Source organism: Vanellus vanellus, assembly GCF_965231255.1.
Source record: "Vanellus vanellus genome assembly, chromosome: 3".
Lineage (NCBI taxonomy): Eukaryota > Metazoa > Chordata > Aves > Charadriiformes > Charadriidae > Vanellus > Vanellus vanellus.
This window is the reverse complement of record NC_138907.1, coordinates 126,149,620-126,291,959: the sequence shown is the minus strand read 5'-3', so window position 1 is coordinate 126,291,959 and position 142,340 is coordinate 126,149,620. Positions and strand designations below refer to the sequence as shown.

Below are 142,340 nucleotides of genomic sequence, written 5' to 3'. Positions count from 1 at the left end.
AAAATCCACTGCATGAGGTCTGTGAGGACCTGCCTGCTTCTCTCTCACCCACCTCTGGGGATTTGCTGAAGTTTTTATGGAAAGAGGGCTGTCATGCTTAGAGGAGACATTGCTGAACTACCCACATGTTTTAAGACATCTGCAGACAACCTGTAGCCTGAAAATGCAGTAAGGAACCGAAAGACTCTATCTTGTCTCCAGAGGGCTGTCTTCAGGGACACAGAGAAGACAAGAGGGAAAATGACACCTTCTTCCCTAATCCCAACCCCATAAGAGCACTGGCAGCTCTGCAGCTTGTTGCCTGTGGATGTTCAGAATTTTTTGGTGCTGATGAGCCTTTTGGGCTGGCCTTGGAGAACCTGTTTTAATGCTTTAAGTGGACTCCTGGGGACACAAGTAACCACATTGCACACACCAGAGTTACATCTCCTTTTTTTCTCTTTTTATTTATTGAGAGGAGGGGATGACAATTGGGTTAGACAGTGGGCAAGTCGCTCCCAAAGCCACCGCAGTGCCTCCTTGTCCCCAGAAGCTTCCTCTTCACCTCTTATTTCCCCTTCCAGCCGGGCGGGATGCAGCAGTAGTACTTGCAGTCGGAGGAGAAGGACCACGTGTCCGCCTTGGCACACTTGCCGGAGCAGTACCCCACCTTGGGGCAGTGCTTCCTTATCTGCCCATAGCCTGCAGGGGGGACACAGAGGGAGAGTGGTTGGGTCAGGATAGGTGCCTCTGCGGCCCACGGTCATGCCCTCCCACCACCTCCAGGGGTAAGGGTGGCAGTGGTCAGGATGAGACCCTGCTCCTAGGGAGGTCCTGCTCCATTCTCCCACACGTCCACCACCCCTGCCCAAGCCCAGACCCAAAGCAGGAAAGGACCTTGAGGAGCACAAGCCTGAGAAACTCCTTGTCCATCCTTCTCCCCCCATCTGGTGACTGCAGGGCCAGTTGATGACACAGGTGCAGTTTGGGAAAGAGATGCTCCCAAGGAGAGCGCATTCATTGTCCGCATTGAGACAATGCACATGTGCATTTCCTTGTCTTGCACCTCTCTTTGAGAGACAGGATGAGTGTTCTCAGAGCAAAAGAGCAAAAGTCACATCAAGCTTATTTCAAAAACTTAGCTGTCCACTCAGGTCTCTGGACTTACATCATGCTTTTAAAATTTGCCCTCTTACTCAGAAATGTCTGAAAGGATTCTGCAAAGGTCTTGAAAATAGCCCCACAGCAGCCTTGCACCAAATATTCACCGTGGTGGTTAAATGTGGGCCAACTGAAAGACTTGGCTCAGGTGGACGAGAACTGATATATGAAGGGAGTTTCTAATGCCTGTCTGGGAGATCTCAGCCCAGAATCCCCTTTCAACTCTTGTAAAGGGACCAGGAAGCCTCAGAGTCTCAGGAACAGGCATTAGCAGCAATAGCAATGTCACATCAGTAAATCAAATATTCCCAGGACTGTTCCTTGACGCAGAAATCAAGTTGCACAGAAGAGTCCCCTCTGGTACTACGGAACTCTCTGAGTCCCCAAGAGAAGTGGCCATATCCAGACTCTTGTTTGGCAATTGTCTGGCCTGGGGTCACTCCCAAACTGGATACTGAAGCTTTAACTTCAGTTATTCCTACGCAAATGTCTCTGAGGTAGTCCTTATTTCATTGTCCCTTGAAAGAAGTCATTAAAGTACCTGGCCAGGTTATAGCAGTCACCTCAGATGGTAATAACGATATTTTCAAGAGCTAAAGTTTCTTTAAAAGAATCCCAGGTAGTATCAGTATGAGCTAGTACCAGTTCATCTCTTTCCATCTTACCTGGGGTGGCCAGGGAGACCAGCAGGAAGACAGCGAAGACAAGGTAGAGGAACCTCATGGTTGCAGTTGAGTTGGGATCTCAGCAAGGCTGGAGAGAGGAGTCTCAGAGAGAGCTCGAAGGGAGGAGATGGTATAGGGGGAGGCTGCGGCTGCTGGTTTTTATAGAGCATTTCCCTGCAGAGAGGAGGATGCTGGGGAAGACACGGGAATTCATCCAAGTCCTGCTGTTTGAGGCTGGACGTGCAGTGATGGCACGAGCACCAGAATTCCCCACGTTCGCCCAAGTGTGCTGGCAGTCGCCTCTTTCCCCCAGATCTGGTTACCCAATATCAGATACGATTTCAGCCCACTGGCTTTGATGAGAGCACAAATGAATAGGGGTTGTCAACAGCAGAGTTGTTAGAACTGGGTGGATGGGTCAGAGAGACCTGATGGAGATCTGCGGGTATAATGATGAGGGGAGAACAAGATCGGTATCACAGGGTTTCAGGCCTTTCCCAACCTCTGGCAGAGATGCAGCTGCACGCAATCGGGCTGAATTGTTGCCATGATGCACCGATAACTTTCCCTCCATTGTCCAGACTGGTCACTGTGTGGGGCCATTGGCTTGGAAAGGACCCACGTTCCCATCCTCACTTGTGAAGGCAACTGTGTCTGCAAAATCTGATAAATTCAGCAAACATAATGTTCAATGTGGTCTCTCTTGTTGTCCCCTCTCACCTCTCTGATGGATGGGCAGCAGCACTGAGGCTGAGAGCTCCCAGGAGCCTGGATGAGCCGACCACTTGCAGACACTTTGATCATCACCTCATCCTCACAAACCCTCCAGACAGCTCTGGGGTCTCAAACATGAGCAGAGCTCTGCAAAGGAGCTTTTCCAACCCCCGTTCACTGGGCTGTTGAACAGCATTATAAACAGCCAGAAAAATGAGGCCACTGGTGAAGGAACAGAAGCTGCTGCTGATGCAAAAATTACTGAATACATCAAACCTAAATCTGCAAAGAGCAGCAGAAGGATCTTACAACAGTGAGTAACAGTGAGTAACAGTGAGTAACTGAGTAACAGCAGCAAAATGTCAAATGCTGAGTCAGTGCCAGTTTAAGGTTGTGAGTTTGGAAAAATATATAATCTCTGTACAAATGATGGGACTGAATTACCTAAAGCCAGTTAGGAAGGAGGTTTGGGATCCTTGGAAAGAGTGCACCCAAAACAGCAGATAAGAACCAAAAAATGGAAAATTGTACATTAAGAATTTTTAAGAAAGTTGTTAAGATAAAAGGAAACTGCATCAGTCTGTGGGGTATCACACTGTGGTGTACGCGCTGCCCATCTCCCCATCCCTGATGGCCTACAGTAGGGCAAGAAGAGGTTAAAAGAAAGGTGGCAAAGCCAGGGACTCCTTTGCATAAAATTAGATATACCGGCACTCTCCCGCTCAGGGAAGAAACACTTATTGGAGGTGTACTGCAAGGCCGTAAAAATTTGAGAGTCCTAAAGAAGAAAACTCTCATTCTCCAATGTTCATAACCCAAGAAATACGTAAGGTGAAATGCTAAATCATGCATTTATTGAAAAAGTAACCAAAAAAAGTCCTCTTTCACACTGAGCACAGCTGAAACATGAACTTGTTGCCCCAAGTTGTTTGGGAAGTCAAAATAATAAACGTATTGAAAAAACAATATATAAATTAATGAAACAAGTACAAAATAAAAAATTAGATATAAAACCTTTTTGAGTGAGCCACCAAACTTCACGTTACTGGAGGGTGGGGAGTTTTACTGAGTGAAAACATGTTCTTGGACTCCTTCCCAGGCACTCGCTTCTGCTCGAGCCAGGTTCTCCACTCGGACTTGGCTCAGCCTTGCGTTCCTCTCTATGATCTTATTTGCATACATAAGCTGAGTAAAAGTAAGTGTGAGGGGACTGGACACCTCATCTGCTTCAGCACCACTGTTTCTAAGTGTCATTCTCACTAGTTTTGTCCACTTTTTTCTTGAAGACCTTCAGCAATGGTGTTTCCGCGCTCCCCCTATTCAATCCTTTCTGCTGCCACACAATCCCGTCATTACATTAGTTTTTCCTGTATCTCATGTGAGGACCTCTTGCTGCATGTGGAGTCACTGACTTCTCATCCTAGCCACCAAGAGAAGACCATTCCTTTCCAATGTATTCCCTTTTCTGGATTTGAACACTCTTGCATTTTCCATGTCTTCTCTTTCCTGATCAACTTTATTCCGCTTGCTTCAGCTTTTTCTTACAGGTCACATCTTCTTGACCTCCTGTAATTATCTGAGCTCCCTTCAGCCCTTTCACTGCTTTCTTGAAGCACAGTGCACAAAACTGGATGGATGCACTTTCCAAGGGCTGCAAAGTGCAGTGGGTACGTCCTGTGTTTTGCAAAACCCAGCTTTTGTTTAAACTTGTAGGACAATTGGTGCTGATTTCCCAACACCATGACGTTGCTCATTTGTGCCTACCTATGATCCACTGCCACCCAAATTTTCCCTGCAGAGCTGCCATACAGCCAGAAACTCTCTGTCCTGTATTCTCCAGCTAATTATTCTTGTCTGTATAGACGCAGTAAATTTACCTATTACTTAATAATATTTTTTTCATTGTCTCTTTAACATTAGAATATCCACTGGAATGCTAATCCTGTCCTCTAATGCTTTGCAGTCCCTTTCAACTTCTTATTTGTGAATTTAGTAAACGCGCTCTCTAGACAACCATGAAAATTATTAGGCAGGATAGCACTGGACTCACAACAGATTTCCGATCAGATGTGGTGAGACAATTCATTACCTTAGCTTCATTTACATATTTGCCTACATCCCCTTTAATCAGCATAATAGGCCTTTTTGAAAGATTTCAGGCAAAATACTGAAATAGGTCTTGAGCCAAATGAATGAGATGAAAATCAGGCCAAACGCAGGGTCCTGCACCAGGGATGGGGCAACCCCCGGTATCAATACAGGCTGGGGGATGAAGGGATGGAGAGCAGCCCTGAGGAGAAGGCCCTGGGGGTGTTGGTGGATGAGAAGCTCAACACGAGCCGGCACCATGCGCTGGAAGCCCAGCGAGCCCCCGGCACCCCGGGCTGCATCCCCAGCAGCGTGGCCAGCAGGGTGAGGGGGGGTTGTGCCCCTCTGCTGCGCTTTGCTCTGCTCTGCTCTGGGGAGACCCCCCCGCAGTGCTGCCTCCAGCTCGGGGGCCTCAGCACAGGAGAGACATGGGGCTGGTGGAGCGGGGCCAGAGGGGGCCCCGGAGATGCTGGGAGGGCTGGAGCCCCTCTGCTGGGAGGACAGGCTGGGAGAGTTGGGGGGGTCAGCCTGGAGAAGAGAAGGCTCCGGGGAGACCTTATTGTCCCTTTCAGTACTTAAAGGGGTCTTATAAGAAAGATGGGGACAGACTTTTTAGCCGGGCCTACTGCCACAGGACAAGCAGTAATGTCTTTAAAATAAAAGAGGGGAGTTTCAGAGTAGATATAAGTAAGAAATATTTTACAATGAGGTTGGTGAAAGCCTGGTCCAGGTTGCCCAGAGAGGTGGTGGATGCCCCATCCCTGGAAACATTCCAGGCTGGGTTGGACGGGGCTCTGAGCAAACTGGTCTATTTGAAGATGTCCCTGCTCATGGCAGGGGGTTGGACTAGATGGCCTTTAACAGTCCCTTCCAACTCAAACCATTCTATGATTCTATGAAAATGTTGTAGAGTACCACGTTTGGGGAAGACCCTTGAGGAACCTCACTGCCAATGCACCAGTCAGGGATGGATGCCCCACAAACTATTCTGCATGATGGATTTGATGCCCAAATGTTGTGCATTGTGTCCATGCCTTGCAGACAGTGTCCAGTATTGGTGTTTCATCAGAACGGCACCCAGACTTCATTCCTGCCCCTCTGGGGAGCAGCTCTGCTGTCGACAGCCCCGGCTGGTGCTGGGTCGAGCAGAGCGGTGCCCAGCGGCTCCACATGTGCTGGCAAAGGAGTCCTGGCAGCCGGATCTGGAGGAGGGGGAATTGCCCCCGCGTGTCCGGGTTGCTGAAAGCAGCCAGCAAGTAGCGAGGAGAAGCCCACTGGAGCATGGACCTGGCTGCCGGGTGCCTTTGTGAGTGGGACCAGTGGGTCGGGGTGACATTGCACACACCGGCAGACAAACAACGCCTCTTTGGAGATGGCTTTGCTCAAGTTTCTCCTCCTGCTGTGCCACTTGTGGCAGGAGTCCCTCTATAAAACCCAGGACCTCTAAGGTCCCTCACCGTTGCCATCTCAGACCTGCTTTGCTCCCGGTGTGCTGAGATCTTCGCTGGCCTCCAGGCATGAGGGTACTCTGCGTGGTCTTTGCTGTGCTCCTGCTTTTCTCCTTGGCTGCCCCTGGTAAGACAGCAAGACATGGTGGGGAGAAAGGGAGGCTGACCCCAGAGGCTGGGAGTATGAGTGCCAGTCCCCTCTCCAGCCTTTGTGCCTTGGGGTGGAGGGAGGTGGTTCATCTCACTCAGCTTGGGCAGTGGAGCTCCGCTACCTGCAGCTGGCTCTGGCTGATGATTTATCCAACCTAACTCACACAACCCATTCGGGGTGAGGTGAATGCTGCATGGCAAATGCCTGTCTCTCGTGCAAAGGGATCTTGCCAGCAAGCTGCAGTACTGACGAACAGAGAGGGACGACCCTTAAGAGTCCAGCAGTCCCCCAGCTCAATGAGGACACAAAACATGGGTCCCATCCTACATGGGTTTAAAGCCAAAGGTACCCTGCAAGGACACAACTTGTGGGGCTCTGCTCTCCTACAGTATCTGACATTTTGACATATAACCCATCTGTCTCTCCCTCCCATCACAGGGTACGGGCAGCCTAAGGGTGCTTGTGGTGGGTACTGTTCCTACATGTGTGCCAAAAGGGATGAGTGGACCTTCAGCCAGTCCTGCGGGAAGATGTACTGCTGCATCCCCCCACCCAAAAAGGGAAAATGATCGTGAAGGAGTCCAGCCCAGGAGGAAGGGCAGGACTCATGGTGGGGCTCCCAGCGCTGTATTCGTGGTGTGACCGAGGCGGTGTTCATTGCTTTGAAGTAAAGATGGGCAGATGTGATTTCTGTGTGCTGTGTGGTTCATTGACCTCCTGGGAGGGCGGTGCCAGGAGAGGTTCCATAGCCAGACATCCCTGGACCATGATCCCAACACACCTCTGACAGCCCCAGACCCGTGACACTGAAGTGACACACTGGGATTTTCCCATTGCTTCAAAGCAGGATGGTGGCAAAGGCTGGGAGAAGAGCGATCGCCTAATATTGTGTCTCCCTCCTGTACAAGCTGAATCCCAGTTTAGTTTTAGGGGACGCAACAGCTGCCAGTGCCCCATCAGCCCCATTCAGCCTCTGTACTTGTAAAAAGTCCCTCTCCAGATTTCTCGTAGGTGCCCTTCAGATACTGGAAGGGGCTGCGAGGTCTCCCCAGAGCCTTCTCTTCTCCAGGCTGGACAACCCCAACTCTCTCAGCCTGTCTCCCCAGCAAAGGGGCACCAGCCCTAGAGCTTATCCGTGGCCTCCTCTGGACCCACTCCAACAGGTCCATGTCCTTCTTGTGCTGAGGACTCCACAGCTGGAAGCAGCACTCCTGGTTGGAAGTTTGACAAAATACTAAAAATTGCAAGAAGAAACACCGAACAGCACACAAAAAACCAAAATCAAACCCAACCCCCCCAAAAAACACCAAAAAACAAAACCCCAAATCCCAACCTTTGTTGTTTCTTTCACATTTTTCCCCTAGAAAAAAAAAAAAAAAGAATGGTTGGTTTGAGGAGAGTGAAAAGAAAAGCCACGTGAAAAGTCAATGAACTGCAAAATGGGGTTTTGAAGTGGGGTGTCTCGCTCTGCTGCATCTCCAGCTTTCAAAATGTTTTCTGCAGCTAAAGAAAGTTTCCGACACCAGTAGTTTATTTTGAATTTCTGTTGTTGGAGAATGACAGTTCCCTCCCATTACTGCCCCTATCATCTGCAGATGTGGAACATCCTGGGGCACCTTTTTGGGGGGCAGAGGGACTCTCCAACTGCACTAAACAACAGGAGGGAAGGCATGGGTCCTGTTTTGGGGTTTTCAGCCTGGAATTTGACATGGGTGTAATGCAAGGAGAGGGAAGAGACAGGCTTCCTTCATCTTCAGATCCCACCTCTTTTATTCACAGAAGGTTGGACCTGGGATCCCCAAGAGGAACCCAGTCCTCCCTGCAGTAGAGAAGCTCTCAACACACAAAAAGTAGTTTTTTTTTCCTAAAAAAGAGGCAGAAGGAAATTGCCTGTCCTCTTCTGCCTGGGTGCCCTGAATGCTAAACCTGCATTTCCCAGTGGCAGAAGTTGCACGTGTTGCAATTTGGGGGTTCATCCACTGCAGTGGCTCTTCCCTCCCCCGACCGCAGGAGTAGGGAAGGGAGGTGGGACACAGCTCTGCTGCACAGAATGGTCACCATTTCACACACATGCACTTTGGCCTTATATTAAATGAGGTTTTTGCTTTTTCACCTCTTTCAGAACAGCAGTGCAGCCATCCAACATTTCCACAGCGAAAGGCAAAGGAACAAGAAACTGTGTTTTCCTTGTCCTGACAGCCAGGAAATGTCCAAAACCTCGTTGGGCCGCTCATCTCCTCTTGCAACGGTAGAGCATTCTGCAGATGCTATGGATCCATCTTCAGAAGAAGCCAGTGAGGGGTAGGGAACAAGGGGCACTGGCCACTTATGGCAAACATTTTGGCTGCAAAAGTGTTGTCTCTATTGCGTGAAATGCTATTTCTCTCTTGGACAAAGGCATCCAGGTGTGAACAGATGTCCGAGGAAAAGAGAAAACATATCTTCTCTGGTGGGGTCGGTCACCATTGCTGCTAAAAATACGGTCTCTTTTTAATTCCAGTTGGTTCATAGTATCAATTCTAGCTATGCCAAGAAGCAGATTTAAATCCTGGAAAGCACCTTTTACAGGAGAAGCAGTTGAATATTTATACCTTAGGAAGCCAGTACTGATAAATTACTGGATTATAGGGTTTTCATCTGTTTACAGGGAGAAAACACCAGCTACAGGCTCTCTGACCTAGCAGCGGGAGACAAAGGCGGAACGAGTGATTTCTCAGCACTGCCTTTGGCACGCGAAATAACAGAGAAACAGCACTCGGTTCTGACTAACGTACCGGGCTTGGTTCAAGGTTTTACCCCAGGAGAGCTATTCTGCAGCACAGATCATCCCGTACTTACACTCCGCACCTTTGTAGGAGCAACAAGGGATGAAAAGGCCACTACTTTCGTGTTTAATTTCAATGAGGGAGCTACATAAAAATGGAGAGATTGTTAAAAAGAAGACAAAAGGGACAGCTAAAAGAGTTAAATCCTCGCAAATAGATTCTTTGCAAGCACCGTGGGAGCTATTTAAGGCCACTATATTGAAGACTCAGAGAAAATGTATGACACCTATTAAAAAAAGCCCTGAGAAAGAGCAAAAGGAAAAGGTCACAGCAGAACAGTGGGATGAGGGAGGTTGTTAGAAAGAAGCAGCTGAAATTGTGTCCAAACACAGAAAACAGAAAAGATAATAAACTGTGCCTGCCAAAGTGTAAAACACAATAAGGCAACTCAGCAGAGGATGGCAGGAAGAACTTGCAAAAGGCAAAGAAACCTCTTTAAATAAGTCTTTTTTTTTTTTTTTTTTTCCAAACACATCAGGAAGTGGAAGCCTGATGAAGAGCGGGTAGGGCAGGAGATGGTCAGAGCAGTAAAGCTAATAAAAGCTGAGGCCACTCCATGGGAGCTAAATGAAATATTTGTAGCTGCATTCACCTTGCAAGAAAGAAGGGAGGTCTTCATGCTGAACTCTCCTTTGTGGGGACTCATCAAAGGACTTGCCTTAAATGTAAAGGAGGTGGAAGAGAGGAAATCATCAGCAACAAATCACCAGCACCCAGATCTTTCCTCCCCAAAAAAGTCCTAAGGGAATTCAAGGATGAAATAGCTGCCCTCCTGACCGCAGCCTGTGAGCTATTGCTTAACAAAGATTTACTGTGTGAAGACAGGAAGATGCTAATGTTATGAAAACAACCTCCATAAAAGTTCCTACAGGATTGCAAGGCGGGATTGTACTGGTACTGGCACTGGTGCTGTTCAACATCTTTGTCGGCGACATGGACAGTGGGGTCAAGCGCACCCTCAGCAAGTTTGCCGATGATACCAAGCTGTTTGGCGAGGTAGACACGCTGGAGGGGAGGGATGGCATTCAGAGGGACCTGGACAGGCTGGAGAGGTGGGCCCAAGCCAAACTCATGCAGTTCAACAAGGCCAAGTGCAAGGTCCTACAGCTGGGTCAGGGCAATCCCAAGCACAAATCCAGGCTGGGCAGGGAATGGCTGGAGAGCAGCCCTGAGGAGAAGGACCTGGGGGTGCTGATTGACGAGAACCTCAACATGAGCCGGCAGTGTGTGATCGCAGCCCAGAAGGCCAACCATATCCTGGGCTGCATCAGAAGAAGTGTGGCCAGCAGGTCAAAGGAGGGGATTCTGCCCCTCTGCTCCACTCTCGTGAGACCCCACCTGGAGTACTGCATCCAGCTCTGGAGTCCCCAACGTAGGAGAGACATGGACCTATTGGAGCGAGTCCAGAGGAGGGCATGAAGATGATGAGAAGGCTGGAGCACCTCTCCTATGAGGACAGGCTGAGAGAGTTGGGGTTGTTCAGCCTGGAGAAGAGAAGGCTCTGGGGCATGAAGTGATAGGACAAGGGGAAATGGTTTCCAACTGGAAGAAGGTAGATTTAGATTAGATATTAGGAAGAAATTTTTCACTCTGAGGGTGGTGAGGTACTGGAACAGGTTGCCCAGAGAAGCTGTGGCTGCCCAGTCCCTGGAGGGGTTCAAGGCCAGGTTGGATGGGGCTTGGAGCAACCTGCGCTGGTGGGTGTCCATGCCCATGGCAGGGGGTTCGGACTAGATGATCTTTAAGGTCTCTTCCAACCTAAACCATTCTGTGATTCTATGATTCTATGACTGTATCAGTTATAAATGGAATAACAGGGGGAAAATCAACAGAAAATCCTGTCCTAAAAACCTGCTAGAGCTCCCTGAAGAAGGCAGCAGACTTGAGGACCAGAGAGATGGGGATGCAGGAGGCAGGGACCAGCACGATGGGGCTGAGTTGCAGGAGAGAGAGGCCATGGGGAACACCGCAGGGGAATATTGTTGGGGCTACGGTGGTAAATTTGATCATAAAAGATCTGGAAAAGGGATTGAATGGGAAGATGGCAAAAATTGCTACTGGTTCTGTGCTGTTCAGGGTAACGAAGGTGATGGCTGTGGAAGGACCTCGCTGGTTTGAGTGGTCGGCTCACCAACTGGCTGCTGAAATTCAGTGCAGATGGGTGTAGAGTGATGCACATCAGAAAAAATCAAACTAATTTTATATGTCAAATGAATGGCTCTGTGTTGTTTATTTCATTGCCCAGTAGAGACTGGGAATACAAGTAATTAGGAGAGGAAGAGAGAACAGGGAATAGCGTCATTACCTTGTATTGCTTGATAAAACTTCACAATTTTAGCCAGAAATTTTGGGACCTTTTATTTGCTCTTTTTTGATTCCCCTGTTTCAGGGAGAAAGCGTTTGCCTCCTTGTCGTGACAGCTAATAGCCCCGTGCAAGAAGAAGGAAGAGTTGGAGGCGCCGAGACTCGTATGGCGGAGCGAAACCTGAGATGCGGTGAGCCTTCAGCCTCCCTCTTATCGGGGAGGCATCAACTAGAAAAAGCTCCGACGGGTCATTGCTTTGCTATTTGTACAAACTGCACTCAACCAGAAAGGTCCAGGTCCCGATGCAGAAAAGCCGGTGCAGACTCTGCCCCGATCGCTGCCCGCGATTGTACCTCGGTACGAGTGACAGAGAAGCAGATGGGCAGATTAACAGGGCTCGTCGGACCAAACGTTTGCATTATGCCTGGCATTCCTCTTTCTTCCAGGGCAGATGTACTGACTGTCGCTATGAGAAAAGACAGATCTTGAAAATATATAGCTCCAGACAACGTGGTAACTCCAGATTTGTGTGGAAAGTGGGGTTTTGCTGCTCTGTGCAGCTCGTTCCCTTTAAAATGTCCCTGGAGAAATCATTATGTTTAACTGAAAATAAGATATAGAGAAAATCAGTGGGGAAAAAAAAAAAAATAATCTTACAACCAGGATTCAGTCTATTATCACCCTGCAGCTTCCAGAAGCAGGGCTTAGAAAACACTCTTTTGGAGCTGCAATTTATGGTGCTCTTTTAATTGGTACTTAGAATAATTTCTCAAGTTACCCTAGGTGCCAGATAGGAAAGCCAACGAGTTTCTCCCCAAATACCTGTCCTTTCAAGATGTGGAACACCATGAAAGCTTCACATGAGAGGGGTGAATAAATGACTGCATTAAAGTGACAAGGTTTTAGATGAAAAACAACAGCAATTCATGATCACATCATTATTCCACTTCTGCACGTGTTCTGTTGTGGTCTATAAATATGAGGGTATATCTGCTCTGTCACTGAAAAATATGGTTTCTTTTTCAGATTTGTATGGACCCCTGTGAGCCCCAAGTCTTAAGGCCCCTCACTTTTTTGGCTTTCTTTACTAAATTCTCTGGTCAAAGAAAACGTATTGGAAGGGGAGCACAGATGAAGTCTGAGGAAGGATCCTCTGCTGAAATTGTGAGACGTTCTGCAATGACTTCAGGGTACCAAAGCACATGGGTATAGATGTGAACTTGCAGCCCAGCGAGCCCCCAGCATCCCGGGCTGCATCCCCAGCAGCGTGGCCAGCAGGACGAGGGGGGGATTGTGCCCCTCTGCTGCGCTCTGCTCTGCTCTGCTCTGGGGAGACCCCCCTGCAGTGCTGCCTCCAGCTCGGGGGCCTCAGCACAGGAGAGACATGGAGCTGGTGGAGCGGGGCCAGAGGGGGCCCCGGAGATGCTGGGAGGGCTGGAGCCCCTCTGCTGGGAGGACAGGCTGGGAGAGTTGAGGGGGGTCAGCCTGGAGAAGAGAAGGCTCCACGGAGACCTTCCAGCAGCTTTCCAGTATCTGAAGGGGGCCTACAGGAAAGCCAGAGAGGGACATTTTACAAGGGCATGTAGTGATAGGATGAGGGGGAATGGTTTCAAATTGGTCAATCTTCAAGGTCCCTTCCAACCTAAACCATTCTATGATTCTATGATAAAAGGGAGCACTGAGAGACCACCCAGTTGTGACCAGCAGTTGCTGAATGTGCTCAAGGAGCTACCTGCAAGTATGATAAACCCACACTGGCCCATGACAAGCTTCTACCTTCTTCTCAGGAAATATGTAACCAGCTTGATTAATGCCACTACCATTTCAATGAATGGTTTAGGTTGGAAGGGACCTTGAAGATCGTCCAGTTCCAACCCCCCCGGCCATGGGCAGGGACACCTCCCACCAGCCCAGGTTGCTCCAAGCCCTGTCCAACCTGGCCTTGAACACCTCCAGGGATGGGGCAGCCACAGCTTCTCGGGGCAATCTGGGCCAGGGGCTCACCACCCTCACAGGAAAGAATTTCTTCCTGATTTCTATTCTAAATCTCCCTTTTCAGTTTAAAACCATTCCCCCTCATCCTTGGCTCCCCTCCCTGATCCAGAGTCCCTCCCCAGCTCTCCTCTAGCCCCTTTAGGTACTGGAAGGGGCTCGGAGGTCTCCCCAGAGCCTTCTCTTCTCCAGGCTGACCCCCCCACCTCTCCCAGCCTGTCCTCCCAGCAGAGGGGCTCCAGCCCTCCCAGCATCTCCGGGGCCTCCTCTGGCCCCGCTCCATCAGCTCCATGTCTCTCCTGTGCTGAGGCCCCCGAGCTGGAGGCAGCACTGCGGGGGGGTCTCCCCAGAGCAGAGCAGAGCAGAGCGCAGCAGAGGGGCACAATCCCCCCCTCGCCCCGCTGGCCACACTGCTGGGGATGCAGCCCGGGATGCCGGGGACTCACTGGGCTGCCAGCACACATTGATGGCTCATGTTGAACTTCTCATCCGCCAGCACCCCCAAGTCCTTCTCTTCTGGGCTGCTCTCCATCCATTCTCCACCCAGCCTGGATTTGTGCTTTGGGATTGCCCCAACCTACATGCAGAACCTTGTACTTGGCCTTGTTGAACTTCATGAGGTTTGCACGGGTCCACCTCTCCAGCCTGTCCAGGTCCCTCTGGATGGCATCCATGCCCCACAGCATGTCGACCACACTACACTGCTTGTCGTCACTGTCAAACTTGCTGAGGATGCTCTTAATCCCACTGTCCATGTTGCTGACAAAGATGTTTTAGGTACCTCTATCTACATTTTTCACTTTCACCAATCCCTCCTTTGTTTCATTCTGTCCCCTTACAATTCTTGGTTTCTCCAACCCTGTGGCTCTTTCTCCCCACAATCCAAGGACACCTTCATATGCTACAAGATTTCAGCAGACCTGATCATCACCAGTACTCACAATAGCACAGCTAGGACACAGGAACATGAAACAGGACATCATTAAAAATACAATGACCCAGTTTTCTATATGGAAGGTATCTACGGTGACTCCACAGGCTGAGACAGATGAAGGTGGACGCAATCACCATAGCAGAAAAGGCTGTTGCAAACAGACCTTTTACAGACCCTGCTAGGGCTGCTGTGTGCCCACAGGAAGCTCCTGTGAATGACTCCAACAGATGCTCTTGTAGGTGGCCTCAGCAGAGAAGCCTTTTGGGGACTAGAGAGAAGGAATGATGCTATCCCAGAGATCCTCCCAGATAAGGTCTCCGGAAGATGCTGAAGGGAGCATGAAATACTGCACTCATCCATTTCTGCTCGTTACCCAGTTATGGTAACAACAGTCTTGCTAGGATCTCAGATGGATATGGATTTTTTGAGCTCCAGGACTGTACCAGGTTCCCTCCCACACTTGAGACCCACGGGGCTTGCTATGAGGCTCAGTGGGGAAAGGGACACCCAGGAGGGTGTTATTCCAACAAGACCTTTTTCACCCACCATTGACTGAATTCACTGTGGGAAATAGGAAGGAAAACTCATTATGTTTAGCACTTTTGTTACAAATTTTGTGCAAAAAGAACAATGAGACATGCTGCTAATGGGCCTTTTGGGCTGGCCTTGGAGAACCTGTTTTAATGCTTTAAGTGGACTCCTGGGGACACAAGTAACCACATCGCACACACCAGTTACATCTCCTTTTTTTCTCTTTTTATTTATTGAGAGGAGGGGATGACAATTGGGTTAGACAGTGGGCAAGTTGCTCCCAAAGCCACCACGGTGCCTCCTCGTCCCCAGAAGCTTCCTCTTCACCTCTTATTTCCCCTTCCAGCCGGGCGGGATGCAGCAGTAGTACTTGCAGTCAGAAGAGAAGGACCACGTGTCCGCCTTGGCACACTTGCCGGAGCAGTACCCCACCTTGGGGCAGTGCTTCCTTATCTGCCCATAGCCTGCAAGGGGGACACAGAGGGAGAGTGGTTGGGTCAGGATAGGTGCCTCTGCGCCCCACGGTCATGCCCTCCCACCGCCTCCAGGGGTAAGGGTGGCAGTGGTCAGGATGAGACCCTGCTCCTAGGGAGGTCCTGCTCCATTCTCCCACACGTCCACCACCCCTGCCCAAGCCCAGACCCAAAGCAGGAAAGGACCTTGAGGAGCACAAGCCTGAGAAACTCCTTGTCCATCCTTCTCCCCCCATCTGGTGACTGCAGGGCCAGTTGATGACACAGGTGCAGTTTGGGAAAGAGATGCTCCCAAGGAGAGCGCATTCATTGCCCACGTTGAGACACATCCCAAAAGCAAAGATCATAAAGATGCTCATCTATACAAGACTGCACAGATGTCTTGCAACTCTTTTTGAGAGACAGGATCAATGTTCTCAGAGAAAACCAGCAAAAGCAACACCAAATTAGCTTCCAAAAAGTGAGTTGGTGTTCCAAAAAATATGGAGGATTTCAAAGGTGGGAATTTCTGTGGTAACCACAAATCTGACCTGCATGTGTTAAAAGATATTTGAGCACCAAACGCTAGGCACCAGGGTGGGAGACTGTTGGCCTAAAATAGCTGGGAAATAATGCCCAGAGTGCATGGATATTGGACCGAGAACCCTTTTGAGCCCAGAATCTCTCTTTCATTCATTGAAGAGGGAGGCAAGAGTCAGACCGAAGGAATGCCTGTCAGCACTGCACGTTCAAAAAGCAAGGGAACTGCACCCTGAAGATACACTCAGAGCTGGTTTGACACAAAAGGTGGCATCATCTGAGCAGAAAACATTCAGGAGGCTGGCACCTCTGAAAAATACATCCAGCACTCACTTGGTACTCCATGACTAAAATTACACCAGGGCCCAGCTCACCTTCACCTAGAAGGTGCCAAAAATGTCTAAAACATCTTAAATGTGCATCTTACAATAATTTAAAGTGAGTTTTTTCTTTAAAGACTCATTTGTCTGTTCATGAATGTAGAGCCGCATTTAAGACAACCTGGAATAACCAAGTCACCTGTGCATTTGCAGGAGACCAGCACTCATCTGCATACACAAAGGACTTGACAATTTTATGGGGGCAACAAAATCACAGCCTTTAAAGCCAATAGAGATCACATTTGTTCAAGCTGCCTGCCAAGTATGGCCTGCTCTGACCCTCATTGCTCTGGTTCTCCCATCGTTTCCCAGCTCACCTTCCAAAACAATTCACCCTCTTACCTGGGACAGCCAAGGAGACCAGTAGGAAGACAGCGAAGACAAGGTAGAGGAACCTCATGGCTGCAGTTGAGCTGGGATCTGAGCAAGGCTGGAGAGAGGAGGGTTGGAGAAAGCCTGAGCTGGACCCTGCTGAGTGGCACAGCTGAGGATCCTCATATTTATAGTGCGTTTCTGAGCAGAGAGGAGGGTTCTGGGGGAGGTTCTGTTGCTCACGGGACCTCTCAAGGTTCACCGCACAGCACAACCACTGCCCCCTCCACCCTGCACCTGGGTATGTTGGCAAAACTCTGCTCTCCCCAGATCTGGTATCAATACCCAATTCAAATGAAAACCATTGAGTGTGACAGGAGCGAACGGTGAGTAGATAGAACAGATCCACTGGGGCAGAGGGACCTGATAGGAAACAAGATCAATATCAAAGGGCTTCAGGCCTTTCTCAACCTTTGGCAGGGATGCAACTGCATGCAACAGGGCTGAGCTGTGGCCATGATGCACAGATAATTCTCCATCTGTTGTCTAGACCTGTCACTGTGTGGGGCTGGACAAGCTAAGAGGGGCCCTGGTGTGAGCAGCCTTGGCTTGGGAAGGACCCAATGTCCACGTATCCCCCTGTTGGGAACCATGACTGCAAAATCCCCCTGACAAATTTAGCAAACACTGTGTTCAGCGTAGCTTGTTTTGGTGTCCCCTCTCACCCCACCGATGGGCAGGAGCACTGGTGCTGAGAGCCTTTTCTCAGGAGCCCGGATAAGCAGACCACTTGCAGGCACTTCGATCACCACCTCTCCATCACAAACCCTCCAGAACCCTCTGGGGTCTCAAGCGTTCTTAATTTGTGGGATGGAGATAGCCTGATCCTGGCTGCCAGGGGAGCTCTGATGCGTTCAGAGATGAAAGCTGACTGCAAGGAGTCTGCAGGGTCTCAGCACTGAGTGGCAGCATAAGCAGATGGCAAATGAGACTCAGTGGTGGCAAACTTACTTTCATCTTCCAGGAAAGAGAAGGTCCCAAAGAGCACTTCAGAAAAAACTCACCTCAGCATCTGGAGGCAGTCAGAAAGGAAAACTGAGTGTTAGGATTTGCTAGAATGGGCCCTGACAAAAATTAGTGTGGCCCTGTAACGGTTTTGAGGGTACTTCATGCTGCACGCTGCTGGTGTCCCTATCTCTACACACGTAGAGTAGGACAAGAAGAGGTACAAAGGATGGTAGCAAGGATGGTGAAAGCTGGGGACTTATTTTCAGACAGTGAGATAGTAATTATATTGGGACTCTTCCACTATAGGAGGAGACAGGTATGCGGGGACATGTGACAGCAGTGTCAAAACTGTAAGTGTTCAAACAAAGAGAGAACTATGGTTTTCCATTCCTCATAACCAGAGAAGTAGGAGATGACACACAAAAGTATGACGCACTGAACAAAGAAAGTCTTCTTTCACACTGCACACAAGGGATGGCGCAACTCATTGCCATGGATATTGTGGAGGAAGAGATGGCAAATGTCTTCATAAAGTAAGTAGGGTGGTCAATCTAACTTTGACTTTGCTCTGCTCTGAGCATCTGGCTGGACCAGATGACATCCAGAGCTCCCTTCCACGCTGTAAGTAAGTAGTAACTCTATACTTCCATGAAATCCATAAAACCCATTGAGGGGCATTCAGCATAATGATATAGATCCATATCCAACTCAACGATCCCCAAACCTCAGACTGCTGACTTGGATGGGTATCCTGGATTGGGCTGGGGTACTGTTGGCTTTCTTGGTAGCATCTGGTATGGTGCTGTGTGTTGGACTTAGGGTGAGAATGATGTTGATAACACACTAATGTTTTAGTTGTTGCTAAGCACTCAAGGCCTTTTCTGCTCCTCACACCGCCCCACCAGCGAATGGGCTGGGAGGGCACAAGAAGCTGGGAGGGGACACAGCCGGGACAGCTGACCCCAACTGACCAAAGGGATATTCCATGCCGTATGACATCACACTCAGTATATAAAGTGGAGGAAGAAGAAGGAAGAGGGGGACGTTTGGAGTTATGGCATCTTGTTTTCCCAAATAACCATTAGGCGTGATGGAGCCCTGCTGTCCTGGGGGTGACTGAACACCCGCCTGCCCATGGGAAGCAGTGAAGGAATTCCTTGTTTTGCTTTGCTTGTGTGCACAGCTTTTGTTTTACCTATTAAACTGTCCATATCTCAGCCCACGAGTTTTCCTCACTTTTACTCTTCTGATTCTCTCCCCCATCCCAACAGAGCGGAGCGAGCAAACAGCTGGTGGTCCTAGGTGCTGGCTGGGGTTAAACCATGACAACGGGTTTCCAAACACATGCTACTGTACGTTTGCCATGTTCTTCCACTCTTCTAAGCATCAGCTATTCACCACTGTCAGATTGAAGACACTTGGCTGGATGGGTCCCTCCTATGCAGGGAGCAATGGAGCTGGTGAGGGGTCTGGAACACAAGTCTTATGAGGAGCAGCTCAGGGAACTGGGGTTGTTCATCCTGGAGTAAAGGAGGCTGAGGGGAGACCTTATTGCTCTCTACAGCTCCCTGCAAGGAGGGTGTAGAGAGGGGAGGTCAGTCTCTTCTCCCAAGAAATAAGTGATAGAACAAGAGGAAATGGCCTCAAGTTGAACCAGGAGAGATTTAGATTGGGTATTAGTAAAAATTTCTTCACCAAAAGGGTTATCAAGCATTGGAACATGCTGCCCAGGGCAGTGGTGGAGTCGTCATCCCTGGAGGTATTTAAAAGACGTTTAGATGTGGTGCTGAGGGACATGGTTTAGTGGTAACTTGGCAGTGTTAGGTTAACAGTTGGACTCAATGATCTCAAAGGTCCCTTCCAACCAAAATAATTCTGTGATTCTATAGCATGGTTTACTCTTCTGTGGCTGACACACTAATAAATAAACTGTGCTGAAGCCTGACAGCAAGCTGGCTGTCCCCATTGGTAAATTTTTAGCACAGCCCTGGCCATGTTTTTTTCTGAGACCACTTGACACTTGCAAACACATTTCCCACTGCACTTCATGTGTCTTCATGGGACAGGTATGATTTCCAGCGTGACCGGGACATGGTCATCCTCTTTGAGTGGAAGAGAGTCTAACACTATGGATGTGGCCAGGGCAGTTTATCAACAAAGACACAACCACGATGACTTACTATGTGTTGTTACCAAAAATGCATGGAACCATAGATGTCCTCAGAGTCACTGCTCCACATCCCCCAGGCAGAGCTCATTACAACCCTAAATCATAGAATCATAGAATCATAGAATGGTTTAGGTTGGAAAGGACCTTGAAGATCATCGAGTTCCAACCCCCCTGCCATAGGCAGGGACACCTTCCACTAGACCAGGTTGTCCAAGGCCACGTCCAGCCTGGCCTTGAACATCTCCAGGGATGGGGCCTCAACAACCTCTCTAGGCAACCTGTTCCAGTGCCTTATCATCCCTCTCAGAAATGTGTCAAGCCTTTTGGGGAATACCACCAATAACTGACTTCCCCCACACCATTTCCTCTCCTTCAGGACAGTAGAAATGCTATCCTATATAAAACACTGAACCATCATCACTGCAGTATCAACCCACTGTTTCTCATCTGGACTACCCCTGTCATGGGTAACATATTATTTCCTTCCTATGTACTCTTTATTCCAGATTTGTGGGGATCATGACCCACATATATTTTTTTTCCATCACCGTGACCTCAATTCTTCCAGATTTTAGTTATAGGTCATATTTTCTTGTTTTTTTAACCCTCTCATCTCTAGGCTCTCTCCAACTACTCCACCTCATCTTGAAGAATGGTTCCCTAAGCAGTAAAGAGCACACTACATGAAAGTCTAGCAGTTTGGAGTAATAAATGGATTAATTTAAGTACCTGACAAGTGATGACCCTGTTGGGTATTTTTTTAGAAAGAATGATTTCTGCTGTTTCCATAACAGGGTGACATTGTACCATTATGTGCACCTTGTTGCCCACCGCAGCCCCGCATTCTCCCACGGAATCGACCTGTTGCCATATACTGCTGGTTCCACCTCTCCACCGATTCTTCCTGCCTTTTGCAAAAACAAAAGGTCAATCACCACTGTCCTGCAACATGCTGCAGTCGCTTTCAGCCTGCTATTTGCAAATTCAGTAAGTGCAACCTGTATTCCATTATGCAATTTGTTAATGAAGACCCTGGATAGTTCAGGAGTCAGAATATCCTTCCGAGAAGTCCTTCTACCATCACCATGGTAACTGGAAATTTATTAACTCCTGTTCATAAACCATTTTTCCTTCATTTCCTTTAGGTCATGATCAATACTGGAAAAAAAAAAAAAAAAAACCAACAACTAAAATTGAGAAAAAAACACCCAGCCAAATGAATATGGTTAAAACATTGTAGAGCACCGCGTTTGGGGAAGACCCTTGAGGAACCTCACTGCCAATGCACCAGTCAGGGATGGATGCACCCCGAAAACTATTCCCCACGATGCATTTGATGCCCTGGTATTGTCCATTGTGTCTGTGCCTCGCAGACAGTGTCCAGAGCTTATCAGAATGGCACCCAGACTTCATTCCTGCCCCTCTGGGGAGCAGCTCTGCTGTTGGCAGCCCCGGCTGGTGCTGGGTCGAGCAGAGCGGTGCCCAGCGGCTCCACACGTGCTGGCAAAGGAGTCCTGGCAGCCGGATCTGGAGGAGGGGGAATTGCCTCCGCGTGTCCGGGTTGCTGAAAGTGGCCCGCGAGCGGCAAGGAGAAGCCCACTGGAGCATGGACCTGGCTGCCGGGTGCCTTTGTGAGTGGGACCAGCAGGTCGGGGTGACATTGCACACGCCGGCACGCAAACAACACCTCTTTGGAGATGGCTTTGCTCAAGTTTCTCCTCCTGCCGCATTGCTCGTGGCAGGAGTCCATCTCTAAGCACCAATGTCTCTATCTTTGTTTTCGATGAGTGTTGTTCTTTGTACCTGGTGTGCCAAGATCTCCGCTGTCCTCCAGGCAGGAGCATTTTCTACACTTTTTTGCTTTTCTCTTGATTTTCTCCATGTTCAGCCAGGTGACACAGCAGCTAGGAAGCTACAGAGGACAGAGCGAGCTGGAAGGTCAAAATTGGGAATTGCCACCTTCAGAGTCTTCTTGTCTGGGCCGCCTGCAATGGGACAATTTTGGATACAGTCTCCAACAGCCATAAATTTTGTATGTTCGGACTGCTGAAGAGTGAACTGAAGAAACACTCTTCCCAGTCTCTCATCTGTCGCTAGTTTACCCCCTTTCCAGATTTCTCCATTCCTTCTCTCTTATTTATGCCTTCCCCACAATTGTTTGCCAGGACGTGTTCATACTCTCCCAGCACCCTCCTTCATTCTTTGCCTTCTCCCTTTGCTCTTCACTCTATCTTCTTCTTGTTTCCCATGACCACTACAGGGAAATAACTCTGCTCATTTCAGCAATAGACCTTTTAAAATGAGTAATTCAATTTACTGGAATTTTGAAGGAAAAGAGACTGTTACACTTATACTCAGCAGCTTCTTTTTTTTTTTTTCTTGACAAGTAACTGGTTTGGTTGTTTTTTTTTTCGGATGCAGAGCTTATTTTATAGTTATTGAATGTGTATGTTCCTATAAATTTTCGACAGGGAATGCCTCTTTCAAGCTATTCACATTTTAATTCAAATAAACACCACCGCTCGTTGCTAACGTTGGCTCAGCACACAGAGCTGCAGTGTTTCTGTGGATTCATCTTTTCTTGATGCAAAACCAACAGCTATAATTTCCTCCTTTCAGGTAATGCACAAGGACCCGTAAAGGATGAGTCTGGATGAGTCTACAAACACATGAAATAAATCAGTGCTGGGAGATGCTGAAGCACTCTGCACCACAGGAGAAACAGCACAGCTGGAGAAAAGCCAGCAGACAATGGGAAGGATCTTTTGTCTTTCTTCACAAAACATGTGTTTCACTGTATTTTGAATTGGATATGATCATAGAATCATAGAATGATTTGGAAGGGACCCTAAAATCCCATCTAGTTCCAACCGCCCTGCATAGGCAGGGACACCATCCACTTGATCAGGATGCTCAAAGGGCAAGGGAGGGGATTCTGCCCTTCTACTCTGCTCTCATGAGACCCCTCTGCAGTGCTGCCTCCAGCTCTGGGGCCCCCAAGACAAGAAGGACATGGACCTGTTGGAGTGAGTCCAGAGGAGGCCACGAAGGTGATCAGAGGGCTGGAGCACATCTGCTGGGAGGACAGGCTGAGAGAGTTGGGGGGGTCAGCCTGGAGAAGAGAAGGCTCCAGGGAGACCTTAGAGCCCTTTCCAGTCCCTAAATGGGCTCCAGGAAAGCTGTGGAGGGACTCTGGATCAGGGAGAGGAGCCATAGTATGAGGGGGAATGATTTTAAACTGAAAGAGGGGAGATTTAGATTAGATATTAGGAAGAAATTTTTCACTCTGAGGGTGGTGAGACACTGGAACATGTTGCCCAGAGAAGTTGTGGGTTCCCCAGGTGTTCAAGGCCAGGTTGGACGGGGCTTTGAACAACCTGGTCTAGTGGGAGGTGTCCCTGCCCAGGGCAGGGGGGGTGGAACTAGATTATCTTTATGGTCCCTTGCAACCTAAACCATTCTATGATTATGTGAGAACAGCACTGTTTGAATTAGAGTACGGGCATACCCTGGGGTAACTCAAGATCACAACATCTCTATGTATTAAAAAAAGAAGGAGGAGTAAATATAACTAGAGTTTCTGGACTTCACAAGCCACGGAGTTGCACTCTTTGTGAACATTTTCCCTGGCAAAGAACATCCAGTAATGAGTTGAAGACCTCCAGGAAATTAAGGCATCACCACTTCTATTATTACTCTTAAGAACTATGCTTATTTTCTAAGTTTAGTCTGTTTAACTAAGAGGCATCAGGAGGTTATGACTTCCTCTGTTAAACAGCTGTATTTATTTTTTGGTATATTCTCCCTTTGAAGATACTTGTACCCTGAACTGAACCACTCCCCAGCACAAAGCTTTGATAAGCCACACTGCTTTGGCTCCTTATCTTCCCTCACGGTGACATTTCCTCCATTTCACTAGATAAATCCACATCCTTTTCCCAAAACACGTTCTTTCTGTAGCTTCACCAACCACAAACATTCAGTTCAACGTGAGTCAGCAGTGTATCCTTGCAGCAGCGAAGGCTGACTGCATACCAGACTGTATCAGCAAAAGCATGGCCAGCAGGTCAAGGGAATTGATTATTTCCCTCTTCTTGGCACTTGTGGGACTGCATCTTGAGTCCTGTCTCCAGTTTTGGGCTCCTCAGTGCAAGAAAGACATCAATAAAGGCACGAGTCCTGCTCTGTTTCTATCCAGAGTTTGGTCTCCATTGCATTTGCCGCCTCCACAGCTACATTAAATTATTGGCCCAGAGCTCTGCTGTGATCAGACTAGTCCAGCGCTTTTCACCTGTTCTGGTGACGAGGTGTTTGCAAGAGCAGAGTCTTGGTTTTGGTCTTCTGGCTCATGAACAACAATTTCACACCGTGAACAACTTTACACTATGAATCTCATAATTTTTTACACTGTGAATCTCAGTTCTATAACTGCAGTCCTTACGATGAGCCACTTCTCTCTGTGCGTTACCTTAATTTGTTCCTGTGTTGGTGGCACACACTAGCTTTGGGTCTGGTACATTGCTTTTTCCCACTTGAATTTTTGTTCTAAGAATGACCCTTGAGAAAATTGCTCAGTAACCTCCCTCCTGCCTGACACTTTCCCTTTCAAGGTTATACTTCAACCAATTTACAGCACCTTTATTAATCCCCTCCATGTCACCTAAAGTCATTTTTCATGAACATTTTACTAATGTCCTTCACTAAAGTGCATTTGATGAGATCTGATGCCTTCTCTTTACTAAGAAAACCGATTTCATCGGGTCGGTCTGTTGAAATCTATTGAGCAGAGAACCCATGATGCATTTTCTTTTGTATTCTTCCTCGCCTGTTTGTTCTCTGAGCCTTGTATAGTGCTGAGATCAGATCATACTCACCTGCATTTCTTTTTTTTTTCTTCTCGCTCTGATCTGCAATACTGTGTTTGCCGTTCTCAAATTTTACAGTGGAGTCACAGACTGAAAAGACTCCTGAGAAGTTCTTGTCATTTCACCCCGGTTTTACGTGCCACTTTTCTGAATTTGGGGAAGGATGGTATTGAATAAGGCTCTCCCCTTCTGTGCGACTGACTCCCAGTGAGGCCCTTCCCACTTTTTTTTTTTTTATTTTCTCACCCTACTTCTTCCTGAACACCGCAGCAAAATATTCGCCGGTCGGCTGTGCCCATGCTCTCCGCAAAGCCATCGTCCTACAATAGCAGCTCTGCATTGTCTCTGATCTTACAGCTAAAGAGACTTTCACTCCGCTTCAGCGCTGTTGGCGAGCTAAAGCACAGCTGGACCTTTTTTCCAGCGCTCGCTTTCTCTGTGTCCTTTTTGATTTCCAAGATGACAAGTCGTTGCTCTAAATTTATCCCACTCCCTACAACCGGGAGTGGAACAAAAGGTGTTTCAGCGTGTAGGAGCATGTCTGACCCTACTGGGTTACCCCATCTCTAGTCTCTTTGTCACGTAGAAGCATGGGTACTCTGGCCATTCGTTCTTTATTAACTGGAACCGTTAATTGGATTCTGAAGGAAAAGATTTTCACTTCTGAACATCCGACAGAGAGAACATTTACCCCCACGCTGAGCACCCTTTTTTCCCTGACAAGCAACACTTCAGACATAGCCTCAAGCTACTCTAGACACTCAGCCGAGCAAACCCTAATTCAGCCTATTCATATTTGATCTTAAACGCTCAGCACAACCCAAGCTGTCACTGCGGAACTGACAACACCAGCGTGCGGTTCCAACTCCTGACGTTCAAAACTGTTTTCCCTGGTAGTGAAGTTGATGGGACCTGTAGACCCACAGTGAAAGGTGCAGAGGTGCCTACTGTAACCCAATGCGCACAAATCTATGGATATGTGAAGGACAATGCAGCTGTGGGAAGGGTGGCTGCTGCTGAGACATTGCCTCAGGCTGACTCGGTGGCCAAGGAGGATCCATAGAGGAAGAAGGTGGTTGGCTGTTGCTGCTGCTCCTCTCCTGTTTTCCAAAACTGGTTGTTCACTGCTCTTTCTGAACGAGACTTGAGCTGGCTTTGTTGTCTCTGTCCCCCCTCTTTGGGGAGGCTCATCCTGGGCCTATGAATCATAGAATCATAAAATCATAGAATGGTTTAGGTTGGAAAGGACCTTGATGATTATCCAGTTCCAACCCCCCTGCCATAGGCAGGGACACCTCCCACCAGACCAGGTTGCCCAAGGCCACCTCCGGCCTGGCCTTGAACACCTCCAGGGATGGGGCCTCAACAACCTCTCTGGGCAACCTGTGCCAGTGCCTCACCACCCTCACAGGGAAAAACTTCTTCCTAATGTTCAATCTGAACCTGTCCTCTTCCAGTTTAGAGCCATTCCCCCTCGTCCTATCGCTACATGCCCCAGTAAAAAGTCCTTCCCCAGCTCTCCTGTAGGCCCCCTTTAGGGACTGGAAGGCCGCAAGAAGATCTCCCCGGAGCCTTCTCTTCTCGGGGCTGAACAGCCCCAACTCTTTCAGCCGCTCCTCATAGGAGAGGTGCTCCAGCCCTCGGATCATCCTCGTGGCTCTCTTCTGGACACGCTGCAGCGGGTCCATGTCCTTATGTTGGGGACTCCAGAGCTGGATGCAGTACTCCAGGTGGGGTCTCACCCCACTACTCAAGCTACTCAAGCAAAGCTTTCTCAGCCTTTGCGTCAGACTTCCATGCTGGTGGGCCTGAGCATCAGAAGGGCATCCTGGAGATGATTAAACAGTTCCTCAGGTCCTATTTGTGCTTCCTCTTTAATCCACTGTGAAATGTGGTGTTCAGAAAATGCTTCAGTTCCTCCCTGTCAATCTGAGCTATGATGAAGGACCACGGCTCTACCAGATGTATTTGTGGCATAACCACACCTAAGAAATCATTTGGATCCACAGGCAATATAAAGGGGGAAGAAATGAATTCTTAAGCCCCTTAACATAACCGTGACAAGCCTGTTCACTTTGCAGGGAAGAGCTAACAGTTAAACAGGCTGCAGTTTCTTATGGGGCGATGCACCGGGTTTCTCCAGTTCTGATCTTCCTGCATAAACCCCCCTTTTCTTTTTTTCTTAAGCAGAAGCCCTCATCAAGTCTCCATCAAGTCCAGGCAGGTTTGGTTTTTAAGATAGATTAATTTATATTCTTCAAGAGGCAATTCATGATGCCGCTTTCTCAGGAATGATCTGGTAATTTCCTAAATTCAGTCAGACCCCAAGAAACCCGCTTTTAAGTCATGAAGAATTACCCCAGCATATGCACCTCCTGGGACACAAAGAGCCCGACCCATATTCTACAGAAGAGCATGCAGAACTACACTTTCAAAGCACCACAGCTTTTAAATAATAAAAAAATCATTTCATAAAGAATTTATCAGGTTACATTATCCTCATTTGCCCTTTCAGAAACAGATGGAATAGCACAGCACAGCATAGCACAGCATAGCACAGCATGGAATGGAATGGAATGGAATGGAATGGAATGGAATGGAATGGAATGGAAGGGACCTTTAAAGGCCATCTAGTCCAACCCCCCTGCAATGAGCAGGGACATCTTCAACCAGCTCATGTTGCTCAGAAGAGCCATGTTGTTTTGAATGACATAACGCTTTCTGGTGGGCTTCAGAGATAATATAGTTGTCTCTATTACAAACTGAAGTCACTGCATAAATGTCTGTTTAATTATCTTGCCACTTAAACCCACATGCAGATCAAGAACATTTCATTAATGTTCCTTTTGTTCATGCTGCTGCCTAATGGAAAACCTTTATAACCACAAGCGTTTCTCTTCTCTGCCACCAAATTCTCCTCTCTCTTTCTCTCCATCCACACTGAGAGATCCTGGCACCTCCCAAACGTTAAATCACATCCAGAGCTTAAGCTCTGAAACCCATCCATGCGTCCATCTAATAAACCAGGTCATGGCACATCAATGCATGAAAGATTTATCAGGCCCCAATGCAGTGGCCTAAGTTGATGTTTTCTTCAGAATTCAATAGTTTTTGAGTCTATGAAAAATGTTGGGTCCTCCCCACCCCCCAACAATTTCTGAAAAAGCCAAATGCAGATGATAGATATCGGATATCCTGCCCTTCCCACACGGGGAGTAATGAGCGCTGGGGAAAGTTTTGGGGACAATTTGTACCCGAGCAATTGTTCTCGCTCACTCAGAATAATTGCATACAGCTTTGGCATCGAGCTGTCCGTGTGTTTCGGGTGGACAGCCCTAAAGATACGCCGAGAGCGCAGAGACCTGCAGGTTCGCCTTTGGTGAGCGCCTGGTTAATTCTGCAACAAAAAAAAAAGATTATCCCAAAGCCAGGAGAAAAGAAACCCAGAGCTGCCTTTTCGTTGCCCAGACTTTTCCTGGGTTGACAAACGAAAACTAAAAAAAAAACCCTTGAGATGGAAAAGATTAAAAGCTTTGCAAAAAAAAAAGTTAAATTTCTGGACATTATGCAGCATCCCATGATTCTTTAAGACAAAATTGCAAGTTTCACCAGAAATTAGCTATTCCCTGAAAAAAAAAAAAAATTCTATTCTGCTAAAAATAATTTATTATGGAAACTTAGACCCGAGGAACACTTGTGTCTGTGGTGTTGAGTACATATGTCTGCTCTATCTCATCCTGCCAGCCTCCTTCCTCCTGTGGTCTGACTTCAGACTTGCCCACTCACCAGTTTGGGTTGCCAAATCCCCACTTTGACGTCGCTGCGGATTCGGGAGAGCTAACTGGGAAGCTCTCCCACACCTGCAGGTTCCCTCCTCCCAGCTCTCGGGAGGATGAACCCAGTTTGTGGGAAGCCGTGTATTTCAGACAGGGTTTAGTGAAGAAGCATGGATGGCAGCTCTTAGTGCTGTGCAGATGCACTGATGGATATTAAGTGGAAAAAAACATTTAAATCAGCGTCAGCCGACTTTCATAGAATCATAGAATGGTTTAGGGTTGGAAAGGACCTTCAAGACCAATAAGTTCCAACCCCCCTGCCACAGGCAGGGACACCTCCCACCAGACCAGGTTGCCCAAGGCCACCTCCGGCCTGGCCTTGAACACCTCCAGGGATGGGGCCTCAACAACCTCTCTGGGCAACCTGTGCCAGTGCCTCACCACCCTCACAGGGAAAAACTTCTTCCTAATGTTCAATCTGAACCTGTCCTCTTCCAGTTTAGAGCCATTCCCCCTCGTCCTATCGCTACATGCCCCAGTAAAAAGTCCTTCCCCAGCTCTCCTGTAGGCCCCCTTTAGGGACTGGAAGGCCGCAAGAAGATCTCCCCGGAGCCTTCTCTTCTCCAGGCTGAACAGCCCCAACCCTTTCAGCTTCTCCTCACAGGAGAGGTGCTCCAGCACTCGGATCATCCTCGTGGCTCTCCTCTGGACATGCTCCAGCAGGTCCATGTCCTTCTTCTGTTGGGGACTCCAGATCTGGATGCAGTACTCCAGGTGGGGACTCACGAGAGTGGAGTAGAGGGGCAGATGTAGACGGGCTATTGTAGATAATTTTGTATAAACAGAGTAATTTATCTGCTTCTCTATAAGAGGGTTTTGCTCTCCACCTCTTTCTTTTCCAGAACCGCCTGGCTACATCCACACCAGTAAATGAAGCAGTGTCAGGACCAGGCCAAGACATCAAATTTAGCTCAGCCCCTGGCACAACTTTTAGTCTGAGCAAACTGGCTGCTAGGCAGAGCTCAAGAGTTAGCACAGAGACTAATACCCAGCAAGCTGCCCACGGCAGAGCCTCTTTTAGGAAGCCAGGAGACCTTAATATCCTGCGTATGGCTCGGCCATGCCAGCTGGCCTCACGGCTGCCTTGGATTTACCGCTACGGATGGGGTCCCTGCAATCACAGATGGTTTTCAGCCACAGACATCCTTCACCTTGCGCTCGCTGCTCTCTCGCTCCCCTTCCCAGGAAAACACCCGAGGGTAAAGCGGCTGGGTGTTCGGATAATAAGATCACAATCTATTTCAGGAATGAAAACAAGCAAATAGAGAGCCCTAAAATATACTAGTGCTCATCCAAGAGGCAAATGGTCATGGGACTGCGGCATATGGAGGGTGATTCTCTGCTATTCTGCAGCCAATTACTTCTTGGATTTCACAGGCGAAACCCTGCTGCTACGACAGCATGGAGCAGAAGAGAGTTTGCTCGCTGAAAAACCTAAAATCGTGATAATTGCCTCTGATCTGGGAGATGTAATCTCACTGGTGAGTCCAGACCAGCTACGTGCAACCAGGGAGAGGAACCTCAGCTCCCCAGGGTCTGCCCCGTGCCCTGGGGTCCTTCAGGGAGATGCAGGAAGAGCAACCAGAGACCAGGACAGTTCCTGACCCTGGAAGAAAGGAAGGAAGGAAGACATGGGAAGAGACCCTTCTCCTGCCAAGGCTAGACAAGCCTCTTGGCAAACCTCTTCAAGACACGTTATGGGGCAGAGGGAAGCAGATGGTTGGTCATTTAGGGGTCTGGCAGGAGGAATCTGGGCATTTCGCAGAGTCCTGATTTAGCTGCATTTCCTTCTGCTTGGACACGTTCTAGATATGCATGATACTCCTGCTTGATAGGGACGTTGTTTCTTAGGAGGCTTAATCAGAGCAAGTAAAAGCATATGGTGCATGGAGCTAACTGCTTCCAGAGGCTGCTGAACCCTCATTAACCCATTATTATGAACCAAATGATGCCTCCTCACAAATACTTCCCTCACACAGGGAAGTCTGTACCCTCTTGCCTTGAGTTTTTATTGCACAAGAGACATAGAATCATAGAATGGTTTGGGTTGGAAGGGACCTGAAAGACCATCCAGTCCAAACCCCCTGCCATGGGCAGGGACACCTCCCACCAGTCCAAGTTGCTCCAAACCCCGTCCAACCTGGCCTTGAACACCTCCAGGGATGGGGCAGCCACAGCTTCTCGGGGCAACCTGCGCCAGGGGCTCACCACCCTCACAGTGAAAAAATTTCTTCCTGATATCTAACCTAAATCTCCCCTCCAGTTTAAAGCCATCCCCCCTCGTCCTGTCACTACATGCCCATGTAAAAAGTCTATCCCCAGCTCTCTTGTAGGCCCTCTTAGGTACTGGAAGGTCACTAGAAGTTCTCCCCGGAGCCTTCTCTTCTCCAGGCTGAACAACCCCAACATGTTGTACTCTTCCTGATCTCATCTTCCATTCTTCAGAAGATTCCAGTTTACTGACCCATATCAGGGCTGTATTGCGCCAGGCAGTGTCGAAAGGAAGGAGCCTGCTCCAAATGTTACTGATCCTTATTTTACAGGAGGGAAAATGGATCCAAAAGGGGAGGATATCTCTCACTGCAATAGTCAGAGGTTCCTCTGGAAGAGATGAGACTTGAGCCAAATTTTTGTGAGTGCAAGTCTTTCGGCTTTGCCACACAGCAGCTCATTTTCCCTACAGTGCGTGGCAAAAAGGCAGAAAAAAGCAAGCAGTGGAACCCAACTGAGTGACAGTCGCTCCTCTTCTCAGGTGCATTTTTAAAGCACCTCTTGCTCCCTTTTGTCGGTGCAGTACCTGATATGCCTTCAATCTGAGGACTATATTTAATGTTTTTTTTTTTTCCTCTGAGCTGGGAGAGAGATGATCCACTTCCACGCATCATCTGGGGATTGCAGACTCATGAGGACTAACGTGGGGGAAGCACTGGGTTTATAATTAGTCCCAGGTTTTGAAGCCGCTGCCCAAATTTTCCCTTTCCCTCCTTCAGTGGGGCGACAGTGCTGTTTCCCCGCTGCCTACAGGGCTGAAGCCTTTGCTTTCCTTTATGGCCACTCCACCTGAGTATGCCCCATCCCTGGAAACACCCGAGGCCAGGTTGGACGGGGCTCTGGGCAACCTGGTCTAGTTGAAGATGTCCCTGCTCATGGCAGGGGGTTGGACTAAATGGTCTTTAAAGGTCCCTTCCCACCCAAACCATTCTGTGATTCTATGATTCTGTTGAGGATGCTCTTGCTAAATATATCTTCCCATGGCACCTTCAGTGAGATGGAGACCACCCCACCGAGAAGGCAGCTGTCTGTCCCTTGGTCTGTGGGGTCTGGTGGTGCTTCATGATGGCTTTGGGGGCCATGGGGACAGAGAGGATGAACAGGTGAGAGCCTAGGCAGTGTCTCCTAGGAGGTCCACGATGGTTAATACCCGTAAGTTGATTGCATGGGAGCTGTATGGAGACCCCAGGCACATCTCCTGAAGCTGAGGACATCCCCAAAGCACCAACCGCCCCTACGCAATAGCAGAGGGATGTCCAGTACCACTGTGTATGGTGGGGGACAGTGAAGCAGCTTTTCATCTTCAACCAGGGTAAACTGCACAGGCGAGCAGCACTTTAACAGTCCTGTTAGTCCCCTGAAGATGAGTGTTTGTGTTTAGCTCTGGATTCACACCAAAGGCTTCCCAGGATGTACAGAAAAATGCAGAGAGGATCACTCCTGTGCTGCTTCCAGGCCATCTCAACACTGGACTGAAAGCAGCAGTGTAGACATGTTTTCAAGTTACACATGAGGATCCCATGCCCTGGTAGATCCAGATGTAGGAGACACCCCTTTTCTCTTTTCACAGAATCATGGAATCATAGAATGGTTTAGGTTGGAAGGGACCTTGAAGATCATCCAGTTCCAATCCCCCTGCCCTGGGCAGGGACACCTCCCACCAGCCCAGGTTGCTCCAAGCCCTGTCCAACCTGGCCTTGAACACCTCCAGGGATGGGGCAGCCACAGCTTCTCGGGGCAATCTGGGCCAGGGGCTCACCACCCTCACAGGAAATAATTTCTTCCTAATGTCTAATCTACATCTCCCAAGCCATTCCCCCTCATCCCATCACTACATGCCCTTGTAAAAAGTCCCTCTCCAGTTTTCTTGTAGGCCCCCTGCAGATACTGGAAGGCTGTATTTGGAGGGGGTTGTGTTTTGGAGGGGTTGATGTGGATCAGTGCAAACCGCTGTAAGGGGAGAATTATCTTCCTTATTATGAATCTTTGCATATATCCATGAGAAGAAAATGTCATTAATTAGACTTTCAAATCATTTTCAGGTATTGAAATCACCTGAACTGCCAGCATTAGTAAGACACACAAGTAAGACTCTGGACAAACTCAGAATGAACTCGCCACCAGAGGCGAGTATAAAAATTCAGGTCACCGTGTCTAAACACCTATGAAATCCTTCTCGTGTGCAATTGCCTAGAACAGGCTGTCATCAAAAGCTGCCTGTTCGCATCTGCACAGATAGTTCCAGGCTGTTTCCATCGTGCAGGGACTGAACAATCTTGAACGTGCACCACTGAAGTAATCATGGGTGGGATGGTACCAAACAGCTATTCATCTCTAAAGACAGTCCTAGAAATGTCTGATGACCTGATTTTCACGCTTTGTTCTTCTCCAGAGATAAGGCAGATGGAGGCTAAAGAACCGGAGATTCTCCAGGGGAGCGAGACCTGTGGTTCTGCATCAGAGCCCACATCCACCCGTGTGGTCCAGCGTCCCCTTCTGGGCAATGGCTGTGGCCAACACAGCCGGCAGAGCCCCTCTTCGGGAGATGTCTGGCATTTGCTGTCAGCACAGAGTCCTTCATCTTCTTATCAGCACTTAGAAGTTCCTTTATTGCTTGGAAGCACAGAGGTTTGTAGACAGCCCTTCGCAGTCTCACAAATACTCTCAGGGTAAATGCTGGATTTCAGCATTACAGGCCTGAAATTTGGTTTTTAATCTTGCTTACCCATTGGTTTTGGTGAAACCCGACTGCTAGTGAACCACCCCATTCCAGGGCCTCTCCTCTGGACCTCAGGTTTAGTCCGGCCATGTCGATGTTAAGATTTTCTTCGCCTCCAAAAGAGAATTTGCTTGACCCCTGAGCTGCTCCCTGGCATCGCCTGGGTCAGCACTAGCTGGCACAGACCACATCCCTGCCCACAACCACAACCCTGCCCGCACCTCTGCCAACATGTTCATTGCGGACATTTGAGTTTCAGGTGCACCAAAGGTCTCTGACTTTCCTAACAGGGATGTACTTTACAAGGAATAACCTGGGGAAAAGCACTTGATCTTATGCACACTTGACTCTCTGCATCCTCACCATCAGCTGTAGGATGTTGGCAGTGTCACAGGAGGTACCACGCTATTAAGGAGCAGCTACGGCCCACAGCCATCCCCTTAGACAGGGGAAAAGTTTTGGGATGATGCACAGGACAGCATAACCAGAGGGGTCTGCCCCTGTGTAGGCATAAGGACATGAGCCGGCAATGTGCGCTGGCAGTCCAGAAATCCACTGGCATTCCGGGCTGCATCCCCAGCAGCGTGGCCAGCAGGGTGAGGGGGGGATTGTGCCCCTCTGCTGCGCTCTGCTCTGCTCTGGGGAGACCCCCCCGCAGTGCTGCCTCCAGCTCGGGGGGTGCCCACAGCAGAAGGCCCCGGAGCTGTCGGAGCGGGGCCAGAGGAGGCCCCGGAGATGCTGGGAGGGCTGGAGCCCCTCTGCTGGGAGGACAGGCTGGGAGAGGTGGGGGGGTCAGCCTGGAGAAGAGAAGGCTCCGGGGAGACCTCAGAGCCCCTTCCAGTGCCTAAAGGGGCTCCAGGAGAGCTGGGGACAGAATTTTTAGCCAGGCCTGCTGTGACAGGACATGGGGTAATGGCTTTAAACTAAAGGAGGGAACATTTAGACTAGATATAAGGAAGAAATATTTTACAATGAGGGCGGTGAGCCCCTGGCCCAGGTTGCCCAGAGAGGTGGTGGACGCCCCATCCCTGGAAAGATTCCAGGCTGGGTTGGACGGGGCTCTGAGCAATCTGGTCTGGTTGAAGATGTCCCTGCTCATGGCAGGGGGTTGGACTAGATGCCCTTTAAATATCCCTTCCCACCCAAACCACTCTGTGATTCTAAGGAAAGCTCAGATGGCAGCACATGTTGGCACTCACGCTTAGAATAGAAAATGGATATAGCCCAAAATGGGGGGGTTGCATTGGCATGTTTGCTTCTGCCCCATCCTCCGTGAGGGCAGCAGAGCCTGGAAATCAGGAGCTCTGATCATCACAGAGGTGCAGTCAAAGCAGTGGAGAACCTGAGAGCGGGAATAATAAAGCAGCCCATCAAAGACAACGAGTTGTTGTGTGGGGGCTGTGAAAGGTCTGGGGGGGGGGCTGTGAAAGCTCCTTCCTGGGCTGGGAAACAGGGATGTGCCAGCTGGGAAACATCCAAAACTGACACATAATGGTGTATAACAGAACCGAGGGTTGATGCTGCTGGAGATGGGGATGTGAGGATGTGGGACGAAGGGGTTGAAGTCATCCTGAGAGGCGTGTGGGGAAGATGCTGACCTCAAGACTGGACCTCCTGCAGTGTACAGGGATCCACTCCGGTGGAGAGAATGGGAAACAGTTACCCGGATCCTCGGAGCGCTGCTGGGAGCGGAGCTGCCTCCCTGCACCATCAACCCCAAAATACCAGGTGAGGAGGGGGAACGGCTTCAAACTGGAAGAGGGGAGATTTAGAATAGATATTTGGAAGAAATTTTTCCCTGTGAGGGGGGTGAGCCCCTGGCACAGGTTGCCCCGAGAAGCTGTGGCTGCCCCATCCCTGGAGGTGTTCAAGGCCAGGTTGGACGGGGCTTGGAGCAACCTGGGCTGGGGGGAGGTGTCCCTGCCCATGGCAGCGGGGTGGAACTGGATGATCTTCAAGGTCTCTTCCAACCAAAAGCATTCCGTGATTCTGTGACCCAGTGTGGAGGAGGCCCTGAGCTGCCAGGCTGGCAGGTGGCCTTGGAGAAGAGCCACACAAGCACCTGAGGGGTGTTACAGAAATCGCAGGTGTGGGGCGGTAGGTCTGAATTTTTGGCCTTTTCCACGAGCATGAGCAGAGCCACGCTGGGCTGAGGTCCACAGGGCCCCCTGCCAGGCCCGGGGTTGGCGCCAGCCACGCTCTGCCCCCAAACTGCGGCGGTTGCCTGCCTCGGCGGGCAGCAACAGCCACCGAAGTGCTTCAGCGAGGACAAACACCGCAACTCTGCCCCGCTGCCCGCCCCCTGCCCGCCCCGCAGCTCCCGCCTGCACCGCCATCGCCTCCCCGCGCCGGCGCGCCCGGGGCCCCGCCCCCCGCCCCCGAGGCTCCGCCCCCCGCCCCCGAGGCTCCGCCCCCCTCCCTACGCCAGCCTGGGCGCCGAGATCCCGACTGCCCCGTGGCTCCGCCCCCCGGCACAAGACCCCGCCCCGGCTTGCCCAAGGCTCCGCCCCCTGCCCGCCGAAGGCTCTGAGCTCCTGTCCTCCCCTGGCTCCGCCCCCCGCCCCGTGTCACCGCCCCCTCTCACCCCAAAGGTTCCGCCCCTTGCACGGCCAAGACTCCGCCCCCCTGCCCGCTCCAGCCTGGGCTCCGAGCCCCGCCCCGACCCAGGGCTCCGCCCCGCCCCAAGACTCCGCCCCCCTGCCCGCTCCAGCCTGGGCTCCGAGCCCCGCCCCGACCCAGGGCTCCGCCCCGACCCAAGACTCCGCCCCCCTGCCCGCTCCAGCCTGGGCTCCGAGCTCCTGCCCTCCCCGTGGCTCCGCCCCCCGTCCCAAGGCTCCGCCCCTTCCCAAACCGTGGCAACGCTCCCGCCCGCCCTAAGGTCCCGCCCCCTTACCCGCCCCGTGGCTCTGCCCCCCCGCCTGCTCCCCACCCGCTCCACTCCCGCCTTGGGGGCCCTCCCCCTTCGCCCCAAGCTCCGCCCCCCTCCCCGCCTCCGCGCCGATTCCTTTCCCCGTTGGTTCCCCTCCGGAAAGACCCCGCCTCTTTCGGCCCCGACCCCTCCTCCGACCCCGCCCACCTCCCTTAAATTCCCCCGGGAGGCGGCGGAACGGTTGTCGTGGGGCCTAGGGGCGCGCCGGAACCCGTTTCCGGTAAGGGCAGGCGTTCCGCCCCCCAGGAGGCGGGGTGCGGTTGGGGATTGGGCCTGACGGATCACGTGAGCACCCAACATCCGGGGAAGGGACGGAGGACTTCCGGCCGGTACCGCTCCGCCGGGCGTCTGCTGGGAGTGGCGGGGCCCGCCGGTCCTGGGGCGGTTCGGCCCGGCCGCTGCCCCCCACCCCACGTCTCCCTCTCCGTCCGGGGTCCCCTCCCCGCTTCACGCGGTGCCCTCTCGGTCCTCTCCGCCGGGTTGCCGCGCTGCACGGCCTCTCCTTTTGTCAAGCACCGGGGGTCTCCCCGCGCCTCCCTCAGCTGACTATCCCCCTCCACCCCCCGGTCAGGCACCGGGCTGGCAGTGGGGCCCCTGTGGGGGCGTCGCTCTCCTCAGAGAGGGGGGTTGTGGTATCCCCCCGGCTCTTCCCTTCCTTCCCCCTCATCATCCTTCCACCTTCCCACCCCGGGGTCGGGCTGGCTCTCTCCGGGATCACCCCTCCTCTTAAGGACATCCCCCGCCACCTTCGGTGCCATCCTCCGCTGGTTCTAGATCATCCCTGAGTTCCCCACTCCGTCCCCCGTTGGTGTTGCTGAGGTTCCCCCTGTTTCCCCAGCGCGTTTTGGTGGCGAAGGCCTCCCCGGGCCCTTTCCCAGCATGGAGTTTGCGGAGCTGATCAAGACCCCCCGAGCGGACAACGTCGTCCTCCACCGCCCGTTCTACCCGGCCGTGGAGGGGACTCTGTGCTTGACTGGGCATCATCTCATTTTCTCTTCGCGGCGTCAGGATAATGCCGAGGAGCTGTGGCTGCTGCACTCCAACATCGATTCTATTGAAAAGCGGTATGCCTCCTAATTTCCCTCCCTACCCGCACCTAATTGTTTGTCTCTCGTTATGGGTTGAAAAGTGGTTGTCAAGACCTGCTCGCACCTCAGCTGTCTCAAATCCATGTCTGGAGAGGAGAAAGGGCAGTCAGAGCACGGGGCAGAATATTGGCAGGGGCAGGTTGATTCTCATTCTGTTTCGATATCAATATTTGACTGTTGCATCCAAAGGGGTTTTTTTTTTGGTCATGTATAGAGTCAGAATTTTTATGTTTAAACACCTTTGTCAACAGTACTCTGCACTAATTGTTCAGTGAATTTCATCAGTAGCTCTTGAAACACTTTATAAGGAGTACATCTTTGCCACTGTTCAACAGAGATGGAAGCTGAGGTGCTGATGAAATGATTTGCTTTGGGTCAGCCAGGAAAACTGATGGCAGAAGTGGAATCTGGACTTTCTCAGGCCCAGATCAGTCTCCTACTGCTCAAGAGCATCGTCCCATTATTCCTCCAACTGCTTATGGAAATCAATAACACTTGGATGGCATACTCCTTGTGGGAATGATGTGGTAAAGCTGAGTTGTAGCTGCAGCACTCCATTTTATTCGTGCCCATCCCCTTTTGTTACAGGGACTTCAGAGATGAATCTTCTTACCGTCCCTTCTGTCGGCTTTACGTGCACCGTTGCGCCTCACGCTTCCCTTGTTGAGCGGCAGTTCCATCTCACCTAGTCATTGTTTTCTGCTTCCTCACCTTAGTCCTGTTTTCAGGTTGCTCATAGTATTTTAATTTTTTGTTAATTATAAAGTCAATCACATGTTTTCCTCACCTTTTAAGGAAATTGAAAGAGTAGATTTCCTTTCTGCTGGCAAGACTGGAAAAATCAAGCAGCAGCAGCAATTAAAGATATCAGGTTGCCTCAGAATCTGAGAATGGGTGAAGTACTGGACGCTGATTAAGTTTCTTCTCATGTTCCTGATTTCTCTGAGCGTTTCTGAGAAAAGCTGCATCTTGGCCAGAGGGTGGAGAGGAACAGAGTGGTGGAAACCTGAGGAAATCTGTTCCCATCTGGTACGGCTCAGTCATCAGGGCGGTTTGGCATCATCCTCCTTCCTGCTTGTACTAAACCAACCGTAGCTCTGCTTTGAAAATTATTATAGACGAGCTTTTCTTTCTTTTCTATTTTTTATATGAGCTTAGTTGCAGTTACAATGTAAGTTAATACCGAATGACCAAAGAACATCTTAAATTGCGGCAAGGGAGTAGCGCGTTGCTAGCTCGTTTATAACAGTTAGCCACGTCTGCAGATACTCGTAGCCTGATTGCCTAGTTTCTAGAAGGTCTCTGGAGTAGACGTCTCTCTCCCCGAGAGCAGCTTTGTGTCTATGTAACTGCAATGAAACTTTGCCGTAGAAAAGGATAAAAGTGTATTCTCAGTGCTGGAGAGAATGGAATAACAAAGCTCTTAAACCAATAAAGGTGGTTGACAGGTCCAGTTTGGCACTACTTCAGGTTATTGATGCGTAACAGCGACATTGTGTCAGGTTCATAAAATCTCTTTCCCACTTCTGTGACGTGAATATCTTTTGTACAAAACGGTGTATTCCCTGATTGTCAGATGGTCTTCAAACGGCTGCTTAAATTTTTTTAGCTTTTTAAGCAACTTATATATGACCTGAGGGGTTTGTGGAGAAGTGGAACAGTCTCTCGGGATCTCCTATGTTGTGGGTTTTTTCGCTTAAGGAAATGTGGAAGGGAGACACAGCCCTGGCGATGCGTTGTAGCTGCACTGTGTTACTACATTGGGGATCTGTGAAATAGCACTGCAACGAGGGCAACCGAGGGCTGGCTCTGCTGGAGTTGCAGAACTTCTCTGTCAAAACGCCTGTAGTTCTGCCTTCAGCACTGTCCAAATTGTAATTGGTTCTGCATGTTAAGCTTTGTCTGCACAGGAGAAACAGGTAATGACCTTTCAGCGGTAATAATAATTCTAAAATAAATGACAGGTGCCTTATAGCACCCAAAGGAAGGAACCCAAAGCTTAGCAACAGGTCTCTTCTTGGAGCGTGTGCAGTTCTGCCCTTGTGCGTGGTCTGACTGAGGGTTAGTCCACGAGGGACTGAAAGTTGGTCCTTCAGGTCTCGCCTGCTTCTGCTTCTTGCATCGCCCTTGGCTGCTGCGAGCGCTCCTGTGCTGTATGAGGAGACTCGGCTGCTTTTTCTTAGTTTGCTGCTTTGTGAACTAAAATCCACATCATTCCTGTGGACACTAGTGGCTCGTTAACATAAAGAAAACACTGGCTTTCTCTTCAGACATCATCCTTCTTTCAGGTACGTAAGGAAGGCTGGAGAGGGCGTCTGTGAGCTCTGCTTGTTCTGTGATGTAGAGCTTTTGCTGGGTTGACTTGCGTTCGAACCAGCGGCGATAAGACCTTAACTTCTCTGAGCTCTGCAGACCAAATAGTCCCACGGCACTGCAATTGTCAGAAACTAAACTTTCTTATTAAAGACAAGGGATTATAATGTGGCCAGACTGAAATGTTATTTTAAAAATTGAATTAAACTCAGATCTTTTTAGAAATCTGTTGTGGTTTGGGCTGGACTGGCCACTAAAACGTATGACAGATGCTCTCTTTACCTTTTTTCCCTTTCAGAGAAGCAAGAGCATCTCTCTTCAGAGGAGAGGACAGAAAATGGGTTGAAAACCAAAGTAAACTACTTTAATGAGAGATTAAGAGTCTCGTGCTCTACCGACCAGGACACAATCCTCAAAGTTTCAATGCATTACTGTAATGCTGAAACTTCCAGTACTATCAGAAAATACCTGAACACACCTTTCTGTTTCATGTTTTAAAGAAAAGTTGGGAGGAAAAACCTTCTTTTTATGTCATAATACTTATACTTCCACTCACTGCCATATCACAAGGATGAAATTTAAAAGAGGAAAAAAAAAAGCTGACCACAACTTACAAATACCAAATAAAGAGGTGTTTGTTTGTTTATTTTTTGAAAGATTATATTGCAGACAAATTACTACTAATGGAATTTTGTCTTTTAGGCATATGTTGTGGGAAGAACTGTAATACCTCATCACACCTTAGAGGATTTTGTTGTTAAGAGACTCTTTCTTCATGTCTTGCTGTAGGTTTGTGGGCTCATTGGGTACTATCATTATAAAATGCAAAGATCTGCGAATAATTCAGCTGGATATACCCGGAATGGAGGAGTGTTTGAACATTGCTAGCTCCATTGAGGTAAGAATTCATGATGGTAAATAACACCTAAGTTCTCAGATCTTGATCTGACCTCAACCTTAACAGCTTTTGTCCATGTTAGGAAGGTTTTCATTGATGTTCTGGAAAGCAAATGAGAATTGTGGGATATTTCCTTTCAATTGTTGAAATATTGTTTGTTGCTTGTAGGTGTTTTTTTAATAAAATAACCCAGGCAGACAAAAAAAAAAAAAAAAAAAAAAAAAAAAAAAAAAAAACACAACAAAACCCCAAGAACCACAACCTGACTTTTCTTGATCAAATATCTTGCCATAGCATTTGGGAAAATGAAGCTCAGCTTCTTTACGCTGGAGCATGAGGAGTCAAACCCAAATTGGACAGAGTTTCACAACATTAAGTGACTTCTTGAGTTTAAGCTGTGTTGTTAGTAATCGGGTAAATGCCGTGTAGGATGTGTCCCGTTAGTTGTACCTGTTCAGTGTGCATCTTTCTCATCCTTTGGTGTGTTGTGACATAGTGCAGCCTGCACAAATGACCCCCAGTTGCAGTTAGGCTGTTTATAATTGGCTTATTTTGTGCTACTGTTTTTCATGGCTGTTAAACCACCTTGCAGGTGACTTAGTGTTTCAAGCTTAATGGCTGTATATTTTTGGGTGGCTTAAGTTTGCATCACCAATATTGGAGGAAAAGACAATTTGCTGTACGGTTTTTGGAATAAAATAGCAGTTTGAATAAATTAAGTAGTTGTTTACTTCTCTCACCTGTGCAGGCACTTTCCACCCTGGATTCTGTCACTCTCATGTATCCCTTCTTTTACCGGCCCATGTTTGAAATCATTGAAGATGGCTGGCGTTCTTTTCTGCCTGACCAAGAATTTGAGCTCCTCAGTTCAGTGGTAAGTTGGAACTTAAGGATTTGCTCAGGTGCTCGGATATACGTGTGCAAGTGGTTTGTGAAGTACTTCACCCAGTGTCTGTACTGGAAATTCTGGGTGGTAAAAAAAAAAAAAAAATCTATTCTGTGTCTGGGTGAAAAGTGTGTGTTCAAATATTCACTCTAAACATCACACGTTTCTGTTTATGTGCTAAATATTCCTGTTTAGCACTTGTGTTTCACCTTGTACAAATGGAGTCTTGAGGCCTATTTAAAAGTTACATGGGAGGACATGAAAGTAGGAAATGTTTTTGTCCTTTGGGGATGGCCCTCTGTTGTAAGAACAAACTTGAAACCTTTGGCCTGGCATTGTTGTACTTAACTTCGCTTCTGAAGCGGAGTGGGATGAATCTTTGACCCCTTAATTGAAACAAGGCTGTTTTTTAAAAAGCTGTTTTAAACAGCTGTTTTACAAAATCATAGAGCCATAGAATGGTTTAGGTGGGAAGGGACCTTAAAGATCATCCAGTTCCACACCCCTGCCCTGGGGCAGGGACACCTCCCACCAGCCCAGGTTGCTCCAAGCCCCGTCCAACCTGGCCTTGAACACCTCCAGGGATGGGGCAGCCACAGCTTCTCGGGGCAACCTGTGCCAGGGGCTCACCACCCTCACAGGAAATAATTTCTTCCTAATATCTTATCTAAATCTCCCCTCTTCCGTTTTAAAGCCATTCCCCCTCATCCTATCCCTACGTGCCCTTGTAAAAAGTCCCTCTCCAGTTTTCTTGTAGGCCCCTTTAGGTACTGGAAGGCCACTGTAAGGTCTCCCCGGAGCCTTCTCTTCTCCAGGCTGAACATCCCCAACTCTCTCAGCCTGTCCTGCCAGCAGAGGGGCTCCAGCCCTCGGATCACTTTCATGGCCCTCCTCTGGACCCGCTCCAACAGGTCCATGTCCTTCCTATGCTGGGGGCTCCAGAGCTGGACACAGTACTGCAGGCGGGGTCTGGAAACTGCTAAGGATTTCTTAGCTCTCTAGGAAGATGACAATAGATAAAAATGCCCAGTTTGAAACACTCTTAGCTCTAGTTCATGCTGGGGAAATATTGGGAGGGTTTAGAGAGCAGGAAATTTCCAGTCCTGTTCTTCCAGGTACTGGGAGCACATGTTGATATTATTTTGGTACCTGGAGGGTACAAATTGTTCTTGCGGCATTGCCGGTTTTATCTGTTTTTCAAACTTCATTTTAGGGTGCTGAATTTGATATAACGGGGACTGGCTCAGTTGCAGGAGCCTACCTGTTCTGATAGTGCCTTGGGTTAGCATCTCTGTGTTCCAGGTCTTTGTTTCACATTAAATATGTGCACTTGCTGCATCATCTTAGGTTTCTGAGACCACATCCATTAGTACAGCATCAAAGAACATTGATTTTTTTTTTTTTTTTTTTATCTGCAACCCAGCTTGTCTGCCGCATTTATCGCTTCCTGTTTATGACTAATAACTGAATAATATGATTAGCTTGACCAGCATCATATGATGAAATCACTAGAAAATTAAAGGAATTCAGAGATATTTCTATTTTTGTCTCATAATTAGAGTACTCTCATATGTCCTGTCTTCATCTTCTGTCAAAAGATGTACAAACTGACCTGTTATGTTAACAAACACCACAGTTTTGGTTTTATTTTCTGCGGGGGGGGAGGGGGGGGGGGGAAGTCAAACATGATCAGAGTGTTCTGTTTGGAGGCAAAGCAGCAGACGCTCTCCCAGCTCAGCAGAGAAAGCTTGCAGGCATTTCGGTGAGAATCAAAAGGCCAGAAGCTGAAGTGCTCTCTGGTGAGAAGGGAGGAGTGTGAGAGCAGGATTGAAGGCAGCAGAAGGAAATCCTTCAGAGCTCAATGACAGATCGCAGGAGATGGTTCTGTTTCTGTTCATGTTTTGCTTTCTGTGTGTAGCTGAAATCCTTTTTAGATTTCAGGGATCAAATCACTTCTGATGGTTGTATTTACCAGCGTGATACAGGTGCTAACGTGGATCCAGTGATATGCTGGGCTTTTTTGCCTTGTCCTTTCAGAGGTTTAAAAATGCGTTGATGACTTATTTGTGAATCTCTTGGCTTTCTGAACACATGCTCCTTGGGAGGCTTACATTTAAAAACCCAATCACTTTATAGCGCTACGTTTCAAGGGCAATAATTCCTTTATTTAACATATGTACATCTAACAGCTGTTGATTAATTCTTGGCTTTTAACCCAAAACTTCAGATATAACTCTGTTTCAACAAAATGGTGACAAAAGCCATGTTTAAATGATTTACACTTACTCAACAACAGATAAAGATATTGTTGACCAAATATTTCCTGTTCTGTAACTAAACTTTCTTATGTGACTGGCTAGAACTTGTAAATGGCTAATTTATCTCTTTTTTTTTTTTTTTTTTTTTTTTTTCTTCCCGTAAGTCAAATGAGTAGAATTCAGGTTATCTCCCTCTCCATTAAATCATCCATCTGGATCTGTTATGCCTTACCTTCCCCAATACGGTAACAACTTGTCAAAAACTGCAGTTTGCCCACACTGGAGCTCTAATAATGTATTAATTTATTAATTCCACATTTGTCTGCTACAGGAGAGGTTTTTTTTAAAACTCTGACACAGTCTATAGTGGTAAAGTGAAACTATAAAAGTTAAGATTAAAAAAGAAGTTGGATAATACATTTAAAAATATAGATGAGATATTATGGTATTGAAGTGTGTAATAATAATCTGTTTATCTTGGCACATGTTGTGCCAAATGTGTTTTTCTCCCAACACACATACCCCGCGTATGATTTCACTCCACTGCATCAATCTGACAAAGCGTCATCTAGCATCGCCCCTTGAATTTGATAGCAAGCACTCAACCGCTCTACCCCTGCAGCTCAGCTCCAGGATTAGGGAGGCGGCTGAATTACCATAATATTCTTGCATTTAGTCTGTGAAGTTGTTAAGGGAAGAACTTATAAGGCAAATGACTTCATTTGAGCTAAAGAAATTGGAGGGATCAGTAAGTTTCAGTGGGCTGTCACTTGCTGATGGCTCTTGCTGTGTGTGCTACCTGTTTATTTTCTTGGGAATAACCTATGGCGCAGGTCAGCAGGGCTTTTGTGAAGTGTCTTGGCATGAACTGCTGTTCTGATAAATCCAACGGAGTAGTTCAGCTGAGAATTAAGTCATATGAAGAAATCAGCTCAACGTTTCACTAAATGTCACAGCAAAAACTCCACGGTGCCTGCAGGCTCAGAAGTATTCTACTGCGAGATGAGACTTAAAGATGCTATAGACAAACATGAATGGAATAAAAGATGCACGGGATAGTTAATGTTTGCTCATCCAGCTTTTGGGTTTGTGTGTGGTGTTTTTGCTTAAAGCACTGGGTAGTACATGACATCTGGCTTGGTTATAGGTGTGTCAGGTGAAATGTGTTTAAAATACTTTTCTTCACTGTATTACTGCATACTCAGTGAGTGGCTGAATGGAATTAGAGTATCTGCAAGGGGTTTCATCTTTTTCTGAGGAGTCAGGGAAGAGCTAAGAGGTCAGGGGGGAGCGGGTTCTCATCTACCAGCTTCTACAACTGCAGGGTACTGCGAACTGTAACTTGGGAAAATCAGTTTCTTCTTAATTTTAAGTGAAGAGAAGTTCATGCAATAACGGTATAATTAACATGTAGATCTTTCATTGTCACCAAATTCACTTTCTCCATTCCCTTCTTTTTTTCCTTTCCTTTTTTTTTTTTTTTCCCCCCTTTCCATTTTGTTGTAGAGAAGAGCTGAGGGTTTGGGACAGTTCAGCTAGCTGTGCTTTATCCTGCTGTCCAGGAACTGCTTAAAACCCCCCGAATCTTCTGGTTTTGGGCTCAGTTTGCAATGGTGTGGGTAGCCCATATTTTGCTCTTAACAGACAAGCATCCATCTTTGCCTGCATCTGTTGTTACACTTCTTGTTCGTGCACAATCTGTTACTGCCAGGGCTTGTTGCCTTCCACCTGTTCCTTGGGAACAGCCTCTGTCATCGCTGCTTTGCAGGATCCTTCAAGGTCTGTGCTGGTTCCTTGACTTTTCTTTTAAGGCCTGTTAGTACATCTTGAATTGTTTCACACTGTTTTGTGGAAAAAGACCTTCTTCTAGCAATTAAAAAATTTTGGGAGGAAGGATAACTGTTGGTTTAGCCTTTGAAAATCAATACCTCAAAACAAGTACTAGGACCGGAAAAGTAGAAAGGTAAGAGTTAATCCTGTACTGTGTTTAAGAAAATGCTTTTGACCACTTTCTTTTTCCTTTGGAGTCCTCTCTCCTTTCTGCTCAGCCCCCAATCCTTTGCTGCCTCCAGCCTTAAATTAACTCTTTTGATTCCTTAAAGTACAAATCTTTTGCTGAGAGAAGTAGACGTTAACTCTGTACTTTCTGAGTTTCACGCAGCGTACTTATCTGGTGATGTCTGAAGATGAGGTCCACCTCTTCTCCTTCACTGCGGTCCTTACTGCTTCCTGTGTCTGCATCTGCTGCTGCACGTAGTTGAATTGCTGTTCCTTCGCTGTTCCAGTTAGGAATGGCATTTTTTTTTTTTTCCAAATTGCAGATGTACCTCAAGGAAAAAGCCAAGGACAGACTTGCACTGTTGGGTTTTACTATCATCTGATTGACATTGGCATATATTTTAGCAGCCTGAAGCTGGCATGGCAGAGGTTAACTGCATCTCTGCAGAAGCAGCTATGCTGGAGGAGAGAAATGGTGCTAATTGCTGCCGTGCACCTCCCTCCTTCCCGTGTAACTGTAAATTATAGCTGGATGACATAACAGTATCGTCTGTCTCGTGTTATAAATGGTGAGGAGAGGAGGTTTATGGGCAGAATTAAATTACCAAAGGGGGAGATAAATCGCGTCCATACTCTTCCATTCCTTTTCATACCGGTGATATCGGTGACAGCCAGTCTCTCCAAAAAAGCATACCACGGAGTTCTGATTTTGCCTTCTCTACATCCTATGTGGCGGTAAGGTATTTATCAGTTCTATTCTATATCCATGCATATTTTTTCATGTAAACAAATTCCACACGATCATATGAAATCTGCTGTAATTTAACGTAGACACCCTGAAAAGCTATACAAAAATATCATTGTTGGCACATTAAAAGCATGAGCTAGGACCAGCCAGCATCCCTTACATGATCCAGACCTTTCAGCTCTGCCTGTGACATGATTGCTGGAGGCAATTTAACTTTGCATCTGGGAGAACCTCTGCTTTGTATAAAACGTAGATGTTCAGAGGAGCTGTTCTGAAGCTAATGAATAATAAAATAAGCTTACGACAGGGCTGGTGCAAGACCGTCCGGGTTGGCTACTGAACCCAGGTAGCAATTGCTGTTCTTGATGGTGGCGCCACACACACATGTGTACCTTTCCCAGCATGTTTTTCTTGGCCTGCTACCAAAAAGGTACTATTTTGCTGTCTCCTATGCCACACATCCTGTGCCATGGATGTAACTGATGATGCAGTAGTGTTGTGAGTCAGATTAGCTTGTTCATCTGATGGAAGGACTTCCTTGCCAGAAAACCTTTCTAAATCGATCCTAGTTTTCCATCGGACCAGTGAGGCATCTATATGACCAGTCAGGAGGTGTAAGGCGAGAGGTAGTGAGCCTCTGGAAGAAAGGAAAGAGGAAAAGAGATCTACTTCTGATCAGAGCTGTGTAATTAATGCATGCTAAACCAACCGTCCTGAATTGACGTGGGGGTTTTTGTATATTCAGTTACTGCGTAATTTAACTGTCATGCTCTTCTCTTACTTTGTGTGATACCTGCTTTATCCCCCTACCTTTTTGTCTAGCTGAAACTTTCCTTGAACCCAAATGGGCAGAGGTTTTTATGGCATCTCTGTGAGGTCTCTGCCTGCTGCAGTGGCACGCAAGTGCTTCCCAGTCTGTACTGAAACACCTCAGCTGAGGAGGTCTTGTTTGCTTTCTCACACCTCTGTCATGTCAGTGCATAGGAACTAAAAAAAAAATACTAAACAAATAAAAAAAAAAAAAACACAAAAAAAGAATCTACCTTGAATGCAGCTGCCTGTTCCTCTTCAAAGGGTTTTTATATTTCATTTGAACTTCCTGGTGCCTGGAGCTTTTACAGGCAAATTTGACTGCTATTCTGCTGCTGCTTTCAAGAATTTAATGCTGCTGTTGAAATCAAAACGCATTGTAGAGGGTCACTTTTCCCACCAAGGCTGCTTCCAGCAGGCTTTATTTGCCGTAAGGAATACAGGATAAGGATGCTCTGACTGAAGATGCAGTCCAACCAAGCCACCGTCCTGTTGAGGACCAGGAGTTCAGTTCCCTGCCAAACTTTAGGCAAGGTTCTGCTGCATGCTGTGTGCCCCTGGGGAAAATATATCCCTCATGGCCATTTGATGTACCCGGATGGTGTCGTTAACACAGCAGGAGGTGGTGTGGCACCAGCCCAGAAGCAACAGGACCTCCGTGAAGCCTGGGTTTGTCCGAGGCTGCTGTTAGGGCAGCGTCATAGAATCATAGAGAAGTTTAGGTTGGAAGGGACCTTGAAGATCATCTAGTTCCAACCCTCTGCCATGGACAGGGACACCTCCCACTAGACCACGTTGCTCAAAGCCCCGTCCAAGCTGGCCTTGAACCTGTCACCTGTTCCAGCCTGGACTTCAGTAAGCGAGGATTCCTTGTCAGTGAGGCTGCTCGTTAACCTTTGGTTTTGCCTGAGATGGAGCCAAGTCCTGTGTCTGACCCTGGGTATCAGGTAGCCGCGGTTCTCCTGCCAAGTGCCCGTGAGGGTGCAGGGTGCCAATATTCAGCGCTTTTATTTCCCGCAAGTGTTTGGCTGTTGGAAGCTGAAAAATTATATAACGGGAGTTGACGGTGAGACCTTTGTGCGTAGGTGCTGTGCTGGTTCCAGGAGGTGATTTTGGAGGAACAGCTGCGGTCCTTTATGTAAAGCAGAGCCCGTAGAAAAGAACCAAGCTGGAAATATTAAATTGCAAACCTCAAAGTAGCTTCATGGTCTGGATTTGGTTGGACATTCTTGCCTTTCTTGGCCACCTTTGTCTTGTGGATAGTGTTACGAACTCTGCTGTCGGCACAGATAGAGTTTTGAGCCCGTGTTGCCTGCATCTAAATTAACCTTTTATCCCCCAAATCTGCTGATGTAGGAATACGTTTCTGTTCTGGGGTGTCCTTGAGGGAGAGACATACCTTGCTCTTATTTCCTATGAGATTGAAGCTATCTAGAAATGCAGTAAGTTTTATTGTAGTGGGTACTGCAGACACGCTGGCTGCTGTGTCTGTGGAATAATTAAAAGCCACAATCGCCCATTTCTGACCACATGGACTTATTTTTGTGCTGTTTGTTGAGGATGCGGATAAACCAGATGGGGGGGGGGGAACCGTTGTTCAACAAGTCCTGCACCTCAAGAACCAGACTCGCCTGATAATTTCTTCCGTTGCCTACGAGCTTTATCTTCACGCTGGGTAATGAGCTTCTGGGAGCTGCTGCAACAATGTGCTATGATTGCAGGCAGCATCAAGAGGCGTGGAGAAAAAAATAACCAGTTAACAGACCTATAAATGGATACTAAAAGGATGAGGCAGAGTTATACCTTCCAGTGTTGGTAATACATCTGAGATGTAGGGGATGAGGAGTGCATTGCAGAGAGGGGCCAGGCTTGATTTTTTTCTTCTTGACTAGCATCTTTTTGCCACATTTTTTTTGGAGACTGGATACAGTGCTGGGTTTGATCTGACTTATTAGCTTAATTATGCTGTTAGAGAGGGTCCACGTTCCTAGGTGAACAAAAATGGTTATGCCAATAGTGACAACGGAGCTTTCATCTGTGGTGCAAATGGAAGAGATCACCAATATTACTCTGTTTGTGGGTGCTTTGTTCTGAACATGGAAATTCCTCTTCCCTAGTGTGCTGTGCTGTTCCTCTTCCCGAGCACGTTACGGTGTTACTCTGTTTTCTGACCCAAAGCCTGTATGTTCTGTTTTTCAGACAGATGAATGGCGTCTAAGCTGCATCAATAAGGAATTCTCTGTCTGTCCCTCCTACCCTCCGGTTGTAATTGTCCCCAAATCCATTGATGATGAAGCGCTTCGGAAAGTTGCCATGTTTCGCCATGGCAGTCGCTTCCCAGTCCTCAGCTATTATCATAAGAAGAATGGGATGGTAAGTTGTGTTTGAGTAATGGTTGTACCTGAAAGAAGCGTGTGAATCTGTTTAAGTGAAGAAACAACTTGTGCTCTAGACTTAATGCGGTTTGTGAGACGTTTGCTCCTTTTATTTTCCAACTTAAGTGTTTGCAGTGAAACTGGTTCTGGGTGATGGAATGAGTAATCTTCATCCTAGAAATACCTATTAATCCGCTTGTTTGGGAGCGTATGTGGCATGAGCTTGCTCACAGCAGTAAGAGCAAGATGAGACTTGCAAAGCCACCGCTGGCACCCTTACTTGCTTTGTCTGCCAAGAGGCTTCGTGCTGAAAGGATGGCAGAAAGCACATTGTCCTGTCTCTGGGTGGTGGGCTGTCTCCTTCGTAATGGAGTCATGATGACAGCGAGCGTGCCCAGAGCCAGCACGGCTTCTGCTGTGTAACTCTCGAATGAGTGATCAGAACAATCTGTTCTCCGAGCCTGTCACTGTAACATGTTTCAGGAGCAGCGAATTCTTGGTGTTGCGCAGACTTTACCACCTCTCAACAAGCCAAAACCTAATTGAGTGACTGATACGCTGTAATTAAGAAATGCGCTTTATGAAATTGTTGAGTAATTCTTTGTATCTCTTGCTGATGTAACCAGTTCTGAGGACGTTGGGATGCCCGACCTGTGGCTTGTAAACTTGATCCAGACTTCTGAATCAAATGCTCTAATGAGTTCTCACCTCCTGTTGCCAAGATTTGTAAGCCCTGAATTAGAAGACGTCTCGTCTCAGTCATACACTTGGGATTTTTTTGCTTTGCTTTAAAATCAGCCATCCACCAACTCCGTAACAGTCTTTCTGCTTTTTCTCAGCTTGAATGAAAACCACCAAAGGAAGATTTGTTCAATTATCTCTCCGAATTGCGCATGTTTCAAGTGTGAGGAATATAATAGCGTTTGGCTCGGAGTGCTTGAACTTGTGACAGTAACGCTGTCTGTCACGTTGCTCTCCCAGCTCTGAGTTCTCGAGCGTAGCTGGGGTTGCTGACCTCGCATTGCCCTCGCATTTCGGTTATTTGAGCTGCTGGGATGCTTTCTGAATTGAAAGACGTTTACTAAAGAGAAAGCTAATAAATCTGTGGACCTAAGTTTTATTAGTCTAGCCACTGGGTAAAACTGTACCTAGTAGGCATTTTTAACACATGAATGACTTGAGTGTTTTAAAAACAGAGTTGGGAAGAGACCTTAAAGATGACAATCCTGAAAATGTTGATTTATAAAGGAGCCATTAGCAGAAAGCCAGTTCAATGGATCACAAAGATGGTATTACAGGAATAATTCAAGGGATAAAGCCTCTAAGAACACGTCTGTAATTTAGAAAGCGGCTGGCCTGCCAAACTATTGCTCAATTCAAGGATTTCTAGTTTGTCTTTTAAATAAATTCGGTCTCTGCAAGGGATTGCACTTAAGAGAACTGAAGGGAGAACAGCAGCTGTAGGAAGAACTGGAGAGATGTTTGTGTGCATCAGGCAGTGCAGATCAGGATGTTTGCATGTCTGTGTCCAGGCGTGGCGGATCGAACTTGAAGCAGATGGAAGTAGACAGTGTGGTGGGGTGAGAGCAGCATTTGTTGGTGCAACTCCGCAGAGAGGAGCTGGAGATCCAGGAGGGCCCCACAAGAATTTTACCCCTGAACTGATGAAGCTTTTTAAGGTTGAGCTGTCACTCTCACAAGCTTTGCAACAATGGCCTGAGTTGTAAAGGAAAACAGGAGTATCCCGTGCGGATTTCAGCAGCACACCTCTCTAGAGAGTCATTCTCCATCCCTGGTGTTGAGACCTAACACGTTGGTTTGCAGTCTGTATTTATAGAGCCCTAAGAAATCCTCCAGTGGAGGGGTGTCCTTTGCATAGTGAGTTTAAACCTCCATTCTCAGCTTGGAGCTCAAGCGATCGATGGCTTTCAACCGTAAGTATATCCATTTCCAGTGCCTAATTCGTGGTTATTTGTCTCCGCAGGTCATGATGCGAAGTAGCCAGCCTCTTACAGGTACGAATGGAAGACGATGTAAAGAAGACGAGAAGCTTATTAATGCCACGCTACGGCCTGGCAAGCGTGGCTACATCATTGATACGAGGTCCTTGAACGTTGCCCAGCAGGCCAGGGCCAAAGGAGGGGGCTTTGAACAAGAAGTGCACTATCCCCAGTGGAGGAGGATTCACAAATGTATTGAGAGGTGGGTGAAATCACACAGGTTCTTCCCTGTGCTTGGATTTGTGGGGTTGCCTTGGCAGGGCCACGCTAGTTCCATAAAGTGTTTGCTTCTGTAAGAAGCGGCTGTGTATCCTGGTTCCTGTCAACAGGGTCACATTCTTTTTATCATCAGGGTACGTGGATGATAAAAGTACTTGGCTTTGGAAAGCTGTGTTTGGATTCTTGTTCTGAACAAGCTGCTGCAGGTTTCAGACGTCAGGCAATCTTCCTGCGTGTCGTGGTTTAGGCCAAATCGGCCACCGGGGACGTGGGGCACCCCCAATGGCACCAATAGATGCTCCCCCCTACTCCTCTGCAAAGAGAGAGGCAGAGGGGAGAAAAAACAGACTTGTGAGTTTAGAAATAGCTAAACTACTTTTAATGAAATATTAGTAATAAAGTAAAAATAATGAAATATATACAAAACTGTATCAAGCTCCCAGGATGATAATCACGATGCTGGCTGCCACTGGGGAAGTCCCAGGCCGGACTCTGTGACGGATGGGAACCAGATTCAGGATCGGGATGAAGGCAGACAAAAAGACAGAGTCTTCCTCAGACATCGGCCATTGAAGGAAGAGGGCTGACCCTTTGATCCCTCAGCTTTTACACTGAGCCTGAGGCAGATGGGATGGAATACCCCTTTGGTCAGTTTTGGGTCACCTGTCCTGTCCACTCCTCCCCACAGGTGGGACCCCACTGCGCTGTTCCGCTTCCGACCCCTCAACGGGGCAAATACCAGAGTTCCCTGCCCCGGGGGGTCAGAGCAATGAGCGTAAGCAGAGCCCCTCCGCACACCATGTCTGGGCACCAGCTATGAACATTGGTCTGATCACTCCGAGAGCGAACAGTGTCTGCACAATATGCTGCTAATTTCAGGAGTTAGGAGAGGCCCAGCTAAGAAGCAAAGTTACAGAACAAAATAGATTCTGTTTTACCATCTCTTTCCCTGACCATCTATAGCTGCACTCCAGCCGCGTTCCCCTCTGCAGTTGGGCACAGGAATGAGCAAGTCCCTTGCTGGAAAATTTCTGTAGGTGAAGCTTTATTCTGTGGCAGTCACACTCCTCTTATCCACTACTGTTCTCTGACTGCCTAATATTGTTTGGTCATTTGGAGACGAGTTACTAAGTTAAATAGACTTTTTGTCCAACGTCGTTCAACTGCTCTTAAGCCTTAATTTTGGAGAATCCTGCTACAGAGGTGTGCAGTAATGTTATTGGAGATACTGCAAAGCAGTCACTTGCCTTGTCACTGTACAGGCCACTTCTTGAGGAATGAATACAAGGAATTTCCTGGCTGTTGCTTAGAACCATCTGGTTTTGCTTCTAAAAAATTTTATGTGGACTTAAATTTGGTGCTGGTTACTTTACAGGTGGGCATAAGCATCAGATAGAGAGGAATGAGTAAACCACAGTATATGATGACTAACTGTCTCCTGCTTATTACTTGGCTTTGTCAGCTTTTTTGAGATCTAGTTGGTTAGCTGCATCCTCTGTTAACACTGATCCCAGCGTGTGCTCAGGTCTAAGGGGCATTTGATCTGTCAGTAGTTTGGTGCCCCTGGAAGGCATAGTGTGAAACAAGAGTAGAGACGCATCTGGTTTTATGAGCTGCGTGCTGAATAGCAGCTTTCCAGGGCTTGAGGACACAATGCAACAACTGCAGAAGTGCTACAAAATGTGTTGCCTTCCCCCCCTGCCCCCTTTTTCTTGCTTTCTTAAGAAATTAGCCAAACTAATCTTTGTGTGGCTCTAGGTTGAGAAGTTGAGTCTGGTGTAAAATTCCCTGTGTTACAGTGGAGTTGCGTCCTTGTGACAGATGGCTTTCAGCTTACCGTTGCAGCTCTGCAGGTTAAAACTCCCCCAAAACTTGTGGTGTAGTACAGGGAACGAAGGTGCAGCACTTGAAGTTTGGCTGACACTGGTTAATGTCCATGTCAGGTCGCAGTCACACTTGTATTTGGTACATTCAAATGTACTCTGGAGACATTAAAAACCTGTCTGGACGCCGTCCTGTGCAGCCTGCTGTAGGTGACCCTGCTCTGGCAGGGGCATTGGACTAGATGATCTCCAGAGGTCCCTTCCAACCCTGACCGTTCTGGGATTCTGTAATGGGAATGAGACTACTGAAACGCATTGTACACGGGAACTATAAGATACAGCTCAACACACATGGAGTTCAGGTAAGATAAGGAAGAGGCCATACTGTTGTTATGCCTTATGAACAATTTGTTTTGGAAGCTAAGAGACTATTTATGTCCGAAGAGTGGTATTCTGCCAGTAGTTAGCCATGGCTTGGGATTCCCAGGGAAAACGGGTTTGCTGAATGAGGAGATGCAATGTCTATAGGGTCGTACTTCTCGAAATAACTGCATATACATCGTAGCGCTGTATTTCTGTAAGCGTGATGTCCTGCTTGCTATGTTACTGCTTATGTTTTCAATAATATTTTTGCTTTTCCCAAAGGTTTAATATTCTGCAGGAAAGCCTCATCAAACTTGTGGAAGCTTGTAACGACCAGTCGCACAATATGGACCGCTGGCTCAGTAAACTGGAAGCTTCCAACTGGCTGACTCACATCAAGGAGATACTAACTGCAGCTTGTCTAGCTGCTCAGTGTATTGATAGGTAAATCTTTCAGAAAGCCTTTTTGAGTTTCTCACTGGTTACAGATTACTTGTTAAATGCCTCTATTTCCACTTTAAGTATTAGTAACTGGCTGCTGTGACCGGGCTTGCTTCTACCCATGCAAGATACCGTTTCATCATGGTTAAGGAATGTTCCTCCAGTAAATCATGCTTGCGTTTTTAAAAGTACAAGCCCGAGGGAGGAAATCTTGACTAAGAATAGGTACTAGATCACTTACTTAAGGTATATTCCTATCTCTGATGCAACCAATCTAATTCAGTTAGTTTTATTGAAGGATTAGGTTAGAATGTGCCCATCTGAAGTGCTGTTTGGTAGCCTAATAAAGTGAGAACAGAAGGTTTTTAAAATAAGTCTTTTTTTTCCAGCTGAAAGTTTCTAATACCCCACCTCTTTTCTAGAGACTAAAACAATGGCATTTCCTTGGTTTCCCCAGGAACTGGTCTAGTGCCTTTTCCTCTTCAAATTTTTATTCTGGTAGTCCTCTCTAAGCAATCCCGTTCACCCCTTATGAGTGCTTGTGACCTCTTTTAACCTGACATTTCTTTCATAAATACAGCTGACTTGGCCAACTTGTCCTCAGAATGTATTCAGACCTCAGGCTGGAGAGCAAAAGCTCGCTGTCAGGTGCCAGGCTTTGTAAGACCAAACGCAGGGCTCCAAATGTGATTTCTTTGTGGCTCTGAGAGGGGAAAGCCCTTCTCAAAACTCGGGGAAAACCTAGCTTTTCTTACCGGTTAGGAAATACGTTGTACACAAGCAGGCTGAAATGTAGTCTCATAGGTAAAACAGCATTAACACATTAAAATAAAAGCTGTGCTTTTTAAAAGCACTGACGGTGCCTGTTTAGTTATCGACTGTGCCAGCAAAGGATTGCTCTTGATCAATAGCTTTATCTGTAATTCTTTCCTGCATGTGTATGATGAGAAACGTCAGTGATGAAACTCTTCTGGCTTGTTGGGACAGTGGACAATTTCGTCATTTTTAACTTCAGCTTTGCTTTTTCTGTTTACCTGGAGCTATGGCAGGTCAGCTCAGCGTTGGTGCCTGGAGATCATAGCTGAGCTGACAAGGAGGGTTCGGTTATATCGGCCACAGGGAGGACACGGCTGTGTCAGATCTTGCAGCATCTTAAAGGTCTGGAGCCTGAAAGATGAGAGGGGAAAATAGGGTTATCCTGGTGTGCCCCACTTTGAGGACCGCGTAGGCTTGTGGTTAGCCTGTGCAATTGTGCTCGGCTCTTATTATGGACAACGATGTTGCAATGCTCAAGGTATAGATTTTTACGCTTTTCCACTTGAAAAAGCAAGTAATGTGCGCAGGGTTACTCGCTTGGTAGATTGATCTTTCTTACCCGCGCTTTGCTGTTTAGGTTGGCTCTCTGCACAGAGAAAAATACAACCTGCAGGTAATTTCCTTCCTGGGTGTAAGGACGTTGGCAGACGTGAGACACTGGGTCAAGGTTTGGGAAGAGTAAGGGGAATGAACGCCATTTAATACCATCCAGTCCTTCCCTCAGGAGAACACGGATGAGATTCTGATATTATATCCAAACACAGCCTAGGACGGAAGAGGCGGGGAGGGAATCGGCTGTCCTGGACAGTCCCCACTGGAGTGTGGGGAGTGATAGCACGTGGGCCCCTAGCAGTGTGCGAAACCCTTCCTGCCCCAGACTCCGAGCTCCCTCTGCTCCTCCCGTTGTCCTGCTGATTCACTCGTGCTGGCTGGTGAGTGAGAAGCCCTTGTGCTTGGCTCTTTGACAAGCTTCCTTGCTCAGCACACCAACTCTTCTGCCTTTTGTGCAGGCCAACCTCTGTTGTTTCTTTCTTTCTCCTGAACTGGTTTATTGGCTTACTTTTCTTGCAGTAAACCCCAGCTGAGGCCCAAATACAATTAAGCCCAGGTTTGAGCAAGAATCTCATAGTACTGTTTTGCAGAGCATCTGGAGGGATGATGTGTCTTCATTGCAGTGCTTATGGGAAGGTTTCAGAGTACTTAGTAAACCAGTAAATGATACAAGCAAATTTTGAGATGCGTTTCCATGCTATAACTCAAAGGGCCACCGATTCAAAATAGTCAACACCACAAAAGCAACTTCCCTGCACATCTTTGGTCAACGTGGCAAAGGTTCTGGATTTCCAGAATGCTTAGCAGGGAACTAAGCCTTAAGTGATGCATAGCTCTAGTTAGTGTCGGTGAGGATCCAGGTGGAGAAGGTGGTACGCTTCCATGCAGGGTGGGAAGGAAGGGGTAAAGAGCCAGCAAAACCTCAGCGTTGTCAGGGTAGCAACACCAGTGTCCGTGGGATGCGTTGGCATCCATTGGGATGCATATGTCCTTCGGATGTGTTCTGCTCATTCACACTCTTCTTCCTTTCCACCTTTTTTCTTTCACAGGGAAGGGGCATCAGTGTTAGTCCATGGGACTGAAGGAACTGATTCAACACTCCAGGTGACTTCTCTGGCACAGATTATCTTGGATCCAAGGTGCAGGACTATATGTGGCTTTGAATCTCTTGTTGTGAGGGAGTGGCTGCAGGTAAGAAATACAGATGGACAACACCGGCAATCTATTCCAGTGACAGTTGTATTGAGAAATAGCCTGAGAGGCAGCAAACAGGTCGGGCCTTGTTTCAGCCCTGCTTAGTATGAATGGCCTTTGTCCTAAGAGCAACATCATTAACTGAGTCATTTGTACCTCTGGCACTCCGTGGGGCCTCTGCCTCTCATGGTAGCTTTTTGGTTTTGGGGAACTGCCTGTTTTGTGTGCTCGGGGTGAACATCTCTTAAGAGAACGCTGTTCAGGCTTAAAAAAACAAAAGCTTAGTTCCAGTCTTTGTACTCTTGCAGCTGATATCTTCAGCCTGGTCCTTTGGTGCACCTGCAGCAGTTTGTTCTTGGTAAAATTCTCCGATCGGATATGGGGCTATTTACATACTCTGAAAAAGGCAGCAAAGTTGGTCATGGTTATTAGCAATTTGTTACTGGACGCTTGACGAAATGACAGTTGTAGAGAAGAGTAGTAATAGCACAGTTGCATGGACAGAACTAGCTCTGAAGTCTTTTTGCTACACGTACTCAGATCCCATTGCTCTGTACGTGATGTTCTCTCTGATTCTTACGTACAGGCTGGTCACCCTTTCCAGCAGCGCTGTGCCCAGTCAGCCTATTCAAATAGCAAGCAGAAGTGGGAGGCCCCGGTGTTTCTCCTCTTTTTGGACTGTGTGTGGCAAATCCTTCGTCAGTTCCCTTGCTCTTTTGAATTCAACGAACAGTTCCTCATTATGCTCTTTGAACACGCTTACGCTTCGCAGTTTGGGACTTTCCTGGGAAACAACGAAAACGAAAGGTTGGTGAGGATGTTTGCTTTGAACCCTTTAAATATTGGGCTGTATCTGACAAAAAGTCTCTTGGTTTAAAAAAGGGTGAGGGTGCTTGTGTGGTCTCCCTTAGCACAGGTGAGCTGCTCTTGTTGCAGTTATGTAGTTTGCTGCAATGTCAGGGAGCTTCTTCCTCTTACAAGTGGGACATGGTGACCAAAGAAATTTATGGTCAGGGAGTTGAATTAGTCTTTCTCCAAATGCCAGTAAATACCTTAGACTGTCTTTTCTGTTTCCCTGTATGGCCTTGAAAAATCTCCACCCGCCACCAGTTTATATAGTCTCTTACGCAGAAACTGTTTCCATAAAAGACTAAACAGCTAGAGTTCAAGTGATGTGAGTCAGAGCTCTGGGGAACAAACATGTCCACGCAGGCCTGGAGGGAGAAGGTCAAGGCAGTCAGAAACCAAAGCTGGAAAGTCTGGTTCTGACCTGAACTGTCAGGGAGGAACATGACTCTCTCTAGCCTGGTGGTCCTGAAGCCCCCAGGAAAGAGGAAGGCTTTGGTTTTTTGCATCATCTACTAACTGCTAAAAGTGGAAAACACGGAAGATGTTCTTTCAGAAGGATCTGCCTCACACTTACACCTTGGCAAAAGTTTTGCTTGTTTGGCTACGAGCGTTGTGATTAGTTTTGAGGTCTTTTTGGCCGTGCAGTAGTACAACTTTCAACAGAAGGACCAAAAATCCCTCTGGCTGTAACCTCTGACTTGGTGAAAGGCAAATTGGCAATGTGCACTGGCTGAGGTTCTGAGCAAATCCTCGGAGCTCTCGGGATGCTTGTGCAGCTTTGAAGGGAAGCAGCCAGGACTGCGCTCTGCTGGAGTCTGCCTTGTCAGGTAATGACAGCCCTGTGCTGAGCTTGCTTACAAGCTTGTAGTGTTTAAGTTGAGCAGACCAGTAGCTACCTTCTAGTGTGGGTTAGATGCTGTACCAGCGGGGCAGCTCTAGGCATGCCCTGAGTTAGGGGTGCTGGGACCAGCAGGCAGGTTGGAACATGGGAGGACTGGAGCCTCGCACCGCAGATGGCAGCTGCCAGAGAGGTTTGGATTCCAGAGAGGTTTGGATTCCTGTTTTGAACTTGGCAGTTCTGTTCTCAGGACTCCAGTAAGACCGTGCCTGATGGTCTCCTCCTTAGCTGAAGACCACTGAATGAGTAGAAGGGAAAACCGGAACTGATACTATAGATAAGGAAGGCAATTTAAACCTTCCTGTAAATCTCTCTGCCCTTAAAGCAATCTTTGCTTAGAAGAGACTCTTCTGCAGGGCTGCTGAACTGGTCGTCTGCAAAACCAAGTTAGACTTGAAACCAATACTGAATGTTACATGTAATAACCCTCCTGTCACATCTGAACGTGTCAGCCTGTGAGCACAGAAAATGTTTGAAGTCTGACGTTAAGCTTGTGCTGTCTGAAGCGTTCACAGGTATGGTAAATCTCCTGCCTGGGCGGCAGTTCAATTTGCTAGTGCAAACAGAATGAGGTTTGCCAAATTCTAAGGAAGAGAGACCCCAGTGTAACTGCTGGAGGTGGGTTTGACCCAGATGAACAGCACTGCTTTCTCTCTGTGCTTCCTGCCACCAGAGGGACCTAATCAGACATGCCCATTGCTCAGTTCCAGCAATAACACTGCTTTAATATACTCTGAGAATTGGACCAGGATCCTTCTTTGATGCGGACGTACCACACCTCCCAGCTCTACCTTAACACATCAGTTCAATCCCTTTCAAAACCTGACAGTCAAACCATTTTGGGGAGGTGACCGGTTCTTCACCTGGACAAGAGGCAGCTAGCTTCCAGCCTACTTACAAATGTTATTTCCCCACTTTTTCTTCGAAACTGATTGTAGTCAGCCAAGCTGAGTAAATTGCTGTAGGTTTACACCCTGTGCCACGTTGGTGAGAAGCATTGAAGGGATTAGCCTGGACTGCCTGGGCTAGCAGCACACGGGAAAGCTCGTGGCATCCTGGTCTGCGGGGTTCTGGCAAAACAAAATGAGTATAAAAGTGAAAGCTAACTTGAGCTTACGGGTTTGTTAGGTCTAAACTGAAGCTGCCGCAAAAGACGATGTCCCTGTGGTCCTGGGTAAACAGGTCTGAAGAGCTGAGCAAATTCCAGAATCCTCTTTTTGAGGCCAACAGCCTTGTCATCTGGCCCTCCGTTGCGCCGCAGAGCCTGCAGCTGTGGGAAGGTGAGCCGGGCTTGCTTTTTCTCTTACAGGCGATAGATATTTTTGTGGCTACTTGTAAAGCCGCTTAAGCGTTCACTCCTGTTGTCTCTGCTCCGTGCTTAGTCTGTCTCCACTGATGGTGATCTCGCTCCCTTTGAAATCTGTTCCAAATTATTTTGGGCGCGTGCCATCCCCAGAGGCATAATGCTTAATCCTTCTAAAGTTTGGTGACACGCTAGTCTTTGCCAGGGAGCCTTCCTAGGACCATTTATCTTCTTAGCACAGTATTTCTGCAGTGATGTAGCCTAATCTATAGATGTCCTGCAGGGCTAAGGCTTTTGTTCTATCAACCAAGACTTCTCCATGACTGACCATTTTGGCCAGGATAACCTGCGTGCAGTAGGTTTGCCGCTGCAGAAATTTTCTCCATCCCATGTGCGCTGAAGAGTTAATGACAATGAAACGGGCAGGCTGTCACGGCAGGGTGGAAACTGAATATGGATTGGTCTGATCAGCACACGAGAAAAAAGGCGTGAAAACCCCTCATTTTTTCCTTATTAACCTTGTTTAATGGAATGGTGAACTTGGAGAGGAGGGTCAGTATTTCTAAATGCTTTTTAGGGGGGGAGGGTAAGAAAAATAAAATGCGTAAACCGTATGCATGTTACTTGAGAGCTGATGGAATACGAATAAAGTTTCCTCCTTCTGACTTGTGCTGTCTCTGGGCTTTCAGGTGTCTTTCTTCGATGGAACAGGCCTTCCAAGTTCCTAGACGAAGCCCACGAAGAAATGATCAGCATTATAAAATACAACAAGGAACTTCAGGCAAAGGTTAACGCGTTGAGGCGGCAGCTAGCAGAGATGGAAACGGACGATCGGATGCAGGAGAACCTGTGAGCTGGCAGGGCTTTGCCTCAGGTCTTTCCTTTCCGATCCCCTGTAGGTTAAAGACTGAACATGGAAAGTGCACGTATTGCAGAGCCCTCTGGGTCCAGTCGACCCTCAGTCCTCCCACTGCTGAAACCTTCACTTCACACTATGTACCTCCCTGCTTTTTGGGAGGGATTTGTTTTGTTTACAGAAGACATACACAACTGGGCGTAGTGTCCTCTCTTGGCAGCTTTTCTGTCTCGAAATTATGTACAGTGTCAGCAGAAGCTGGAACTCTTACCTCCACCCAACTGTATGGATGACCAGGATGGGCTAAGAGACAGGATATGTCAAATCTATTTTGGACTTTTTTTTTTTTCTGGTTTTGTTGAACTCTAAAGCACTCGTCAGGATTAAAATACCAAGTTATGTACAGACAGGTAAAGGCATTTTGTCTGAAAGCACCTTTCCTCTCCAAGAGTAAGTAAGGCAGCTTAGTTCTTTAGTTTCCTAGAAAAACTGCAAAACAGTATAATGTAACTACAGGTTGTACCAGTCGATTTGATGCGCTCAGTAGCCTTCGCATCTAACACTTGGGGTTTTGTGTTACGCATTGGCTTGGGGAGCAGTAAGTTGAATACCAAATCAGAGCAAGAAATTTCAGTGCAATACAGAACCGAAGGAGGGATTCTGCTGCTAATGTTTAAGCCTTCAGGTGGGATTGTCCCTCCTGGACAAATATCTCCTAAGGAATAACAAACTCTTTTATTCTACCTGGAAAACAAAAAGGTTTAGTAGTTGGCAGAGGTGTTCACTTGCAAAACAGTGATTCCGAGCTGTCCTTTTAACGAGAGCCAAGCTGCCCTCTTGAAACTTCGGACAGCACTGGTTGGTTTTGTGCACTTGAACAGGTTCACAGCGTTGCTTGGGTGCAAGAGCAGCACTTAATCTACAGCTCGATGACACTCTCTTGCTCCACCTGGTGCGCTTTTTCCTCTCGTGCTCTTCCCACGTGTTTTGTGAAACATCAAAAGCAGAAGTTGGAAGTTAAGGTGATCTAACACATCAGGTAGCTGCTGCAGATTAAGAGGCCATCACACCACAAAAACGCTTATAGTTTAGATCATTTGTAGCTGCTAAAACTGCTTAAAGACTTTAGGGATAAGCTTTTTTTTTTCCAAGTAACTTTGTATTTTGTAGCTGATCTTTGTGTTTCTGTGACCGCAATCTGCTTTTATAAAACTGAGTTCTTGCTAGAGATTATTTTTTTTCCCCCCTCTCTTTTAAAAAGACAGATGAGAGTGGGTCTGAAATATTACCTCACCGAGGCACTTGTTCGGCTTGATTCCGTTGGTAGCTGTACGTGACTGAGAAGACTTGAATTACCAACAGCTCATGTGGCTGGGATTATCTTCAAAGGTGCTTGCTGTTAGCCCGTTTCTGCTGAAATGAATGGAGCTGCGTTAGGTCAGTGTTGATCTCTTTTTTTTTTTTTTTTTTTTTTTTTGGAAACAGTTGAGCTTCTGTGACGCTTTATGCGGTTTGGGAATGAAGCTGCCTTTACTTAAAAGCCACTTCGCATAAAGACAGATATATGGGAAAGTGCAGGCTCTTCAGTTGTCGTAGAAGGATGCGGAGAGTAATCCGCTGCAAAAATCATGTAATCGCTAGATATATTCTAAGAAAAGTTCTATAACCAAGGAAGCTATATAAAATTATGTGACAGTAATTAAGTGCTACCATAATGCCTCTTGCTTCGGTCCTTATTTCCCGATCATTTTCCTCTCGACTAACCTAAGCTTAGTCCTAAAGTCATCTGGCTTCAAAAATAAAAAGATCCCTTTTAAACCGTTGTTCGCTTAAGGCAGACAAATAATTCCCCCTACTTGTAATACCAATTTCTTTTTAGGTTTGGAGGTCTTGTTCACCAAAATCAAATCTGACATAGGGAACACTGCTCGGGGTGGTTGGTGATCTCTGCTGCGTAACAGGGGAGGCACGAGTTGGCCATGCCTTCCTCCCGCATCCAAAAGTTGCCTTCTGGAGCTATCGTTGCGAATCTAAGCCCTTAAAATGATTTCTCGCCCTTTAAAAATGATGTCTCTGGGATCCGCACCTGCCTGGATGTTGCATCCCTATCCAGTTCTGAATTTCTGCTGTTCCTCTGCATCTGAAATACATTATCGCTAGCCAGATGAGAAGGATTCAGAAGGCACTATTTTCCCCATAATAGTCTATACATACAACACTCTTCAAGGTTATGTAATTTCCTAACATAGTAATTATATATTGAGCTAAATAATAGAGAAGCAAAGAGGGTGGTTGGTTGGTTGTTTTGTTTTGTTTTTTTTTTTAATCTAATTGCGTGGCTGCTCTAGTCTCTCGTGCAAACTGCAGGCATCTGAGGCAATTGGGTAACCAGCTGTGACAGCTAACAAAAGGCAGAAAATTCTCTCCGAGCTAGTGTTTCATCCTCCACCTGCGTTTCGGCACTGAATCTGTGCCCGAGTGCTGCTGCGGTAGTGTGGGTCCCAGCCTTCATGTGGCAATGCTGGTGTCCTCCTGAGCAGCCGCAGCGGTTTCTTCCCCAATTCCTCTGCCGTGCGTCCCCTTGTGCTCGCTGGAGGCTCAAATTAACCGGCAAATTATCACCTTCCTGAGACGTTCCCTGGAGCAGTCCTGCAAGGTGTTGCACGTGGGGGAGTTGAGAGAAGATGGTGTGGACCCTCGAAGGTCCTCCTGGGAGAAGGACAGTTCACAGCCCTCTTGTGTCAGGCTACTTGCACATTCTTTTAACCTCTTCGTTCCCAGCGCATCTCAGGCTCCAGTCTGGTGGCTACTGGTGTAACGCCCAGCGGAGCCCTCCAGTTCTTTGCTTATCTTGCATGTCCACTGTATTTATTCATATATTTAGTATTGATGATGGGCTTGCTCCCTCTTAGAGGGGGATATCTGCTGGGCTCTGCCCCAGGGAGTCGCTGACGCCCTCTTCGCGGGTTGCCTGCGTCATCCTGAGCCGTAAGCGCTGCGACAGTGCCCAGCTCTGGTTCTTCAGCCCGACGCTGCCTTACGCTCTTGCTGACACTTCTGCTTCTGCTCTTTTGCACATAGATCTCGGTGTAATAAGCTGGACGCTGAGGGTCCCCTCCCCCAAACTCTGGGGTCAATCAATGCCGATGCTCTGCCACTTACCAAAAAAAAAAAAAAAAAAGTAAAGGGAAAAGGAACTAACTTGCACAATTTTCATAAGGGAATACGTACCTTCCAATTTTTGATTGTATCGATCTAACTCGTGAATGTGGCGACCGGTTTAAGTGCACTGTTGTCCATGTTGCATATGATAGAACTTAAATTGCACTGTACAGCATATTGGCGTCTAATGTATGCTTTGCTAAAGCCTTGGGAAGTGCCGTGGTGTGCGGGTCCCTGTTCGAGGGGACAATGTCTCCGCTGGCGCTCCCGGGTGTTGTAACTGTGCGACACTGAATAGCACTGTGTGATGTGCGCTACGTTATCTGTTAACTAGTACCAATTTCGGTGATGAGTGCACTTCTGTCCGAACATCTGGAATTGCTAATTGGCCTTGGCTGCTGCATCAGTCTTGATTATTTAACTTATTAATTATTTTTTTTTTAAATGAAATAAGTAACAGGGCTGGGAGTTGTGTGCTATTGTTAGATGTATGCTGTACGTGTACAGGATCCCAGCTGCTGTGGTGTTGAATATATTGCAAAAAAAAAAAAAAAGTAAGTAATAAATCTGAGAGGAAAAAAAAACCCTATGGTGGCTCAAATCGCTGAGCCATTTGGGGGGAGAAAAACAGATACACAGTGGCTGTAAACTTTGCTGTAGATACATTGAGAACATAGTCGAAATGTCTGTTCAAATTAAAACCTTGAAGACTCGAAAAAGTTCTTTAATTACAGTGCTGAATCTTATTTATTAGTACCGCCTTGATTTTCCACTGGGGGGATGTGTGTGACGTGGATGTAAGCTCCTGCCTGAAACTTTGGTTCTTTTCAGCTCGTGTGTGTTTTCTCCTACAGCTGAATGTGGGCAGTGGTGGTGGAAGAGGGGTTTGTGCTCCATGGCAAGGAGAAGGTTGAGAGCTTGAGTGTGTGCGTGGCTTGGAGAGCTCTGCTCCCATGGGTTTGGTCCTTCGACACCAGCTCTGCACATGATGGACAGTTTAATTAGATGAGATTTTTACGGTTGTATCAAACCCAATAAAGGCAGGCAGGCATACATCTTCAAATGGAGGGTGGTTCAGACTGAAGCAAGACCTTGCAAGAAGTCCATCAGTAGACCTGAGCTCACAGTTACCTATTGTTTTTTAAGGGAGGTGGAGTACTTCATAGAACCATAGAAAGGTTTGGGTTGGCAGGGACCTTAAAGACCACCTAGTTCAAACCCCCCTGGGCAGAGACACCTCCCACCAGCCCAGGTTGCTCCAACCTGCGCCAGGGGCTCACCACCCTCACAGGAAACAATTTCTTCCTAATATCTAATCTCAATCTCCCCTCTTCCAGTTTAAAACCCTCATCCCATCACTCCCCTCCCTGATCAAGAGTCCCTCCCCAGCTTTCCTGGAGTCCCCTTTAGGCACTGGAAGGGGCTCTGAGGTCTCTGTGAAGCCTTCTCCTCTCCAGGCTGACACCCTCCCCCCCCCCCCCCCCCCCCCCCAAAATCTCCCAGCCTGTCCTCCCAGTAGAGGGGCTCCAGCCCTCGCAGCATCTCCGGGGCCTTCTCTGGCCCCGCTCCACCAGGTTCATGTTCCTGTGCTTCGGTGTACTTGCTGGAGGAAGGAGTGAAAAACAAAAAATGGACAAGCAGCTCTTGAGAAATGGAGGCTGTGAACCATGGAACCTTCTGGATCTCTCCTGGCTGGTGGCTCTGAACCACTGGGCTGTTTCCCTGCGGCATCATCCATGGTCTCTGCAACTCCTCTGGAAGGTGAAGAATTTGTGTGGCTTTTGGCGTTTCAGCAGATAGAGATTCTAGGGGTGTGTTCTGCCCTGCAGCTCGTGCAGTCCCATGTGATTACCCAGTGAAGGGGGCTGAAGGTTTTGAAGGGAAAAGACGGATGTTCAGTCCCTATTTGTGCAAAATGTTTGCAGACGTCCCAGCTGAAACGCAGTGGGTCTATTTTAAAACATTTTTAGCTGTAATCAGGCAGTCCGATTTGATTTTAAACTTGCTTTTTGGAGGGGAGAAAATAACTATCTGCTCAAGTGTTGAAATTTCTTTTTATTTAGGTTTCTTTCTTAAGCCCAGGTAAGAGGGCATCCTTTGTCCAACAGTTTAAAACCAAATACGTAAAGGTTCTGGAATATTTAAAAGGATACAAAGCCATGTGTTGAATTCAAACCACAATTGAGATGTAACTCATGAAAACACGATGCCCTTAGAGAGCTTATACTGTGCAAACAGACTGTTTGGGGCAGCTGTGATGGATTTCTTCAGCCCGTATATTATTTGTGTGTAAAACATGATGTTTTGATTCAATGCATAGAAACACCTGATGAGAGGCAGTGGAGAGGAAAGGAGGCTGAGGGGAGACCTTCTCGCTTTCTACAACTACCTGAAAGGAGGTTGCAGAGAGATGGGAGTTGACCTGTTCTGTCAAGTCACAGGTGACAGAACAAGAGGAAATGGCTTCAAGTCACGCCAGGGGAAATTTAGATTGGTTATTAGGAAGAATTTCTTTACGGAAAGGGTCATCGGGCATTGTGGCGCGTTACCCAGGGCAGTGGTGGAGTCCCCATCCCTGGAGGTATTTAAGGGTCATGTAGATACAGTGCTGAGGGATATGGGTTAGTGGTGGGCTTGGCAGTGTTAGGTGAACGATTGGACTGGATGATCTTACAGGTCTTTTCCAATCTAGGAGATTCTGTGAAGAGAGGCAGACTCTGTTTGGTCTGTGACTCGCTTCTACTCTCGCCTGGCGTTCCAAGCCTCCCTTTCTTCCATTACCTGGTGTTGGATCTGTCCCATCTCACCCCTTTCAAACCTGACTTCAACAAAGCTTTGCCGCGTGGGGAATAGGAAGGTGATTACATTCCTACAAGCATCGTGAGAAGCGGCAGCCTGGCAGGGAAACCAGTGAAGCCCTGGGGAGGGGATGGTCAATGAGCTCACCTCATAAAATGTTGGGTTCCTCTGGCCGGGGGTGACTGTGTAGCACCCAACTCCCGATATCTCATATGTGCTGTGGCACCAGTAGATCTTGAGGAAGCTAAAACTCGGTAGATTGAGACTGTTGGCGTTTCTTGTTTGAAAACCCAAAGTGGTTTTGTTTAGAGCCATTGTAGGGCTCTCTTCCACCCTGTCAGCTTTTCCCCCGGGCAGTTAAAGAAAATAACGAGGAGGAACTTCTGTTGTGCATTAAACGTAACCGGAGGATGCTGGACTGCGTTGGGTTGCTCGCAGTTTCTCCTGCTGTGTAAATGTCAAGATGAGCCTGTGGCATTTGTCTTTCAGAGCCGGAGATGACGATCCTTTGATGTTCTGTTGCAAGAGCGCTGTTGGCGGCTTTAGATCGCTTTATCTGATGCTACGGGTCACGCTAATGGAGGGTTTACTCTTAAAGCTCAAAATCCGCTCCCTCGGTATCTTAAAGTACTGGTATATAACCCTGCCGCTACACAGAAGAGGAGAAAACCTATTTCTCATATAAATATTGGGGGGGTTGGACAATTTTTGATTGCTAATATGTTTTTTTGAGGGAGGTGGGGTACTTTGGTGTACTTGCCAAGGGCAGGAGCGAAACAAAGGACAAGCGGCTCTTGGGAAACAGAGGCTGTGACCCACGGAAACTCCTGGGTCTCTCCTGGCTGGTGGGTCCGTAGGCTGTGAACCAGTAGTCAGTGAGACTTTTGCCTGGGATAAAAAAGGGGAAAAAAAGGCACAAAGTTGCTGTTGAATCCCTACGGGAATTCGGCAGGTTAGTCGCGTACGTTCAGTGTTTGCTCCTGCCGCTTTTTAGGGAAAAGGGACTTCCGTGCTTGTGTACATGAAATGAGTTGGAGCTCTTTCTCTGGAGAGGCGGGGAAGGACTTCTTACTGGGGAATGTAGCGATAGGACAAGGGGGAATGGCTTTAAACTGGAAGAGGGCAGGTTCAGATTGAACATTAGGAAGAAGTTTTTCACTCTGAGGGTGGTGAGGCACTGGCACAGGTTGCCCAGAGAGGTTGTTGAGGCCCCATCCCTGGAGGTGTTCAAGGCCAGGCTGGACGTGGCCTTGGGCAACCTGGGCTGGTGGGAGGTATCCCTGTCCATGGCAGGGGGGTTGGAACTGGATGATCTTCAAGGTCCTTTACTACCTAAACCACTCTATGATTCTATGATAATCACAGCCCCTGGACTTAGGGTTTACCACATGCTTACTCAGCCGCCTTCGGCTCCAGGAGTTTCTAGCACTTACTTTGTCAGGCAGCGCTTCATGCACTTGGGATGGCTTTTTTGAAATTATTCTGATAGTCTGAGCATGGCATATGTGTCTAGGGTGTAAACCTTCCCACCAGGAATATGTGGCAGCAGGAGGGCCTCCTGCGTGGAGGTGGATAGTGAAGTGTCCAGGGGAAGACGCAGATCCAGGGTCTGCACTGTACCGGCTGCGCTCAGCACATCCCCATCGGCACTGGTACCCTACAGAGTGATGATTTCGGGGTTGAAGGGTGTAGGCTGTGATCGCTGTGTGGAGGGAAAAAAATGGTATTCGGCCTTTTGGCAAGTGGATAATTCAAAAGTATGAGAGATACAGGAACTACTGCAAGCTGGAGAGGGACTTTTTACAAGGGCGTGTAGTGATGGGACGAGGGGGAATGGCTTCAAACTGGAAGAGGGGAGATTTAGATTAGATATGAGGAAGAAATATTTCCCTCTGAGGGTGGCGGGACACTGGCGCAGGTTGCCCCAAGAAGCTGTGGCTGCCCCATCCCTGGAGGTGTTCAAGGCCAGGTTGAATGGGGCTTGGAGCAACCTGGGCTGGTGGGAGGTGTCCCTGCCCATGGTGGGGGGGGTTGGAACTGGATGGTCTTTAAGGTTCCTTCCAACTCTAACCATTCTATGAAATTTGCTTCCTGGTGTCTCTTTCCTGACATGAAATAAATAGTTGAGATGCCCCAGCAAGGTAAGTACAACATTTCTGCAGGATGCTCTCTGTTTCAGCCGTTTCCTTTTGGTTTGTAACAACTTGATGGTTTGAAATACAAACTTTTTTGTTAAAAACTTTCTGGCAGGAATAAGGGTTGTTTCAGAGTTAAGGTTTTTGGAGCAGAGAACAGCTTGCCTTTTGTATACTGTGCTTTGTCTCATCAGCTGCCATGTTTTTTGTGGTGCTTGGAGCATCTCAGGTACTGTGGCCATATCCTCCATGGTCGTGGAGTCTTGAAGCCTGTGTTAACCAGTAGGTTGGATGTGGTGTAGGAACAGCTTTGAGTAAAGGCAGTGATGGTGCACGAGACAGATACCTTCACTTGACCTGAACCTCTTTTCCCTGAAGGCTTGATGACGTTGTTGCTGGAGTGAAGAGGATTCTCTCCGTTTCTTATTTGATCAGTTGTTTCAGGGAGAAAAGAGAAATTCGCTCTACAGCGGGGTAAATAAAGGGCTCTGGTTCCGACAGTTCCCTAGGTTTGGAGGGGGAAAAAAAAAAAAAAAAGCTGTGCCTCGCTGGGAAAAAGTTTTTCTTCCGCAGATCCTTAAGGGACACTTGCGCAACATCGAATACATCAAGTGTCCCGGCTGCGCTGGCAGCAGTGGGCAAGGCTGCCGTTTCACCACGGGGGAGGCTTTGGCAATGCTGAATTAAACGGCTGCTCTTCTCCTCCACCTCGTTTTCCTCCTCGCTTGAGCTGGTCCAGCTGCTTGTGATGCCACGTGGCACATCGCATTGGAAAAACGGGTAAGGAGAAGTAACCCAGCCAAAATGGAAGAGCTCTGCAGCCTGAGTCAGCATCTGCGGTGTGAAACATCACAGTGGAGCTTTTAGTAATTCATTCCCAGGGAAGATTTGTAAGGTGAAAACCCATGCGGCTTAATGATCTGTCGTCTAAGGCTCTGTCACTGCAACTGGATCCTCATGGAGACTGGAAGGATGATTGGCTTTTTTTTTTTTTTTTTTTTTTTTTTTTTTTTCCTCCAGGCACTGGCCTGGGGTTTGGGAGACCGAAGTCCTGGTCCTGCCACAGATTGCTGGATTTCTTTCTGATGAGAAAGTTGCCTCAACACCCGGCCCAGATCTGACTTTCCCTTCCCCGTCTCGTGGCTTTGAGAGGCAGAGCAGCTTGCTGGAACATGTCCTACTCTCTTTCCCCTTGGCTCTTTTAATTTGCATTCCCCATATTCCTCCTTTAGCGCGTTTCTGAACTTCGGAGTGGCTTTTCTTGTCTGCAGTCTCTCAGACATGGATTTAAAAAAAAAAAAAAGGGGGGCCAAAAAACGCAAACTTTAAAATCCAGATACGATGAAAAATATAAAGCATTCAAGCTTCTCGGTGAGCCTCCCTCTCTCCCCAGAGCACTCTTTGGGGCACCTTTTGTCATGCACAGAGGCCCTGTGAGCGGGATACACCCAAATGAGGACTAGTGAGCTACAAGGCTGCGCTGACCATGGAGAAAGACACCCAAAAGTGTCTTTGCTGCCCAGATGGGTGACCATTGGGTGGCCCTGGCTGCTTGCTGGAATGGAACATCCAAGCTGCTGAGATGCCATCATCCACCTGGCGTTGGGTTTTCTCCCCTTTAGGATTTTCCGCCTTCTCATGTTGAGGTTTTTTTTCCTCTTGTACCTTTGAGCTGCTACCTATCACATCTCGGCAATCCCACCTCTGTCCTCGGTTTTACCTTTCTTATCTTGCAGGACTCTGTGCTCTTTCTCACAATTTGGCAATCTCCGGGGCTCTCAGAGGCAGGGTTATCCAGCTGGGCCGTATCGGGGAGGCCTTGGATCGCAGCTGAACCTGGAGGAACGGGGCGGTTTCAGGGCCAGCTTGCTGCAAGCTCCATCTAGCTTTGTGTCCATGCCAGTTTTAATGCTCCAGATGGTTGCCTCAATGCTGGAGGAGGTAACTGGGTTATTAAATCACTCCTGCTTCTTAGTCAGTCTGGGGGATCTGCCGTCCTGGTGTGATACTGGTCTAGAAGAGAACTTTATGTTGAGCCAGGCCACAGACACCAGTGAGCAACTTCAGGTGCTCCATCCATCATCCTTCCCAAGCAGAAAAAGCCCTTTTGCTCAACCCTATGCATATATCGGGGCAGTGGAGACAACAGGATCTTTTCTTTTTGCCTCTGCAGCGTGCCAGGCGAGACCTGTTTGCCCTCACTGCAAGGCTGGATCCATGGTGCCCTTCCCAAGAGCAGCCATGGAGTCACGCTCTTCCTTTTTCCATTTGGTGGCCGACTCCTCAGCCCGGGAAAGCGATTGCTGAGGTGATGATATGATGGAGGTCTAAGATATATTGGCACGGGGAAGGTAAGGAACAACAATTTGCTCTGCCTCATACAAGAATTAAGGTGCAGCGGATGAAATTACCAGGTGGCCCTTAAAAAAAATGGAGCTGCTGTCTGGCTGGGTGTGCGGTTCAGCTGGGGGGGTCACGGCCGTGGGGCATCGTAGATGCCAAACGTGATAGGCATTCGAAAAGCAGCCAAGTATGGGAAAGAAAAATCCATCAAGGGTTATTTAAGTCGGACAACCCTTTAGTTTGACTCAGTTTGGTGAAGACACTGCACAGTCTATAGCAGATGGAGTGATGCCGCTGACGCTCCCGTAGCGTGGCTTCCCCGGGGGCTCCAAATGCATTTTTCGAGGCTCTGCAGTCCAACAAGAGAGTTCTTTGTGTTTATTTTCCTACTGTAGCTTTTCCTCCTTTAAAGAGAGACAGCTGGTTTTGTGAATGGTGCTTAACAGTTCTTTCAAACTCAATTAGGCACTGGGGAGCCAGGAGTTGGGAGCACTCAGCTTCTACAGCCAGCAAAGGATTTTCCTCCCTGCAGCTTCTGTTACGCCATGATTTTCCCAAGATGTCTACACTTTGTGAGCTGAGGTTTTAAAAAAATGGCCATTTTTTAGTGTCTGGAAGTCCTGGAAAAGGTGGCCAGTCCTGCTTTGGTTGCTCTCCTAACTCTGAAATGCTCTGAAACCAATTTCATTTATCACTTCCCTTTTAAGAAAAAAAAAAAAAAAAAAGAATTTTATTTAAAAAAAAAAAAAAAAACTTGGGCTTTTTCCCAACCCTGAACTGACTTGAATCTTGTTATCTACCACAAATGCAGGGGATTTTTTTATTTTTTTTGGCAGACTTGATGACAACTCATTCTTCCCTTTGAAATGGCTGGACAGCGAAACTGAAATGCTTTTTTTCCTTTTGTTCCGAGCGCGTATCAGGGGTGCAGTGTTTCGTGCAGGGGCTTCTGTTCGCGCCGCGTAGCTGTGCCCCTGCACAGCCCAGCCAGGCGTGAAGCGATGTGATTAATAGCTGTCACATGCGGTTGCCTCTGATCTCCAGGCTGAGGAGCTCTGTGTGTGCAGGGGAGGGTTTTATTTGGCTAGCAGAGCTCTGCGGAAGGTTTCCCTCCCAGGAAATTGTTTTTTCTACTTTAATATTGCTCTTTGTCCTGACTGTAAATTAAGAACTAAAAAAAAAGAGTATACACACCTATTCTTTTATGACTTTTTTTTTTTTTTTTCCTTCGTTTAGTTAAGCTTGCCAGAGTATTTCCTTTAGGTACCTTTGACAAAAGCATTTTAATATTTCAGGATTCCTTTCTGGGCTGCTGAGCTAAAGGTTCCGGCTCACTGAGCTGTGCGCCTGGGATACTCTATATATCATATTTTCATGCTCTGGACTCCTGCCCAGGCGATGTCTCCCAAGAGCAGGACAGTGCCATGAGAAACAGAGCTGCGCTGGCTTAATGCAAGCATGTACGAATGATGTACAAATGACCACGCATGGTACAAGCATCTCCACGCTTGGTCTCCATCGACCATCATCAGCGGATATTTAAGGAGAGAATATAGGGAGTGGGATATTTCCCAGGCTCCAGTCATAAGCGGTTCAATGACTTCTTGAGGCAGAAGTTATATCTGCATTGCCATGCTTCACACTCGCTATGGAGTTATCCTCTGAAAACGCTTCTTGGATCCGCGTTCCCTGCGGGACTCGGTGATCGAGCACTTGGCTCTCCTGTTTATTTTGGAAGGGCTGTGAATGTATGGCGCCTGAAGCTGCAGTCCCAGCAGGCAAACAGTGGCCTGAAATTATGCAACTTAACACTGACATGACTTGAAACCCTTTGGATTTAGTCCAAGAAAATGCTGGCTCTTGATTTAAGGGGAATGAATAGAAAATTGAATTATTTAGGCAAAATCCCCCTTTTGCCCCCAAAGGCAATTCTTTATTTATTTTTTCTTCCCTTTGCTGAGATTGCTCTTTCGGTGGATGGAAAATTCCCAACCTGCTTGAGTTGGCAAGCTCTTGTTTTTAGCTAAAGCATATGCTGATGTATGTTTGCGTCTTGCTCCAACTAAAAACTGTGGATAAATAAAGAGCTGAAGGCAGCATGCAGTTCCCTTCCCCATTCCAACAGTCCTCACATTGCCAGTGGGGGGGGAATGGAAAAATGTCAATTACAGTTCAGTCTGCACGAATGACAGCAAAACTATACTAATTAAAAAAAAAAAAAAGATATATAATTCCAACTCTATCACCTGTCCTGCAGCAGATTTCATTGTAAATGCAGAAAGAACCTGCAAAGGTGATCTACAGCACCCACTGCCTGCAAGACATCAAATGAGACGAAGGAATAAACGCCTTTTATTTCAATAAGAGAACTATTAAACATCAAGAGGAAAGATTTTAGACTCATTGTGTTAGATTATAAAGATTATCTAATGATTCTGTATGGAAAAAATGGAATTCTTAAACGCTTTTGTCTCTCCCTAGCTCGTAACATGATGCTTTATTACCCTCAAGCGAAGGCAAGAAATTCTTAAGCCGATTTTTCACTGCCACTGCATGCTACTGCTGGCTGCTCTGCTCCTCTTAACAGCTGTGAGAGGCTGGCGAGTCTGTGGGAAAGGTGTCTGCCTGTTCTTGGACGCATCAAGCATGCTCCGAGCACTTGATAAATGATTTTGCAGCTGTGGTAACGGCTCCGTTTTGCCGAGATGGCCATTTTAGATTTAATTTTTAAATGCATTTTAACTTTTCTTGTCCTGAAGTTTCCCTCCAAGGTCTTCTGCCAAAAGTCAGCTTTATTTTAGAGTGAAAGTTTTGAGGTTAATTGAACAGGGCACCTTGGAGATGAGGGATTTAAGTCCATGAGACCTTGCAGATTTCATAAAATGCACTGGTACGTTTTTAGCAGGCTTTTCTCAGGTTGATTCATGGGGGTTGTTACACTCTTCAAGAGCAATGAAACCCAGCAGCTCTCTGGACCTGCAACACCGGCTACACTGAGTAGTTGCGCATCTACTCCCAGATCTGGCAAGTCATAGATTTTAGAGGTTTTGAGCCCCTGACAGGGAAGCTTTACGTTACACTATCAGACGAAACCCGAGTCCTTTTCATAAACACACTATTAATTCTCCAAAGTCTATTTAACAAGTGCACTCAGTAAACGGAGTTGGGAAAGCGGCTGTAACTTGGTCACAGGGTTTTCCTCCTCTGTTTTGTTCCCTTGCAGAAAATGACCCCGATGAATGGCACGTCCTCTCAGGCCGTAACTGGCCTCAGCCAACCCTACCTGAGGTCTCTTCTTGGCCAGTTCTGGCAGTGGGAGGAGAGGAGGAAGAAAGATGAGGAAGAAGATGACAGACTCATGAACATCTGAATACTTCACAGTACCATTTTCTGAGCATTCAGCGTTTCAAGGCTGCTATTTGGCCTTCTATATGTTTCCATCTCTTGGAAATGATGGAGGTGATCTTCCACCCTTCTTGTCCCAGAGTGCCCACCTTGGTCAGAGCTGTCACTATGGCTGTGATTCCACCACGGTGTTCAGTGCTCAATGCTCGCTTCTGCCATGCTGCTGAGCCCAACTGCTTCTTGCCACAAGAGCGCTGGAGGTGGGATCTTCTCTGTGGGGCAACACTGGGTGTTTCTGCTAATTACTGAGGCTGTTTTGCACCGACTAGTGCGATAGTTCAGAGAGATTATGTCTACAAGGGGCCTGTGATGTCATCCGTGCACTAGGATGACATCAGTAGCTCCGCTGCTGTAAGATAGCAGATGGCCCTGTCACTCCTGTCTGGCTGTCTGTGACAGCGAGGAAGGGACTGGAGTGATGCAAAACATTTCCTGTTCAATAAATGTAGTTTGTAATTATAAAGGAGTGTATTCGTTGCCCTATTCATCTGATAGATGTGCGTTTACTGGGTAAAAAGCATTTATCAAGAAACTCTGTTATCTACCCGCACTCCAAGGAGAGTAAACCACCAGGTGGACCACGGTAGACCACTCCTTTTGGATCGGATGGTCACTTCCCATTTTCTTGGTTTCTGAGCTTCTTAGGAAGATGCATCACTGCATTGACAGTAAACCCAAGTTATAAAAACCATGATACAAAGCTGTTTTTCCAAAACCTTCTGGTTTGCTGTTGTGGTTTAACCCCAGTCAGCAACGAGGACCATGCCAGTTGTGATGGGGGAGAGAACCAGAAGAGTAAAAGTGAGGAAAAAAACTTGTGGGCTGAGAGAAGGACAGTTTAATAGGTAGAGCAAAAGCCGTGCACGCGAGCAAAGCCAAACAAGGAATTCCTTCACTGCTTCCCATGGGCAGGCAGGTGTTCAGCCATCCCCGGGACAGCAGTGCTCCATCACGCCTAATGATTACTTGGGAAAACAAGATGCCATAACTCTAAACATCCCCCTCTTCCTCCTTATTCCCCCACTTTATATACTGAGCATGACGTCATATGGCATGGAATATCCCTTTGGTCAGTTGGGGTCACCTGTCCTGGATGTGTCTCCTCCCAACCTCTTGTGTCCTTCCAGCCTACTCGCTGGTGGGGCGGTGTGAGGAGCAGAAAAGGCCTTGAGAGCTTATCAACAACTGAAACCATCTGTGTTTTACCACCACTATTTTCATCACCAACCCAAAACACAGCACTATTCCAGCTGCTACTAAGAAAGTCAATGCTATCCCAGCTGAAACCAGGACATCTTCTTCTCTTCCTCAGCACCAAGGGATCCATCCTTACACAAAGGTTGCTAGAGTGGACTGCTCTGTTTAGCTGAGCATCCCAATAGCTGCAGTGGTTGCCTCCAGAGTGGTGCAGCAGATGCTGCCAGCCTCAGATGGACACTATTTGGACTGGAAAGTTATTGGAGAATTAGTATTGTTGGATGGGTAAAAGGAAAGTGTATTTCTGTGACTACGAAGTATCTTCTCGAAGGGAAAACTCAAGGCTTTTTTCCTTCACTGTAACGAAGTACAGAATTAAGCCCGACTTCCTTTCCGTTAAAATCTCTCCTTTCTCATGGAGCTTGAAACCTTGCTGTGTTTTCAGGTGTGCACTAGCTCAGGTACACACTGAACAGCCCAGCTATTCAGTGGAATATCTGGAGGGCCAGATCCAGACGAATCTTGATAGAGGAGGACAATTAAATTCATTGCACTAATGACCATCATTCTTTGTGGTGTGTGATAAACTTTGTGTGAGGCTTTGTCTGAATTTTTAAGATAGTCTGGTTTACACCTCTCACAGGGTACGTTCCTTAACCCGTGCTGTCCTGCAACATCTGCTCACCTCAAAGACCTGTATGAGCTTGTTTTCATGCCAAGTTGCATGGTGTCGAGAAGGCTACAGACCTTTAGGAAAGCTGGCCATGATTTATGGGACAGAGAAAACTTAATGTGAACAAACTCTCTTCTACTGCCTGAGAGCTGTCTGAAATGCTGCTCCTGCTTAGACTGGAAACTCATCATTAGCTGTGCTAATTATGCATCTTGTTCCCATAGCATACTTGAAATGAATCCCTGTGTGGAAACCTGCAGTGTCAAGGCCAGTAAGGAAGGAAGAAAAATGGATGCTGTGTGCATCTCGGGCACCATTAGAGTGGACCTAGCTCTGCAAAACCAACTGCTGAGGGTATATAATGTTTCCCCTCTGCCTTTGTTTTTGGCTGTGGTTATTCGTGCTTGTTAAAGGATGAATGTATGTCATAGAATCATAGAGTGGTTTAGGTTGGAAGGGACCTTGAAGATCATCCAGTTCCAACCCCAGCACCTCCCACCAGCCCAGGTTGCTCCAAGCCCCGTCCAACCTGGCCTTGAACACCTCCAGGGATGGGGCAGCCACAGCTTCTCTGGGCAGTCTGTTTCTGTGCTTCACCACCCTCATAGTGAAAAATTTCTTCCTAAAGAAAGGCCTTTGTAGAAGCTGTGAAGGACAGGGAGGTTGGCTGGGACTTACTGTTTCTGTTCTGAGCCTTCCATGCAACGTTCTCGGTGTGCTACAGGAGCTCTGCTGGAAAACCAGGAAAGTCAGCAATGGGGCAGGCAGAGTCGCTTTGAATTAGAGCCCCTGCCTGCCCATTGGGAGCTCCGTGCATCCACTCTGAGGTGTGAAAACTCTGCTTACAGGTAAATGTCAACTCGCTGTGGATATCTTAGGAACATTATGGCCTTTGTACAGGCATGGGTTCGTGAGGGGTATGACTTAGGGCCTGATTCTTCCCTGCCCGTCTCATTACCTGTACATGCAAACACATCTCAAAGCATTTTTCTTATGTAGGATGTTGGACTAGATGATCTCTAGAGGTCCCTTCCAACTCTGAAAATTCCGTGATTCCGTGATTTCAGAGGTATCCTTCATCCCCCCTGTTTGCTTAGATGCGAAGCTGCAAGGCAGTGGGGAAATGGGCCTGCACAGGAGAGTCTTCAGGGAACAAATGAAGCAGTTTCCTTCCCCAAAATAGCAAACTTGTCTCTTGCTGAGATCTGGGAATTCCTACTCACCGGTTGCAGTGCGGGTCAGGGCTTCTTGAGGACTGTGTAACCTTCAAAATTTGAATCAGTGGCCTTTTTGGTGTGTTCGCAGGATAAACAACTGTTCCCTCATTATTTTATATGTGCTTCTTGGATATTAAATAAATCACAAACAGTTCTATAGACAACACCAGATCAGGAGGATCGCTTTATATGCAAACAGAGTTGTACCGCAAAAGCTTCAAAGCTGCAGAAGTCGCAAGCACGGGGAAAGGTTCAGATGCTAAATCTGAAGAGAGGAGGTCATTAAACCTCTCCTTTTGCCCTGAGACAGGATCCACTCAATGTACATCTTTGCTGATGGAGGCTTACCTAACCTGCTCTTAAATCTCTCAGCGACAGAAACTCTGCTCCCTCCCCAAATGCTCTTTGCCAGGACTTCCTTACAGCTAAAGGTTTGTCCCAATTAATAATCTTGCTGCTATCAGAGTACGTGGGTTTGAAAACAATATATTCTTGGGTTTTTTGTTGTTGTGGTGATGGTGGTGGTACTTTCCACTATAAGACTGGCCCCTTGTCTCCTCCAGCTACTTCTGCTCTTCACAGAACTGTCTCTGTTGCCTTCCCCTTTTCCCGGTTTTTTGATAATTCTTGTCACTAAGACTGTTGTTAATTGTATCTCATCTTGTTTGTAAAACCCTTCACCACGAGGGTGGAAATTTGCATCGCGGATATAAAAGAAACCAGACAAAATAACTGCCATCAGTGCATTAGCAGTATTCATGTGTCTCACATTGAGGTGGAGAAATTACTGTCTCTAAGGGGAGCTGCCCTCGCAGGATTGCTATCCTGCGCTCACAAAAAGATGTTGATTATAAGAAAGCAGCAACACAAAAGCATCTGGGGAGCACTGAAGGCTCTATCCTGGCACGTTACTGTGCGGGATGCTGTACGCTCCCCTTACGCAGAGAAATGTGACCGCAGCCACTGCGGTCTAAGGCGTATCCACACAGTGCTGGAGTAAAACCCACTGAGGAAAATCCTGCTTTCTCTGACCCGCCTGCCCTGGAGAACATGTTACCTTTCAGGCTGTGATCTCACCCAGAGCGTTGAACGGCCAGGCTGGAAGATGCTGTCAGCAGAAGCATGCCTCCTTCTCAGCCTACCTGACGGGCTAACACCTGTGTTTTCGCTTTGCGGAAGCTCACAAGAACTGGAGTGATGCCAGGTGAATGATCTTAAAAACAATACGTGCACAGATCACACAACGCTTCACCTCTCATTTTAAAAGAAAAGAAAAAAAAAAATGGCCAGGCAAATCAATCTAATTGAACTAAACAGCATGAATCTCTTTCTTTTAATTAAAAAGAGTGACTTCTAAATAAAATCTTCCCCATCTATTCATAGAATTGTAGAAAGGTTAGAGTTGGAAGGGACCTTAAAGATCATCCAGTTCCAACCCCCTGCCATGGGCAGGGACACCTCTCCCCCAGCCCAGGTTGCTCCAAGCCCCGTCCAACCTGGCCTTGAACACCTCCAGGGATGGGGCAGCCACAGCTTCTCTGGGCAACCTGTGCCAGGGGCTCACCACCCTCCGAGGGAAAAATTTCTTCCTAATATCAATTCTAAATCTCCCCTCTTCCAGTTTGAAGCCATTACCCCTTATCCTATCGCTCCACTCCCTGATCAAGAGTCCCTCTCCACCTTTTCTGCAGGCCCCCTTTAAGTACTGGAAGGGGCTCTGAGGTCTCCCTGGAGCCTTCTCTTCTCCAGGCTGAACAAAGCTATTCTCCGAGGAAATGGCAGTCCAATGTGATGCACACATTTGGGTGCAAAAGCAATGCCAGTCACTCAGCAGAAGATTACAACTGACTTCGATCAGTACGAGGTTCTCCCTTGCCTGCCAACCCGATGTGACACCTTCTTGAGCGCAAGCATAGCCTGCGTCAGATCTGTTGGGGATGATGAACATCAGGGTTAAACCAGTTCGGCGCCACAGGGAGAAGATGTTTCTCCTTTTCACATTCTGTGTGGCTGACCTGTCACCAAAGTGAAGTGCAGGCTCCCTCCTTGGCGACTCTTTGTGGCTACAGGAACTTGTATCTGGAACTGACAATTTAGTCAGTAGTGCTGGCTGCTATGGTCTGAGGGACGTAAGACCATATAAAGTCAAGGCAAAAGTCCACTTCCTTATGAACCTGTCTCTTAACAGTGGGCAGTTGCAAAAGATTGTAGAAAAAAAAAGTAAGACTACAACCTGGCATACAGTGATCTTACAGTATTACATACCTCGGTCCTCTGGTGATCATATAACGTCTTGCTATGTTCTCCAGTTCATGTGGGTCCTCTGAGCCAACCCCCCAATACTGCTTTCAGATCAATATGATCCCATGCAGTGACATGCCCAGCAACACATTTTCTATGAAAATTTTTAGCGTAAATAAAATAATCAGGCTGTACCACTTTTTCCTTTTGCAGACACAGTGTAACTTCCCTCTCCTGATATCTGAGCTTTTTTTTGTCTCCCAAAGATACACGTTTTAGTCCTAAACTGCTGCATACACTGCCTCTTATGGGAATTAAAAACACAGAAATTGGATCCAAATCAGTATTGACCAATCAATATGGTGGAACACCTGCTGTCCCCATTGAGTGTCGATCAGTATGGCTCTATAGGTTTACCCAAGTGAGTGATCTGGTCACGGAAGAATCTGCTAGCATCTTAATTGTGTGACCTGGATCTCCTTTCTTGCAGAAAAGCTGTAGCTTGTTCTTCGTGCTTCCCATGAGCCTTGCCTGGTTCAGTCCATGTGCTCAAGGGCTGTTCTGCACCATCCACACTCCTGGTCAGGACCGCAACTCATTACAGATATGATTTGCTCTCCTGGGCTATACCACCAGGTCCTTGACTGCTCAGACATCGGAAGGCTGTAGCACCTAACTGATCTTTCAGTTGCAAATCGTCACCTTCGCATTTCAAACTTCCTCCGCTGCCTTGCCTGACTTTGCATCCTTTCAGTAGCTCTTCTGCATGGAAAGCTGCTCAGAGTTATTCTCCCTTCATTAAGACCATCATTTCTAGTGTTCCCACTCTACTGAGAGCAGGATCCCAGTATCAGTGTAGGTTCTACAGTGTTTCTGAGCAAGGTTGTGCTTTCTAAAAGAACACTGCAAGGAGGTGGGTCCCCCTTCCCCATCAGTGCCAGTGTCTCATGTACATGCAAAGTCCTAATTGGCTTCGCTAACGGAGGCCTCAGCCCAGCAGAATGAGTCACCTGGTTGGTCTTCGGTGCAGAAACCCATGTAGGGGGGGACTTTGTTCAGTCAAGAGGATCTCCACCTGAACAGGGCATGAAGGAATCATGTTTGTGCTGTCTGCACAGCCTGACAGTTATGACACCGTGCTTCACAACTGGAGATACACCCTATCAGTACACACACATTTACAGCCCCGGCTGACAGTTGCTCAGCAAACTCCTGGGCAGCTTCCAGCATATCACAAAAGAGAGGGTCTGCTGGCTGATTTTGTGCAGGAGATGGGCGTAGCTGTTCCAAGAAGAAAACTCATCCTGTCAACATACTTGTTCTTCTAGGTAGGAGGCCGTGTAGAGAATAAAGTTAGCGGAGCTGCACGTCCACAGCAAGGATCCCCCTGAGTCTTAGACTCTGGGGTAAGGTTAATGCTCAGATACTGCTAGACTCTACAAGTGAAGATTCAAATAGTCTTAGAAAGGGAATTAATTTGATACCAGGTATATTGAGCTGGGATACGACAGCACTTTCCACTGGAGACATTTATTTTTAGGCTGTTTTGAAACACATGAGTGGTAGACTTCTATACAGGGCAAGAGTGTGAGACTGGGCCCAACATTTTTGGATCTCAACCACAGCAATGTGTCCTGTGAGCTGAACAGCCTTCTGAAGAAAATGTTGTCTGTCCTTCCCGTGTCCTCCAAAGCTCTTTGTGCTGAGGTTTTGGAGCTGTGCTTCTCGTTTACCAATTCTGCCTCTTCGTTTTCCTTTCTGGGGAAACGTTCTTCATTTGAAGCACCCGCCTAGGTGTTTCACATCAGCAACAGAGAAAGCAGCTCCTACAAATCCTTTTCTTACCCCAAAGTGCTTACCCCAGTGGGCTCTGGGGTATCAGATGCCTTCCAAGTCTATCCGGCATAGATAGCCATCTGTGTGGAGGCCTCTGGACTGTCTCCCTTGCCTCATGTTACAGTTTGCATCATGCAATGCCGATCTCCTTTGCTCTTGTGCACCGGTGTTTCTTCTTCCCACGTGACTGGGAGGTGCACAGGTAGCTGAAGCAAAGGGCTACCTTGGGGGTAAAACGAGGGACCAGAAGGTTCCCCTGTGAGTGCCTGGTGGCCTGGGATTGCACACAGGAGGTGTCTTACCTGAGACACCACGATCCCTGCTGGTAGCCTAACGGGAAAGCCATGGAATGAAGCCCAAGTGAACCCTCCTGGAAAGGCTGCTGAGTCTCCAGCGAGAAGTGACTGCACGGAGCAGCCAGGTCATACAGTCATCTGGGACCTCTGCACACTAGTCCTGCCTGTTTTATCCAATGCTCTCCTTCACTCAGGCTCTCCATAGCTTCTCTGCCCTCCTTTGCCTGCCTGAGGGCTGCTAGTCTCCTTCTCTTCCGTTTCTCATCATGTGCAATTTGTTGCCCCCATCTGTTGTATTTCTCCTCCCCAGCCCATCTCTGCCTGGTTGACTTAGAGCAAATGTCCTCAACTGTCTGTTCTTGTTTGTGGACAGTCCATTGAAGGGCAAGCCCATCTGTCGGGGCTGATATGCAGACATTCCCCAAATCAATGTGATGATACCGTGACACTATATGGAGGCAGCAAGAGCAGCGCTGCCCATTTCTTGGGTGTTACTGGCCAAACATCCTTCCAGAGAGGGGCTTTACTTGGCCAAAGCTGCAGAAACCCAGTAACATGCCATAGTTCGATGCAGTCCAGGCACTCCCGCTTTCCTCGGTAAAGCTGTATGTAGCAAGAAGTTCTTAATGAGCAATCAGGAGGGATTAGAGAACCTGGAGCATTTCGTGCAAAGTATTTGGACTTAAATCTGATCCCGTGTCACACTTTCTAAAACTCTTAGCAGCATTCTGGTGTGCTAGGTTTTTGCAGCCTAGGAAGCAGGGCTTGCTATGGGAATCCCACTCCTGAATCAAGGTTCTCCTGATGTTTCTGGCTGAGGGAGTAGGTAGGTGTCCCTGCCCGTAGCAGGGGGGTGGAACTAGATGATCTTTCAGGTCCCTTCCAGTTCTAACAATTCTATGATTCTATGAGTTCTGACAGCAGAAGGTGCTGCTGGCAGGGGAAGCTTGTGCATTGTTCCCCTCCTCAGGGGAATATTTTGACTATGTGGATCAGTAGGATGTTCTCTGCAGGACAAAAAGGAGAAGCTGCTGGCAAACAGGATACTGTGTTTGATGGATCATTGATCTGATGAACCATGGCAAGTTCTAAACAGGGGATGCCGTCAACAATGCCTGCTTTCAGGCAGAAGTTGCTTGAACCCTCCTTTCTCCGAGTCCTCCCAAGTCTTCTCATTTCCAGAAGCAATCGTCACAAAGAACTTCCACAGCTCCAGAACCTTCTCCTCCTTTCTTCTACTGAGCTGTACTTCTAGCAAACAACGTTACTACTTTTTTTTCCCCCTTATTCCAGACACTTCTATCTTACACAGCCATAAACGGCATTAACTCCCCAAGCAATCTTGAAGAACAAAGGCTTTGAGATAAGATTAGCTTGCCGCGGAGATGTTTATAAGGCTTATGAATTTCACCCCTTGGCAGGCAGGTTGGGGATCGTTATGTAACAGCTTAGCCCCTTAGAGGGCACAAAATTATATATGAAGCGGGCGTATTATCCATTTCAGATACTACAAGCAGTACCCGAGTTTGAAAAGCACATGGGCGAGTTTGTGGAGGAGAAAAACATTAATGACGAGTGACTGCAAATATACGGAATGTGACGGTATCACGTCTGGTTCTGAAGGTCCTTCAGCTGTAGATCATGGAGGTCTGTGACAGTATTTTGGGGAAAGAGCTGCTGTTGGAGATGAGAAAACTGGACTAGGGTGATCTTTGCTTGATTTGCTGTGGTCGCTTTTGTGTTCTTTGTTCAGTTCACTGAGTGATGAGCAATACCTGCCTAACCACAGCGAGGAGCGGATGAGGACCTCACAGAGCTTTGCAAACTAATCCCTCTCTATAAAAATGCTGTTTTCCAAGGCCGTGTATTATAGGCAGAACATTGAGGCATAAGAAAACTAAGTGCAGTAATTACATTTGTTAAGTATGGGTCCTTTTTGTTGGCTGGACCCACTTGATTGTTATTCATACAATGGAGTCATTTTGGGGTGGTGTTGAGCTTATCAATTTCTGGTTTAAAAATTATTAGTGCTTGAGTCATGTTTACTCTCACTCTCAGCAGTACTTTCTGTGTTTGAAGGTCCTCCTGAAGGCAAACCAACCTCCTTTGACCTGGATTTCACATTTAAATATATCTTTTTGAAACTTTACCTGTCTTTTGTGAAATCTGCTGTATTTTCACAGAGTTTTGCAGATTATAGTCTTTCATCTTGTCTAATTTGTGCCCATAAACAGGCACAGTGGGGAAGGGGGGAGACAAAATACCTCCCAGCTTTTGCTTTTTCGTCTTCTTCCATGTAGAAAGGCAAATGTCTAACACTTTAGTTAGTCCTGAAGTCTTGCCATCAGTGTTCTGCCATTAATTACCACAGAGGATAGTTACCATGGTCTTTGAGGACTTTCTCTTTCTATCTTCATGACAGATCATGATTTTATTTTATTCTTTTTTAATATTCAAAAGCCTTTCTGTGATTTTAACTCCGATAAAAACCTGCTCTTGAACCTCCTTGGAGGTAGAAGAATCTTCCATCTGGATGCTGATCATCGCACAGTCTTATTCCCAAGTATAAAAATCCTGCAGAACTCACCATTTTGCCATCCCCTCTTCACCAGTTGTTTAATCGAAAGGTTTTCTTTGGCAAAATATGCTGGTTGATGGTCCTTCTCCTTACCCAGAGGGACCATCAACAGCAGCACTCATCCTGCTCAAGGAGCAACAGGTCACCCAATCCCCAAGAGAAGTTTCTTCACCATACCTGGACTTAGTCCTCCCTTTTTCACAGCCAGACAGCCTTCATGACATTCTTACCTCGCAGCCTGATGCGGAGGATGCTTTGCAATTAGAAATACTATTTTGGCCGATAAGGGAAGAGCAACTGACATCATCTACCTGGACTTGTGCAAAACATTTGACACTGTCCCACATGACATCCTTGTCTCTAAATTGGAGACACATGGATTTGATGGATGAACCACTTGGTTAATAAGGAACTGTCTGGATTGCTGCACTCAAAGAGTTGCGGTCAATGGCTCTACGTCCAAGTGGCAACAGTGACAAGTGGTGTTCCTCAGGGGTCAATACTGGGACCAGTGCTGTTTAACATCTTTCTTGCTGACATGGACAGTGGGATTGACTGTACCCTCAGCAAGCTTGCCGGTGACACCAAGCTGTGTGGAGCGGTTGATACGCTGGAGGGAAGGGATGCTGTCCAGAGGGACCTGGACAGGCTGGAGAGGTGTATCATGCCAACCTCAAGAAGTTCAACAAGGCCAAGTGCAATGTGCTGCACATTGGTTGGGACGATCCCAAGCACAAATCCAGGCTGGGTGGAGAATGGATGGAGAGCACCCCCAAGAAGGGGCTGTTGGTGGATGAGAAGCTCAACATGAGCTGGTAATGTGTGCTAGCAGCCCAGAAAGCCAACTCCATCCTATAAAAAGAAGTGTGGCCAGCAGGGCGAGAGAGGGGATTGTGCCCCTCTGCTCTGCTCTGAGGAGACCCCACCGGGAGTACTGCATCCAGCTTTGGAGTCCTCAGCCCCAGAACAACATGGACCTGTTGGAGCAGGTCCAGAGGAGGCTAGAAAGATGATCAGAGAGGTGGAGCACCTCTGCTGTGAGGACAGGCTGAGAGAGTTGGGGTTGTTCAGCCTGGAGAAGGCTCCGAGGAGACCTTATAGTGGCCTTCCAGTACTTAAAAGGGGGCTACATGAAAGCTGGGAGGGACTTTTTACAAGGCCATGTAGTGATAGGATAAGGGGGAATGGTTTCAAACTGAAAGAGGGGAGATTGAGATGAGGTATTAGGAAGAAATTATTTCCTGTGCTGGTGGTGAGCCCCTGGCGCAGGTTGCCCAGAGAAGCTGTGGCTGCCCCATCCCTGGAGGTGTTCAAGGCCAGGTTGGACGGGGCTTGGAGCAACCTGGGCTGGGGGGGAGGTGTCCCTGCCCATGGCAGGGGGGGTGGAACTGGATGATCTTTAAGGTCCATTCCAACCCAAACCATTCTATGATCCTGTGATTCAGGGATGGCTGCAAAGGGGCCACCATGGCTCCCCTCGCCTCAGACCTTCGTACCGGTGCACGTCATGACTTCTTCTTCACCAACCTGCCCCCGGCCGGCCCCACGCTGTCACCCCGCAGCGCACCCAGCGATGGCTGACCTCACGCCTTGCGGGGACCGCGCCTCTCTGCTCCCCCCCGGCCCCCTCTTGGCGCCACCGAGCCCAAGCCGCCTCACTCCACTTGCGCCCCTCGGAGCCCTGCCCTGCGGCAGGCCCACCCGCCTCAACGGGCATGACATCACGCCTGCGTGGCGTCGCGCTGACGTCACATCCCCCCCTTCTTGCCCCCTCCCAACCAATCTCCTGCCTGGCAGGCGGTGACGTCAGGCTGCAGCCCCGCCTGCCCCCAACCGCCCCGTGGGCCTGAGGGGGCGCGGCGCCGGCAGAGCGGCAGCCGGAGGCGGCGGCGGGGAGCGGCGGCGGCGGGTCGGCGGCTCGGCGGGGCCCGGGGGTGAGCGCGGGGCCCGGGGGTGAGCGCGGGGCCGTTCCGCTTCACGGCCCGTGACCGAATGAATGAGGTGGGGGAGGGAGGGGGGCGGGTGCTGCTGCGTAACGGCCGTAACGGCCGCTCGCCTGAGGGGCGGCGGGTGGCGCTCCCCGCCCGGCATCGCCTCGGCGCCGGGGAGGGAGACGGGTGTCCTCCCCCTCTCCCCCCCCCCTCCGCCTCCCCGGGGGGTCCGGGGGGGGAGCGGCGCTTTGGTCGGCAAACCCTTCTCCTCTTCAGGCCTCTTCTTGGCCCTTTTCCTCTTCGAGCCCATTCTTGGCCCTTTTCATGCCCTTTCTTGGCCCTTTTCATGCCCTTTCTTGGCCCTTTTCATGCCCTTTCTTGGCCCTTTTCATGCCCTTTCTTGGCCCTTTTCATAGGCCCGTTCTTGGCCCTTTTCTTACAAGCCTGCTTTTGGCCCTTTTTGAGCCCATTCATGGCCTTTTTCTTCTTACAAGCCCATTCTTGGCCCTTTTCGTTCTCACCAGAGACCTGGCATGGGTTTACAGGTTTTCTTCACTAACCTAACTCACACCAGCCTCTTTGCTTCATCTGGGGAGGCCCGGTGTAAAGTAGATCTTTCCTTACCGGCTTCAAGAGCGTCATGCTGTTCAGTAGCTGCTGTAATCTATTTTTTTTTTGGTTGTGTGTCTCAGGCTGACGTTGCTTCTTGGCGGGCTTTGCGAGGGGTTACGGCAGCATCCCGTGGTCTTGCGTCACCTCTGAAAAACGAGCTGCAGAGGTTGTGCGTGTGTGTCAAGGTTATTTTAACTGAGGTTAGCCAACAGCTGCCTGGCAGAGAGAACAGCACAAGCCCAACCACCCCTCTGCCCTGTCCTGGTACATCCACCATGCCAGGGGACACAGGGAGGGATGCAAGGTTCCCTTACCCCACCTTGGGGCTCTCCAAACCAGAAGAAATCACAGCGGGGGATGTGTGATGGCTTTGGTGTTTCCACCTATCTGAGCTGCATTAAGTGTTGGTTGAGCTGGGAATATCCCCTAGTTATTGCAACGTGAACGCTCCTAAATACGGTGATCCGATGGACTTTCCAGTTGGCAGCACGTGGGCACCAGGGAGTAAGGCTTTCCCATGGGATGGGCAAGGTGGCATGTGCTTCATCTTCTGGATGTCCAAGGTGGACTGTATCTTTCCACTTGAGCTCTTCTTGATACAGTTGGGGAAAAGTAGAGGAGCTTTGCAGTGCGTAAGCCCTTCGTCGGGTCTGAAGGAGAAACTGCGTGTTTCTGGAGACAAACGTGAGTTGAGAATGATAGCTTGGAGTTTAGTGCGTTGGTGTGGTCCATGTGCCCGAGGCTGCTGGCTGTTTTGAAAGTACTAGTGGTTGGGAATCTGCGAGATCCTGTGCCCTAGGGAGTACCTTCACTTTCTTTGGAAGAAGCAAGTTTTGGATTTCTTTGGTTAGCTCTGTGGAGGAGCATCCTGAGGCATCTCAGCACCGGTGCAGACCCCAGAAATGCTGTTGGGGCATTTGGACTTTGGTGCTGATCTCTCTCCTCTCGCTTGCCCGTTTTCTTTGAAGCTTACTGTTGTGGGATTTTCCAGACCAAACCCATGAGTTTCTTATCTTTCTTATCACTGTAATGTTCTATTAATAGCTAATACATAAGAAACGACTATGTTCTATAAACATGTTTTTGTCTTTTATATGAGCAACAGGTGCTTGCTGCTTATATAACACTTTGGAAATCTTTCAAGAGCAGCTGGCAGTTAATTTGCTAAATGTCATTTTATGAACCTCTTTTCTTCCCCCCCCCCCCTTCTTTTCCTCTCCCTGTGCTTTAATCTTCTTATAAAACTCAGAAATTTCCTGCTATCCAAGGGAGATTATTGCTTTACATGTGAACATGTGTTTGCTTTATACTAATCCTTCGCACTGCAACCAATTAGTTTAAAACCTGTCCTTCAGAGGTGACCCTAGGTTGTATGGTTCTGTTAGTAAAAGGAGCTGGTTGCATAGCTTCGGAGTCCTCTGCCTATCACAAAGTTACAGACATTTCAAAATCAGGCAAATGTGAACGAAGTGATATCCCTGGCTGCTGCTGCTCTCACGCACATGCTTTTTTTTTTTTTTTTTTTTAAGGTGTGGGACAACTCCTACTTTCTGTCAGGTTTTGATTGGCTTTCAGAAGAGGCAGTGTCCTATAAATTGCCATCCCACTCGGCTTCTGCTCTATCACCAGCTGAGGGACAGGTGAGTACAGAAGAGGAAAAATTCCAGTGTGTATTGCTTAATCATTGAAATTAGCGTTGGTTGTTCATTTACATTAGTTGGGTGGGGGAAATAACTTCCATATTTCAGGATAAAACTTCATTTTACTTGATCTAGAAAACAAAAGAGCTGGTTTCTAATATCAGTTTGGAACGAGGAGTAAAACCAGTGACTGAGGAACTAATCAGAATGTAATACAGGAGGGGGGGTTTGAAAATATATATATATACCTTTTTATTTTTCTCTCTAGTTCCTTATGGTGCAGCAGTATTCCTCTTTGGGATAGTAAGAAAGAGAAACTTATAAAAAAAATAATTTTTTTTTTTACATTGGTTAAATGAATACTTCTTGTGTTCAGAGCTGTTAATAACTTGTTGAAGTTATTTAAAATGGGAAAGTCTGATCTAGCAAAATAGGCTATTTGTCTAAGTTGCTAAGTTAGTCACTGTGTTGAGGCTACCTTTATCTCATGGTTGGTTTGGGGAAGTGTTTTTAAGGGGTGGGGGGTAATTTCTTTATATATCTGTGCACTTGCTGACAACTTTTAGAACTTAATAGCTAGTTACACCATTGTTTCCGCCCTTTGTATTTGAAACAAAAATAAATGCATGTCATAGGTGGGATATTTGCATGCAGCTGCGCTGCTTGGTGAGCCAGGGGTTTTTCAGTGTTTGGTATGAAATGTGTTTACTGTTCTTTTGAGTCAGCCTAGACTTGCAAGTAAATTCTCAGTTTAAGGCTCTGTGGTTTCACTGCCGGTGTGTTTGGAGAAACCGGTCCGGTAGGTGGGAAACCAATCCGATCCTAGCGAGGCATTTTTAGTAGCAACTAACTTTAGTTTGTACTTTGTTTATAGAGCTCAAAATGCCTTTTCAGGTACTTTAAGGGGAAATTTTCTGTCACAGAGACCAGTGAGTCTCTCTTAGTATACTATAAGGGTTGTTTATTATCCCATTATGAAACAAGAAGGGATTTTAATGTCTCTTTAAAGGGCTCATGCTGCCCTTTAACATTCTTACTTTCCCAGGGAGAAACATACCTTGTGAGATTGAATCATCTGGATATGTCTGCCTGCTGCCTTCTTTCCCTCCACACCTAACTATTTTTGCACCTATTGGTCGACAGGGACTGAGTCTCAAAAATAACAAGAACATGTCTGTTTTGTGAAGGTGGGCTTGCAGGGGAAATCTCATTAGTGCCTTGGCTGAGTGTTGCAGAATGGTTGTGGCTGGAGGGGACCTCTGGAGGTCATCTGGTCCCACCACCCCTGGTCAAGCATGGCCACCCAGAGCCAGTTGCCCAGGACCATGTCCAGATGGCTTTTGAATATCTCCAAGGATGGAGACTCCACAACCTCCCTGGGCAACCTGTGCCACTGCTTGGTCACCCTCTCAGTAAAAAAGTGTTTCCTGATGTTCAGAGGAAACCTCCTGTGTTTCAGTGCGTGCCCACAACCTCTGGTCCTGGCACTGGGCACCACTGAAAAGAGCCTGGCTCTGTCTGTCCTCTTTGCAGCCTTCCTTCAGGTATTTGTGTACATTGATAACATCCCCCCAGAGCCTCCTCTTCTCCAGGCTGAACATTGCCAGCTCTCTCAGCCTTTCCTTATAGGAGAGGTGCTCCGGTCCCTTCATCATCTTCGTGGCCTGTCAGCAATATAAGCTGAATTGTACTAATTGATGCTAGAGAAGCAAGATAGGAGAAAGATGTCATAACCTCTTAGATAGCAATTAGTTACCTCTGAAATTGAGTCCTCAGGAAATAGGGCTTCTTCATTTTCAGTGCTCAAGGAATAGCTTGTTTGTTCTAGTTTTGTAGGTGGAGTTAGGTGTGGGTATTATAGGGTGGGTATAGAACAAGGAATTGCAAGGGACTTGTGCAAAGCCTAGAGGAGATAGCGATTGCTTCTGTAGCACCGTGACGGGAGAGATACAGCTTGAATAGATCAAGCCTACGATCAGGGAGACTGATCCCTCTAATGGGATTGTGGCTATGAAGTGCAGCAGAGGCTTGACTAATTCATCAGGATACTAACTGACCGTGCTTCTCAAGGCAATAAACAAGTGAGCAACAAGTCTAAGGGGCGGGTGGGGGTGGGAAGATGCATCTCAAAATAAGGCTCTTTGATGCAAATGAGGCCAATGTGCTTTTTAATAAAGCACTTTTTTTCGGGGGGGGGGGGGGGGGTATCATATTAAGCATGTGATAGGTAGTTTAGCAAGTCTTCTGTATTTAAATAGCAGGACTCCCTAAAGTATCAGAAAATTCTCAACCTTGTGTGTTGCTGTAGGTGAAAGAAACACCCACATTAATTACTTGTTTGCTTTTTTATGCGTACTGGAATTGGTAGTGCTGGAATTATCTGCAGCAATTAGCTGATGTAATTTCTTCTTGTGGCCTTCCTTCTCCCTGAGTCTCCTTTTTATAATATATGCCACAAGAACACATATGAGAAAGGAATTGAGGGCGTAATCTCAAGTAACCTAGTTTTAAACATATTTTTATCTGGGAACTTACTCATTCTGCTACTTTAGAAGTGAGGGTTAAACGTTGTTTGAAGGGGGATAAGGAAGAATTTAAGTGACTGCACTTTAAGAATTGTATCTGAAAGAAGTAAACTGGAACCTCAGAAAAGACCAGTTGTGGATGCATGTGCAACTTATTTGGGGTACATTCCTCTCCATTTCCTTCCCTAATATGAAAGATTTGGAGAGAAAGGAAACCAGACTTCCATGTAGCTCAGGGTAACTTAGGGATATTTTTGCAAAGTGTTATTATGAGCGAATCATGTCTGGAGTTTTTTTTTGTGAAGTAACTAGGACATTTCAATGAGTCCTGGGTAAATACTGCTTTTCCTTTGTTTGCCTTCGGGGTACTGTCCATCATGTGAATTAAGTTTGAGCAAAGCAGTGCTCTTTAAAGAGATTTACTCCTGCCTCTATTGGCTTAGCTGTATCTTGCTGATGCAATACTAAGAAGGGTTGCTTATTCATGGCAGTCTCAAAACTTTCACTCAGAAGTACCCACAGTGGAGCTGTGTAATCATAAGCAGCTGAACTTGTTGAGTTCTGTATCTGTTGTCTTTTGTGCTTGAAATAGTGGTTTCTAGTGACTGTTTTAAAAAGGCTTAAACTTGAACTAGATTCTCGCTGTTCATTATACTGAACTCTGTGCTGGGGCTGTGGATGTTTTCTTGAGCTCACTCTGGTGAATACATTACCTCTATTCATGTTACTTCACAGGCTGCTTCTCGTAGACGTGGCTTTCAGTTGGCACATCAGCTAGGACTTGGATTGCACCACACTTCTCTGAAACCCTTCCGAGTTTTCTCAGGGAGTGTTTAAAATGTTTAATAAGGTTGAGTCATTTGCGACTAATCCTTTCTCTTGTTCTCGCAGCATATTTGAAAGAGGAAGATGCCAATTGTCAAAAGTGTGAGCAGAGCTGTCAGCCAGCTGCTACAGAGCTCTGGTTGTGGATGTGGGATTTCCATTGTGCCTGTTCGATGCATTGGAGTCTCACCCCGCCAGGTGGCCTCCGATGCCAGCTTTCACTCGGTTTCTTTTTCTGAGTCTGATCATCCTCGGGTGCTAATTACAGGTCAGCATTCTTGTCATAACTGTATTCCTGCTCCGGCTTCTCAGTTGAGTCCCCCACTCCCCTCTTTCCTCCCTGGTGAGCTGAATACTGGTAGCAAAAATATTGAATATCTTCTAGAATTGTGATGATCTTTCCCGTATGGCAATAAGATTGGAATCCCATGTGAACCTTCCTACTATTTTTATTCCAGAAATCTGCTAAAACCAGCTCATTGGATTTTCCTTAAGAAAAATACAAAAGCTTTCTGACTCACTGAGAAAAATAGTAGTTTCTGATGTGATACATATAATAATGGAAGTCTGTATTTTAATATTGCTTTTACTCTGATTTGTCTCATGTGTTGCCTTTTAGGTGGTCTTGGCCAGCTTGGAGTGGGACTTGCTAAGCTTCTGAGGTATGTCATGATTCATTGCCTTGCTATTAGTGAGGTATTCAAGCTTTAGCCGTAACTTTTAGAAGCAGTAATTTTCACAAAAATTTTTTTAGAAGAATCCTAGTGACAATTGCAGATTCTTTTTTTGCCTCCTGGTCTTCTTATTTTATTTTTTACTACCGTACTTGGTTTAGGTTCACTGACGTCCTTTCTGTGTGTACATTGGACACGATTCCCAAAATAACATAATTTTGTCTGAGAGAGTAGCCGCTCAGTTCAGTTTGCTTCCAGTGAAATGGAAGTATTCAGAATTTGAATCGTCAGAGGGTGGTCAGTTTTCCTCTTCTCTTTTTTGGTGTAGTTAAATAAGGCTGGATTTGAGTGCTCAATAGGGAGACAAAGGCTGTGATTTTATGCAGGCACTACAGAAGAGGAAAAAAAGTGCTAACATCCACTTGAGAAAATACATAGTTCTTTCCTAACTACCCAGTTGTTGGGCTTCACAACTGCTGACTTTTAGTTTTCTGAGAGTTTCGGTTAAGTTTTGGTGCCCTATTTAGTAAAGTGCAAACATAAATAAAGATTAGGATACCAGATCTTGAAGTTTTTATGATTTGGTGAAAGATGAACTGATGGAGCAAAAAGAGTAAATTGAAAATACATTTCTTCTGGCTCTTTCTGTTCCCCCATACACAGTAAAATACAGTTACCTTATTTTTTCATGGTATCTTTTCAAGAAATGTAAAGTGCTCTGAGAGCTCTCCCCTGGTCCATATTGTTGTCTGCATCCACGCCTACTCAGTATCATTTGCACATAGACAGTGTTTGTTGCAGAAGATTTGGACTATGACCAAAAGTGAGCAGACTCACTGCATTCAACACTGTGTTGCAGTTTGAGTGTTTTCTACCATTTCTATGATATATTTGAAAATCATCCAAACAACAGAAGGTTGGAATGTACTCCAGTGCCATCAGACTTGCTCTCTGTGACAGCTTTGTGCTGATTAGAAAAGCACAAGGTAGAGATTACCCAGTTGTATTTACTTTGATGTAAAAGTAGCTGTAGTTACAGCAAGACCAGTGGCTTTTTGTTGTGAGCAGCGGAGTAGATTATCTCTGGGTAAAATTTTCAGGAAGAGGAGGGTAGGAAGGTTGGTCATTGCAGTGTATTTTCACTTCCAAAAAAAAATTCTCTATTCTTAAGTAGTCTTTCACTGCTACTAGAAGTAGTTTAATAATTCTCTAAGACGCTATATTGACTTTTAAGGGACCAGTGTTGTTTTTTTTAGTGCACTAACTGATTTCATTGCAGAAATCATTGTTGTTCTGATATAGCTTCTGCTAAACAACACAGCAGCTTAGCAACTTAATGATCTTGAAGACTGTGGACTCACTGTATTATGTGGGTATTTTTGTACAGGAAACGCTTTGGAAAGAACAATGTGATCTTGTCTGACATTAGAAAGCCTGCAGATAATGTTTTTTATAGTGGTAAGTGGCTGGGGGAGCATATGGAAAAAAAAAATAATCTTGACTTTACCTCTGATGTTGATAGACTAATTACCAAAATCTAAATGATACGTGGATTAAACTGAACAAGTTGCTGTTCGAAACTTCTGGATAATATCTTCCTGCTCTGAAATCTTGCCAAGACATTGATTTCTTCTGTTTCCAAATATTTTTCTTTGCGTTTTTCACTGTCTCTTTGCCACCTTGTTGACCAGAATAACTGCTTGAGTCAAGTTGAGCTTGGCTGTTGGGCTCCTGCTGTAAAAAAGATGCATTTATACATTTTGAGTGAACAAGTTCGAAATTAAATTTTTGCTGTTTTTCTGCACTCAGGCATTTTTTCTGATAAGATGGATGTAGAATAGGTTTTTTGAATTCTTTTATTTTCATTAGAAACTTGCATAAGTTTTTCTTCATCATTACTGTTTAATGATGTATTTAGAGATTTCAGTAGCGTACACTAGATATTCCCCGTTTTCATGCTGTATGGTATGATCAAAAAGCAGCAATTTGAGTTTCATGTAAAGAAAAATTCTACATCTATTCTTCTTGGCATTCAATTTCCTACTGGTTCCATTTCTTCTAGGTCCTTTTATCTATGCGGACATCTTGGACTACAAGAATTTACGTGAAATAGTGGTGAATAATCGGATAACTTGGCTGTTCCATTACAGTGCTTTGCTCAGTGCTGTTGGAGAAGCAAATGTCCCTTTGGCCAGAGCTGTAAATATTACCGGTATGTGACAAGTGTTTCAAGTTCATGACTCCTACAGAAGCTTGAGAAAGTGCAGTGCATGTTCTGATAAATCCTGATGTTTATTCCAGGTTTACACAATGTTCTGGATATTGCAGCTGAGCATAATTTGAGACTCTTTGTTCCAAGTACTATTGGAGCCTTTGGACCCACCTCTCCTCGAGATCCAACTCCGGATCTCTGCATTCAGAGACCAAGGACAATCTATGGAGTCTCCAAGGTTCATGCTGAGCTCATGGGAGAAGTGAGAATTCTTTATTTTATTTATTTCATGAAAGTTCTGGGAGAACTTCATTGCTTTTATAAGATTCCTCAGTGCAGTGTTCTTTTCCCCATTCTTCCCTTCCTTCAGGCTGTAGTACTCAACAGTAGCCTGCGGGAGCTCTTAAGGACAAATATCAGAATGGTTTGGGTTGGAAGGGACCTTAAAGATCATCTAGTCCACCCCTCATCCCCCCCCTCCCCACCCCCCACCCCCCCCCCCCGCTCCGTGATGAGCAGGGACACCTTCCACTAGATCAGGTTACTCAACCAGGTTATCAGGTTACTCAACCAGGTTATCGGGTTATCTTTTGAGTTTTTTTGGAAAAAGTACAAAGAGTAGGAAGCTGGCAGACATCTAACTTTCAATATCATTTCTTTCGCTGCTTCATTTGACTTTGGCCCCTCTGCTTTGTCTGCCAATATGAACAGCATTGCATAAATAATGGTGTACAAAGCCTTGCGGAACGTGCTAGACAATGATGACTTTTGGTCCCTGCTCCTGCCCCATTCCTTCCAAAAAAAGACTGAAATCAAAGCCGTGGGAGTCTGTACATGCACAACTTCTCTTTTGGCTGTGTAGTTTTTTTAGAAACATAACATTGATATTTTTACATACAGTTTCCTTACACTTGAAATTTATGAAGGACAGTGGCAGGTCTGAAGACTTTATTAACCTGAAATGTTTCTCAAACTTAGGAATTTTCAGTTTCTGAACACTAGATCTAGACCCTATGTTAGAAGCCAATCCATATCTATTGGTGCGGAAGAAAACTAGAAGAGGGCAAGCAGAGAGCTCAGCTGCCTGGCAGGGACTGGAGGCTGTTCAGTAGTTCCTTTTCTTTCACCCCTGTGAGGGGATAGTTACAGAATGGAGGTTTGTCCTGTGAAATCAGTGTGGCCTAGTCTTGATGCGTAAAACTATGTTTCTCTCCTCCCTCCGTAGTACTACCATTACCGGTACGGCCTAGACTTCCGCTGCCTGAGGTATCCAGGAATTATATCCGCTGACTCTCAGCCTGGTGGGGGAACAACTGGTAAGTGATTTGTGTGTATTTCTCAGTATAGCAGGGAAGAACAGCAAAAACATAAGCCAATACAGTCATTTTAAATTTCTACAGACACATTAAATCTGCATAGAGCATCAGTGTAGAGATGTTGTTTCAACAATGTTACACCAATACTTTTGCCCACTCCAGTCTAGGGCATCATTTTGCAGCCTTTATGTTTAAATGGTACCTGAGACATTTTGGGATTAATTACGGTCATTGAGACCATTTCCTTTAAAAATATCTTAAACTCTGCTATCTTGCTGCAAAGTGCAAATGCTAGAATAGCATCAGGATACTTCAGAATGACTTAGCCTCCTGTTGTACAATGTAAATAGTACGCAGTTCTGCTGCTAGACTTTAGACAGGAGACATTGGGGGTGGCCTGAGGATTGTTGACTGTCATGAAGTGAACAAAAGATTGAGGTAGATGAGTACACACATACATTGTTCTTTTCTACAGATTATGCTGTCCAGATTTTCCATGATGCCATAAAGACCGGCAAATTTCAGTGCAACCTAAAGCCAGACACTCGTCTCCCTATGATGTATATTGATGACTGTCTGAAAGCAACTCTAGAGGTCATGGAGGCCCCCACAGAGGCACTGAGCATGAGGACATACAACATCAGTGCCATGAGCTTCACTCCTGAAGAGCTGGCACAAGAGGTGCAGAAGCATGTTCCTGAACTCGAGGTGACCTACAATGTGGATAAAGTCAGGCAGGCCATAGGTTAGTATCAGCTGCTTTGGCAGTGGGTAAAAAAAACAAACCACTGGATTGCTGTATATAAGGGTAAAACAGAGTTTCTTTTCTTTTTAGGCACTTGTAAATTGCTCCTGTACAGTTCAAGTCTTATGATTCAAAATTCAGCTTTAGTACTTCAAATGGCCAGCGATGATACATCTTAAAAGTTTACAGAAGTTTTTCTTAAACCTCATGCTCCGTGTTTCTTCTTTCTTTTCACTGCAGCTGACAGCTGGCCGATGAACTTTGATGACAGGAACGCCCGGAGGGATTGGGGTTGGAAGCATGATTATGATCTCCCCGAGTTGGTGACTACGATGTTTAGCTTCCTTGGGTCTGACTCCAGGATTGCTCAAGCTAACTGAAATACTTTCTAAGATGTTTCCAGATTTCCACAGAGGACCAGGAAGAAATGGCTAAATTAGGTTATAATTTTCTGAGTCTTAGAGCATGTCAATTATTAATTTTCTTAAGTAGCAATAGATTTGGGCAGAAGCATACTGTAGCTGGAATGTACTGTTAGATAAATAACATCATTTGGTACTGTCTCCAAGCACAGCACTGATGACAAACACAAAATTCTTGAACTTTCACACTTAAGCAACTAGAGAAAAACAAACAAACAAAAAAACCAAAACCCCAAAACAAAGGCACTTACTCCTGGCTGATGACTCTCCAATCATTCCTGCTGCCTGCCTCTTCTTTGGCAAATGACATGGGGCAGTATTGTCAAACCTGGTGTTCCGGGCATATCCCGTAAAGTTAATGTTAGGTTTTTCATATTCCTGGTGGAGGATGTTAGGTTGTAGTAAGATATGATCCTTTCTACTCTTTGCTTACAAAAGAGAGATCAGAAGGGCTACTTCATGCTTCCAAATTGCAGGGGTCGTTGCAATTCTAGTTTGAAATCAAACTTTGGTCGATAGTTCCTATTTATATATATATATAGTGCTGTATAAGCATACACTTTTCTATACATAGGGCATACAAAGTAGCATTATTCTTATAATGCTTATAAATGTGAAGGGGAATAGGACTTGAATTCTCATTATGCTTTAAAAAAAACCAGGGTTTACAAGCTAAGCTTTGTCCTGTTCTTTGAAAGTGCTGCTGCCTTCAGTTTAACCTTGGAGGTAGATCTGAAATCCGAAGAGCTGTTACGCGTATGTGAGTCTGGGGTGTATTTCGAGAAAGCGATGCCCAGGTATGGGTTTATTGTTAATTAGCACTACTTCTGGTTATCCCGGTTGCTGTGCTAGCGTGACGACGTACTGCCTGGAGCGAGTTTTAAAGGTGGGCTGATGATGGAGCCTTATGGTAGAGTCAAGTCAGCCTTTGAAATCTGTTCATGTTCACTGCATTTCCCATGTGTACTGTAAGTGTATTTGTAGATGCTATTTATGCATAACTGTCATACGCTTTTGTTCTTTAGAGAGGGATCCAGAAGCTGAAACCGTCATCTAGCTACAGTTAAGCTGTTCTGCTCGTTGAGTTTCATGCAGAGGAGATTCTGGGATTAACAAGGGAGTCTTAGTAGATGCATGCAAGGAAGATATGTCTGTTTGAGAGCTACTTAGGAGACTTTGAGAAATGGCAAACTGGAGAGACAGGAAAGCCATTTTAGGTAAAACATCAGTTTCTGTGGATGTGAATCTGAGCCATCGGCTACTGTAGCTATAGCATGCCTTGAGAAACAGCATCTGGGAACTTGGAGTTTATTTTGTTTTTTTCAAAGAAAAAATATCTTTCATTTTCAAAATGACTGGAAATTCCCTATATCAAGCTCTCCATCTTTTTTTGTCTTGTATACTCCAATAGCACGTGTAGGTAAACAAGTTCAAGTATTTTTTTTGCCTACAACTTGTTTGCTATGTTTTCTGTGACAATGCTTTGGTACTTGCGAGTCTGTTACGCTCTCTGTAACCCTGCGGTGTTTCCTCAGTAAGCGGATAACTGACATGACCTGATTTCCATCACTTTGTGAAGGAGTCGACATGCTGCAGGGAATATGTTTTCTCACGAAAGTAACCTTCAAATGAAGATTCTGTGGTGAAACCCAGTTATTTTAAACATTTGTTAAACTTGTATCTCTTGGTTTTGTATGTATCTTATTGTTTCATCTGTTGGCAAAGTATGCGTTTCCCAGGTATTTAAAGTTAAAAAGCCTTTAAGGTTATGACCTGTTGTTGAAACTTTTTTTTTATATATTGTTTATGTTTCTGAAAAGACAAGTTTTTAAAGTTTGGCCGCTGTTGTAACTATCACATTGTTCAAGTGTAATGTTTGGCCCAATGGGCCAGCGAAATTGGTCCTCCATTTGTACCCTCCAAGGACAGACTGGCTCAGGTTTTGTTCTCTGCCCTCCCAAAACAGGATTGTCTCCTCATAAACTGTTACACTGAGCCGTCAGGTGTGAAGGGCTTTCAGATGACCTGAAGTGTCTTGTCCGTTCCAGTCTCTTATAATTCAGACCCTGGGGACTCCTCATTGCCTCCGTTCCGTGAGATGTGTAAAATAAAGAGTTGTTGACGGGTCTCACTCCATTTCTTCACTCAGTGTCATGGGATCTACTCCCTTCACCCTTGTTCAAAGTTCCAGTTAACACAGTGAGGAGCCAGATTGTTCTTTTGTCTGAAACGCACTGTACGTGGTTGTGACACTGCACAGAAGCTCTGGGTAAGGTGTTGAAGTGAAGGTGAAATTCAAACCTATGGCGCTTTGAACAATGTTGGGGTGGTTTTTTTTTGTGTTCTGTTCTGCCAAAAAATGCTGACTTCACTTAGGAAACTTGTGTTTTGCAAAATCTGAAATACATCACATTGCAACAGAGAGCGGTTTGGAGGTAACAGGGTGGTGATAGGGAATGCGATTAGAGATGTCTACGTGGTCTGAGTCCTGTTTGGAATTCTGGTTTTCAACCTGTGACCAATGATGTGTGTATTTCTTTTCCATATCTTCCCCATTAATTTCTGTTGTAACTATGTTACAGTATTTTCTGTATCAAACCAACTTGATGTGGTACGAAATGTCTAACTTTTGCTACCAGTTTGAAGTTTGACTTCTGGGCAGAGACTTCTCTCGTGACATTTGAGCATTGTAGGTGTTAAATTACCTATTCAGGAAAAAAAAAAAACCAAAACAAAAAAAAACAAACAAAACCAAAAACCAAAACAACTTGTTAAGAATATTTTTTCAAATATTGTAAGTTGTGGATGATGCCTACTTTAATAAAATCCTATGCAGACATATCCTTGTTTTGTCAGCTTTGTTTAGAGCACGGAAGAGCAGTGATGAAGGATGCTGGTTAGTGCTGAAGCCTGATGCATGATTTAAGGCACAGAGAAAGATACAGACACCCCCGTCCCCGGTGTGTGTGGTGACTCTCAAACATCTGTATGTATATGTAACTTTCTGCTGATTATTCCCGTTCCTCTGTGTCGCGGAGAGTCGCTCCCAAGCAGATACAGCAGTTTTAATCTTCAGTGAGCCACTGGGCAGGTGTATGGGCTGTGCTTGTAGATGGCAGCAGCCCAAAAAGCGCTGGGTGTCAAATATTCCCCGGTCACTTCTAGGTTTCTCAGCCCTCTCTCGTGTTGAGAAGCCGGTCGGTCTGTCTTCAGCCACGGTTCTGTCTCTTATTTCCATCCGCGCGGCTTTGAAAGGGCAAGAAAAGAGCAAAATGGTGTTCTGAGGGAGGAGCTTTAAAAAAAAAAAAAAAACCAAACAAAAAAAAAACCCCAAAACCAACCACCACGTGCCAAGAATTTGAGACTGTAGGGTCCTCATTTCTGCTGCTGTGCTGCAGGTCTTGACTCCGGGTGTTGCACAACCAGTGAAGTTGGTCATCGGGAGAAGTTTGTGCAGACATGAGTGAGAATGAGTGTGTTCCTAATAATTTAACCACGGACCCGCCCTGCCTTGTTTATCTGTGAAGAAACACTCCCTTTAAACAAGGCCTTTCCCTCCTCCTACACCTCAACTTTCTAATGATGGGAACTTCTTGTGGAGGAAGCATTCCATGTGACTGCGATGTAATCGATGACTAACCCAGGCATTATGTTTCTTGCAGAGCAGGTGAGGCTGTTACAGCACCAGCCTCTTTCCAGCAACTTCACTTTGATAATTAGCTTGACTCCTGTTAACGCACGCTCAGTCTGGCTTCTTGAAGTGCTATAGGTGATGGTGCTTCACCCAAAGCTGCTGTAGCTGAGGAGAGGATTGCCATTACCCTTCAGGTCCTCCCGGCCCTGCAAAAACAACTATTCCATTTTTCTCCCTTTCCCTCCACCCTGTTCTTCAGAGATTTAAGAATATTTGACCCTATAGAATCCTATTCGTGCAGCAAAACCAAAAGCCTCCTGAACTTTTTGCTTTTAGTTCTCAGATGTACTTTCTCCTCCTTCCTGGTTTGCCTTGGAGTGAGGGACTGGCTTTGTCCTCACTTCGCTGTTCCCGTGTAAGAGGGAATGCACAGAGCTGAAGCAATGCTGACACCGCGCTTAGTGGTAGGCTAAAAAGCTTTAAAGGAAGGAGCTCTGCTCCTTCTCAAGGCGTGAGCGCCGATGGCGGGTGCCTGTTCAGCTTCCCCTGGGTTTTGAGGTCGGTACCGAACTGTGTCCCTCTGGCGATGCGCCGTTAATTCCCAGACTGCTGATTTTGAACCAGGGCCTGGGGGAAAGGGTCTTGCTGTCCTCCCGGAAATCACCGCCAGAGCCTAGGATGAAAATACAAATCCTGCCTGCGTCGGGGTCCTGTTGCAATGATCAGTTCATAAGACGTTAAACTTAATCCCTCTGTTTCAGCCCATACAGCAGCTATGTTCTGCTCTTGGCCGCTTAAGACATCAGAGAGAGGTGCAGATGAGGAAGAACCTTCTTCCCTCAGTGGAACGGCGTGAGGGCTGCGGGTGATTAACCTCCGTGCTTTTGGAAAACCCCTCCTTTTGCTCCTCGGGAGGGTGTCAAGGCTCTAATGTACCGTTTGTCAGGAGCATTGCGTGCCTCCAGGAAAGAGAAGTCATGCCCGGGGAGGTGGCGAGAGGTCAGCCAGAGGGCAGGAGCATGGCTCGGGGGGCTGGGATGCCCGCCTCGCAGCACCCCCCCTCATGACACCCCATGTTTTGGGCAGGGTTGGGGGCTTTCCTGACACCCTCGAGGCAAGTTGTTTCTATTTTAGGGGAACATTAGCTGGCATTGCAAAACCTTTGCCCTTCTCCTTGGAGGCTTGGAGCAGACGAGTGCTCTTCAGGCTATTTTTGGTTTCATACCATAATTGTATGTGATCCTAAATTCGCCGCAGGTCTGAGTGCCTGTGGCACGCTGGGGCTGAGGCGGGGGGGGGGTGGGCTCGCGTATACCCACTGGGTAGCAATGTCACAAGAACTGTTCCTGTCCTTCCTGGGTGCTTCATTTACACCGGACAGGGATGGCTGTGATGATGCACGCAGGAGTACTGTGTCCAGCTTTGGAGTCCTCAGCACGAGAGGGATGTGGACATGGTGGAGAGGAGCTAGAGGAGGCCCCAGAGATGCTGGGAGGGCTGGAGACCCTCTGCTGGGAGGACAGGCTGGGAGAGATGGGGGGGGGGTCAGCCTGGAGAAGAGAAGGCTCTGGGGAGACCTTAGAGCCCTTTCCAGTGCCTAAAGGGGCTCCAGGAGAGCTGGGGAGAGACTCTTGATCAGGGAGTGAACTGATAGGTCAAGGGGGAATGGTTTTAAACCAGAAGAGGGGAGATTTAGATTAGATATTAGGAAGAAATTCCTGCGAGGGTGGTGAGGCACTGGCCCAGGTTGCCCAGAGAAGCTGTGGCTGCCCCATCCCTGGAGGTGTTCAAGGCCAGGTTGGACGGGGCTTGGAGCAACCTGGGCTGGTGGGAGGTGTCCCTGCCCATGGCAGGGGAGTTGGAACTAGAGGATCTTTAAGGTTCCTTCCAACTCTAACCATTCTATGATTCTATGCCTACCTCTTCAAACCAGGGCCAGCTCCTGGAATAAAACTGGGTGTTTAAGGATGACCATAACTCCATACAGCAGCTAAGAGAGTTGGCATATGCTGCTGGGATTTTCCAGCAGAGACGGGATTCAAAAGACACTTATGCTTCAGCAACGCTGAACTCAAATCTGCAGTGGGCACTGCTCAGCCAGAAAAGAAGTTTGCTACCTCCACCTGATACTACAATTGGGAGCAATTCAGGATGTTTTCCTTCGAGCTGGTGGTGACCATCTGTGCAGTTTTGAGGACTCAAGCCAACGGTTTGGTAAAACTGAGATCCAGTTCAGCGCTGGAGTGGTTGTCCAGTACAACCGCCATCCATCCTGACCCAGGGGTTGCTTCTGTGCATGTAATATCTTGCAGTAGCTGTATTTTCTGTAGTCCTTGTGCAGTCTCCCTGAGGAGCAAACTGAAGCTCCTGAGAAGGTGCAGTGCACAGATTAGTGTTCCACCTTGAGAGGATTTCATCTTCTTGCCAAAAAACATAAGAGGCTGAGTGTCATCTACACACCAAGCTACCCCCTTCCCCTCTCTCAGATGGGTCCCCACAGCAGAAAAGATCTAAAGTGCAGGATAGTATTTCTTCTGACCCCAAGTAGAGCTCTGATATCCTGGGAAACAAAGTCCTATGAACCATTCAACATTTCCATTCTGCTTCCCTCTCCCTTTGGCCATCGTCCCACCTCGTTTATCTCTCATCCTTCTGATGGAGGTGTGAGATTCTCCAGCCAGCCTGGGGGCCCACCAAGATCATCCTGGGAGCTGCTGCAGGCGCTCACTGCTAAGTGTTTGTCTAGCTGAAAGTACCAACCTTAAAAAAAAAAAAAAAAAAAAAAAAAAGGAAAAATGCTGGTTTCAATGACATTTTGTGCGGAAAATGTATAGATTCCTGAAAAAGGACAGTTTTTTGAGTGAAGTCAGAAACTTCCCATACAGAAGTAGAACAGGACAATCAGTTTTATTTTTCCAGAGCTGCTGTTTATCTTGAAATGTGTTTCACCTCTGAGGATTTCAGACGGTGAGAAATTCCACTCCTTTCCCGATCATTCCACTCCTTTCCTGGCTTTGGAACGTGTTACCCAGGGCAGTGGTGGAGTCCCCATCCCTGGAGGTATTTAAGGGTCATGTAGATACAGTGCTCAGGGACATGGGTTAGTGGTGGGCTTGGCAGTGTTAGGTGAATGATTGGACTGGACAGGTCTTTTCCGATCTAGGAGATTCTGTGATTCTGTGATTTCTCCAGCACAGGAACGCTAATTTCTCTAGCTGCTGCCTCTTCCCAGGCTTCTTGGGCAGACCTCATCTGAGCACCAGGAAAAACAGAAACCCCTTACAGATGTCAACGCTTGAAGGTCTTCTTATTTTTTGTATTATTGTAGTCACTTTGGTCTTTAAATACAGAGTGATCCCCCCACCACAGTACAGATACAGGCTGGAAAGATCTTCCAGCCCTAGAGTTGTAAAGTTTTACAGTATGACAAGATATGGGCAGATGGAAGAAGAAAGGAAAATGGGTTTGCAGTCATGGTTGGAGGAAGATAAACCTGGACGGTTTGAAGGCAACTCTGTACATGTCCTCAGCTCTTCTGAAGGTTAATGTAAAACTGAATGGAAAATGGCTGCGGGATGGGTTATTTCTTAGCACATATGTGACCTCAGGTTTCTCAGCCAAACTTTCCCAGAGGAGAAAATGAGACCCTTCACAAGAGTTAGCTCCCAGCCTCTCACTGGGTGTGGATGTCCCTGGACCCATGGCTTTGATTGGCACCATATGCCACAGTCCTGAGGAGCAAAGCAGCTGAGGTTGCGAATCCCTATCAGTTTGGAAGTGAGGTTTGGGGCAGGAAGGGATTTAGGACTGGGAGGGAACAGCACAGTTTCACCCAGATTGCAGCTCATGCCTGTTCTTGAGTTACCTGCCAACCCCATCCCTGGGAATAGGTCAGGGATTAGCCCAGAACATGAACAAAATTGCCAGCCAGCAATTTTAATGTAGTGACCCTGTTTTGGAGGGCAAATGAATCTAATATATGGCTACAGGAAGACTTGACACCCAGCCAGGGCCCAGGCTCTGCTCATGTTTGTCATGCAGTGCCTCATATGGGTCTTTCAGTGTCTGGTGTGGGGAACCAAGAAGCAGAAGAAAGGGGATGTGGCACTCCTTGGGGCCCCACGCCAACAGGCTTGGCCATCTCCAGCCTACCCTTTCCACCAAGGTCCTGGGACTTGGCCATCCAGCCATTCTTGGGAAGAAGCAGGATAGGATGAAGGGTAATGGCTTCAAACTGGAAGAGGGGAGATTTAGATGGGATATTAGGAATAAATTCTTTCCTGTGAGGGTGGTGAGCCCCTGGCGCAGGGTGCCCCGAGCAGCTGTGGCTGCCCCATCCCTGGAGGTGTTCAAGGCCAGGTTGGACGGGGCTTGGAGCAACCTGGGCTGGTGGAAGGTGTCCCTGCCCATGGCAGGGGGGTGGGAACTGGATGATCTTTAAGGTCCCTTCCAACCCAAACCATTCTACGATTCTATGATTCTATGAGGCAGCTTTTAAATATCTTCCCCTAACCAAAATGTATGTCCCCTGGCCCTCTTAAGTTCAACAGATGTGACCTCCACCTTGCTGCTGGTTGCTCAGCATGTCCCTGCCTTTGTTCCCTGTCCTGTGGGCCTCCTTGTCCAGGGGAAAGTGCTGGGACCACGCTCCTGGCAGGACAAACTCATCCCTAGGAATTTCCCTCCTGCGGTGAGGTCACAGCCTGTTGCTGGATGGGTGGGATGACCTTTAGACCAATCCTCAATAGAGGAGGTTCTTGGCAGGGGATGTCAGAGTGCAGCTCCAAGGACACCAGCGAGCCGATCATTTTTTGGCAAGAAAGGAGCATTGCTGCAAGGATGATCTCTCCTTCCCCGTCTGGTGCAATAGGTCCTTAATCTCTCCAGCCTAATGCCAGGGTAAAGACCAGTCATCAGCAGAACTGTTGCGAAAGCAATGTGTCAGAGGAGACAAAGCAAAGTCCAGAGTTCATTCACTGACCATCCTCTTCCCCTTCAACTGGCGCTGCCAGTTCTTTGCATCTGAAGGCCAAGATTCATGAGATTTGGTGCTTTTTTTAAAGCCCTGCCTCCTGGAGTCTCGTGATTCTGAGAGACTCTCCTATGAGGTTGAGAAGCAATCCCTACCTTTCTAATCCTTACAATTTTAAGGAAAAAATAATCTTCTGAAAAGGAATATGAGCAGTATGAGCTCAAAAATCTGTAATGAATTTTTTTAAAAGTGCAGGGTTTTAATATTTTATTACTATTTTATTTATAATAAATGTTTATATTTTTATTATCTTGCTTAATTTAGTGGACTCACAGTTTTTCACTTTATACCCCCAGCAATATTCATACATTCCTTCGGTAAACACAGGAATTACACTGTTGTAGCTCAGATATGGCTTGCCAACATTTCCTAAATTGTGATAAACTGCTAAAATGACAGTTTTGGTAGAGTGTCTTATATGGAGCTCATCACAGAGTGTCTGAGTGTGTTTAATTACACAGAAACACCACACCGAGGATGCCATTTCATGGAATAAGTGGTTTATTGAGCTCCTGCATTAGGGAAACTCGGTTTGGTATGGATTTATGTCTTGCAGCTGGTTGATGTGAGTGTCTAATAATGACATAAAAAATATTCCTTTTGCAAATAGACGCCCCCTCCCTTTGCCTAAATCCAGCCCCCTCATGGCTGCACACACGTGTCCCTCCATGCTCTTCCCCACTGCACTTGCCTTTGGGCAAAAGGAAAGGTCAATAAATGAGCAATTTCCCTTTCTATTACTCCTTTTTTATGTCATCTCTCCTCCTTCCACATCTGCTTGGGTTTTTCCATGGTTATGTGCGCATTAAGCAGGTTTGAGGTTGCGCCAGGGTCCAATAGGTGTCACAGCTGGCCCTGTTGAAGCCAAACGTGCTTTGGAAACTGGGAATAATCCCAATTCCTCCTGCAACCTCCTCCCCACTTGAAGGTGGTATGAAACCTGACGTATATAACAAAACCAAAAATAAATCCCCAATTGGGTAGCAGCCATCTTTACCAGTACTGAGGGCAGGAGGAGAAGGAGTCAATGCGGTGCAGATCCTGCTTGTCCAAGCCCAGGACAGCTGATCTTCTGGTTTCCCCACCAGACCATGCAGCAGCCTCCCTGGAGGAGCTGCTACTGCTCGAGTGTGCTGATGGGGACCGGAGGGGTTAGTACCCAGCATGTGGGCAGAAAGTGGACTCTGGCAAAATCTGAGCTCTTGCCAGGAGCAACAGGACTCACAAGGGACTCAGCGTGACCCCATCACTCCACTGCATTGTGTGCCCAAACTTGCCGGTGGACATCAGCTCTGCATGCCCAACAGCTAAGGTTCAGCCCTTGCTTTGCGCTGTGGCATCACCTCTTTCAGCACTTGGCCATGAATATTGTCTCCTCCGTTAATGGCAGAGGACTTGCAAAGCCTCGTGATAGCACCAAGGAGAGGACAGGGTCTACCCAGAGGTTTGCTCGGCTGCTTTCTCTGCTGGCTGGCTGCTGAGCTGCCAAGAAAACAGCAACACCTTTATTTCTCCATCCGTCTGACCCTCAGCCTTGTGGTCTTCTTGCTGGGTGGAAAAACTGCCCCAACCATTGCACAAGAGCAGCAGGGTCTCACTCAAGATGCACCGCAGAAGACAGAGCAGATGTTTGAGCTGCCAATGACCCGTGGCTGCCCGGGGGTATTTGCTCTGTTGGCAGCGTGTCCTGGGATCAGCGCCAGGAGCGGATTTTCCACCTCCAGCCTCCCCACCTGGCAACAGAGGCCGGGATGTTTGCCCAAGATAAGGCTGAGCCTTTGGGACGGGGGGGATGACGTTTCCCACCCATCCCCAGGCATGTATGCCTGCCAGTGACCCTTTGGGTCCTCAGCTGGCAGGAGAGTGGGGCCAGCAAGATCCATGTTGCGCGGGAATTGATGTACCTTGGTCCTTAGGGACACAGAATCACAGAATCACAGAATGGTCAGGGCTGGAAGGGCCCTCTGGATCTCATCCAGTCCCACCCCCTGCCAGAGCAGGGGCACCTCCAGCAGTGGCACAGGTCACGTCCAGGCGGGTTTGGAATGGCTCCGGAGTGGGAGACTCCCCCCCTCTCTGGGCAGCTGTGCCAGTGCTCTGCCGCCCCCACAGGAGAGAAGTCCCTCCTCATGTTAAGATGGAACTTCCTGTGGTCAAGTTTGTGCCCGTTCCCTCTTGTCCTGTCACTGGGCACCACTGAACAAAGACTGTTCCCATCCCCCCGGCACCCTCCCTTTAAGGATTTGTAAGCATTAGTAAGTTCCCCCCTCAGTCTTCTCTTCTCCAGACTAAAAAGCCCCAAGTCCCTCAGCCTTTCCTCATAGGAGAGATGTTCTATTCCCCTCATCATCTTTGTAGCCCTTTGCTGGACCCTCTCCAGCAGTTCCCTGTCTTTCTTGCACTGGGGAGCCCAGAACTGGACACAGTGCTCCAGATGTGGCCTCCCCAGGGCAGAGCAGAGGGGGAGGATGACCTCCCTCGACCTGCTGGCCACACTCTGCTTGAGGCACCCCAGGATGCCATTGGCCTTCTTGGCCACCAGGGCACATTGCTGGCTCGTGGGCATCCTGTTGTCCACCAGAACTCCCAGGTCCCTTTCCACAGAGCTGTTCATACTGGTCTAATCCAGACAGTGTGTCTGTACAATGGGCCAGGACAGTTTGGAGGGGTTTTGACTCTCCAGAGATTGCAACAGAGCTACAGCCACCGTGGTGAAAGGGGGTTGTGATGGGGAAGGGCAGTTGTAATGTGGTACAAAGGAGGGAAAAGGAGTCACCAGGCTGGGAACCCAAGGGGGAGGAGAAGGGTGCGACCCACCACCATTGGATCACCCCTGGCTGGCCCTTTTGGGGCTCGGACATGACCCTGGGGTGCACCCATCTGCCATCTCCTTTGGAAACGCAGGAATCAGTCTCCTCATTGCTTTTCCCTGAAGGGTCTTCTTCCATCTCTCTTGTGTCTTTCTCTGTAAACCATTCAATACACAGTGGACCACTTAAAGAGGCCAAGTGGAGAAGGTTTGAAGGTCTCACATAGCCTGGACACTGGGGAGTCCTGGAGGTGGCCACAACTGAAATGGGTGTGCAATGGGGAGCCCAGAGGAGAAGGCAAAGAGGTGGGAGGACATGAAATCTGGCTGTCCGCCCCTGCCCTGGCATTTTGGTTTTCCCTAGAAATGCTGTCTAGACAGAATATGAGGATTTGAGACATTCCCAGGGGATTTCTGGGACTTGGGGTGACCAGTGGGACAGGGTGGTTAGAGCTCTCTGACAGATATCTTTCCCAAAAAGCCCAGCTCCACTGCACATACCTGTGGGGCACTGGTGGTGCCCTCCACCCTCTCTCCCTTGCCAGGAGTGCACAGCGAAGTCAACACGGTTGGATTCCGCTTTAGCTGGGAAGATTTTTTTCCAAATTTCTTCCCACTCCCAGAACTTTTCATCCTCGAAAAAGCGGGAAAAAAAAAAGTTTATGACATTGATGTTGGCTTGTTTCTTTTTTCTCTTCAATTTTCTGGTTTTATGTATTTACTTTACACATCGTAATTTAAATTAAAAAATAAATCCTTTTTTTATTTACAAAAATGCAGGGGTTTAATAAGTAAAAAATTTCAGGGATTATTTCCTTTCTTAAAAGCACTCCCTCCCCAATCCAGGACCAGGCAGCATTTTTGAAAGAAAGGCCCTATTTAAACCTTTCGAATGCAGCGATAAAAACGTAGTGAGAGGAGTGCCGCTCACACCGATGGCAACGCTCTGCCGGCAGCTCCACTCGGGGAACTCCGAGCCCGGATGCTCTTCCAAAACCTTGCAGTGATTGCCAAGAAGCTCATTGCTCTGGCCGACGTTTCTTCATGATGGCTTTTGGTTCCAGGGATGGTGATGAGATATTTGCCGAGCTGGAGGCATGAGCCACAAGAAGCGGCGGCTCCATCTCTTCCGAGACACTTGGAGTCTGCCGCAGCTTTGTCATGTGGCCAGGGCAGGGGTCTCCATCCCTGCTGAGACGTCTGTTGAAGCGGAAAGTTTAATTTAAGGCTTGACTTCTCCTCTCCCCAGAAGCCATTAATTAATTAGAGCTATCTTTGGCCAGGAGGCAGAAGCGAAGGTGTGAGCGCTGCTGCTCCTCTGGGCGTTGGAGACACTTGGGTGTGCAGCGATTGCCCGAGTTTGGGGGGTGCGGGGGGAAAGCAATGCTGTTGGAGCAGGGGAATTCTTTGGAAATGGCTTTTCCATGGCCAAGGTTGGTGTCAGAAGCCCAGGATTCTTCTGTGGCCCCAGAGAAGTTGCTCAAGGAGCAATTTTTGAGGAGTGGGGAGGTAGGGGATTCTCCATCTTCAGACAAGTGAGCTCAGGCCAAAAGAGGTGTTTTGCATTGCCACATCTTCTCCACCCTGGATTTTGAAGGCCTTTTGCATGAGGTATTGGAGGGGCTGATGATGCAAAACTTCTCAAATGCTGGATTTTGTTTGGAATTTTCTTTGTTTTGGGTTTTTTAAGGGAAACAGGTGGTTGTGCGCAACTGAGATACAGATGTTTATGTGAAATTGGCTCTCCTCTTCCCAGCAACTTTTTTAAGCAAACTTTATCACAATTTTCCCTGCCTTTATTCCCTGTCCAGCTGTGGATTGGCATTTCCGGGTGAACCCAATGTTACTATATAACCTGAACGGCGCTGTTACTCTGCAACATGATGCATTTTGCTTTAAGCTTTCTTTTTCTCCTGTATCTCTTCCATGAGTTGGCGAGGTTAAACCGGGATGTCTGATAAGGTCCAAGTCCAGAATGGTCACGCTGGGGTTCTTGCAACCCCCAAAGTGACTCCAGACACCGTTAGGGGATAGTAAGTGCCACGTTGCTGCCACTGAGCCTGTGCCAGCAGCCAGATGTCAGCAGCACGGTCCCTGTCCCTGTGGAGAGGAGATTTCCTGCCCTAAGCCATGCATGGTGCCTCAGAAACCCTCTGAGGACCCTGTAAACAGGAGGCCAGGATGGGAAACTTATGGAGAAAGGAGAAAGTGGTCCCTGGAATAAATCCCAAAGGTATTAAAAATGGGAACTGGGAGTGTGTGAACCAATCCTCTCCTGAGACGGCCGAATTCAGGCAGGGAACGCAGACAGATGACCCCTGCAAGGGGGTTTGCACAGGGCTGGCATTGCTCTTTCAGTTATTTTCTAGAGGACTTAAAATCTGGCCATGCTCCCTTGGTCCTCCCAAGCTCCTGTACCAGACGCATTTTTTAGTCCGCTTCCTAAGAAAATGACAAATTATACGCCCAACCATTTGTCTGCTCATCTGTGTGCTCCCCCAGTAATAACTGCATCCCATGATTGGTTTCAGCCAGGCTGCACCGAGGACTAGAAAGATGAAAAATGCCAAGTCTGTAGAAATTTGGGGGCAGGGGCAGCTGGAAGAAGAGAGAGAGGTGCCCCAGGGTGACCTGAACCCCATATTAGACATCAGAGAAGCCCTTCCCAGACACAGGCCTCTCTCCTTGGGGCTCAGGGCAGCTCTCACCCCAAAATGTGGGCTTGTCTTGCCATCTACTGGTGGGAGCGTGGCAGAGGAGCCTGAGCAGGGGCGGAGGACAGCCAGGAGAAGGAGGTTGGGGGGTGAGCCCCATGCCAGGTCCCTGTGCTGCTGATGACACCCAGGAGGGGGGAGCAGCCCCATGAGGAGGGAACCAACACAACCTTGCAAGTGGCATTATTCTTGCTTTTCAGAAGGCTTTCCTTGCTCTACTAATATGTGCCCAAACATCTTCATCCTCGTGATAACATCGTCCTTCTCCTAAACCTACCTCAGGTGTACCTCCCCGCTTGGTCCCCCAGGTTTGGCTCAGGGATGCTCCCTTCTCTATCTTGTCCCCACTGCTGTTCTCCTGGTTTCACCTTCTACAACACGGAAGTCCCAAAGACGAGCTGCAGGTGGCCTGGCCCATGGGGGCCATGGCGTGGGTTTTGTTGGGGTCAGGGGACTGTAAAACCCACCCTGGGGGAAACGTCTGGCCAGCAGGGCTTAGAGAAGCCAGAAGAGCTCTCCCATGTGCAAACTCAGATGAACTGGAATGAGACGGACATGGGGGAATCTCAACATAGGTCTGGGGGAAAGATGTGTATCCTATATGTGCTGCCAGTGGCCATGCTTGGCATAGGGCTGGGGGTGCTTTGGTTTGGATCAGTACAATTAATATGGTTTTCTGGAGAAAGCTTTGCTGAAGCACATTGCACTCAATTATTCTGTCAAAGGTTTCTGTGGGCGAACCATCACCAAAACTGGATTTTGAGGGACACCTGAGCCAGTTGATGGTTTGGATCGTGCCTGTGGTCAACAACTGATGGGCCATGAGTAATGCTAGTGCCTTCCCCACTGGCTTTTGGGAGGACATTTGGGCCAGGAAAAGGTGTCAGGAGAGGGAGCCAGAGCCTCAGCTGAGCGCTGCCAGAGCTGCCAGGAAGGACTGCTCACTGCTATAGCGACATCCCAGACTGCACAACCACCCCTCTTTTTGGAGCCGGTCCCAGCCACATTTGAGGATGCTCAGAGCAAGTCCAGGTCCTTCAGGGACCTAATTTTTGGAGACACATCCTGGTGCAGTCAGCACAAGAGACCAGTGCCCTATGGGACAGTGGTTTTAAGCCCCGTGGGAGTTTTGCCATGAATTTTAGTTGCATTGAGTGCTGTGAGTGCTATGTGCTTTGGGTGGGATTTCTCCTTGCCCTCTTTTCTGTGGTGTTAGGAACCTGAATTCAGCTGCCTCTAAATACTTTCTGCGTATCTGAACACATTGGTGTACACCTGTGGGTGTCAGCGCATGGTGGTGTGTCCGTGGGGCCAGCCTGTGCGTGCACTGGTACACGCGTGTGGCCATGGGGCTGGAAGTAGGTCTGCACTAACCTGGGCATTTTGGGAGCTCATCCAGGTGTGCATGTGTAGTGTCTGCATGAGACAGGCAGGAGATACCTGGGCTGTTTTCAGGGTGTGCTGACATCAAAATTGCTTGGATTCATCTACTTAATTAGCAAATGCAATCACACTTGTTTTGCTGAAGCGCAGATGGGGTGGGCGCGTGTCCTTCCAGAAGCTCAGCTGGTGGGAAATGCATCCAAAGATGAGTTGCATTCCCAGTTTATCAAGAGATGCCCCCTGTGCTGTTGTGTTAACTTCAGCTTCAGGTTTTTACCTTCCAGTTTTCCTTCTCCCTACTCTCTCTGCATTTAAGGGATGTTTAGAAAAGTGTGACAGCCTCACCCTGACATCTCAAGGATGGTAAGAGTGGAGCATTTCTTCAGTGCCAGAAAATGCAGTGCTGTACTGATACCCTAACCCCAACCTCACAAATAAAATCCTATTCCAGCAAGCTCAAAACCTTACTTAGGGTAGAGAAAAGCACAGAGCTGAGTGTGGGAAGAGGTGATAAATGAGACTTGGGTTTTTCTTGGGAGGGAGATCCTAGCAGCAAGTTGGATCCTGCCATCTTCATTTGTCGGTCAAGCAGGAGAAAGGATGGGGAGCCTGAATTTGGTGTCTGCCCCTTGAAATGCGGAGTTAATACAGCGCTGTATCCCACGTGTTCACCCACAGATTGGCCACCCTGATCCCAGGGGCAGAGCAACTTTGGGTGCTGCAGCTGCTGAGCGAGCACCGTCCTGCATCTCATCTCCAGCTCAGTTTCAGAGCTCCCTGAATTATTGATGGCTCTGATGCATTAGTCTATAATTAGCTCCCCAGACCTTTTCCCTGGAGCTGGGAACAGGTTTTCTTTCTCTTTCTGTGGTTTTGCTCTGACTTGAGCAGATTTGGGAGGGAGGAAGGGAGCAAAGGATGGCCAAGGACCTTGGGGAACATCAAGGGAGGACCACGATGGCTTCAAATGCATGGGGTGGTTTGATAGAGTGGCCGTGCTCATTACGGTCCATCAGAGAAAGGGGCCTGGGGAGAGCCTGGGCTGTCCAAAGTGTCTTCAATCCAGCTTGTATAGGGTGAAGGCTGTGCCAGGAGCCAGGAGAAGGTGAAGGGTCTTCTTCATGTCACCCTTTGGGACCTCCTCAGCCACAATGCTGGTGGGTCTACAGGGCAGAGGGAGAAAAATACTGAGCCCTGGCTGCTAAGAGAAAGCCAGACTTCATCTCAAGTGGACAAAGGGCTGGGTTTGTACATGGGTGGATATAGAAAACGATGGGTTAGTGGCACGGATAGGTAGCAAAGGGGCTCTCCTGCTAGCGAGGAGCAGATCAGTATCAGAGTGGGCTCCACTTTAAGAGCTATTCATAGTCTGAAATGGTTTCAGTGATTTCCAGGAGGTCTGGGTGCATTATTGCTCGTTCCTTGAAACTGTAAGTCCCAATCAAAACAGGAGCACAAATTATCTATGGTTTTGAGGTCAGAGGCAGTAACCCTCAAGTTTAACTCTATATATTGCTTTCTGGAAAACGGTCAGTTTGAGCTGCAGAAAATAATGGTACCTGAAAACTGCCTTGGCTCCCCCAGCCCTAATGCAGGTGCTCCTTAGTTGTGTTGGAGACATTTTGTTTAAAAAGAGAGGCAGAGTGGGAGGCAGGACAGCCCCGCTGCTCTCCCCAGCTTTGTTCTCCCTTTTGTGCTATGGAGGAAGACCTTCATGCAAGTGCCACTGACCCATGGCCGGTGCCATCAGCTGCAGGGGCAGGAGATGCAAGTCTCTGCATGGAGGGCAAGGGGACCCCCACCGTGAGATGCGAAACAGAAGCAGGGGTGCTGTTAAATAATCCATTTCATGTGTGCGTCTCATGGTGGGGTTTATGGGAAGGGATTGCTGCAGTAGTTTGGCCAGGGACTGCTCAAGGTCAAAGGCCCTTTCCAGCTTGAGTTCTCCATTTTTAAGTTGGTGGAAATCTCACTCCATGGTGTCGGTGGGAAGGACCAGCAGGTAAATGAGGGCAGGATGTTTTTTGTTTGCAGGATGAATTGGGAGATTGAGTCTGAAGACACTAACCTCACCTTCCAGCCCCGGACCCTGTGATCACCACAGCTGAGCATGGCACAGACCTTCCTACAAAAACCTCATGTGTGGGGCAGGGATTAAGGCCGAGGTCAGCAGCAGGAAGGACTCACAGTAAGATTTCTGCCATTGCTGACAATGCTTTTTTGAGTCTGGGGATAATCACAAGAGCAAAGTGTTGGCAGGAGAGCTTCCATTCCCACACCTTTGGTCCAAGATAGGATCATACCACCTAAATTCATCCTGGCAAGAATTTCTCTAGGGTCCTTCAAAAAATGGTTGAAGATAAGGGCCATGAAGATGATCAAAGCGCTGGAGCACCTCTCCTATGAGGACAGGCTGAGAGAGTTGGGGTTGTTCAGCCTGGAGAAGAGAAGGCTCCAGGGAGACCTTAGAGCCCTTTCCAGTCCCTAAAGGAGTTACAGGAGAGCTGGGGAGGGACTCTTGATCAGGGAGTGGACTGATAGGTCAAGGGGGAATGGTTTTAAACTGAAAGAAGGGAGTTTTAGATTAGATATTAGGAAGAAATTCTTTCCTGTGCGGGCGGTGAGCCCCTGGCGCAGGTTGCCCAGAGGAGCTGTGGCTGCCCCATCCCTGGAGGGGTTCAAGGCCAGGTTGGATGGGGCTTGGGGCAACCTGGTCCGGTGGGAGGTGTCCCTGCCCATGGCAGAGGGGTTGGAACTGGATGATCTTCAAGGTCCCTTCCAACGGCAACCATTCCATGATTCTATGATTAAGGAATTTCCCTTCTTGAATGAACCCTCTGGGAGAAACCCTGTCCCAATCTCTAATCCTGCTGCAAGGGACTTGCCATTTCAACAGGACTCGCCTACCAGGGAGATGCAGCAGATCAAATGGAGACATGGCAAGGAGCTGGCTCATCAACAAGGGGAAGGTGAGCTGTCTTTAACCCCAGAAAGTCTTGTGTAACCTCTTTCCGGCCACAGCATGGTGACAGGGGCTCTGCCTCGGAGAAAAGCTGGTGCTGGGGTCAGCCTGGGCACCAACGTGCTAAGGACCACTCTTGTCTGCAACAGCACATCCTCCACTCCCCTTGGATTCATGGGGACTTCAGCACCAGGACCTGGCTCAGGCTCTTGAAAGAGCAACAAACAGTCTCCAGCAGGAAACTTCATCTATTTATAGTGTATTTACATAGTTTACAGCAGGGCCCGACCCACGGTTGTCCTGGGGCAGGCTGAGCAAGGGACAGATCGCCTTTTCCCCAGCACCGCCAAGGAACCACCCTGTCCGAGTCTCACCCCCTCGGAGATCCCTCCCTCGGTGATGGGAGGTCTCTCTGTCCCCACCACGCTGTAAGTGCTTGCTTCAAGATAGACATTAAACATATATTTAAGCACATTCCCTAGAAAATTGTCTTTTTTTTTTTTTTTTTTTTTGAGAAACCCGGCATAATTAAAGAGTTGACTTAGTTTCAGCTGCGTGGGAAGGGCAGTACCGGAGCTGGTACAAAGCTGTAGGCAGGCTCAGAGCTGTACTCCTGCTCTGCACCCACTCACCCGTTTGGCTGTGGATTTGGCCAGGATGAGTCCCACTGACCCAAACAACCCCTATACATGCACATGTGGAGGTGGTAGACTGAAATAAAGGACTTTTTGGAGGAAGGAGGGTTTTCCAGAAGACACTACCAGAATTTGGATGGAGATGAGGAACCTTGCTACCAGTCTCTCTATGTGGTGGGCATCATCCTGGGGTGAAAAGGCAAAGCTGAAGGATGAAGAATGGCCACTGGGGCATGCAGAGCCATGGAAATGAGCCAGAACAAAGGGGATCATTCAGTTTATGGCAGAGAAAACCTATGGCAGATGATTGTACAACGTGTTGTACACGATCTAGGTGTGATACTTGATGAGACCATCAGATAGATGCCACCAGCACTGATTTACATGTAGTTTCTCCTCCTGCGGGGTAGGGAAATGATCCGAACAACCTCCCAAAGCACTTTCCAGATCTATTCATCTGCATTTCCTAAGGGCCAAGCGAGCTTGCTGACCAACAGACTGACCTTCCCTTTCACCCAGCGATGCAAAAACCCGGAGATGAGTGGATAAGAGAGGCAAAGGGGGAGGCTTAATTTCAGGGCACAGGTCATGGGAGCCTGTTATAAGTAAACAGGACTTGTTTAAAAGATGATATATGCTGTACTTATATTGTTCCCAGTCTCCCACTCATCACTGCAAGCTAATTACGCTTGCTGGAGCCACCAAACTTTCCTTTGTGCCTCATATGCACCGTGCAAGGACATGGATATGACCGAGTAGTTTGGGGCTGGGGCTGGCCCTTCTGTTTAGTTTTTTTTTGAGCTTTTCTGCTGTAATTGGTCGTGCAATTACACACTAATGAACTGTGTCCTGGCCTCTGAGGAGCTCTGGGTCCCTGCCACATTTCCTTGAAAGGACATGGGGTTAATACGAGGTGAAGTCCCATAAAAATCTCATATAAGGCTTTGTGCAACTGGACGCAGGCTCAAGTGGGTTTTGTCAGCTGCATTTGTGCTGGCAAACAGGGTCCCCACAGGATGAGGGATGGATCTGCTCACTGGACCATGGCCACCTCCACTGGGTTATCATGCTACCTCACACAGCTTTGGCCCACTGCTTATACAATCAACCTCTAATATACAATATACCTCAAATCTGAAAGGGCAACAGTTATTTGTAGGGTGGCGGAGAGAGTGGGAGCAACAACTTCTTCCCCGCTCTTTGACTGAATGGTCTCTGAGAGATGGAGGTCCTTCTGCTAAGGGTCTGCATGCTGGTCAAGCCAGGACTTGATCTAAGACACACCTTCTCGTGATGGAGAATCACAGTCCTACCTCTTTGCTTTCTTTCTCATTCAACTTGGTCAAAATTCAGGGTTTGTTGGGACCACCTTTGTGGTGTGGCATCGTGGTGGGCAAAGTGTGTCCCTGAGCAGGTAAGTCTCTGCGTCATGCCGGACTTACGTCAGACTGGGATTGGTGGGCCAAACCCCCTCCTGAAATCAGTCCTATTAAAAGGTGGGCCCTCTCCTCACCTTAGCACCACCCTATAACTCCTGAGGGGTGGCTTTCAAGCACATCCTTGAGGACTGTGGGTCCTCAAGGCCAGTTCAGAAGTCCCTTGGCTTTGGGTGGTGGGTGCTGTGAAGTGCCCCTTGGCCCTCACCCAGGGCTCAGGACAGCTTCTAGGATGTGTATAGTCTTTAGGATGTTGCACGTGTCCCTCAGCTTCAGCAGCATCCTACAAAAAGCTGAGTAGATGCCCAGCAAAGCAGAGGATGCCTAAACTGGGGGTAACTCCTTCTCTGAGCGGACTGGAAGCTACTGCCAACTAATTTACCAAAGGACAAGCCCCAAGCCAGGGCTGGCCCCAAGGTTGCTCCTGCCCGGGGCACATTGCCTCTGTGATGTTGGGGTTCAGCTTACCCTGCTGCTCTCCATTTCCTTGTGAAATGCCCGAGTGGCTCATGCCACCCACAGGTCTTTTTTCCTCCTACTTCTCCATCTTGCCTGCATAATTGATCAGCAATACTTATTCTGTCACCCCGAAACCATCTTCAGGAAAGTGAGCTGGGGGAGCAGGTAATAAATGTGCCATTGCTCCAGTCCACAGCATTGATGATATTTTGAAAATCAGCTTGCCGTGTAGTAAGTGGGATGGGCAGCTGGGCACGGGTGGTTTAATTTCCATCTAACCTCCTTGCACTCCTTCATGCTTCCAAAACCAAAGACTCCTGAAAGCCCATAGGAAACACTTCCTGCAAGGATTTTGGGGTACCTGCATCTGAAAGGGATGCCCAAGATTGCTTTGCCAGGTGCTGGTGACTGAACATCAGCCCTGACCCACATCAGTGGCTTTGCTGCATGCTCTGACTGGAGGAGAGACAGTCTGCACCTAACTGAACATTCTGATTAGTCACAGATATATGGCCATAAATAAAGGACATTTTGGGAGTGTAAATATAACCCCAACCTCAGTTTGGCTCCAGTGCAAACATCGACTCATATAGACATCTGGAAATGAGGTGTACAGAGGCTTAGATGGGGCTGGTTTCCTTCATGGAGGGCTACCAGGAGGTGACCTGGGAGTCTTTGGCATTGCAAGCACTGACCCCACTGCTCTCGTCTCTTCTCAGGAGAAAGCCGAGCACAGCTGAGATTAATTCAGACCTCTTGTTTGAGGGAGAAATGACCCCTCTAAAACCAAACCCCAAGGCCTGTTAATGAGAACAGACCACACAAGCTAGAAAGAGCTGGAGTCTGAATTCCATGAGTTCAGAGACCAAAGAGACAAACATCTTTGTAGTGTTGGGGCTTACAAAACCAGGTGGGCCAGACATGCAAAGCAGTTTTTTCAAACCTCATGGGTTGGATGCATCTTCCCAACAGTGTCCAGAAGCTGACACCTAGGGAATACCATAAAGATAAGGCAAATCTAAAATATCCTTCCCCAAGGTATCTTTTCAAATTTAAGGTATCCCTTAATTTGTCTGTGGTTTCTGTCTGCTCATTTACCAACACTGACTTTCACTGTCACAAAATAATCTGGTCTCCTGATGACTTCATGTCAACTTTTAGCAGCAACAACATCTCGCAGCAACGAGTTCCACAGTTCTGGTAAGCAAATCCGTTTTTAAGCACTTTCCAACTTGAATTGAGCCCGGGTGGAAAACAGGGCAACAGTCAGTCTCTGAGAAATACAGACACCTTCCTCCAGCTTCTGGGCACGGGCAGTGGCTTCTGTCCCTTGAAAATGCTGCTGCCTTTGAAGCAAAGATGAGGACAACAGATCCCTTCACACCTCGGTGGAGAAAAGAGCGGAGCCAGAAAGCAAAACATCCAGATTTTCCATGTTTCTGGGCCAGGCAGGTGGAAAACAGGACTGCCTGCAAAGCAAAGAGGGAAACACAAACACCTTGGGTGAAGTGTTTCGCGGTGCCTCTGGCCAAATTCAAAATTCTTCCCCCTTAAGGTTTTAAAATTGCTCTTCCTGAGGCCTGAAGATTGATGGGTTCATTCCTTCCTTTCCCAAGTGTCATTTCTCCTATTCTGACCTTATTCTAGCAGCTCCAAGTGTTTAATGGCTGGGATATTTTCCATGTAGTTTAAACACCAGCTTCAAGGGCTGACTTGATGGTTTTCTGCTTTAGTATATGCTGCCATTGGATATCATACTGGATGCAGGTGATTTCTGGATGGCTTTCTCCATAGACCACAGAACGATGTCGATTTGCCCCTCCTCAGTCTGGCTTACCCTTTCCACATGTAACACCTGCTTGTTTTTTTTTTTTGAAAATCTCTCCAACTTGCTGAATCTGAACAGCCTCCAAGAGATCCCCGTTCCCATCTTTGAAGAGCTTCCTGCAAGGCTCTGCCGTGACGTTTCTGGATGAGTGGTTCACATCTATTTCAGGTATTGGTGTCACCGATGTTCAAAAACTGTCTGGAAAAGTTCATTTGAAAAAAACCTCTTCACCAGATGTAACCCCCAGGGGTGAAACTTATTACTGGCCTGGTGACTGGTAGTAGTTATTTTTTTAGTACAGAGCACAGCAGCAATTTAAAATCATGGAATAATTCAGTTTGGAAGGGGCTTCTGGAGCTCATCTAGTCCTACGTCCTGCTCAGTGCAAATCTAACTAAATCAGGTCACCAGCTGAGTCTTGAATACCTCCAAGGATGAAGATCCCACAACCTCTCTGGGATGCCACCAGGGAACTTGTTTCTACTCCTTTTCCAGAAGCTACTGCCCTGTAGCAAACCCAATACGGTTTCCTTTCACAGGGTGGCACAGCAACTCCAACCTGCCTATCTGCCAGTCTGGAGTAGGGGTTGGCAGAGCTGTGCACTTGTGTCCTCTGCTTTGGGAGGGGTTTTGCGAATGGAGTCCACACTGCGGCTGGTTCAGTTTAGCAGCTTATCCTGAATGGGTGAGCATAATGGGAGATGATTGCCCCAGAGCTATGAGTGTTATTTACATCATGCTCAGCCCCGTAATGGGTCTGCAAAGGCCTGGAGAGAACTTCAAGGACCCACCTTAGGTCACTTCTCAAGCACAAATGCAGGCTGGGCAGAGAATGGATGGAAAGCTGCCCTGAGGAGAAGGACTTGGGGGTGTTGGTTGATGAGAAGCCCAACATGAGCTGCCAATGTGCACTGGCAGACTGTAAAGCCCCCGGCATCCCGGGCTGCATCCCCAGCAGTGTGGCCAGCAGGGCGAGGGGGGATTGTGCCCCTTTGCTGCGCTCTGCTCTGGGGAGACCCCCCCGCAGTGCTGCCTCCAGCTCGGGGGCCTCAGCACAGGAGAGACATGGAGCTGGTAGAGCGGGGCCAGAGGAGGCCCCGGAGATGCTGGGAGGGCTGGACCCCCTCTGCTGGGAGGACAGGCTGGGAGAGTTGGGGGGGTCAGCCTGGAGAAGAGAAGGTTCTGGGGAGACCTTAAAGCCCCTTCCAGTACCTAAAGAGGCTACGGGAAAGGTGGAGAGGGACATTTTACAAGGGCATGTAGTGATAGGACAAGGGGGATGGTTTTTAACTGAAAGAGGGGAGATTTAGATGAGATATGAGGAAGAAATTCTTTCCCGTGAGGGTTGGTGAGCCCCTGGCGCAGGTTGCCCCGAGAAGCTGTAGCTGTCCCATCCAGGTGGCAGGGCCAGGTTGGATGGGGCTTTGAACAACCTGGTCTGGTGGGAGGTGTCCCTGCCCATGGCAGGGGGGTTGGAACTAGATGATCTTCAAGGTCCCTTCCAACCCAAACCATTCTGTAATTCTTACCAACACCGAACATGATAACAACAACTTGTTTAATATCTGCCTTCCTTTTTTGATCTAGGCACCGTGTTTGTTGGCTTTAGCTGCAGTCTTTGCATGGGGTACTAAGCAGGTAGCAATGTGCTGGGCATGAGTCATTGAAGCCCATGTGAGGCACCATGCTTTGGTACTTGGAGGCCAAGAAGGGCCTGGCCATGCTCTGTAAAGCTTTGAGGCAGGATGAGAGACTTTTTCCCTTGTCTGACATAGTTTCCTTGGTCTAACATAGCTCTGTGGAGACAGGCAGGGAGAGGCGATGAATGGATGCAGCCCTGTAGCCACGATACACCTAGACTGGCAAAGGGAAATTTTGTTTGCCATGGCCTTCATAGGCCTGGCTTTGGAGGTTGTGCCTTGCTTGGTTCAAACCACATGGAAGGCTCATCTGGCACCATGGCAGATTTCTGCTATCACTTCATCACTTCACAACAAGCCCATGCAACGCTACAGGCTTGGGGAGGAGCGGCTGGAAAGCTGCTCAGCAGAAAAGGACCTGGGGGTGTTGGTGGACAGCTGGCTGACTATGAGCCAGCAGTGTGCCCAGGTGGCCAAGAAGACCAATAGCATCCTGGCCTGTGTCAGGAACAGTGTGGCCAGCAGGACTGGGGCAGTGATCGTCCCCCTGTACTCGGCACTGGTGAGGCCCCACCTTGAGTACTGTGCTCAATTTTGGGTGCTGCAGTATAAGAAGGACATTGAGGTGCTGTAGAGGGTCCAGAGAAGGGCAACGAAGCTGGTGAAGGGTCTTGAGAATAAGTCTCATGAGGATCAGCTCAGAGAACTGGGGTTGTTTAGTCTGGTGAAAAGGAGGCTGAGGTGAGACCTCATCGCTCTCTACAACTACCTGAAAGGAGGTTGTAGAGAGGTGGGCGTTGGTCTCTTCTCACAAGTTACAACTGATAGGACAAGAGGAAATGGCGTCAAGCTGCGACAGAGGAGGTTTAGGTTAGACATTAGGAAAAACTTCTACACTGAAGGGGTTATCAAAGACTGGAACAGGCTGCCCAGGGAAATGGTTGAATCTCCATCTTTGGATGTATTTAAAAGCCATCTAGGTATGGTGCTCAGGAACATGGTTTAGTGGTGGGCCTGATAGAGTTAGATAACGGTTGTACTTGATGATCTGAAAGGTCTTTTCCAGCCATAATGATTCTATGATTCATCACCTAGAGATGAGCCCGAGCTGTGTCAGGCACCATAACCTGGTGTGAGTCTGCCTCCAGGGACCACCATGGCCATAGCTGGAGTCATAGTTGTTGAATGCCTTGAAGCTTAGCTGGCTCTGGAAAAGAGTTAATAAGTTTGCGCAGGGGCGCTGGAAGGATAAAATAGGGCCTTGCCCTCACACCCATCCTGGTTTTGCAGTAGCCACCCAAGGTGGTCCTGCACTAGCTCTAAACCTGGCACCAGAGCAGGACAGGGACCTTCCAGTCTGTGGGACACCGCAGGTTGGAGTGAGTCCCCAGGGTGCTTATATTCTCCATGAAAAAAGAAATACCCCCTTAGCATTTAGCCAGCCAGAAACTCTGGGGCTGGCCAACCTGGCCCAGAGCTCTCTCCCAACAAGAGGCATTTCCAAGGGCTATGGGAGAGGAAGGGGTGTGAGTTGCATGTGTTGGATGGGAGCCACCAACCTACAGCCAAAGGACACTTTCTGCTCTACCGATCTGTTCCCTTTTTTCCCTCATTAATGCTACTTCCATGCTCGACAGTTGTGATTTGAATAATTTGGACTGATTAGTGTTTACATAGCAACATTTGGAGGAAATGAAACCACACTACAGCCACCAGCCAACTCTAGGCTCTGAAGCGCTGTTTTGTTGGGTTTTCTAAAGAAAGAGGCCTACATGACCATGTGGATCTATGCCTCTTGCTTGTCTGCAAGGTCAGTCACCTTGAAATCACAGCCATGTCTGATCCAGGGATGCGGGTATCAAGGATATGTGGTTCTTGCAGGTTTTTAGTAAAACTGGTTGCTGGCTGGAGGACAGGAGGTGCGTTACTGCTGGAACTGAAGGGAGGGCAGGGGTGGCAGTGCCTCAGAACATTTTATATCCACTAGAGCAGAGACACAGCAGGCAGGCAGTACCTCTGCCCTCTTGCTCAGCACCTGCAGCTCCAAACAAGGCCAAGACACAGCCAGAGAGCCAAGGATGGGTAGGAGACAGGGGGATGGAGGAGAGAAGGGAGTGGAAGTACCAAACCTGGGAGATCAAGGGGACTTAGGAAGGTGAAACGAGTGTTACAGGATTATCTGGGACCCTTGTAGGAGCTAGGAGCTGTGGGACACAAACCTGTGTGCTGTAAAGATTCGTCCGTTACATGAAGCTTCTTTGCCTTTTTTCCAGATCAAAGACCATTTTTCAAAGGTTGCTGGGGATGCAGAAACCCTTTTAGTGAATCCTCTGCCTTTCTTCAGCTCTGCAGGCAGAGAGGCCTTATCTGATCTTATTCTGGGAATGGACATCCTGCCCCTTTCTTCAAAGGTGCTGGTGGAAACTGTGATCCTTGAATATGTTATGTGCAAAGTTAGGAAGGTTCCTCCTCCCCAGTCGGCTTTTGGCACTGTCCATCTCTGCTTTTCACTTGTCTCCTTGGGGCTCAGCAGTTTTCCTGAGCTGGCCCAGATGACCCCAGGAGTGTCCTGATACTTCCAAATTCCCTGGAGGAACAGTTGCAGAGGGAGATATGAATGACCTCAATGGAGCTTCTGAGCTCTCCCAGTTACAGTGGAGCTCTGAGTGCAGCAACACTGGTGAGACACAGGGTTCCTAGCACAGAGGGATGGCGATGGGACTAGGATGAAACTTCAGGGATCCTTTCACGATTTGGTCCCTGTGGCATTTGCCCCTCTCTTCCAAATCCAGCCTGCAACTCCCCCCACAGGCATTCAAGGGGGGCATTTCCCACCACCCTCCCTCTCCTGGGGAGCCCCAAACAGCCAGGAAAAGAAGGAGAGGATTTAACAGAAACTGGCGCAATCAAATCCCAAGGCCTTCCTCCAAAGCTGATCTTTTACTGGGGGAAGGGAACAACTCCTGAGCCCCCTCAATGCCTGCCGGGAGTTTGAGCCGAGTACTGACATTATTCAGGAGATGCTCTGATCTCCGGCAGCAAGTTGAGGGCAAAACCCTAGGAGAACTAAAGCAACCGTCCTATATTTACTTATTTATTTGACACTGTGTGCGTGGGCTTGTCTGTTTGTTTGTGTAGGGATTTCTAAATTAAAACGGGCTTGGATTTCCTTGCTGGTGGTTTTTGGTTTGGGTTTTTTTTGTTGTTTTTTTGTTTTTGTTTTTGTTTTCCCTTGAAAAGGCACAAATGCACCTCTCTAATTTAGGTAGATATGAGTGATGGTGGTGACAGCACACAGCCCAGGTGCTGTCTCAGTGTCTCTGTGGATGGCTGAGGAGAACCTGGCTCTGGCTGGGTGTCCGTGTGCTTTCTAATTGCGGGAAAAAGCCAACATTTCTGCCTTTTCTTTTCCTGCCAGCATGCGATACTGCCAAGGAAATGTGAATGCATCCCCTCCCGGCTGCAAGAATTAATAACCAGTTTACTGAGACAAATGATACCAGCCTCTCCGTGTTCACGGCTCAGCAAACACCGAGGCTCAGCTCTCGGGCGCTCCCAGCTCTGCTCTGCACGTGACGCAGACGGAGATGGAGAGCTGCTCTCAGGGGAGAATTATCTCCTCCTGAGATACTGATTTCCTCTGTTTTCCAAGGTCTATATCCTTGCAAGACTCCTGGGCGCCATGATTCATGTCTCTGCCTTCCCCCATCTGCCTCCCCTCTCCCTGGCGGGACCCTGGGCTCCCTCGGGATGCATTTGCACAGACCCTTGGGTGGGGGGCATCAGTCCCAAGAGGGACTGTGAGGATCTGGGGTTGTTCAGCCTGGAGAAAAGGAGGCTGAGGGGAGACCTTATCGCTCTCTTCAGCTCCCTGAAAGGAGGGTGTAGCAAGGGGGGGTTGTTCTCTTCTCCCAAGTAACAAGCAATAGGACAAGAGGAAATGGCCTCAAGTTGCACCAGGGGAGGTTTAGGATGGATATTAGGAAAAAGTTCTTCAGGGAAAGGGCTATCAAACATTGGAACGGGCTGCCCAGGGAAGTGGTGGAATCACCATCCCTGGAGGTATTTAAAAGACATGTAGATGTGGTGCTGAGGGACATGGTTGAGTAGTAACTTGGCAGTGTTAGGCTGATGGTTGGACTTGACGATCTTAAAGGTCTTTTCCAACCAAAACAATTCTATGATTCTATGGTCTGGGTGGTACAAGCAGGAGTGGACATACATAGGAAATATCTCCAGGGGTCACAGCATGGTCCCTTGAGCCCATGCTGGCCAAAGAGATGCTTTTTAGGGAGAGCTTGTGAACCCAGCACCTCTCTGTGGGCCAGTCCTTCCCAAGCATCTTCACCCCTGGAGTGTTAGAGGCAGTAGGGAGGACATCCAGCCTAGTCTTTAATGTCCATTTATGGCCCTGCTGCCCAGAACTATTTCTCGGTCTTTTCCCACCATCCTGATACTTTCTGATGGTCACTGTGCCTAGAGATAATTTGTGTTATCTGTTTTAAACTGATTCCCTGATGGTGTCATCATTTGCTCCTTAGGACTTGGTGAAGGCAGGTCTGCAGTTACCATATCCACCACCATTTGATGTCCATTTGATATAGCTAGGGGTGCATCAGGACAGAAGACGAGCTCAGGCACTGGTTAGTTCACTGGTACGGTGGTAGTCAGTCTCAAGCATGCCCTCTGCTCGATAAGTAGGCTGATGGAAAAGCACTTGAAAAACATTTGTGGGAACGTGACATCTCTGAGGTTGACTGGTCTTTCAAATCTCGCAGGGATCAGGAGGTTCAAAAGTTGTTTGGAGGGAAGAGGGGGTGGACAACAAACAGAGGGATACACAATCGGCATCATTCATAAGAGTCTGAGGGAAAAAAAAAAACACTCCAAAAGCAGCTTATGCATCAACAATCAGAATTGATACCAAGAGAGGGAAGATGAGGACAAACAGCAAATTTTTAGGAGGTATAATTAATCACATCCACCAAATAAATCACAGCTCTGCCTCTGAGCAAGCCAGAAAAGCAGAGAGGCAGAAAACGAGGCTGAGCCTCTCTCTCTCCCAACACCCAACATGCAAATCCGTCCTGAGCAATTTCTGGAGCAGCAGAAGGTCAGTAATTGATTTGGAGACCCGAGTTTCTGACTACATCACTATGCAGATGTGCTTCCCGGCCCGGCTGGCGGCCGCGCAGCTCCCACTGCAGCAAATGAGCTCGGAATACGAATAGAGAGAGGAAGGAGAAGGAGCACACTCTTCCCTTGAGAAGTGAGAAACAGGGAGACAAAAACCCCTTCTATGCCTAATTAACCCAGTTTTGTCTCGGGTTGCAACCCCCTCTCTGCCTCCCTTTGCTCCCCAGAGCAAAAAGCCTGGTTGAGGTTGCCTTGCTGGGGTAAAAGGATGCTGGAGGAGGAGGAGGAGGGGATCGTCTGGGGTTGTTTTTTTGCTTGAACTGGAAGCTGCTTGCTTTGGAAATGATGTCACAGCTTCAACAGAGCGGCTTTGGTACTCCCCACATCTCAACCCCTCCCCCCTCATCATCTTTTGGGAATGACTGAGAGTGTGATGAACCTCATCCCAGGGCTGGAACCATGATGATGCAGTGGGGAGCATCTGCTCCGGGACGTGGTGGCTGAACACTGGCCCAAGCATGTGCAACAGAGACATCTCCCAGCCTGGACTCGAGGATAAGCCTTTGGGAGCCCTCAGAAACCTCCTGACTCCTAAGCTAACGCATTCCTGCCCTGTGGAGCCCAGGTACGAGAGATCAAGGAGGGGATAAGACAAATTCGTGGAGTGTTGGTGTATCCATAGCAATTGAACACAGTCTCACTCAGAAAAACCTTACACTAATGGCAGAAGGAGAAAGCAAAAGATGAGACAGTGAGCTGCTCCTTACTCAAGAAGGGCTTTCTGTGGCACCATCCTCTCTCCATCGGAGGGGCTGGAGTAGGAGTTTCTGGCAGTCAGATGGAAGGCAAGACTGAATGAAGAACATCTGCATTCTTTTCAAGCACATGCCCTTATCTCAATCCTGCAGCTGACAGCGTTTCAGAGCAAAAAAAAAAAAAAAAAATGGTGTTGGAAGGGATGCTGGGGAAGGGAGATGTACTGGAGAACAGCAATGCAAGGAGCCGGCTTGGGAGACTGTAGGTGTAGAGGAAGAGAGGGGGATTCAGGAGAGCTGGGGAAGGACTTTTCACAAGGGCATGTAGTGATAGGATGAGGGGGGAATGGATTCAAACTGGAAAAGGGGAGATTTAGATTGGATATCAGGAAGACATTTTTCACTCTGAGGGTGGTGAGGCACTGGAACAGCTGTGGCTGCCCCATCCCTGGAGGTGTTCAAGGCCAGGTTGGACAGGGCTTGGAGCAACCTGGTCTGGTGGGAGGTGTCCCTGCCCAGGGTAGGGAGGGTTGGAACTGGATGATCTTTCAGGTCCCTTCCAACCCAAACCATTCTATGAATCTATGATTCTATGACAGTGAAGATTAAAATGAGCACCACATGCACAGTACCGGCCCTACACACCCACACACATTGTGCTTATGCAAGCATACAACAAGACACACACACATACATTTCCACACTGATGGGCACACATACCCCCATGCATGCATACATACAGTGGCACACATGGACGTGCATGTAAATGGTGTGCACGTGCTTTGTGGTCTACACTTACTAAACATAGACAGTTTTCACACATAGAATTGTTTGAGTGGGAAGGGACCGTTAAAGGCCATCTAGCCCAACCCCCCTGCCATGGGCAGGGACACCTCCCACCAGACAAGGTTGCTCAGAGCCCCGTCCAACCTGACCTGGAATGTTTCTAGGGATGGGGCAGCCACAGCTTCTCAGGGCAACCTGGGCCAGGGTTTCACCACCCTCATTGTAAAATATTTCTTTCTTATATCTATTCTAAATCTTCTCTCTTTTAGTTTAAACCATCACCCCTTCTCCTATTGCAACAGGCCCTGCTAAAAAGTTTCACAGAATGAATGTGAATCCCAGACTGGTCAGGGTTGGAAGGGATGTCTGGTGCTCACCCAGTTCCAACTCCTGCCAGAGCATAGACACCTCCAGCAGTGGCACAGGACATGTCCAGGCGGGTTTGGAATGTCTCCGGAGTGGGAGACTCCCCCACCTCTCTGGGCAGCTGTGCCAGTGCTCTGCCACCCGCACAGGAAAGAAGTTCCTCCTCATGTTTAGATGGAACTGAACATGTTTGTCTCCATCTTTCTTATTGTCCCTTTCAGTACTTAAAGGGAGCTTATAAGGTCTCCATGGAGCCTTCTCTTCTCCAGGATGAAGACCCCCAACTTTCCCAGCCTGTCTTCCCAGCAGAGGGGCTCCAGCCCTCCCAGCATCTCCAGGGCCTCCTCTGGACCCACTCCAACAGGTCCATGTCCTTCTTATCTTGGTGGCCCCAACACTGGAAACAGCACTGCAGGGAGGTCTTCCCAGAGCGCAGCAGAGGGGCACAATCCCCCCCTTGCCCTGCTGGCCATGCTGCTGGGGATACATCCTGGGATGTAGGTGGCTTTCTGGTCTGCCAGCGCACATTGCCGGCTCATGGTGAGCTTCTCATCCACCAACACCCCCAGGTCCATCTTCTCAGGGCTGCTCTCCATCCTTTCATCCCCCAGCTTGGATTGATACTGGGGGTTTCACCAACCCTGGTGCAGGACCCTGCGCTTGGCTTTGTTGAACCTCATGAGGTTCACACAGGCTCAATTCTCAAGCCTGTCCAGGTCCCTCTGGATGGCATCCTGTCCCTCAGGTGTGTCAACTGCACCACTCAACTTGCTGTCCAAGCTTGGTCTTCAACACACAGTGATACATACATGTGCACAAGCATTGCAGTACCCACACGCTGTTTATCACTTTATTATGTTTAGAACATGTTACCCGTATACATACACACACAAAGTCTGTGTTACATATGTGTGTTCAGCACAGTCTATGGGTGTGCACACACCTGTAGTACGCAGATGTATGCCAACACACACATGCACAGCAGCACACACTCACCCATCCACACACTGTGGCACACACAGACACATGCAGTGCGATTCACGTGGTGTACACGCACACATCCCCAGCAGATAAGGCACGCTCCCAGAAGCCGATCCCCAGCCAGAGATCTCTTCACATGTCTGAAGCCAATTAATGGGTTTTGGCAGCTACGTTAATAAATTATAATCCCTTTATAACAGTGCATGGAGCCTTCAAAACCTCAAGCTCTCTGACGTGTGATTGCCTTTCCCAATGCTTCATGCCAGCTCCAATCCCTCAAACTTCACTGCTAGCATCTTCCCCTGGGATGGCGAAGGCAGCTGTGCTCTCAGGGAAGCCAGCATTGCATTTGGCTTTACTGGGGTGGCTTTCCTGATGCTCTCAAAACCAGGGCTTATTAAAAAGTGATCACTCAGAGGAAGGGAGGTTTAGCACAGATGTGACCCCATCCTCCCTGGTCCAAGTAGACAACAGCATCCTGGGGACGTCAAGATGGGAAATCATAGAGTGGTTTGGATTGGAAGGGACCTTAAAGATCATCTAGTTCCAACCTCCCCTGCCATAGGCAGGGACACCTCCCACCATCCCAGGTTGCTCCAAGCCCCGTCCAGCCTGGCCTTGAATACCTCCAGGGATGGGGCAATCACAGCTTCTTGTGTGCTCATGAGCATATATATGTAGCATAAGCAGTATAAGAAGGACATTGAGGTGCTGGAGAGGGTCCAGAGAAGGGCAACGAAGCTGGTGAAGGGTCTTGAGAATAAGTTTCATGAGGACCAGCTCAGGGAACTGGGGTTGTTTAGTCTGGAGAAAAGGAGGCTGAGGGGAGACCTTATTGCTCTCTACAACTACCTGAAAGGAGGTGTCTTCTTATGAGTTACAACCAATAGGACAATAGGAAATGGCATCAAGTTGTGCCAGGGCAGGTTTAAGTTAGACATTAGGAAAAACTTCTACACTGAAAGGGTTATCAAAAACTGGAACAGGCTGCCTGGGGAAGCAGTTGAATTGCCATCCTTGGATGTACTTAAAAGCTGTCTAGATATGGTGCTCAGGGATGTGGTTTAGTGATGGGGCTGGTAGCATTAGATAGCAGTTGGACTTGATGATCTTAAAGGTATTTTTAAGCCATAATGATTCTATAATTTTATGATATACCCTGGGAGACAGATGAAACCTGAGGAGGGACATTTTCATGTAGGGAGGAGTGTTAATATCTGCATTGCAGGGGAACAGGAGGGCTTTTGAGGTTTGTCAGGGCTCTGGAGATGTCCTGCAGCCCACGTGGACACCCAAAAATCCTGACCGCACTGTCTACTCCTGCAAATCTCCCCTTCCCATCACCCACACTGCAAATGCAGCACGTTCCGGAGCACACGGGCAGCCCTGCAGGAGAGCGTGGCCGGGTCCGAGCCGCAGCCAGGAGCGGAGCGGCATACTGTGGAGCAGGCGTCCCTGGCACAGGGACATCACCTCCTTATTTCCCAAAATATCCTATACCAGCGAATTTTGGCCCTTCAGTCTGGCACAGCCACTGGACAGATGGTCACAGGAGACAGCTCAGGTATGAAGGCAGCTCCTCCATGCTTATAACCCTCCCTTTTCCCTCCACTTCCAGGCAAGGAAGGGGCCGATTAGCACAAAATCCATGGCAACCCCGCCGGCAGCCTTGGAGCCCGCTCCTCGCTCCCTCCCCTCCTCGGCGCGCTTTTGTCTGCCACTGGCACATCCCTCAAGCCTTCACTTTTTGCTCTCCTCCCGGACTTCAGAGGGAGCAGCTTTGCTCTTCTCTTCCCCCTCCCTGGCAGAACCAGCTCAGGACAGAAAATGCAGTTTTCTCCCTCCTGCAAAAGACTTACCTGGAAGAGACACCTTTGTTCCTTTTCCCACGCCACCAGCACTACAAAACCCACCGGAGATGCGCACAGACGCTCACTAGGAGCAAGCAGCGAGCTGGCACGGGCGAGCAAGAGCCGGTGTGCGTGCGAGCCTGCAAAAGATGATCCAGCAAAACTCCAGGGAAACCTCTTTGTAAGAAGCCAGACAAGGGCTTATGCTACCAGGATTACATGGCTTGTTCTGGAGGTGGATAAATAACCTGGACTGCCACCCTCGTCCCCACCCCAAGGCTGATGATTTCCACCTGCAAACAGCCCGGTGGAAAAAAAAAAATGAGGCTGTGACTGCAAAAATCTTCACCACAGCAACCCAGCAATTACAACTCAGGGTGTTCCCCTTAGAAAAGACCCTACAATAACACACAGGTGTGGTGTCCTTTGAGGTTAAGGGCACTCCTGCATCAGTGAAGCAGCGTGTTTGCTTCTCTGGGATCCACAGAGAGAACAGTAGGAGCTTATGTTCAGACCATTGCTTGCGAGCAACCCTGCCAAAACAAGCCCAGCCTGCAAGTGCAGCCTGTGGAGCACAAACCAGTAGCAAGAGGGGAATTTACCACCTTTCCAAGCAAAAACAGGCCAGAGAGAGTCCCAGAAATCGCCTCGCTGAATCCCATCCTGCTGAGCCCACTCCAGACATGAAATCCACGTTGCCTCTTTTAAAAGCCACCATTGAATCCAGCCATCTCCTGCACCTCTCCGACAGCTTCCCCAGGAAAACACCCTCCTCTGCAATGCATGAAAAGCCTCCGGGTACCGGGACACGAGCAATTGAATCTCTGAGTGTGGTGAGCCCCTGGCCCAGGTTGCCCAGAGAAGCTGTGGCTGCCCCATCCCTGGAGGTGTTCAAGGCCAGGTTGGACAGGGCTTGGAGCAACCTGGGCTGGTGGGAGGTGTCCCTGCCCAGGGCAGGGGGGTTGGAACTGGATGATCTTCAATGTCCCTTCTAGCTCTAACCATTCTGTGATTCTGTGATCCTAGGAGGAGTGCTGGCACTGTGCTGCTGCCAGAGACTCCTGACTTTCCCCCTGTCCCCATAGCAATCACCCCAGGAGACTGGGGGGAGTCCCTGAGGAATCCTGTGCTGGCAAGAGCCCCCCCAAAACCCGTCCAAGCAACCCAATGTCCCTCTGGCTGGTGCCAGTAAGTGATGGCAGACAACCCCGGCAGCAGGAGCGCCATCCCCTCTGCATCGCCTCGCCTGGAGGCTTCGTGTTCACCACCCTGAGCGCAGCCCCTGGGGGACAGCATGGAAAAGGGGTGACCCATTGCAGCCCGGGCTGGGACAAGGCGTTTCTCCGGCGCCGCAGGAGGAGCTAAGGCGCCTGGCACGATGGTCTCCTCGTCTCAGTACGCTAGTGGTCTTGCTGAAGCCGGTAATACCGCTTCCGCTTAAAGATAAGCATGTGCTTGCAGCCGGGGGCTGGCCGGAGCCCAGCGCCAGCACAAAGAGGGCTTTGTACGAGCAGGATGCGCCAGGCGATGGGGCAGAGCTGCTCTCCGAGGAAACCGGAGGCCCGTAGACAAAACGAGTCCCCGGGGGAGAAGCTGAAAAAGGGGACCTTTCTTTCTCTGCTTTTCGCGTTCAGGGAGGGAGAGCTGCGCATCGTAATTAATAAGCCGCAGGTGATCAAACCCCCGCAGCCGCCGAGCAGCGAAAGGAAAACAAAGCAGCACAGAGGGGGGAGAGGGGAGGCAGGAGTAAATACTCTCCGCGGGGTACTGCTGGGAGAGAAAGGCGAGCTAAGCTGGGAGGGGAGGGAGGCTGAGCCGCGATGGCATCTCTCAGATCTTGCTGGGCTTGAACTCATCAAAAGCCTTATTTCCTATGGGCTGCGATGCCAGCAGCCAGGCTTGAGGTAGACTCTGCCAGAGGCTGGAGCAAGGGAAGCGGAAGGCAGCATGATATCAGGGGAAGAGCATTGTCTCTGTGCTCTCTACAGGACTTTGGGCAGGCTGGGTTGGATGTCTGGCCAAGCTGAGGAAACACGGGCTGGTGTGGTACTTGGGGAAGGGGGCATCTGCAAATCCCACTTGCCGCAAGCGTCGGCTGAAGCGTTGCAGCCGAACCTTTGGTGAATGCGCGACCTTGGATCCAGGCTCTGTAGCTATGTGTATACAGGTCAGGGACTACCCTTTGGTTCCAAGAAACAAGTGGCATGACATAGGTGATGTCATCCGTATGATGACGTGAATACCCGTAGCTAAACGTCCTTCCTCACCCAGCAGGGCAGCTGTATCACACGGCTGCTGGAGAGCAGCCCATGCTACCATCAACCAGGTGTGGTTTGGGAAAGCGCTGCTGGTACATGCCAGGGAGCACAAGGCTGGTTGTGAGTCTCACCCTCGGATGTGTTTTCTTTGCTAGATAGGCACAACGTGTAGCTCCACTGGCAGCACAAGCTGGTGCTGAGGAGTTAAGGGCTTCTCTCCCTGTCCCCTCCTTCCTACCCCTCTCCTGTGCGTTGACACGCACATTTGGGCAGCCGTGTGGGGAGCTGGAATGAAGAACCCTTCCAGGTTTTAACTCATGTGAATGAACCATGCAGAAAACCCCGGGCATAAAGTCAATCCTGCCCTGCCATGCTTGGGTCATTGGATGGGAGAGAAGGAAAAAAGCCTGGAGGGTGGTTAGCAAGGAAGGGAGGTTGGCACATGGAAGGGATCCAGACCAGTTCCAGCGAGAACAGGACTGGCCCTATTTCTAACCCAGTTTTCTAGGAGAGAAAAGCTTTCACAATGAGGGTCTGTTGTCTGTCTTTAGCTACCAACCTTGCCTAACTCTTGCGAACTTTTAAGCTCATCACCTGTCCTTGATCAATGCCTGTCCGCGTCCATCAATGTGCTTGACCTGATGCTCATTAATGTGGAGGAGCAGAGGGCAATTGTGGTCAGGGGTGGCAGCTTGGTCTCTTGTAGCTGTGAGATGACTGGGCTCGCATCTGGAGAGAGGCTTGAGAAGACAACCTGTAGATGGAGGACTCTGGACCTCTCGAGGGTTGACTTCAGCTTATTTGGGGAACTGGGAGGTTGCTGTGAAGTTGCACAAGGTGTCCAAGACAGCTGGTGGATTTTTTTAAAGAAAACTTATTCAGAGCTTGGGAACAAACCCTGCCTTTGGACATGAAAATCAGGAATTTTAGCACAAAGCCTGCTTGGCTAATTAAGACGCTTCTTAGTGAACTGAGCTGCTAAAAAGGAGCATACAAGAAATGGAAATAAGGAGAGAAAATGAAAGAAGAGTGCAAATGCATTGCTTGGGTACTTAGGGATAAAAGCAGAAGGGCTAAAGACCAGCTGGAGCAAAGACTGACCGGGAATGCTAAGAATAACTAAAAGGGGGGTTTGCAAGTATGTTAACAGTATACTTCAGGGAAAACGTGGGTTGATTGTTGGAAGAGGGGACAGCCCAGTGATGGGTGGTTATGGAAAAGGTTGAATGCCTTTTTTGCCTTCATTTCTATAGGTCAGACTTGCTCCAAGCCTCTGCACATGAAAACAGCTTTTGGGAAGGAAAAGAACAGCCAGCAGTGAGGGAAGAAAAAGGTTAGGGACTATATAGTGAAATTAAATGTATTTACACCCATGAGACTGGATGAGATTCACCCAAGCCCTCTGATAGAGCTCTCTGATGTGATTGTGAGGCTGCTGCCCATCATTGACAAAAAACCACCGTGTCTCACCCGTGTCCACCCATCAGGTGTCTCCAAGCGTTACACACATCTTAAGAAAGGGAAGGAGGATGTGGAGAGCTACAGAGGTCAGCCTCACCTTGAGCCCTGGAAAGATCGTGGACCACATCCTTCAGTAATAATTTCTGGATATATGAAGAGCAAGAAGACAGAGACTTGAGGACCCCAAGCTATAGGACATTGTATGGAGACTGGTGTACAAGCTGCTTTGCAGAAACAGATGTGGGACTTCAGGGTGAGGGAGGGCGTACAGAGGAATTTGCTATCCTTCTTTGGTGGCAATGACTTTAAATTTGGGCCAGGAGGAAGGCTTGCATTTTGGGGGTATGAAGAAACCCCTTAGTACTGAAGTCCTGGTGGTAAATCCTTTCCATCTCTGCCAGAACCCTGAAACAGGGAAGAAGCCACCAACGATGGGACATATTTCACCTTGCACTGTGACACATGACAAAGCTTGAGGTTTGCATGCACCGAGATCCATGCCTGCCCTTGCTTATCCCAAAGCAATAACTGGACAACCATAAGGAAGACAAAGAGACCCTGCAGGAACCTGAGCCAGATGTGGCTTGTTCAAGCTGAGCGAGCCCAACTAGCTGGCTCCCAGTCTCTCCATGTATTTTGCATTAAACCATCACTGGTGAAGGCACAAAAATGGAGAGAGAAACACAGAGTTTCCATTCTCCTGGAGACTGCCCTGACGACTGAACCATCACATGCCCCTTCTGTCCTGGTTACTCTCCAATAAGGCTTACCTCAGGGGAGCCTTCCTCCCTCTGGATAAGAAAATGGAAAAAATAATGGGTAAGAAAATGGTGAAAAAAACAAAGAAGGGTTTTTTCCAGGCAGTATGGCTGCCTATGTGTAGACAACCCCTTGCTGGAAGCTTCCCCCTTTGCCCAGAGCAGGGGCTCAGCCCTGCTGTGTGGCATCTTGGCTGATCCCACACAGGGTACGCAGTGAGAGATATTTCTTTTTCTTTTGGTGGTTGTTTTTTGCCTGCAGGAGGATTTCCAGGAGCACCGCAACACATCATCCTTCAGAGAGGTGCTGGAGGCTGCTGCTCCTCCCCATAAGGCCCCTGGAGCATCCTCCCTCTGCCGTCCTCTCCTCCTACGTGACAAGGAACCATCTGATAAATAATTCCCTTTTTTTTTTTATGATTGCATCTTGTTACCAAGATGTCTAGGGAGCATTCTGGCATCCCTGGGACCCCACTCAGAGCAGACTGGCAGCTAATAAAGATAATTAAGATTTTATAGTCAACTTTCTGAACAAGCTGGCCAAGCTTTCCCATGAGGATCTGAGAGGACTGGTGTCCTATACCTGTGTTGGGTGGGCTTATAAGAGGCCCAAGCAGGGAAGAACTACTTCTTCAGGACTTTTCTCGGTTTTGTGCTGTGGCTATATTTGTGCGAGCAAACCAAAGAGCTGAGGAGTGTTTTCAGGTGCTGGAGTTCAACTGTTCAATGGTCATCACAGTCCCAGGCATGGTTTAGGCATGAGACAACAATCCAAGGTTTGGGAGCTTGCATGGGTCAGGGACCATTCCTAAGATGTAGTTTGGCTGTGGCTGCCCTGTTTTGTACTTAATAATATGGACTTGGCCAGATTGGTCACTTGGCCTTATGTCAGAGAATGGGTCCTGGCTGCTGGTGAAGAGGTATGCTCTTGGTGTTCCCCTCCAAGTGGGTGATCCTAACTCTGGCTGGGAGGTTTGTATGTCATGAATCAAGAAGACTTTGTCTCTACAGCCTTGGCTTAAAAGAGCACGAGGGAACTGTCCCTTTGCAAGACTTTGAGTCATTAGTGATTGCTGCTTTATTAGAAAGGTTTATTGCACACTGTCCTGACCGCGTTTCTTCATGCTGATGTTGCAACTCTACTGGTGAACTGAACAGCCCCAGGGTCCCTCTTCTGTCCCCAAGACCAACTGGTATGGCCCAGACAGGCTCATATGGTTAAACCCACATGCCCTAAAAGAGGTGGCTGTGCCCAGATTGCCTATTTGGGATGGTCCCTGCCTTACACCTACCCCTGAGCTGTGCCTGCTAGCTGTTTGAGCCAGTTCTAGCTGGACTGGACCAACACCATGTCAGGAACCATGGTGACAATTGAGCAGGCAGAGCTAATCCTTGGCAAGCCACGTGCCAAAGCCACCGAAGCTGTGGCTGGAAGGGGGACAGGGCAATTTAACAAGCTGCTGTTTTCACAGGATGAGTTTAATAGCATTAAGAATTTGATCCCTCTGATTTGGTTAGAAGACTTACAACAGGCTTCCAGTTTTAATTCACCTACAGGATAGGCTTTCATCTAAAAGCCCAGTCTCAGCAGCTCTCAGGGTGGCAAAGGACATGCTGAGCATGCCAAGGTGGTCACATCTGAAAAGCCAGAAGGTCCTCAGCTGTATCTCAGACTGAGCAGCCACAGCATGGGACATCTCACATCTCTTTTCCCACCTTATAATCAGAGGATAATCGTTCTAACTACCTTTCTGGGGTGGTAGGAAGGAGCTGACCTTTGCAGATCTCCGCAGAGCACTGTTAACAGCGTTTCTGCTTCCCGTTGAGGTGCCTCCTTAGCTACCCAGGCTGCAAGAGAAAGCGGTTGGGAGGAAACTCTGCTTCCCTAAGCAATCCCCCTCCTAAAGAAATCCCCTCGTAGCACATGGCATTTCTGGAGCAGCTCCTTCCTACCCTCATTGTTCCTGGGGAGGAGAGACAATGATCTAAGAATGCAAAGCTCTTGAAACCCCTCCAGAAAGCTGCAATTTATGAGCAGCCTGTTCCAACTGGCAGAGGGAAGTTGTCAGTGGAACAAAAACATTGTGTAATAACCCCCGTCCTCCTCCTCCTCTGAGAGGCAGGCGGGGAGGGGGGGCTGAAACCCAGGGTGAGGGGGTGCTGGGGAAGGGACAGCAGTGAAGCACTGAGCATCTTCCGCCAACATCTCAGGACTGGGGCATTTCAGACCTCTCATGGTGGCAGACCCAGGGTGTTTCAGAGCATGTTGAGATGCTGGAGGCAACGGTGAATGGGATGGCTTGGCTGCCCCAAGGCTCAGACCACAAGGACTCTGTACCGTCCTCCTTTTCCAAGGATGGGCCCAGTCCAGGTCTCAGCTGCTCTGAATGATGGATGCATGGAGATGATCTCTTGGTCCTTCTTCATAAAACAGATTGAAAGGATGAGAGATAAAAGCGTGAAATCAAGAGTTTGCCCCAAATGTGATCATCCCTTACTTTAAACCACACATCCAACCACTGCAGCTTGGGGCCCAGCTTCACACGAATGCGGTCACCCAAGGCTCAGGGGTGTCCCCTGGCTGGTGAAGGGAAGGAGGTGCTGGTGTTACTCAGCTCTCCAGATTTCCCAGGTAGCATGGAGACCCGTGAGGATTTCTGGGAGCGGTTTGAACATCTTTTGGTGCCGCTCCTCCTTTGGGAGACTGCACAGCTCCTCTGGACGCTGACTGAGCTATGAGCAACACCCAAGGGGAAATTTCTTCCTGAAGTGTTGGGATGCTCCTCTCCCTTGTGCGTGTCTCCTCAGACACAGCACTTGGTTGTAAAACGTGCAGCGAGGGAAGTGAGTCTGAGTCTGGTTTTGGTGTGTAGCCTGCCACCTGCTCATTGCAATCCTTTTTTTTTTTTTTTTCTTCCCACCCCTTCTTTCTTCCTTGATCTAAAATAAAACCCACTTAGCAGACAGCATCAGTCTGTGAAAAAAAGACCTGCAAGGTGCTGGGAATACTCCAGCTGTTTGTTTTTTTTTTTTTTTCCCATATATATGTATATGTATATATATGTATTTATAAAAGACGTTAGACTGTGATAGTTGAAATACTGTGTAGCAGAAACAATCTGAAAATCCAGTCTTTAACTCCTTGAACATGTCGTTCCCCAGCTTTCCTGGTGTAAGTGGGCGAGATTATCACAGAAATGCCCCAATAGGTCCCACTTACACCAGGAAAGCTGGGGAATCTGTGATAATCTCGCTATTGAATTTTATTAAGGGTTATGTGGAGGCAATTGTGGGAGAGGACAAAATACAAATCACTCACTGATTATGTGATAGCAGTTCGCAGTGCCAAAAGAGTGAGAAATGAGACACTCTCCTAGGAACAATGACCCTTTTCATCGGTGCTGCACTGGGGCTGTGACAGATGAGCAAGGTCTTCTCCATTAGTATGTTGTGGCAGACCACGCCAGGGACAGTGGCCAGCTGACCGTAAGTTAAAATGTATAAAATTGCTTTGTGTTTCCTCTTAATTGACCCAAAGGAAGTCAGAAATCAAGCTGGGCCAATTAATTTTAAACAGATTTCTTCATGCTAAAAAAATATATAGAGCTTTGGGTTGACTAAAACTTCAGGGATTGGGTCTAGCTGGATGGATGGCTGACACCCACTGAAAAAGAGAAAGTGGAAAAGTTTCATCAGGACTATTTCAGGGAAGATATTTTTTCTGTTCATTACAAAACAATGTTTGAATGAAAATGAGGTGTTAATGGTTTCAGTTTTAAATTAAGTTTTTTAGAACTGTTTTAAGTAAAAGCAAAATGTAACCTATTAAAATGTTAGACTGACTCCCCCCATCCAAAATTTGCATATACATGGGGTTTTGGGGGCAAGAAAAAATAATCTGAAATTTGGTCTTCTAGTTAACCTGGAGAAATCCATGGCCTTCCCATCTGGCCATCTAAATCAAAAATGCATTTAATTATTCACATGGACTTGTCTCAAATCTGCTCTTTAGTTTCAGTGTCTCACTGCTGGGTGGCTGTGGACAACCTTTGAATCAATGATCTTCGTTCAAGTAGATGGAGCAGCAGCTGCCTCTGCAATACTGCTGGTGCTCCAGATGAAGATATCATGGCCTTCATTCGGTGGTCCACACTTAACGGGTATTTTCAGGATGGACCCCACAAGTGTCAACCTTGGTTGCCACCAGCCTTTCTCTGGAGGCATTGTAGGTCATTTAGGAAAGGCAACGTGGCTCTAGACCACTTGTACGAGGAGAGGAACGGGCACTTGAGGGCACAACTCATCTCGTTGCAGACAGCTGAGGCCTGGAGGCTCCTTTCTGGGAATTCTGCGGTGGAAGTAGTGACCTGTACTCATGTTCCTCAAGGCCCACCCAACCTTTGGATAACTGTTTTGGTTTTTTTAAACAAAAAGCTCAGCAAAAATCAGAAACACTTCTGTTTATTTTTATTCCTTAGCCTGATATATTTTTAAGAGTCTGAACCCACTTTTGACTCAGTGGCTGACTAACAAAACAGCACCTAACATAAAAGAGTGAATTTATTTTTATTTTGGCTTTCTTTCCCATACATTTTTGTCCAAATACGTAATAAGTGCTCCCACCTCAATTTCTTTCTTTGTTCTCCAGACTGCAAGGCAGAACAATTGGTGATGGAGCCATAGGGGTGTCCCAGTGATGTGCCTGGATAGAGAAACCTGACTGGAAACCTTGCATACCTGTAAACCTTGAACACACCAGACTGGTGCTTCCCCAACTCTTCTCCAGGAGCCATTGAACACAATGAGAGACCAGAGGCAGAAATCAATACAGACATAATTTTATAATTTAAAAAATTGTGCATTTCGATGAACAGCTGGCAGTTATGACCATCCCCCATCCCCCTTAATGCAGAAAATAAGTCTGGAACCCAGACGTCTGATATTTCTGATGCCACATATAATAACCTCCTAAGACTGTGCTTGTACTAACCTGCATTCAGCTACCAGACAAGAGCCCAAAGGCAGGTCCACCCTATAAGCTGACTCCAGCTGATCCTAGACAGAACCTCTTCCAAGGCATTATTTTCATTGAAAAGTTGTCATTGCTACCTTTTGACCAAAAATGCATCTGAAAATCAACGTGGGACATTAATTGATTTTTTTTTTATATATAAAAAAGTAAGCAAAGAAGAATTTTAATTAGTTTTTTTTTTTCTTTTTCAAGATGTCTATGGGGAAATAAGGCTATTTTTCTACTAGTAAACTAAATATCGTCATGACTGGTTTTCTTGTCTAGAGGCCAACTAGCAGTCTGGCCACAACTCATTAAACCTTCACTGCCTGGGCAGCACAAAATTCAGCACCCCGGCATGACACTGATTAACTTACTGGTATAGATAGAGCTCCAGTGCCCAAAACACCTCCTTTCTTAGCAGAAAAAAATATACTCAGTGAGCTTTGAAGTGGAGGGGGATGCATCACCGAGGGGTGATGGGAGATCTCACTATGGGAGATCGAGGACTGAATTCAACTCCAGAGTCTCCTGCCAGTCCCCATCCCCATGTGGCTATGAACTCCTTTGTGATGTTAATTTGTTCTTCCAACGGAGACCTGTGGAGGAAGATGAATTATTTAGTTTCTCTGCATTGACCTAAACTCTCTGCGGAAACCCCAAGTCTTGAAGCCTCATTGCATCTTCCCAGGCACGGCA

General features: G+C 47.9%; 3 protein-coding genes across 5 annotated transcripts; 2 read left to right on the top strand and 1 right to left on the bottom strand.

Moving 5' to 3' along the window:
- Positions 1-547: 547 nt before the first annotated feature.
- On the bottom strand, positions 548-1,863 carry LOC309669975 (small basic protein 2; the record flags this gene model as incomplete). Its single annotated transcript, XM_082480770.1, has 2 exons — positions 548-681; positions 1,806-1,863. 2 exons carry the CDS (start codon positions 1,861-1,863, stop codon positions 548-550), a joined length of 192 nt encoding a protein of 63 aa, XP_082336896.1.
- Positions 1,864-37,154: 35,291 nt separating this feature from the next.
- MTMR9 (myotubularin related protein 9) lies at positions 37,155-60,996 on the top strand (the record flags this gene model as incomplete). Its single annotated transcript, XM_082480151.1, has 10 exons — positions 37,155-37,339; positions 40,466-40,574; positions 41,323-41,448; positions 49,474-49,647; positions 51,634-51,851; positions 54,337-54,498; positions 56,913-57,054; positions 57,644-57,864; positions 59,933-60,084; positions 60,797-60,996. The coding sequence occupies 10 exons, from the start codon at positions 37,155-37,157 to the stop codon at positions 60,958-60,960; spliced, it is 1,653 nt and encodes a 550-aa protein (XP_082336277.1). The 3' UTR covers positions 60,961-60,996.
- A 25,790-nt stretch (positions 60,997-86,786) lies between these two features.
- LOC309670330 (L-threonine 3-dehydrogenase, mitochondrial) lies at positions 86,787-100,586 on the top strand. 3 transcript variants are annotated; one of them, XR_014268997.1, is made up of 11 exons: positions 86,787-86,798; positions 88,918-89,028; positions 92,445-92,646; positions 92,998-93,040; positions 94,440-94,510; positions 95,115-95,264; positions 95,354-95,526; positions 96,490-96,580; positions 97,056-97,325; positions 97,566-97,765; positions 98,773-100,586. XR_014268997.1 is itself a non-coding variant. In XM_082481223.1 (10 exons), exons 3-10 carry the CDS (start codon positions 92,463-92,465, stop codon positions 97,703-97,705), a joined length of 1,122 nt encoding a protein of 373 aa, XP_082337349.1. In that variant the 5' UTR covers positions 86,787-86,798; positions 88,918-89,028; positions 92,445-92,462; the 3' UTR covers positions 97,706-100,586. The 3 variants fall into 3 exon arrangements, 2 of the variants coding, with proteins under 2 accessions (XP_082337349.1, XP_082337350.1); XM_082481223.1 differs by having other exon boundaries at positions 97,566-100,586; XM_082481224.1 differs by lacking the exon at positions 86,787-86,798 and adding an exon at positions 88,053-88,072 and having other exon boundaries at positions 97,566-100,586.
- Positions 100,587-142,340: the final 41,754 nt, after the last annotated feature.

Excerpts from the sequence above, each read along its gene's own strand:
- LOC309670330 (XM_082481223.1), top strand. The coding sequence starts at position 92,463 with ATGCCAATTGTCAAAAGTGTGAGCAGAGCTGTCAGCCAGCTGCTACAG. Across the intron at positions 95,265-95,353 it reads CAGAGCTGTAAATATTACCG|GTTTACACAATGTTCTGGAT; the intron begins GTATGTGACAAG and ends TGTTTATTCCAG. Across the intron at positions 97,326-97,565 it reads TAAAGTCAGGCAGGCCATAG|CTGACAGCTGGCCGATGAAC; the intron begins GTTAGTATCAGC and ends TTTTCACTGCAG.